The 144,179-nt window shown below is 39.1% G+C and overlaps 1 protein-coding gene across 2 annotated transcripts; it reads left to right on the top strand.

Annotated features, from left to right (window-relative positions):
• The first annotated feature begins 62,795 nt into the window (after positions 1 to 62,795).
• LOC143742494 (uncharacterized) lies at positions 62,796 to 141,869 on the top strand. 2 transcript variants are annotated; one of them, XM_077235375.1, is made up of 3 exons: positions 62,796 to 62,857; positions 63,449 to 63,596; positions 139,509 to 141,869. In XM_077235375.1, exons 2-3 carry the CDS (start codon positions 63,512 to 63,514, stop codon positions 140,423 to 140,425), a joined length of 1,002 nt encoding a protein of 333 aa, XP_077091490.1. In that variant the 5' UTR covers positions 62,796 to 62,857; positions 63,449 to 63,511; the 3' UTR covers positions 140,426 to 141,869. The 2 variants fall into 2 exon arrangements, with proteins under 2 accessions (XP_077091490.1, XP_077091491.1); XM_077235376.1 differs by lacking the exons at positions 62,796 to 62,857; positions 63,449 to 63,596 and adding an exon at positions 80,002 to 80,613 and having other exon boundaries at positions 139,509 to 140,596.
• The last annotated feature ends 2,310 nt before the right edge of the window (positions 141,870 to 144,179 follow it).

Raw genomic sequence — 144,179 nt, 5'->3', positions numbered from 1 at the left:
TGATGCTCAAGTGAATAAAAATGGGAGGCTTGTACTTCAGCTCTGTCGAAGCCTCGGCCTGTACCTCGTCAACGGCAGGGTGAGAGGGGATTCTCTGGGGAGATACACCTACAGCTCATCTCATGGCTGCTCAACTGTTGACTAAATGATCACAGATTTAGATATATTCTCTTTCAGAGCATTCAGGGTCAAACCACTAACACCCCTATCAGATCACAGCCAAATTACTGTGTATCTAAAAAGGAAAGAAAACACTAACATACACCCACAACCCAGTAAGCTGTACAACATCAAAAAGATCTACAGATGGGTTCAAAACAGCACTGAAAAATACCAGGCCTCATTTGACCACCCCCCAAGTGTGCTTACTAATGGATAACTTCATAGAATATGATTATCCTCATAACGAAGATGGCGTAAATCTGGCTGTAGAAAACATAAAGTACATATTTGATTATCTGGCAACAATATCTAATCTTAAAACCACTAAGAAAAACCATAAGCAAAAACAAAAGAATGAAAAATGGTTTGATTTGGATTGTAAAAGAATAAAGAAAAAATTAAGACAGCTTGCAAATCAAAAACACAGACGACCAGACGATTCAGATTTACGTCTTAATTATTGTGAGGAGCTTAAAAAATATAAAAATACACTCAGAAAGAAGAAAGAACAGTACATCCAAAATCACCTCAAAACTATTGAAGAATATGTCCATTCAAACAGTTTCTGGGACAACTGGAATCTCCTGAATACAAAGAAACATGAACAAATTACAATACAAGACGGAGACACCTGGAAAAATCACTTTGAACAACTTTATAGCAAATTAGACATGAATATAAAACAAACGCAAATATATGAAAAATTAAAGGGTTAGTTCACCCAAAAATGAAAATTAAGTCATTAATTACTCACCCCCATGCTGTACCAACCCCGTAAGACCTTCGTTCATCTTCGGAACACAAATGAAGATATTTTTGATTAAATCTGAGAGGTGGATCACTGCTACATAGGCTGCCTAAGGGAATGAAACTTGACGGCCCAGAAAGTCATTAAAGAACATGTTTAAATATTCCATGTGCCTACAGTGGCTCAACTATAAGTTTATCAAGCGACGAGACTACTTTTTTTCCGAAAAAAAAAACCATAAATAACGACTTTATTCGACTATTCCTTTTCTTCCTTGTGGGCCTGAGACGAAAGTTCAAGAGATTTCCACGACGCATGCGCGAGAACTGAGAAGAGGACGTTCTTCTTCTAATACTTCTTGTTCAGTTCTCGCGCATGCGTCGTGGAAATCTTTAAGGTTAAGGTTAAAGAAGAAAAGGTTAAGGTTTAGGAAAGAGATTTAAATATAAGGTTGTCTTGTTTGTTATTTTGGCTTTGTCAGCTCCTGAATTTATATGTCCAAAATTAAGAAAATAAATAACTTTTTGTTCTAATTCCTCGCACATCTTCGACTCTTTCCTGTTGCCCTTTTCCCCCTAGATGGGGTGTAACATGAAATTGGGTGGTCATCCGCTCAGCCAATCTCATCACATGAAATTGAGGACTCATCCGTTGGGAAAATGTAACATGAAATTAGCTCATTCTCTGGCTAGATATGTTATATTAGCCGAATTTTTTTTGCTAGTGTTTGCCTGGGGATTTTATTTTTGTGTGGGAGGAAATATAGAGATTAGCATGGCATCAAAATTAGAACTCGATAAATTCACGATCACTCCTACAGAGGAGAAATTTGATAAATGTCATAAAGACGTTTTGTTGTTAATCGTGGATTTCTTTGATATAGTTGTGCCATGAAATGCGCTTAAGAGAGAGATTAATATGAAGGTAAATTAGTAGCAAAACTCAAGAAAACGTAGATGTGAATTTGAGAACTTGTACAATAAATAGAAATTTGTAAAATGCCATTCACATATATACAATGACAGACACTAACTTGTAACATATATTTGCACGTGTTCTTACATTCACACTCGCAGTACAACCTCAAGTAGGCACTTGCAACTTCTCATATCTGTCACTGCAATTTCAAATTTCGCGCCTTGACTTTTGCTACTCTTTTCGCGATTTATTAGATGCAAAACTAACTTGTGCACTTGCAACTCAGTGGCGGCGAGAGAGGAAGGGGGTGGGGGTGTTCAAAGGAGCCGTTTTATTGGTTGGCGCCTAGCCAATAAAATGGGACTTCTGTTATATGTGATGATGTCACGAAACCCGCTTCTCGGGGACGATCTGAATATGATCTGAAACACTAAAGGTGTTGTTGTGAGGTGTATAGGCTATGCATGTACAAATCTTTGTATATTTATTGTTGCATTAAAAAAATAAAGATCTGAAATGCTAACATGGCTTAATGCATTAGACTGATATTAAAAGAAATAAATGATATTATCAAACTCAGTAAAGTTTACTAATATTGCATAGGCTAACTACAGAAAAGCAGATCAACACAGAATATGAACACAATGCATTAAAGACAGTGGTTTGAAAAGGTCAAACTCAGGAAACACCATGCCTACTAATAAAGCTTAGAAAAGTAATATGCACATAATATGAACGCAACGCGTTTAATTGTACGTTAAGCATTTCCCTCCCATAGAAAACCAAGAAAACGCTTCATGAGGCTTAATGGACCAACAGTTATAAAAATTAAAAAAACACACAATTTGTTATTATTAATAAAACTGCAGGCAGCAGGTTTATTTGCACTAAACACATAGTTGCTTTCTTTCGTCATATTCTGGGCTCATTGGCTTTTCTGTAGCCTACAAGGCTATGCTTAATTAGTATGGTGTTGTTAACTGAGTTTGATAATATCATTTCTTACTTTTAATAACAGTCCATCACAAACGGGTTTCGTGACATCACAAATAACAGAAGTCCTATTTCATTGGCTAGGCGCCAACCAATAAAACGGCTCCTTTGAACACCCCCACTCCCGCCCCCCTTCCTCTCTCGCCGCCACTGAGTTGCAAGTGCACAAGTCAGTTTTGCACCTAATATATTGCTAAAAGAGTAGCAAAAGTCAAGGCGCGAAATTTGAACTTGCAGTGACAGATTTGAGAAGTTGCAAGTGACAATTTGAGGCTGTATTGCGAATTTGAATTTTGGAAGAAGTGAAAATTTGTATTACAAGTTTGTGTCTGTCGTTGTATCTTTGTGAATGGCATTTTACACATTTGTGACTGCTTGCCTGCAGCTCCAAATTCAGAATACAGGTTTGTGACTATTGTCTGCAAGTGCAAATCTCAGCGTTCAAGTTCACATTTTTATTTTACAGGTTTTCACATCGGAGCTGTCAGTGTAAATTTGAGAACTTGTACAATAAATATTCGTACTTGTACGCGGAGTACAAGTACGAATATTTATTGTACAAGTTCTCAAATTCACATCTACGTGCTCTCGAGTTTTGCTACTAATTTACCTTCATAGATTAAGGAGGTACTGCACATGGTACTTTTGTAAAGCAAAAGTGTGGCATGAGGAAACCACACTTACTGGCACTAAGGCCTAACTACTTAGAATAGAATAAATGCAGCTTTAAGAAAACCGACTACGCCACTCTGACATCACAGAGAATGATTGATACACTAGTCACTATACGCAAGTTGGCTGCACTAGTAAGGAACAGAGACATGAAAATCATAGCAAAAGAGTTCTTAATTACTAAAATCACATTCAAATAAATTGAGTGTACCAAGCAAGACACGCCACAACATCTGACCCAAAAAAATTTTTATCATAGAAGAAATAGTCATTCAAGAGTCAGTCATTACAAAATTAACGTACAATAAAACATTACATTCAATAGCTTCTTGGCTGAGGGCTAAAGAACAAGGAATACAACCAAATACTTTAAAGTAAACTCTTATCACTCCCACACAAAATCCGTGCATCTCACTGCACACAGCACCCAGTGTTGAAACCATCACCAGCACACAGAGGAAACAAGGGAGGATTCCTGGCTGAAGCCCTCAGCATCTAGCAAAAAGAAATTTGCAACTACACACGCACCCACACACACACACACACACACACACACACACACACACACACACACACACACACACACACACACACACACACACACACACACACACACACACACACACACACACCAAATCAAAAATCACAATTAAAGAATAAATCAAAACTAAATCAGGTCAATATAAACAAAAACAAAAAAACAATAATAATAATAAACCAAAAAAACACTTGACTGAAACTATAAATCCCACTAACCAATAAATCTCAAAACAAAGAAAAACAAAACAAATTTATAACACCGTCATTCGACTCGCATATAACGGACCGTACTTACAAATTAGACTAAATAAAACTAGGTATGTTGACATAGCAACCGCGCGTGGCGAACATTCTGTCTCAATAATTTGTTCCAAACTGCGTGGTACTGTTAATATGTGTGCCATGCAATATCCAGTCCTCGCCGCCTGGTGGGGGTATGTTTTTCCTGAATACGACAGTAACTACGATGAGTACAACCCCCGGAAGCATTAGACATTTCGAGCTTTCAGCCCTGAGGTGTTTTCAGTTCACCGCAACTCCCGGAAAATTTGAGTGGCTTTCAACCGGTCGGTGGGATTCATCTAAGCTTTTGGACACTAATGAAAGGTAGGTGGACATGAATAAATTCCTTTTATCTTGGTACTGATGAAGTTAAATCGAAATCCATGGAGGAGAAGGTATTTAACTAAATTGCGGATATTTGTTAGTCACATTTGTGGTGGGTAGATTAGCGAACGTCCTGTCAGATGAACTGTAGGCGTCGTTCTAAAAATTCTAAAAAAAAAAACATTCTCTCGATTTTAACTCATTCTCACCGTGTTTTTCTTGACATTATTACTGATGCTATGTAGTTTAATATGCATCTCATGGTTTTCCTGACATAACAGTAACATTAGTTTAAATCACTTTGAATTACATTACTTACTGATGACTAGCCTGTAACTGTCTAAATTAATAGGTTAACAACCTTTGTCTTGTTGAAAATACTTTTTTCATTTTTTTTTCCTGAGCCTTTTTACCTACCTAGAGTTAGTACCCCCTCACTTATATGTGTTGATGATTCTTCAAAAGTAGAACGTAACTTATTATTAAATGAAAATCATTTTATTTAATCTCCTTAATTTGAACATTTAATTTAATTCTCAGCAATTTTCTTCTTGGATTTTCAAAGATGATAAGTAAATATTCTCAGTACTTCCAATAAATTATTAAATGTTTCCACGTAGCAATGTGCGTACCCCTGTGGTTGGGAATCACTTATCTAGCTGAATACAGCAAATCCTCATATATATATATAATTTAAAAGTGGCATTTCATTGGATATATGAATGTGATCAAAAAGTTATGCTTGTTTGTTGTCTGTATTAACTTCGTTTACTAGTTTATTCAAAGTATCCTGCAACACAAGCCATGTTGATTAGTCCATTTATGTCAAATTTCCCTGAATCTTGTAGATTATGTAGACTAATATTTGATGTTATGTCTTTACAGCTAATTATGAGAAGAAGAAAGGGGCCCAACACACAGCCAGGTCTAGCCAGACAGCACCTCCTGGACAAGTACAGTGATCTACCATCTCCTCATTTGATCCAAAATGGACATATTCTCTTTCTTTATGTCACAGCAGAATCCAGCAGAGCTGCAACTAGAAGAGAAATAATAAGATATATACCAGAAATTACTGAAGAGCAGGCAAAAAATAAAGTGAAGCTACTTGTTGAAAAAACTTTAACAAAATACAGAAAGCTAACTAATGAGCAAGAATTCAGTCAGTTTGAAGGGTTATGTAGCCGAAGATTTTGTGGAACCTCCACTTCCACCACAGTTCCCCACTTAAAGTCTCCTTCTGCTGAACAAGTTCCGAAACTTAGTCCTTTGAAGACAAGACAGGTTACTAGAGCCAATTGTCCTTCTTGTACCAGATATAAGGAGTCTCTGAAAAACATGAGGCAGAAACATCTGCAGATGCAGAGAAGCAAGTACCTGGCAATTAAGACACTCATAGCACAGCAGAAAAAGAAGGGAGCAATAAGGATACTTAATCAGAAACTGAAAAGGAAAGAAAAGCAAATATCCGACTTGAAAAATCTGTTGAAATCGCATGAGTCTGAAACCATCGCTAAATTAAAAAAACAATACAAAGTGAAAGCAAGAAGTAATATGCGCTTGAAGAAATCCATTACACACATGAGGCGAGAGGTCAAATCAAATTCTGTTGATGATATGGAACAAAGATGTTGCGAGTTCGAAGAAAGAATTAATTCAATGAACAGTGAGATTCATGATCTTCAGGTAGAAAACCTTCTTTTGGGAGAAAAAATCCAGGATTTGGAAAGTGAAAAAAAGCTTACAAAAACAGACGCAAAGTCATACTCAAGTGAAATGAGATTGATGGTGTTTGACGCGATATCTAATCATGTGCCCACTGCCAACATCCACAATTTGATTAAAAAGTTTGCGCTGCGCTTCACCATTAGTTTAATTTATATGCCAAAAAGGGCTACTGTGGAAGCCATGACCAGAGAATTGGGAGAAATAAGTGACCTCCAGACTGCTGAAGCACTTTTAGCGAACACACACTCTACCCTGGGTTTTGATGCAACCACACAGGAGGGAATCCACTTGAACAGCCTACACCACCAAAGAGAACTGTTATGTTGTTGCTGTAGATCAACTTCCAGGAGGCTCTGCTGAGGATTACCAGATCCATATTTGTGCCTCCATCAGTAACCTCGCAAATGTCTACTGTCATTTTTTTGAGGCAGACTACGAAAACATTCTTCAAAAAATGATAGGGAATATATCAAACACGCTCACTGACCGCTGTGCTGCCAATCATGCCGCCATTCGTTTAGTCTGTGCGTCTTGGAACAAGGCCCTAAATGAGTTGAATTGCAACCATCATCCTCTGGAAACAATTGCTTCAAAGACAAAGAGTGCTCTGAAGGAGATCGAGAAATCCATGGAGTTAACCGGGAAAATCAAAGGGAAAGACTGCATTGGGGCCAACATTGTGGTTCAGATGAATAAGATGAGGAACATGGATGGCAAAGGTGACCCTCGTGGCTTTAAAGATCTTTCTAAATCACAACAATCTCCCTCTCGGCCTCATACCACGCTACAGAGGTAATCGACTGCACATTCTTTTCCATATATGTGGTATATTCTCAAGTCATCATGCTGCACTAAAGGCATATCTCTGTGGAGGAACATCCTGTGGAGGCCTGCGTGCTAGCATTCTGGAAGACTTCAACTCTACAGCTGGACAGTGTAGGGTATGGACCAATCAGACACATACTAATTATTCATTATATACAAAGGTTTATGAAACTCCTCACACAGCCCAAATGAACAAACACAAGGGCAGAAACAGTGTCATGTTACAGGGCATGACAAGGAGATTTTACGACCTCCGAGGAATGTGGCCACATACTCAAGAGAGAGACTATGAAACAGAAACCCTCTTTAAAACAGACTTTGCTGCATTAATCATAGACTAACTGATCTATAAATGAACATGCATAAAACTGTGAAAGAAACAGTGTAAATGGTTTACTGTCTCGTGTACTATTAGGTATATATTATGGTATGTATCCTGGTATACAACAAACTAACGATCAATGTAACCTCACCTGTATAATGCCTCCTACCTAACTAATCCTCATTTAATGACTCACACTTTGATGTACATCACCTTCTTCTAGAATGCAGTGTGGATGTGTTATAGCTATTTTAGCATTAATGAAGGTATAATCTTCCTAGGGACAAAGATCCATAAATCAACTAAGAGCCACTTTCCCTCTCAGACATGTCCCCTTTCTGATTGGTCGAGTTCAACCCTTAGGGGAGGATCTTCTCCAGGCCTTATTAGAGACAGTCCACATGTGACCTCCCTCTCTTAGTTCTTTCATCCAGCCGCAACACTGTTCTGGTGATACTGGGGAGCCCCCCCTCCCCCTCCACGGGGGCCCCAAGGCCTAGCAGGCCTCGATTCCAACCAGATATGGGCTCAGGCAGGAGAGAGATGACTCTCTCACAAAGAACCAAGGACAATCTCAAGAGTTTTGGAACAAAGACTCCAACCAACAACGACTCCAATCACCCATCCTTCCGACTTCCTCACTTCTCCTGGGTGCTCGGCGTGGCCTCAACAGAGTCCCAGGCCTTGCCCAAACCAGCCATGCGGTCCTGGAGAAAGAGAACGCTCAACCAACTTCCACTTGACACTGCCGGAACCATCAACGACTTCAATTTTCAACAACTTCAAGAATTGTTCCCATTACAAATGCAAGTATTCAATTCAATGAAATGTGAAAATGAAATTCTGATGGTTCTTCTCATAGACCCTCTTCCGGTTTCCAATTTCATCCTATCACTAACCTATTTATGTATTCATGTGTGTATGTTGTTTAGTTTATTTATATTCATATAAATATCTATATTTAGTTAATAAAACTTGTACATAATATGTATTTGGTTCTGTTTTGCTTGCAATACAAGTCACTTTACGATCACGGTTTTTGCTACTGGCTCAAAGTACAAGTACAGGCGAAGAAATAATTATTCTTCGGTGGCCATGGAAGATACCCTTTTCTTAGAATAAATTAATCATCAAAAGAGTTCGTTGGAAGAACTGATTAATTGATTGTAATATTAATTCAGCCACATCAAGTTAATCCAATTAACTGACCCAAATATTTATAATTAATAATAACAAGATATTATTGATTATTAATATTTCCAAAAAGCTGAGTTCCTTACATATATGGTGGAGAATTTTAAGGCATCGTATTAAACATTGCATGCAAGCAGACAGTAGTCAATCATATGTTGTCCCATAAGTTTTATTAACATCTCATACATGCACGTACAAGTTTCTGGGTAAATCAGCAAAACTATAGCTTGAATATGCCTTCCGACGAATGGCAGAAAGTTCACAAATGCTATAATGCATATTTAAATCGTACGATAAGAAACTCCTGATATTAGCGAAGAAAGCCTAATTTCAGATATAAATCGAGCATAAGCCTTCTCTGACGAAGAAATCTCAGATTAGCCGCACGCATAAATGGTACCAGAACAAATTAACCTGATATGGACGAAGAAATCTCCATTTTCAGCATTTTTGAATGTGATCTGAGCGATGTTCCTCAATCACCGATTAAGGCCTTATTATGCGTTACGTCATTGTATTCATATTAAACCGCTGAAGCGCTCATATGAAACAATCGCGTCGAATTAGTGGTATAAATTCTAGCTTAGCTAACTAGTAATTTGCCATTGTCTGTGAAAGAATGGTGCTGTTTTGATTTGTTAAAAAGAGTCACTCACACGCAACGTCGTGTCTAAGCGAGAGACTCAGTGCAAACTGTCAGCACAGCTCGATCGCTGCTCCGAACGATCTGTGTTGTTGGTTTGCATTGCGTCCGGAACGCGAGCAGGCGTTCCTATCTAGTTTTTCTGACAACAGCACCAATCTCACAGACCCTCGTGTAAACAAGCGACGGTTGTAGCCAATAGCTCCCTCAATCCTAACTTACACGCATGACTTACAAGTAAAACCCTCTACCTCGAGTGATAGTTTTAGCACCGCCTAAAAACTTAGACACGTTAGAGCGTAAAGTGTAACCTTAAACCAAAGACTATAGATTTTGCGTGATTTGAACTGAGTGATTTGAACACGAGTAATGAGAGTCAAAGCTCTTTGAGGCTTTGAATCAAAGGAGTCAACTGAGTCACAAATGATTCTTTGTTTGAAGCGCCCTCGCTGGCGACCCCTGCTGGTCAAAACAGTGGAAGTGTAGCGGAAACTCAAATCAACGGAACACCTTTTACAAACCAATCGCAAAGGTTTTATCAAAAGGTGTAATCAGGTAATGGCAATCCGCGAGCTACCTAATATCGTTTAATATGAGGTGTCTTTCAAGGCATAATATCTTAGTAAACCGTAGGGCTCGTTTTATGAAAGCTTGACTTGAAAGTCAATCAGACCCTTTATCAAATGCGTCATTAAATGTGTACGAATCTATAAAGTGATACGAGATCACATAGAGACCAGATACACAATGGTTCACGAACCGTTGAAATTTAAAACAATTTCGAAACAGCTATGACGCGTAACGAAGCCCAGTTTAATAAAATCACGTGACCTTAGCAGTGATACACTCCGAATGATTTGAGACGAATGATTCACCCTGGTGTCAGAGCTTCACGAAGCACGTCTCATAAGAGGGTTAAACCACCCTCTTCTCTCTCTCTTTCTCTCTCTCGACCCCTTCCTCTTGGTTTCACTTTCAGATTGAAACCCAGATACTTTGGGTTTTTATTTGTGTTTCTTTTATTTTTACTTAAATCTACCCCTATTTTATTTTGTGTATTTACACCTGTTGAGCCTGAATAGTCCTATTCAGTTAAATTGAATTTAATTAAATTGGGAAATTAATTAAATCAATTTGCTTAGTCAAGTTCCCCTCTAGTTACCAGAGCTATGAGAACACACAATTTTACATACATTTTTTTTTTTAAATTATTTTATTTCAATTTAGTTATTTACGTTTGTTTCAGCCTGAATTCTTATATTCAGCTAAAGAAAAAAAAGAAGGGCTTAACTAAATTTGAAATTTAATTTAATTACTTGATACGCTTCCCTTTCCTTTTAGTTTTCTTAGAGCTATAAGGACGTTCTAACTTTACCTTTACCTTATTTTAGATCACTAGTCACTATCCTCATCTTCTCTCTCTCTATAGGATTACAATATCTAGCGACTGTTGTTTCCATAGCGAGTTACACAGGTCATTAATATCCTACTTCCTGTCTGTGTTTTACCCATCCTCACTCCTTAGCACCAAGCTAAGTACATGAAGTACGGCTAAACACAAACGCACAGTAGGCCCCAGACAGAACTGGAAACACTTCCCATTGTTTCTTCTTCTTCTTTTGGACCTTGAGATGTCTGATGTGTCCCTGGTAGCTTAGTCTAACAGCAGCATACCCCATAAGTGACTCCTGTTTACCTATGTCTCCTAGCTAAACCTAAATAGGTAAAACACTCCTTTCTTCCTCTTCTTTTCTGGTTTCATCCCATTGTTTTATTTTGGTTTTGCTCTATCTGTTACTCTCGTAGCACAACATGTGAGAAGAACCATCAGCATTTTTGAGTAATAGGTTATGACATGTAAGAGCCCAGTCATCAGTCGATGCTGCTTAAAGCACGTCAACTAAGATACTCAAAACTTTTTTTTTTTGTTGTGTGTGCTCACCAACACTAAATTTTAGCTGCTCCACATAGCCATTCTCCCACACAGATAGCTCACCACCTCTGTAGAAACTTGCATTTGCCTTTGCCATTTCTCTCTCGTGTTCCCACAAGTGTTCCAGTAGGCCTCAGACACCCGGCCCTGCCACCAGGACCACCTGAAGACCCGGCAGAGCAGTGTCATGGACATCCTTCAGCCTGAAGCAGGCAACGACCTGCCACGGCAGAGGAAGTAACAGTTAGGCAACAATGAAAGCAGACGTCTGACACCCAGCCTGAGCCACCAAGAGCTGACCAGCATTATCTTCTCCTTGGCCATGCTCCAGCAGGCCTCAAACAGGAGGTAAATGAACTAACGCTGCCAGCCACAGGACTCCACAGAGAACGAACCCTGCTCAACGGGAGAAGGCACAGGACAGATGCAAGGACCCTGACAGAGCAGAGCAACTGAAAGAGATCATCAGTTTTCAGGCGGACGACAGCTCTGAGCACCTGCAAACCGACGGGTAAAGAACTGTTTCACTCAAAGAACTTAAAGAAATGGTTGAACTCAAAGAGAGCTAAAGCCATCAATGTGCAGCGGAAGTCCGAACACTGACTTAGCGATGCTGTAACATTATTGACGCACTCCATGTGGTCCAAAGAGAGCTGCAACAGTCCAACCCACTGCAAATGGACTACACAAGAAAGATGGACCCTGCTGCCCTTCACATTAGCAGCGTAAGCTTCCCCAGCGCTGCACAAAGGGGGGGAGGAGCCAAAGCCCTCGGCTTAACACTTCACCAGACAGTGTCCTGAGAGCCCCTGCAGCTGCAGGAGGAAAAGGTAACTCAGACAATCCCCTAAATGGCACATGAAGTGACACTCAACAATCTCAAGTGAAAGGTCAGAGACATCCCTGCCAATCCACGAGACATTGATTTTCACCTGCAGTCTGCACCTGCAGCCGGTGTGGCACACCGAGACAGACTCCATCTGATCTAGACACATCCAGCCCAGCTGGGCCCTGCCCAAACACCAAGCAGGACAGACCTAGAAGGGCCTGTGCTACCACCACCGACTCCGAACGAGTTTTCTGTGGAACTTACAACGAACCTGTGACGGAGGAGGACACCAGCTTCAAGAAACTTTTCCTCCAAAACCAGTTAGTCACCATATTTTCACCTGCCCCCACGCAATGCCCACTCAACGATGTGTGACCTGATGCAGAAGGCCTCTAACACAGAAGGCCTCCCCAGAAAAGGTTCCTAAGACCCCATTGATTCTGAACTGCAAAGCCAGAAGGCACACAGCATGAAAACAATGCAAGACTCTGCTAAAAAGTCCCTGGTCAACATAGGACATAAAACTTTTAAAGTAGATGAAAATGTGTGCTCAAAGAGCAGCAAGACTCTGCATTAGTAAAAGTAGAATTTTACTGATATAAAGAAAATCTTGAATGGACGTGTAAGCCTCACCTGCCAACAGACTATGCACGACTCTTTTGAAACAAACATTTGCTACATGCTGGTTGAATTGGCACTGCTACACATTAGTTTCCATGACAATGAAGGGTTACAGGAAAACTAGCATGACCTAGAGCCCCTTCGTAACTACTGTTATCCTAAAAAAGTGCTTATTTGATCATTCCGATCCAAACGGGACATGATATGCGATACACATTTTGATCACTAGCTGCTGGCTTGTCTAAATGCAGATAAAACGATAGCTGGAATTGACATCTCTACTTAAAATAATAATAATAAAAAATAAAAAAAAGGGGTCTTAACTGGTATCGGTAATTTCAGCATTAAAGCGTAAGTCTGTTTGACAAAGGAATCTCATCTCAGCGGCATGCAAACTGTACCGGTATTTATTAGTCTGCTTTGGTTGAAGGAATCCAAATTGCAGTATTGCTTAATCTGTTTCTGACGAAGGAATCTCAGTACAGTGTTATATACACGTAGACTTGGGTGATGCTCCCCTTTCTACAAAGTAAAGACCTTACAAATTATTGTTAGGTTGATGTAAATTCACCTAAATTTTGGCTGCATCTACAAGCAGAGAGCTACCTAGCGATCAAAACTGTTTACTCGCTGAAAAGTCAGTATTTATGCACGAGATGGACGTAACTATATAGGCTTAGACAAGCTTTGACTTACAGCAAATCTATTTCCTTACTCTGTAAACAAATAGAATAAGTTGCGTACAGTAAAGAGAAGAGTTCCATGAGTAAAATTTGCAAATGCCAAACCACATTTGCATTTTACTGAATGTAACATCAAGTTCTTGAAAGATTTAAAGTATAGGCGCCCCCTTTTAACCCGTTTAAACATGCATAACTCATTTAAAATGTGCGGACATTCTTCATGGACTGTTGAATTGTTCTGACATGCACTGGTTCCCATGACAACGACTTGTCACAGGAAGTGCTAACTCGTGACGTCATCTTGTAAACAAACCAGCCTAGGTGGCTAAGCTAACTTAACCTAGCGTCCATCCAGCTTAGGCTAAGCTAAGCTAACCTAGTATCCATCCAGCTTAGGCTAAGCTACATAATAACTTCTACAGTTAGCGGTTAGCATCATTTACTTGAAGCCTTAATTACAGCTTTTATGTATACAGCGCAAAGTATTCTAAAATACTTTCTTTAACCCCATTTAGGGTTTCTAATTTTTCTCTTTCCTTACTTTCAATTCTTCTCAGCTGAATTTCACCTTCACTAGTTTAGGCATAGTCCTTGCTGAGCGCTGTAGGCTAAATTTGCAGATGCCCTGTCAATTAAACCCAAGTTTAATTACATGTAAGCTGTGCTAGCTAGAGAAGAATTCTTATAGTTATGAGAATTTTCATCAGCATGTTGACTAAACCTTTGGAGGGACACACACGGTGTGGTCTTAAACACGCAACAGCTGTGACCCACTATGGAGTGTTGGTCCAGGCAAATCTAAAGGTTAGTCACTAGTGCTATTGATTACTCTCAATTTCAGATCATTCCGGCTGTTTTGATCACTTACTTAAGTCCTTTTTATTTTTATTTTACTTCGATAATAATAGCAGTCAGCTATTCACTTGTCTATACTGTCATGTATATGATTTATTTCCATTTCTTCTCTTGTTCAAATGTGGTTCCATTTCCCATAGGGCCCAGAAAGGAACCAGAGACACCTCTATTTGTGATTTTGTTTATTTTCAACAAGTGCACTAATTTTTATGACCCTGCGACACAAGTAACTTCAACGATTACTAGGGCATAACTATAGTCCTGAGGATTGATAATAAGCATAATCTGAATAGGAAAGCTGTCCTTTTTCCTCCTATTCTTCACTTTTTCAAGCCGTAGTGAACCACCAGTTAAGTCCAGAGAAATATTTTAGTCATAAGAACCATCTTAAGTCATTTATTTCATCTCGGCTATGCCCTTTCCAGGAAATACTCTCGGAACCACACAAGTCTTAGCCTCCTAACATTCACAGCTAAGATGATAAGGATACAATACACACTTCACTAGCTAGCTACACATGAAATACCTAGCTTTATGCTACATATCCAGCGAACCCATTAAACCGTGGCTCTGAACTTTCTAGGGTCATGCATTAGTCTCTCACAACAGGTGTGCCAAAATGTTGCAGATCCTCTGCTTAACCTGACCTTAACCGGTTAGGAGAACTAAAAGACTGACAAGCCATCGCGAGGAACACTGTTCCACCCATGGCTGCTGACATCCGACGGCACCGGAGCCAACGGAACTGCACCATGAGAGAAGAGGACAAACGACCCATGACCCAAGCCAGAGTTACAGCCACACCGGGGTGATCAAGATTCTCATCTCCTTACCCCACCTTATGGGTATAAAACAGAAGGTAAACAACCTCACATAATAGATCACAGCGTCCCACAAGGAGCGGACCTGTGCCCAAAGCCTTACAGACCAGCTAGACACTGAGGTTCGATCCAGATTCAATGCAGCTGGACTGAGCATGCCCAGGACCAGCACAGAACTGTCACCATGGCAAAAACCCAGGTACCAGCCAAGCCCCTTGGAGAAGCCATGGAGGACAGCACCCTCAACCTGCAAACACCACAGGAAGACCACGGCTGTCAACGACAGCATCCTCTTCCATACCCTTCACACAGGTGTCAATCTGAGGCTCTGCAAGGACAGCTGGACGCACCTGTCTCAGAGTTACTGGAGCCGCTGACACACGCAAAATAGCTCCCTGCACAGGACTCACCCGAGGAGTCCTGTAAGGTACAAGCTTCCGACTCCTTGCCCACCCCAGCTTAGGCAAGCTTGCGTCGGCACCACCATAAGGACAGAACAACACTTCAATCCTTCAGACCTCTCGTGACTGAGAGGCTAACAACCACCTTCTGACCTCCGGCCACCAGCACCATGTCAGCTTGAAAACCTCTCTATGCTACATAGAGGCCTAACCACTTCCTGCAACCACAAGGAAACACCTGCCCCAAAACTAATGAACTTCAGAATGTCCCAACACCTGCTGCCTCAACACCTGCTGCAGAGACCTGGACTTGGCTACTGTCCACATCACCAGCCGTGGAACGACCACCGCTCCAGAAGACACGAGCAACCAGAGGCCACCATGGCCTTCCAGCCTTCTATGACAAGTGTGTGTCCGATCTCTCTGCACTTCCAACTTCGCTCGTGGTTGTCCTTGAGGGGGGACAACAACGATCGAGAGGAGGGATCTGTAGGGTATGGACCAATCAGACACATACTTATTATTCATTATATACAAAGGTTTATGAAACTCCTCACACAGCCCAAATGAACAAACACAAGGGCAGAAACAGTGTCATGTTACAGGGCATGACAAGGAGATTTTACGACCTCCGAGGAATGTGGCCACATACTCAAGAGAGAGACTATGAAACAGAAACCCTCTTTAAAACAGACTTTGCTGCATTAATCATAGACTAACTGATCTATAAATGAACATGCATAAAACTGTGAAAGAAACAGTGTAAATGGTTTACTGTCTCGTGTACTATTAGGTATATATTATGGTATGTATCCTGGTATACAACAAACTAACGATCAATGTAACCTCACCTGTATAATGCCTCCTACCTAACTAATCCTCATTTAATGACTCACACTTTGATGTACATCACCTTCTTCTAGAATGCAGTGTGGATGTGTTATAGCTATTTTAGCATTAATGAAGGTATAATCTTCCTAGGGACAAAGATCCATAAATCAACTAAGAGCCACTTTCCCTCTCAGACATGTCCCCTTTCTGATTGGTCGAGTTCAACCCTTAGGGGAGGATCTTCTCCAGGCCTTATTAGAGACAGTCCACATGTGACCTCCCTCTCTTAGTTCTTTCATCCAGCCGCAACACTGTTCTGGTGATACTGGGGAGCCCCCCCTCCCCCTCCACGGGGGCCCCAAGGCCTAGCAGGCCTCGATTCCAACCAGATATGGGCTCAGGCAGGAGAGAGATGACTCTCTCACAAAGAACCAAGGACAATCTCAAGAGTTTTGGAACAAAGACTCCAACCAACAACGACTCCAATCACCCATCCTTCCGACTTCCTCACTTCTCCTGGGTGCTCGGCGTGGCCTCAACAGAGTCCCAGGCCTTGCCCAAACCAGCCATGCGGTCCTGGAGAAAGAGAACGCTCAACCAACTTCCACTTGACACTGCCGGAACCATCAACGACTTCAATTTTCAACAACTTCAAGAATTGTTCCCATTACAAATGCAAGTATTCAATTCAATGAAATGTGAAAATGAAATTCTGATGGTTCTTCTCATAGACCCTCTTCCGGTTTCCAATTTCATCCTATCACTAACCTATTTATGTATTCATGTGTGTATGTTGTTTAGTTTATTTATATTCATATAAATATCTATATTTAGTTAATAAAACTTGTACATAATATGTATTTGGTTCTGTTTTGCTTGCAATACAAGTCACTTTACGATCACGGTTTTTGCTACTGGCTCAAAGTACAAGTACAGGCGAAGAAATAATTATTCTTCGGTGGCCATGGAAGATACCCTTTTCTTAGAATAAATTAATCATCAAAAGAGTTCGTTGGAAGAACTGATTAATTGATTGTAATATTAATTCAGCCACATCAAGTTAATCCAATTAACTGACCCAAATATTTATAATTAATAATAACAAGATATTATTGATTATTAATATTTCCAAAAAGCTGAGTTCCTTACAACAGGTTGAAATGCAAGTTCTGGGTTTGCTTGGGAAATTACTGACTGGACCCCGGATGACCAAATTCTACACTGGTGCAGATGACCAAACTGATTACATTAAATGTATTGAAATTATCAAAGAGACCGTGCAGAACCTTAAAGATCAACTACACTCACCTGTTGAATTCCTGACTCGCACAACAGACCTCTTTGGAAAACAGCAGAATGCTTCAGACAAAATCCTTGAGAAATTCCAACAACCTCCAAAAGACACAGTCATGTTCACTCAAATGATGGAAAGCTGTCTGAGAGCGGTCATTTCAGTACTTGAAAGGCAGTATCAACAATACTTTGTTGATACTTTGTTGGATGGACAGTGACAGAGAAATTAAAACAAGAGACAACCTCAGCAAGATCACATAACATGGATGCTGAAGAGCTGACGGGGATGTTTAGTGCGTTGAAGAAGAAAGCTCCAAATGCCACCATCTGCTACTTGTCCTGTAAAATGCGAGCACGGAAAAACAACACTGTGGACTATTTGGACAGTTTAGACAAGGAAAAACAAGAGCTGGTCATCAGGAAAGCAGTGAGGCTGGGAGTAATACAAAGAAGAAAGAGGAGGATGAAGCAAGGAGAGCTACAGGAGGAATTGCACAAACGTCAAGCCACAAAAGAAAGGAAGAGAAGTGCACAAGAACGGAGATTGTGAGAGAAAAAGATTGAAGAATTAGGTGCAGACAAAATCGAGGAAGCGTATCCAGAACTCCCAGAAGAAAAAATGAGCTTGCTCAGCCACCGCCCATCCCAGTCATGCAACCAACAACAGCCTTTGAAAAGAGTGCAGCCGGAGCATCATCAGCTGTAAGTGTGATTCACTACATACCGCCTCGACACCAGCCACAGTTGATAAGCCCTGTGGGTAGCGATGCATTGTGGATTGCGTTATGGACAATTGCCCAGTTAGAGCCCTGTGGGACACGGGAGCACAATCCAGCATTGTGAATCACCTCTGGCGACTGAACCACCTACCCCACACGGTTATCAAACCCATCTCAGAGTTATTGGGGGATGAGACACTGACAGTCTTTGCTGCTAATGACACACCCATTCCATATATCGGCTGGATTGAAGTCAGTTTCAGACTAGGCAGTGACCACACCAAGACAAATGATTTACAAGTGCCAGTACTGGTGTCAAGCAACCCAGTAGTTGCCAGTGACCCCATTATCGGTTACAATGTCATTGAGGCCATCCTCAACAGAAAAGAGGAAAACACTGAAGGTGAAAGGAAGCAGTTGGCACACAAAGTGAGTAAAGCTTTTGCGATAACAGTGAAAACTGCTCATCGTGTGGTGAAGTTGATGCAGAATGCTGATTCAGAGACTCAGACCCGTCGCTATGGGCGGGCCATAGGGGGCCAGGCCCGCCCCAAAAAATGCTAGTGCCCCCCCCCCACTTGAGGCACAGATCATTTAATTTTAATACTACCATAGTTGCTAATTTTGTGTTGCATTAATGTTGTATTCTTTATCATTAAAATATTAAAAATATAAAGAAACAATGGTGTGATTTAGTTTGATTGATGGGAATCTACCCTGCAACAGCCTATCACGGCCCTACAAAAGAACGTTATGCTACGTACGTGACGTACAACTAAGCCGCTCAAGAGCTACCGCGCATTTTTGAAAGCTGTTTCAAAACTAGTTTTCGCCGGCTTACTCGCTTCAGTTCCTTCCGAGTGGAATAATACTTTGATGAGGAGGTTCTGCTCGGAGAAACGCTTCCTCCCGCTGTACTGGGTCTGGAGAGAGGACAACGCTGCCTCCACTCAAAGAATCTGCGCGAGACGAGTGTATTTGCGTGCGTGTGTGTGTGTATGTGTGTGTCATGGCAATGCATATCCCTCTGTTGACTGCTTTAAAATGCAATGTTTGAGACATGTTTCTGGTGTTAAATCTAATAGGTTGTAGTCAAGTGTTTTATGGATATTCATAACATTGCTTCTGTGTAATGTGGTGTAGGCTATAGGCTACCTGGTCATATTGCTGTTGGTTATATGTTTAACGTGATGATTACGTGCTGTGCGACTAGAGTTGATTATTATAAATAAACATACTGTAGGCTAATAATAATTGTGCCCCCCCCATACATTTCATATGCCCCCCTTAAGACTGAGGTTTGGCGACGGGTCTGCAGAGACTGGAGTAGTTTGGACTGGCGGAAAAAGAGTACCCATACCAGCAAAACAAGTCACCACCGTCTATATAAGAGCGCATGTGAGTTCACGAGCTCAAGGCCAACAGATGTTCTTTTCACCTGACATGCTTAATCCTCCACCAGAAGGCGTGATATACAATGATGAACTGGTGCAGATCCCAGAAAAGAGAGTGCCATACATACCCATCTCCGTGACCAACACTACGGATTGCACCATCTATCTTGACCGTCACAGAGTGATTGGTTACCTGGAGCCCATCAAGACCGTATACACAGCAGCTGTGCAAACGAAAGAGAAGGAGACGATAGCCGTAATGGACAACAAAGAGACAAAGTCTCGCGAAGCGAGTAAAACACAGCCAGATAACAAGCAAGCAGGAAGACCAATGTCATGGGACCCCCCTGTACATCTGTCATCTCCCAGAAGGGCAGCAGGAGGCGGTAAGAAGGTGTTGAGGGAGGAATGTGAAGCCTTTTCCTTTGACAGTGATGATGTGGGTTGTATACCATCCCTCAAGATGCATATAACCCTCCAAGATACCAGCCCTGTCCAGAAGACCTACGTGTCCGTCCCAAAGCCTCTTCACAATGAAGTTAAGGAGTACTTGCAGGATCTATTGAGAAGAGGGTGGATCACACATTCTCGATCCCCTTATTCGTCGCCTGTGGTGTGTGTCCGCAAGAAGGACGGCAGTCTTCGTCTCTGTGTTGACTTCAGAGAACTCAACCATAAGTCAGTCCCCGACCGCCATCCGATACCGAGGATTCAGGATATGTTGGATGCTTTGGGTGGGAGCTCGTGGTTCTCGGTCTTAGACCAGGTTAAAGCGTACCACCAGGGCTATCTGGATGAGGAGAGCCGCCCTCTCACAGCTTTCATCACACCCTGGGGGCTGTATGAATGGGTGCGCATACCCTTTGGCCTGAGTTCGGCACCCGCAGAGTTTCAGAGGAGTATGGAGCACTGTTTGGCGGATCTGAGAGACACAATTTGCCTCCTCTACCTTGATGACAACCTGGTTCACAGAAGGAGCTTTAAGGAGCACTTGGAGCACATCCGTCTTGTTCTCCAGCATTACAAGGAACATGGTGTGAAGTTGACCCCAAAGAAATGTGAGCTGTTTAAATCAAGTGTGAGGTTTCTCGGCAAGTTGGTGACAGGAGAGGGATACACAATGGACCCTAAAGAGATGGCTCCAGTGCAGGCGCTAAAGGAGAAGACCCCTGCCACTGTGGGTGATGTGCGCCAGATTCTTGGGTTCCTCCCCTACTACCGACCCTTTATCCCCAATTTCTCCCGCGTGGCCCACCCACTTTATGACCTACTCACCATTCAAAACCACGAAAGTTGTACTCTAGAGCCGATCAGGAAGAAGTCCAACAAAACTGGAAAGAAAAAGCAGGGTCACTTACCATCACAGATGCCTATACAGTGGACCAGCTCCCATCAGGAAGTATTGACTCAGCTGGTAGACGCACTCACAAAGCCCCCTGTCCTCGGATATCCGGATTTCACCCAACAATTTGTATTGCATTGTGATGCATCCCAAGTTGGTCTGGGTGCGGTGTTATACCAGAGACAGCAGGGGAGGATGAGAGTGATTGCCTATGGCTCCCGCACCTTGAGTCCAGCAGAGAAGAGGTACCATCTGCACTCTGGAAAACTGGAGTTTTTAGCGTTGAAGTGGGCAATCTGCGAACGTTTTCGGGATTATCTGTATCACGCCCCATCGTTTGTGGTATATACAGATAATAACCCACTAACGTATGTACTCACAGTGGAAAAGACGAACCCTTTCCAGGGTGTCGGGTTGATCCAGGTCAGTGCTTTCAGCTTAGAGAAAGACCGTGAGACTAGCAAACCTCTTACCACAGATCAAACCAAAGCGCTGGAAGAGGATGAAATCCTGTCCAGAGTCCTCTGGTCAAGTTACAAAACAGGAGCCAAACCCAGGACATGGATCACTTGGGGGTCGAAAGGACACTCGACCTGATACGAGAACGATTTTACTGGCCACAGATGAGCAAGGATGTTAAACATTTTGTCAGTAATGTGTGCGAATGTCTCAAGAAGAAGAAGCCGAGTAAGTAGAGCCGTGCACCTCTGGTGCCCATCCAGACCACTTATCCCTTCCAGCTCGTCTCGATAGACTTCTTGCATTTGGAGAAATGCAAGCATGGCTATGAGTATATACTAGTGGTCATGGACCATTTTAAGAGGTTTGCGCAGGCCTACGCAACAAGGAATAAATCGTCCAAAACAGTAGCTGACAAGATTTTCAACGATTTTGCACTCATGTTCGGGTTCCCACGCAGACTACATCACGACATGGGCAAAGAGTTTGAGAACAGACTGATGGCTAGCTTGAAAAAACTCTCTGGCATCCATGGCTTACACACAACACCATATCACCCCCAGGGTAACAGGCAGGTGGAGAGGTTTAACCGCACCCTGTTGTCCATGCTGCGTACCTTGGAGGACGAGGAGAAGGAGGATTGGAAGGAGTCCCTCCTGACAGATATCAGTGCACCCCCCCCCCCCTTTAAATTTTGAACTGTTAATGTTATTGTTAGTTACTTGTATTACTTTATTGCATTGTGTTCCATTTGGTGAGACTCGGAGTCGTCAGCAGGGGGCACCCGGGAGTTGCACAGCGCATGGGTGGCTGACTAGCTAGCAGTGTAGAAGTAGTATCCAGCACGAGATGAAGCGCAAAAGTGCAGAGAAATGTGCAGAAAAGTGCAGTGAAATGTGCTCCTTGTTTGAACAATGCTTTTTCTTGTGTTTTATACAGGTAAGCTGACAATAACCCATATAGGCTACTTGTAAATGCATAACAGTATTGTATTCTTATAGAGCCGTAGTTCGTGCCGGAGACGTTAAGAAAAGTGAAGTTTCGACCGTGATTAAGAGTGTCATGCATGAAATGGCGGACGAGAGTGTTAACTACTCAACAGGAAAATTAGTAACTTTTAACGTGAGCAAAACGGAGAAATAAAGGCTTAAAAAGATATATACTCGATTTGTGAGTGCGGGACGAGAGATAATTAACTGAATAGATGTGTACGGACATTGATTAAGATGTGTGTAGTGACGAGTCCGGGCAGTTTGAGTTAACAAGGCACAAGTGACTGTTATTAGTCCTCGCATATATTTGTCAGCTATAAGTCAATACTGTTAAATAAGAACCCCAGTCAGATTTAGAGGTAAAATAGTTTATTAATCATTTTGTGAGTTTATAGTGATAACACGGTAACTGTTAAACGGTTGAAACCTAGTTCATAATGTAGTCAGTTCATTAGCATATTTCATGGAAGAGTAAAAACGGATTAAAGACAAGTGAAACAGTGATATGAAAGAGTATTAGAACTATATGTGCAGTTATCAATGCTAGAGTAATGTAAATATAGACTAAACTATTGCTGATATCTGAATATCTATTCTAATTCCAAATGCTATTTATATGTTTATTGAGTTTGAATGCATGACTCATAGAGTTTGTGGTACTTTAATGATGTTATTTGTCAGACCTTTCCTTTTATGTCGTTTGATAGCGGGCACAGCACATGTTTAGATCTATGTTAATGTGTTTGTGTATAGAACATGTATTTCTTGAGAACTGAGTATTGTATAAAGAGTAATGCGTCTAGTGTGACGTATCAGCTTAGACATCAGACATGTGATTGTTTAGGATAATTTGTGAAGGTGTCACAGGATAAGAGTGTAGAAGTAGTATCCAGCACGAGATGAAGGGCAAAAGTGCAGAGAAATGTGCTCCTTGTTTGAACAATGCTTTTTCTTGTGTTTTATACAGATAAATAAATGTGTTGCACCAGGAAGTGACATCGTCTCATTCCTAAAAGTGTAACATATGCGATGGCAGCAGATGTCATCTTGGATGACTTGGTTGAACAATAGCCTGTCAAAGTTATCAACTCAGTCAGCACAATCACACAGATAGCCTGTATATTTTTCGTACCGATCATTCATTGTAAAAAAAAAAAAAGCATTTTAAGCATGTATAAATATGAATTCACAATTAATAGTGGTGTATAAAGTTGTCTTCGCTTGTATTTTAAAAAATAAACGTGTATGAAAATGAATGAACGCTTATTAATTAAGTTGGCTTGTGAAAGCCAACTTACTGAAATCCTATTTAAACTTATTATTAAGTTGGCTTGTGAGAGCCAACTTACTGATATTGTACTTAAACTTATTATTATTAAGTTGGCTTGTGAGAGCCAACTTACTGATATTGTACTTAAACTTATTAAGTTGGCTTGTGAGAGCCAACTTACTGATATTGTACTTAAACTTATTATTATTATTATTAAGTTGGCTTGTGAGAGCCAACTTACTGATATTGTACTTAAACTTATTATTATTATTATTATTATTATTATTCTGTCAAAAATTTACAACTCTATCTCCTCCTAGAGCTTTAACTCCACATACTCCAAACTCGGCACAGACACTCAGACTGTTCTGACTCGGTATGCTATATCTTTTCTAACTGATCGGACTTACGGTTTTCCTAAAAATGACGATCAAAGTCGGAAAAAACTCCCATTGACTTAACATGGCGGAATGTTCAGATATTCAAACTCCCCAACTGTCAAAAATTCAAATCTAAATACCTTGAAGCCCTAGACTGAATCAAACTGCCATTCTATATACTATATGAGCCATTGAGACTCATTTAAACTAATAAACTCATATATCTATGACACTTATCTATCTACACTTAAACTCTTAAACTCATAATAAATTAATAAACTCTAAACTTGAACTCTTAGACTAATTTAAACTTATAAACTCTAAACTCATAAACTCATACACTTATAAACTCATACACTTATAAACTCATGAATTCAAACTCTTATGAACTCAAACTCATAAATTAATAAACTCTGAACTCTTCCTCATTTAAACTTATAAACTCTAAACTCATAAACTCGTACACTTATAAACTCATGAATTCATACACTTATGAACTCATGAATTCATACACTTATGAACACAATCTTTCTATCTCTCTTTCTTTCTTTCTCTCTTTCTTTCTAAATAATCTTTCTATATTTCTTTCTTTCTAACTAATCTTTCTATCTTTCTTTCTTTCTTTCTAACTAATTTTACTTTCTATCTTTCTTTCTTTCTAAGTAATCTTTCTTTCTTTCTAACTAATCTTTCTATCTTTCTTTCTTTCTTTCTAACTAATTTTACTTTCTATCTTTCTTTCTTTCTAAGTAATCTTTCTTTCTTTCTAACTAATCTTTCTATCTTTCTTTCTTTCTTTCTAACTAATTTTACTTTCTATCTTTCTTTCTTTCTAACTAATCTTTCTTTCTTTCTAACTAATCTTTCTATCTTTCTTTCTATCTCTCTTTCTAATCTTTCTTTCTAACTAATCTTTCTTTCTTTCTTTCTTTTCTAACTAATCTATTTCTTTCTAACTAATCTTTCTTTCTTTCTTTCTAACTAATCTTTCTATCTTTCTTTCTTTCTTTCTTTCTTTCTAATCTTTCTTTCAATCTTTCTTTTTTCTTTCTTTCTAACTAATCTTTCTTTCTTTCTTTCTAACTAATCTTTCTTTCTTTCTTTCTTTCTTTCTAATCTTTCTTTCAATCTTTCTTTTTTTCTTTCTTTCTAACTAATCTTACTTTCTAACTTTCTTTCATTCTAACTAATCTTTCTTTCTAACTAATCTTTCTTTCTTTCTAACTAATCTTTCTATCTCTCTTTCTTTCTTTCTCTCTTTCTTTCTAACTAATCTTTCTATCTATCTTTATTTCTTTCTAATCTTTCTTTCAATCTTTCTTTCTTTTTAGCAACCACCCAAAATACCTTAAAACACCCTAGCAACACCATAGCAACCACCCAAAATGCTCTAGAACACCCTAGCAACCACCCAGAACACCCTACCCAGACAGCAACATAGTGTTGGCCCGGATCCGGCCCACATCTGGTACACATGGAATCCACACGACCCAGATGTGGGCCGGATCTGGGCCGACACTATGTTGCTGTCTGGGTAGCAACCACCCAAAATACCTTAAATCACCCTAGCAACACCATAGCAACCACCCAAAATACCCTAGAACACCCTAGCAACACCTTAGCAACTGCCTAGCAACCACCCAGAACACCCTAGCAACCACCCAAAATACCTTAAATCACCCTAGCAACACCATAGCAACCACCCAAAATACCCTAGAACACCCTAGCAACCACCAGAACACCCTAGCAACTGCATAGCAACCACCCAGAACACCCTAGCAACCACCCAAAATACCTTAAATCACCCTAGCAACACCATAACAACCACCCAAAATACCCTAGAACACCCTAGCAACCACCAGAACACCCTAGCAACTGCCTAGCAACCACCCAGAACACCCTAGCAACCAACCAAAATACCTTAAATCACCCTAGCAACACCATAGCAACCACCCAAAATACCCTAGAACACCCTAGCAACACCCTAGCAACCACCAGAACACCCTAGCAACTGCCTAGCAACCCCAGTACACCCTAGCAACTGCCTAGCAACCACCCAGAACACCATAGCAACCACCCAAAATACCTTACAACACCTTAGCAACACCATAGCAACCACCCAGAACACCATGGCAACCATCCAAAATACCTTAAAACACCCTAGCAACACCATAGCAACCACCCAAAATACCGTAGAACACCCAAGCAACACCATAGCAACCATCCAAAACACCCTAGCAACCACCTAAAATACCTTAGCAACCGCCAGGCAACCACCCAGAACACCTTAGCAACCCACTAGAAACACCCTAGCAACTTTAAATTACTTCAAACTATACTTCAAACTTTAAACTACTTTAAACTTTAAACCATTAAAACTTTAAACTTTAAACTTTAAACTACTTTAAACTTTAAACTAATTTCAACTTCAAACTACTTTAAAATTTAAACTAATTTAAACTTTAAACTAATTTAAACTTCTTCAAACTTATTGGTCCAAACTTTCACAAGCCAACTTAAAGTTTGTCTCGACGAACTTTTTCTAGTTAAGTTGGCTTGTGAGAGCCAACTTACTGATATTGTACTTAAACTTATTATTATTATTATTATTCTGTCAAAAATTTACAACTCTATCTCCTCCTAGAGCTTTAACTCCACATACTCCAAACTCGGCACAGACACTCAGACTGTTCTGACTCGGTATGCTATATCTTTTCTAACTGATCGGACTTACGGTTTTCCTAAAAATGACGATCAAAGTCGGAAAAAACTCCCATTGACTTAACATGGCGGAATGTTCAGATATTCAAACTCCCCAACTGTCAAAAATTCAAATCTAAATACCTTGAAGCCCTAGACTGAATCAAACTGCCATTCTATATACTATATGAGCCATTGAGACTCATTTAAACTAATAAACTCATATATCTATGACACTTATCTATCTACACTTAAACTCTTAAACTCATAATAAATTAATAAACTCTAAACTTGAACTCTTAGACTAATTTAAACTTATAAACTCTAAACTCATAAACTCATACACTTATAAACTCATACACTTATAAACTCATGAATTCAAACTCTTATGAACTCAAACTCATAAATTAATAAACTCTGAACTCTTACTCATTTAAACTTATAAACTCTAAACTCATAAACTCGTACACTTATAAACTCATGAATTCATACACTTATGAACTCATGAATTCATAAACTTATAAACTCATACACTTATGAACTCATGAATTCATACACTTATGAACACAATCTTTCTATCTCTCTTTCTTTCTTTCTCTCTTTCTTTCTAAATAATCTTTCTATATTTCTTTCTTTCTAACTAATCTTTCTATCTTTCTTTCTTTCTTTCTTTCTAACTAATTTTACTTTCTATCTTTCTTTCTTTCTAACTAATCTGTCTTTCTTTCTAACTAATCTTTCTATCTTTCTTTCTATCTCTCTTTCTAATCTTTCTTTCTAACTAATCTTTCTTTCTTTCTTTCTTTCTTTTCTAACTAATCTATTTCTTTCTAACTAATCTTTCTTTCTTTCTTTCTAACTAATCTTTCTAGCTTTCTTTCTTTCTTTCTAATCTTTCTTTCAATCTTTCTTTTTTTCTTTCTTTCTAACTAATCTTACTTTCTAACTTTCTTTCATTCTAACTAATCTTTCTTTCTAACTAATCTTTCTTTCTTTCTAACTAATCTTTCTATCTCTCTTTCTTTCTTTCTCTCTTTCTTTCTAACTAATCTTTCTATCTATCTTTATTTCTTTCTAATCTTTCTTTCAATCTTTCTTTCTTTTTAGCAACCACCCAAAATACCTTAAAACACCCTAGCAACACCATAGCAACCACCCAAAATGCTCTAGAACACCCTAGCAACCACCCAGAACACCCTAGCAACCACCCAAAATACCTTAAATCACCCTAGCAACACCATAGCAACCACCCAAAATACCCTAGAACACCCTAGCAACACCCTAGCAACCACCAGAACACCCTAGCAACTGCCTAGCAACCACCCAGAACACCCTAGCAACCACCCAAAATACCTTAAATCACCCTAGCAACACCATAGCAACCACCCAAAATACCCTAGAACACCCTAGCAACACCCTAGCAACCACCAGAACACCCTAGCAACTGCCTAGCAACCACCCAGAACACCCTAGCAACCACCCAAAATACCTTAAATCACCCTAGCAACACCATAGTAACCACCCAAAATACCCTAGAACACCCTAGCAACACCCTAGCAACCACCAGAACACCCTAGCAACTGCCTAGCAACCCCAGAACACCCTAGCAACTGCCTAGCAACCACCCAGAACACCATAGCAACCACCCAAAATACCTTACAACACCTTAGCAACACCATAGCAACCACCCAGAACACCATGGCAACCATCCAAAATACCTTAAAACACCCTAGCAACACCATAGCAACCACCCAAAATACCGTAGAACACCCAAGCAACACCATAGCAACCATCCAAAACACCCTAGCAACCACCTAAAATACCTTAGCAACCGCCAGGCAACCACCCAGAACACCTTAGCAACCCACTAGAAACACCCTAGCAACTTTAAATTACTTCAAACTATACTTCAAACTTTAAACATCTTTAAACTTTAAACCATTAAAACTTTAAAATTTAAACTTTAAACTTTAAACTACTTTAAACTTTAAACTAATTTCAACTTCAAACTACTTTAAAATTTAAACTAATTTAAACTTTAAACTAATTTAAACTTCTTCAAACTTATTGGTCCAAACTTTCACAAGCCAACTTAAAGTTTGTCTCGACGAACTTTTTCTAGTTATTATTATTATTATTCTGTCAAAAATTTACAACTCTATCTCCTCCTAGAGCTTTAACTCCACATACTCCAAACTCGGCACAGACACTCAGACTGTTCTGACTCGGTATGCTATATCTTTTCTAACTGATCGGACTTACGGTTTTCCTAAAAATGACGATCAAAGTCGGAAAAAACTCCCATTGACTTAACATGGCGGAATGTTCAGATTTTCAAACTCCCCAACTGTCAAAAATTCAAATCTAAATACCTTGAAGCCCTAGACTGAATCAAACTGCCATTCTATATACTATATGAGCCATTGAGACTCATTTAAACTAATAAACTCATATATCTATGACACTTATCTATCTACACTTAAACTCTTAAACTCATAATAAATTAATAAACTCTAAACTTGAACTCTTAGACTAATTTAAACTTATAAACTCTAAACTCATAAACTCATACACTTATAAACTCATACACTTATAAACTCATACACTTATAAACTCTTATGAACTCAAACTCATAAATTAATAAACTCTGAACTCTTACTCATTTAAACTTATAAACTCTAAACTCATAAACTCGTACACTTATAAACTCATGAATTCATACACTTATGAACTCATGAATTCATAAACTTATAAACTCATACACTTATGAACTCATGAATTCATACACTTATGAACACAATCTTTCTATCTCTCTTTCTTTCTCTCTTTCTTTCTAAATAATCTTTCTATATTTCTTTCTTTCTAACTAATCTTTCTATCTTTCTTTCTTTCTTTCTAACTAATTTTACTTTCTATCTTTCTTTCTTTCTAACTAATCTTTCTTTCTTTCTAACTAATCTTTCTATCTTTCTTTCTATCTCTCTTTCTAACTAATCTTTCTTTCTAACTAATCTTTCTTTCTTTCTTTCTTTCTTTTCTAACTAATCTATTTCTTTCTAACTAATCTTTCTTTCTTTCTTTCTAACTAATCTTTCTATCTTTCTTTCTTTCTTTCTTTCTTTCTAATCTTTCTTTCAATCTTTCTTTTTTTCTTTCTTTCTAACTAATCTTACTTTCTAACTTTCTTTCATTCTAACTAATCTTTCTTTCTAACTAATCTTTCTTTCTTTCTAACTAATCTTTCTATCTCTCTTTCTTTCTTTCTCTCTTTCTTTCTAACTAATCTTTCTATCTATCTTTATTTCTTTCTAATCTTTCTTTCAATCTTTCTTTCTTTTTAGCAACCACCCAAAATACCTTAAAACACCCTAGCAACACCATAGCAACCACCCAAAATGCTCTAGAACACCCTAGCAACCACCCAGAACACCCTAGCAACCACCCAAAATACCTTAAATCACCCTAGCAACACCATAGCAACCACCCAAAATACCATAGAACACCCTAGCAACACCCTAGCAACCACCAGAACACCCTAGCAACTGCCTAGCAACCACCCAGAACACCCTAGCAACCACCCAAAATACCTTAAATCGCCCTAGCAACACCATAGCAACCACCCAAAATACCCTAGAACCCCCTAGCAACACCATAGCAACCAACCAGAACATCCTAGCAACCACCCAAAATACCTTACAACACCCTAGCAACACCATAGCAACCACCCAGAACACCCTAGCAACTGCCTAGCAACCACCCAGAACACCCTAGCAACCACCCAAAATACCTTAAATCGCCCTAGCAACACCATAGCAACCACCCAAAATACCCTAGAACCCCCTAGCAACACCATAGCAACCAACCAGAACATCCTAGCAACCACCCAAAATACCTTACAACACCCTAGCAACACCATAGCAACCACCCAGAACACCCTAGCAACTGCCTAGCAACCACCCAGAACACCCTAGCAACCACCCAGAACACCCTAGCAACTAATATAAACTTCAAACTACTTTAAAATTCAAACTACTTTAAACTTCTAACTACTTTAAACTATAAACTAATTTAAACTTCAAACTACTTCAAACTTCAAACTACTTTAAACTTTAAACTAATTTAACCTTCTAACTACTTTTAACTTTAAACTAATTTAAACTTATTTAAACTTTAAACTAATTTATACTTCAAACTGCTTTAAATTAAAACTACTTTAAACTTCAAACTAATTTACACTTTAAACTAATTTACATATTAAACTAATGTAAACTTCAAACTACTGGTCCAAACTTTCACAAGCCAACTTAAAGTTTGTCTCGACGAACTTTTTCTAGTTATTAAGTTGGCTTATGAAAGCCAACTTACTGAAATCCTATTTAAACTTATTATTATTCTTTTTCTTCTTCTTTTTCTTAACCAAAATTTTCTGACTGCTACTCCTCCTAGAGCTTTAACTCTACAAACTCCAAACTCGGGTCAGACCTTCAGACTGTTCTGACTTAGTGTGCTATATCTTTTCAGACTGATTTGACTTTCAGATTTCTTAAAAATTAATATTAAAAATCATAAAAATCCCATTGACTTTCATTGCAATAGTTCAAATTGAGCCAAGGCTACGGTGGCCCAGCAGTGTACAACACAAAAACTCAAATCTAAACTCCCTGAAGCCCAAGACTCAATTAAACTACCATTCTATATGTACTAATGAACTTATCTATCTATCTATCTATCTATCTATCTATCTATCTATCTATCTATCTATCTATCTATCTATCTATCTATCTATCCATCTATCCATCTATCTATCTCTTTCTATCTATCTATCTATCTATCTATCTATCTATCTATCTATCTCTTTCTATCTATCTATCTATCTATCTATCTATCTATCTATCTATCTATCTATCTATCTATCTATCTATCTATCTAATCTATCTTTCTTTCTTACTAACTAATCTATCTTTCTTTCTTTCTTTCTAACTAATCTTTCTTCTTTCTTTCTTTATTTCTTTCTTTCTTTCTTTCTAACTAATCTTTCTTCTTTCTTTCTTTCTTTCTAACTAATCTTTCTTCTTTCTTTCTAACTAATCTTTCTTCTTTCTTTCTGTCTTTCTTTCTTTCTAACTAATATTTCTTTTTTCTTTTTTTCTTACTAACTAATCTATCTTTCTTTCTTTCTAACTAATCTTTCTTCTTTCTTTCTTTCTTTCTAACTAATCTTTCTTCTTTCTTTCTTTCTTTCTTTCTTTCTTTCTTTCTTTCTAACTAATATTTCTTCTTTCTTTCTTTCTAACTAATATTTCTTCTTTCTAACTAATCTTTCTTCTTTCTTTCTAACTAATCTTTCTTTCTTTCTAACTAATCTTTCTTTCTTTCTAACTAATCTTTCTTCTTTCTTTCTTTCTTTCTTTCTTTCTAACTAATCTTTCTTCTTTCTTTCTTTCTTTCTTTCTAACTAATCTTTCTTCTTTCTTTCTTTCTTTTTCTTTCTTTCTTTCTAACTAATCTTTCTTCTTTCTTTCTTTCTTTCTTTCTAACTAATCTTTCTTTCTTTCTTTCTAACTAATCTTTCTTTCTTTCTTTCTAACTAATCTTTCTTCTTTCTTTCTAACTAATCTTTCTTATTTCTTTCTTTCTAACTAATCTTTCTTCTTTCTTTCTTTCTTTCTAACTAATCTTTCTTCTTTCTTTCTTTCTTTCTTTCTTTCTTTCTAACTAATCTTTCTTTCTTTCTTTCTTTCTTTCTAACTAATCTTTCTTTCTTTCTTTCTTTCTTTCTTTCTTTCTAACTAATCTTTCTTCTTTCTTTCTAACTAATCTTTCTTATTTCTTTCTAACTAATCTTTCTTCTTTCTTTCTTTCTTTCTTTCTTTCTTTCTTTCTTTCTTTCTAACTAATCTTTCTTCTTTCTTTCTTTCTTTCTTTCTTTCTTTCTTTCTTTCTTTCTTTCTTTCTAACTAATATTTCTTCTTTCTTTCTTTCTAACTAATATTTCTTCTTTCTAACTAATCTTTCTTCTTTCTTTCTAACTAATCTTTCTTTCTTTCTAACTAATCTTTCTTTCTTTCTTACTAATCTTTCTTCTTTCTTTCTTTCTTTCTTTCTTTCTAACTAATCTTTCTTCTTTCTTTCTTTCTTTCTAACTAATCTTTCTTCTTTCTTTCTTTATTTTTCTTTCTTTCTTTCTAACTAATCTTTCTTCTTTCTTTCTTTCTTTCTTTCTAACTAATCTTTCTTTCTTTCTTTCTAACTAATCTTTCTTTCTTTCTTTCTTTCTTTCTTTCTTTCTAACTAATCTTTCTTCTTTCTTTCTAACTAATCTTTCTTATTTCTTTCTTTCTAACTAATCTTTCTTCTTTCTTTCTAACTAATCTTTCTTCTTTCTTTCTTTCTTTCTTTCTTTCTAACTAATCTTTCTTTCTTTCTTTCTTTCTAACTAATCTTTCTTTCTTTCTTTCTTTCTTTCTTTCTAACTAATCTTTCTTCTCTCTTTCTAACTAATCTTTCTTATTTCTTTCTAACTAATCTTTCTTCTTTCTTTCTTTCTTTCTTTCTTTCTTTCTTTCTTTCTTTCTAACTAATCTTTCTTCTTTCTTTCTTTCTTTCTTTCTTTCTTACTAATCTTTCTTCTTTCTTTCTTTCTTTCTAACTAATCTTTCTTCTTTCTTTCTTTCTTTCTAACTAATCTTTCTTTTTTCTTTCTTTCTTTCTTTCTTTCTTTCTAACTAATATTTCTTCTTTCTTTCTTTCTAACTAATATTTCTTCTTTCTAACTAATCTTTCTTCTTTCTTTCTAACTAATCTTTCTTTCTTTCTAACTAATCTTTCTTTCTTTCTAACTAATCTTTCTTTCTTTCTAACTAATCTTTCTTCTTTCTTTCTTTCTTTCTTTCTTTCTTTCTAACTAATCTTTCTTCTTTCTTTCTTTCTTTCTAACTAATCTTTCTTCTTTCTTTCTTTCTTTTTCTTTCTTTCTTTCTAACTAATCTTTCTTCTTTCTTTCTTTCTTTCTTTCTTTCTAACTAATCTTTCTTTCTTTCTTTCTTTCTTTCTTTCTTTCTTTTTCTTTCTTTCTTTCTAACTAATCTTTCTTTCTTTCTTTCTTTCTTTCTTTCTTTTTCTTTCTTTCTTTCTAACTAATCTTTCTTTCTTCTTTCTTTCTTTCTATCTAACTAATCTTTCTTTCTTTCTAACTAATCTTTCTTTCTTTCTTTCTTTCTTTCTTTCTAACTAATCTTTCTTCTTTCTTTCTAACTAATCTTTCTTCTTTATTTCTAACTAATCTTTCTTCTTTCTTTCTTTCTTTCTTTCTTTCTTTCTTTCTTTCTTTCTTTCTAACTAATCTTTCTTCTTTCTTTCTTTCTTTCTTTCTTTCTTACTAATCTTTCTTCTTTCTTTCTTTCTTTCTTTCTTTCTAACTAATCTTTCTTCTTTCTTTCTTTCTAACTAATCTTTCTTTTTTCTTTCTTTCTTTCTTTCTTTCTTTCTTTCTTTCTTTCTTTCTTTCTTTCTTTCTTTCTTTCTTTCTAACTAATCTTTCTTCTTTCTTTCTTTCTTTCTTTCTTTCTTTCTTTCTTTTTCTTTCTTTCTTTCTAACTAATCTTTCTTCTTTCTTTCTTTCTTTCTTTCTAACTAATCTTTCTTCTTTCTTTCTTTCTTTCTTTCTTTCTAACTATTCTTTCTTCTTTCTTTCTTTCTTTCTAACTAATCTTTCTTCTTTCTTTCTAACTAATCTTTCTTTCTTTCTAACTAATCTTTCTTCTTTCTTTCTTTCTAACTAATCTTTCTTCTTTCTTTCTTTCTTTCTTTCTAACTAATCTTTCTTCTTTCTTTCTTTCTTTCTAACTAATCTTTCTTCTTTCTATCTTTCTTTCTAACTAATCTTTCTTCTTTCTTTCTTTCTTTCTTTCTTTCTTTCTTTCTTTTTCTTTCTTTCTTTTTCTTTCTTTCTAACTAATCTTTCTTCTTTCTTTCTTTCTTTCTTTCTTTCTAACTAATCTTTCTTCTTTCTTTCTTTCTTTCTTTCTAACTAATCTTTCTTCTTTCTTTCTTTCTTTCTTTCTAACTAATCTTTCTTTCTTTCTTTCTAACTAATCTTTCTTCTTTCTTTCTTTCTAACTAATCTTTCTTCTTTCTTTCTTTCTTTCTTTCTTTCTTTCTTTCTTTCTAACTAATCTTTCTTCTTTCTTTCTAACTAATCTTTCTTCTTTCTTTCTAACTAATCTTTCTTCTTTCTTTCTTTCTTTCTTTCTTTCTTTCTTTCTTTCTTTCTTTCTTTCTAACTAATCTTCTTTCTTTCTTTCTTTCTTTCTTTCTTTCTTTCTTTCTTTTTCTTTCTTTCTTTCTAACTAATCTTTCTTCTTTCTTTCTTTCTAACTAATCTTTCTTCTTTCTTTCTTTCTAACTATTCTTTCTTCTTTCTTTCTTTCTTTCTTTCTTTCTTTCTTTCTAACTAATCTTTCTTTCTAACTAATTCTTTCTTTCTTTCTTTCTAACTAATCTTTCTTCTTTCTTTCTTTCTTTCTTTCTAACTAATCTTTCTTCTTTCTTTCTTTCTTTCTTTCTTTCTTTCTTTATTTCTTTCTTTCTTTCTTTTTCTTTCTTTCTTTTTCTTTCTTTCTTTCTAACTAATCTTTCTTCTTTCTTTCTTTCTTTCTTTCTAACTAATCTTTCTTCTTTCTTTCTTTCTTTCTAACTAATCTTTCTTTCTTTCTTTCTAACTAATCTTTCTTCTTTCTTTCTTTCTAACTAATCTTTCTTCTTTCTTTCTTTCTTTCTTTCTTTCTAACTAATCTTTCTTCTTTCTTTCTAACTAATCTTTCTTCTTTCTTTCTAACTAATCTTTCTTCTTTCTTTCTTTCTTTCTTTCTTTCTTTCTTTCTTTCTAACTAATCTTTCTTCTTTCTTTCTTTCTTTCTTTCTTTTTCTTTCTTTCTTTCTAACTAATCTTTCTTCTTTCTTTCTTTCTTTCTAACTAATCTTTCTTCTTTCTTTCTTTCTAACTATTCTTTCTTCTTTCTTTCTTTCTTTCTTTCTTTCTTTCTTTCTTTCTAACTAATCTTTCTTTCTAACTAATTCTTTCTTTTTTTCTTTCTAACTAATCTTTCTTCTTTCTTTCTTTCTTTCTTTCTTTCTTTCTTTCTTTTTCTTTCTTTCTTTCTTTCTAACTAACATTTCTTCTTTCTTTCTTTCTTTCTTTCTTTCTTTCTTTCTTTCTTTCTAACTAATATTTCTTCTTTCTTTCTTTCTTTCTTTCTTTCTTTCTAACTAATATTTCTTCTTTCTTTCTAACTAATATTTCTTCTTTCTTTCTTTCTAACTAATCTTTCTTTCTTTCTTTCTAACTAATCTTTCTTTCTTTCTTTCTTTCTAACTAATCTTTCTTCTTTCTTTCTTTCTTTCTTTCTTTCTAACTAATCTTTCTTCTTTCTTTCTTTCTTTCTTTCTTTCTTTCTTTCTTTCTTTCTTTCTTTCTTTCTTTCTTTCTTTCTAACTAATCTTTCTTCTTTCTTTCTTTCTTTCTTTCTTTCTTTCTTTCTTTCTAACTAATCTTTCTAACTAATTATTTCTTTCTTTCTTTCTAACTAATCTTTCTTCTTTCTTTCTTTCTTTCTTTCTTTCTTTCTTTCTTTCTTTCTTTCTAACTAATCTTTCTTTCTAACTAATTCTTTCTTTCTTTCTTTCTAACTAATCTTTCTTCTTTCTTTCTTTCTTTCTTTCTAACTAATATTTCTTCTTTCTTTCTTTCTTTCTTTCTTTCTTTCTTTCTAACTAATATTTCTTTCTTTCTTTCTGTCTTTCTTTCTAACTGATATTTCTTCTTTCTTTCTTTCTAACTAATCTTTCTTTCTTTCTTTCTTTCTAACTAATCTTTCTTCTTTCTTTCTAACTAATCTTTCTTCTTTCTTTCTTTCTTTCTTTCTTTTTTACTTTTTCTTTCTTTCTTTCTAACTAATCTTTCTTCTTTCTTTCTTTCTTTCTTTCTTTCTTTCTTTCTTTCTAACTAATCTTTCTTCTTTCTTTCTTTCTAACTAATCTTTCTTCTTTCTTTCTTTCTTTCTTTCTTTCTTGAACACCCTAGCAACCACCCAAAATACCTTAAACACCCTAGCAACCATCCTAAATAGCGTAGAACACCCTAGCAACTGCCTAGCAACCACCCAGAACACCCTAGCAACCACCCAAAATACCTTAAATCACCCTAGCAACACCATAGCAACCACCCAAAATACCATAGAACACCCTAGCAACACCATAGCAACCACACAGCACACCCTAGCAACCACCCATAACACCCTAACAACCACCCAAAATACCTTAAAACACCCTAGCAACACCCTAGCAACCATCCTAAATAGCGTATAACACCCTAGCAACACCATAGAAACCACCCAGAACACCCTAGCAACAACCCCAAATACCTTAAAACACCCTAGCAACACCATAGCAACCACCCAAAATACCCTAGAACATCATAGCAACTGCCTAGCAACCACCCAGAACACCCTAGCAGCCACCCAAAATACCTTAAAACACCATAACAACACCATAGCAACCACCCAAAATACCTTACAACACCTTAGCAACACCATAGCAACCACCCAGAACACCCTAGCAACCACCCAGAACACCCTAGCAACTAATATAAACTTCAAACTACTTTGAAATTCAAACTAAATTTAAACTTCAAACTACTTTAAACTTTAAACTAATTTAAACTTCTAACTACTTTTAACTTTAAACTAATTTAAACTTATTTAAACTTTAAACTAATTAAAACTATAAACTAATTTAAACTTCAATTTACTTTAAACTTCAAACTAATTTACATTTTAAACTAATTTACATATTAAACTAATGTAAACTTCAAACTACTTTAAACTTCTTTAAACTTTCTGTTCCAAACTTTCACAAGCCAACTTAAAGTTTGTCTCGACGAACTTTTTCTAGTTCTTTTTCTTAACCAAAATTTTCTGACTGCTACTCCTCCTAGAGCTTTAACTCTACAAACTCCAAACTCGGGTCAGACCTTCAGACTGTTCTGACTTAGTGTGCTATATCTTTTCAGACTGATTTGACTTTCAGATTTCTTAAAAATTAATATTAAAAATCATAAAAATCCCATTGACTTTCATTGCAACAGTTCAAATTGAGCCAAGGCTACGGTGGCTCAGCAGTGTACAACACAAAAACTCAAATCTAAACTCCCTGAAGCCCAAGACTCAATTAAACTACCATTCTATATGTACTAATAAACTTATCTATCTATCTATCTATCTATCTATCTATCTATCTATCTATCTATCTATCTATCTATCTATCTATCTATCTATCTATCTATCTCTTTCTATCTATCTATCTATCTATCTATCTATCTATCTATCTATCTATCTATCTATCTATCTATCTATCTATCTATCTAATCTATCTTTCTTTCTTACTAACTAATCTATCTTTCTTTCTTTCTAACTAATCTTTCTTCTTTCTTTCTTTATTTCTTTCTTTCTTTCTAACTAATCTTTCTTCTTTCTTTCTTTCTTTCTAACTAATCTTTCTTCTTTCTTTCTAACTAATCTTTCTTCTTTCTTTCTGTCTTTCTTTCTTTCTAACTAATATTTCTTTTTTCTTTTTTTCTTACTAACTAATCTATCTTTCTTTCTTTCTAACTAATCTTTCTTCTTTCTTTCTTTCTTTCTTTCTAACTAATCTTTCTTTCTTTCTTTCTTTCTTTCTTTCTAACTAATATTTCTTCTTTCTTTCTTTCTAACTAATATTTCTTCTTTCTAACTAATCTTTCTTCTTTCTTTCTAACTAATCTTTCTTTCTTTCTAACTAATCTTTCTTTCTTTCTAACTAATCTTTCTTCTTTCTTTCTTTCTTTCTTTCTTTCTAACTAATCTTTCTTCTTTCTTTCTTTCTTTCTAACTAATCTTTCTTCTTTCTTTCTTTCTTTCTTTCTTTCTTTTTCTTTCTTTCTTTCTAACTAATCTTTCTTCTTTCTTTCTTTCTTTCTTTCTTTCTAACTAATCTTTCTTCTTTCTTTCTTTCTTTCTAACTAATCTTTCTTCTTTCTTTCTTTCTTTCTTTCTTTCTAACTAATCTTTCTTTCTTTCTTTCTTTCTAACTAATCTTTCTTTCTTTCTTTCTTTCTTTCTTTCTTTCTAACTAATCTTTCTTCTTTCTTTCTAACTAATCTTTCTTCTTTCTTTCTAACTAATCTTTCTTCTTTCTTTCTTTCTTTCTTTCTTTCTTTCTTTCTTTCTTTCTTTCTTTCTTTCTTTCTAACTAATCTTTCTTTCTTTCTTTCTTTCTTTCTTTCTTTCTTACTAATCTTTCTTCTTTCTTTCTTTCTTTCTAACTAATCTTTCTTCTTTCTTTCTTTCTTTCTTTCTAACTAATCTTTCTTTTTTCTTTCTTTCTTTCTTTTTCTTTCTTTCTTTCTTTCTTTCTTTCTTTCTTTCTTTCTAACTAATATTTCTTCTTTCTTTCTTTCTAACTAATATTTCTTCTTTCTAACTAATCTTTCTTCTTTCTTTCTAACTAATCTTTCTTTCTTTCTAACTAATCTTTCTTTCTTTCTAACTAATCTTTCTTCTTTCTTTCTTTCTTTCTTTCTAACTAATCTTTCTTCTTTCTTTCTTTCTTTCTAACTAATCTTTCTTCTTTCTTTCTTTCTTTCTTTCTTTCTTTCTTTTTCTTTCTTTCTTTCTAACTAATCTTTCTTCTTTCTTTCTTTCTTTCTAACTAATCTTTCTTCTTTCTTTCTTTCTTTCTAACTAATCTTTCTTTCTTTCTTTCTAACTAATCTTTCTTTCTTTCTTTCTTTCTTTCTTTCTAACTAATCTTTCTTCTTTCTTTCTAACTAATCTTTCTTCTTTCTTTCTAACTAATCTTTCTTCTTTATTTCTAACTAATCTTTCTTCTTTCTTTCTTTCTTTCTTTCTTTCTTTCTTTCTTTCTAACTAATCTTTCTTCTTTCTTTCTTTCTTTCTTTCTTTCTTTCTTTCTTACTAATCTTTCTTCTTTCTTTCTTTCTTTCTTTCTTACTAATCTTTCTTCTTTCTTTCTTTCTTTCTTTCTTTCTTTCTTTCTTTCTTTCTAACTAATCTTTCTTCTTTCTTTCTTTCTTTCTAACTAATCTTTCTATCTTTCTTTCTATCTCTCTTTCTAATCTTTCTTTCTAACTAATCTTTCTTTCTTTCTTTCTTTCTTTTCTAACTAATCTATTTCTTTCTAACTAATCTTTCTTTCTTTCTAACTAATCTTTCTATCTTTCTTTCTTTCTTTCTTTCTAATCTTTCTTTCAATCTTTCTTTTTTTCTTTCTTTCTAACTAATCTTACTTTCTAACTTTCTTTCATTCTAACTAATCTTTCTTTCTAACTAATCTTTCTTTCTTTCTAACTAATCTTTCTATCTCTTTCTTTCTTTCTCTCTTTCTTTCTAACTAATCTTTCTATCTATCTTTCTTTCTTTCTAATCTTTCTTTCAATCTTTCTTTCTTTTTAGCAACCACCCAAAATACCTTAAAACACCCTAGCAACACCATAGCAACCACCCAAAATGCTCTAGAACACCCTAGCAACCACCCAGAACACCCTAGCAACCACCCAAAATACCTTAAATCACCCTAGCAACACCATAGCAACCACCCAAAATACCCTAGAACACCCTAGCAACCACCAGAACACCCTAGCAACTGCCTATCAACCACCCAGAACACCCTAGCAACCACCCAAAATACCTTAAATCACCCTAGCAACACCATAGCAACCACCCAAAATACCATAGAACACCCTAGCAACGCCCTAGCAACCACCAGAACACCCTAGCAACCACCCAAAATACCTTAAATCACCCTAGCAACACCATAGCAACCACCCAAAATACCCTGGAACACCCTGGCAACGCCCTAGCAACCACCAGAACACCCTAGCAACCAACCAAAATACCTTAAATCACCCTAGCAACTGCCTAGCAACCACCCAGAACACCCTAGCAACCACCCAAAATACCTTAAATCACCCTAGCAATACCATAGCAACCACCCAAAATACCCTAGAACACCCTAGCAACACCCTAGCAACCACCAGAACACCCTAGCAACTGCCTAGCAACCACCCATAACACCCTAGCAACCACCCAAAATACCTTAAATCACCCTAGCAACACCATAGCAACCACCCAAAATACCCTAGAACACCCTAGCAACACCCTAGCAACCACCAGAACACCCTAGCAACTGCATAGCAACCACCCAGAACACCCTAGCAACCACCCAAAATACCTTAAATCACCCTAGCAACACCATAGCAACCACCCAAAATACCCTAGAACACCCTAGCAACCACCAGAACACCCTAGCAACTGCCTAGCAACCACCCAGAACACCCTAGCAACCACCCAAAATACCTTAAATCACCCTAGCAACACCATAGCAACCACCCAAAATACCCTAGAACACCCTAGCAACACCCTAGCAACCACCAGAACACCCTAGCAACTGCCTAGCAACCCCAGAACACCCTAGCAACTGCCTAGCAACCACCCAGAACACCATAGCAACCACCCAAAATACCTTACAACACCTTAGCAACACCATAGCAACCACCCAGAACACCATGGCAACCATCCAAAATACCTTAAAACACCCTAGCAACACCATAGCAACCACCCTAAATACCGTAGAACACCCAAGCAACACCATAGCAACCATCCAAAACACCCTAGCAACCACCTAAAATACCTTAGCAACCGCCAGGCAACCACCCAGAACACCTTTGCAACCCACTAGAAACACCCTAGCAACTTTAAATTACTTCAAACTATACTTCAAACTTTAAACTACTTTAAACTTTAAACCATTAAAACTTTAAACTTTAAACTTTAAACTACTTTAAACTTTAAACTAATTTCAACTTCAAACTACTTTAAAATTATCTTTTTGCGCATGCGCGTGCGATCTGTGTTTGTGTTTGGAGCTCCGTCGAATTGATTCATTAATCCCTGATTTTCTTCTTTACCACTCATTTATAAACAAGCACTTTCTATTTTTATATCATGTGAACTTATCCTCGACACTATTCCTTATAAAAAACAATCGGATTGCTTTGATATCGCTACTTAGATCCAACTTTCCGAATCTCGGCTACTAGCCTTTAGCCCGCTAGCATTTCACGCGTGGCCTCGCGCCTATCGACCCTCTCATTTTACACCCGTTTGACTGAAAGGATACGGGTTATATCCATCATTTCAGTCCTAAATTAGTAGTGATATTGGTAGTATCACTACTAATTTACTGTTCATCTGTTATAATGGCGAACATATCGGATGTGTGTCTAACGTTACCTCTGAGTGCAGGTGAGGACACATTCGAGCTGGTTTCGGTACGATTGGAGCTGGAGTCGGTGGAGAAACAGATCCGCGTTCTGCTGGTGAAGCAAGCCGAGCTGCGAGATCGGCGATCAACGCTTGAAACATCACGCGCCGATGCTCACAAGTCAGTGGTTAGTAACTTTTTGACTCCGACTTCGTCTACTCCGTGCGTTTCTCTGCCCAGGAGGACGCGATCATCTCTGCCTTCATTCACTCCGGCACCGAGGCAACACCACGGACCCTGGGTGATCCCACAGCGGAAGACACGAGCCAGGACCAGACCAAGGACTTCCCCCCCCCTCCCGGTCTTCGAGATCTCCACCCGGAACCGCTTCTACCCTCTTCGCGAGCCGGAACGTGACGCCGCCGTGATCATCGGCACTTCCATGGTCCGTCATGTCCGTGCTACCTCAGGTAAGCGTAAGGTGCGCACTCACTGCTTTCCTGGTGCTCGTGTTCTTGATGTCGCTGCACAGATTCCCGAGATCCTGAACGGTGACGAGCGCGTCGGAGCTGTGGTCCTACACGCAGGGACGAACGACATCAGGCTGCGGCAGACGGAGGTTCTGAAGAAGGACTACAGAAGCCTGATCGAGACGGTTCGCAGCACATCGCCTGAAGCAACGATCATCGTGTCTGGACCGCTTCCCACGTACCGACTAGGACAAGAAAGGTTCAGTAGATTATTTGCTCTAAATGAATGGTTAATGTCATGGTGTAATGAACAGAAACTGCTCTTTGTAAATAATTGGAATCTGTTCTGGGAGCGACCTAGGCTCTACCGTGCTGATGGCCTGCACCCCAGCAGAATCGGAGCGGCTGTTCTGTCGGACAACATCTCCAAGACGTTACACACCATATGACTAGTAAGTCAAAGTCCAAATCACAGTCTTTGCTGTCCCAACTTAATTGATATAAGTAGTGTAGAACATTATATAGAAACTGTGTCTATTCCTCGCTTAGTGAGGCCAAACAATAAATCTAGTGTAGGATCTAGCAAAAATCTTATTGTAATTAAACCAGAAAATCTAAATATCAGTGAACAAAAACAATTTCTAAAGCTAGGTCTTCTAAACATTAGATCGCTCACACCTAAGGCGGTTATTGTAAATGAAATGGTCACAGATAATAGTTTCGATGTACTTTGCCTTACTGAAACCTGGCTTAAACCAAATGATTATTTCGGTCTAAATGAGTCTACTCCACCAGGATACTGTTATAAGCATGAGCCCCGTCTGATCGGTCGTGGCGGCGGTGTTGCAACAATCTATAGAGATATTCTTAATGTTACTCAGAAAACAGGTCACAGGTTTAATTCGTTTGAAGTACTTGTGCTAAATGTTACGCTCTTAGATGCAAGAAACAAATCCATATTATCTCTAGCCTTGGCTACCCTATATAGACCTCCAGGGCCCTATGCTGATTTCCTAAAAGAGTTTGCATACTTTCTCTCAGATCTATTGGTCAATGTCGATAAAGCAATAATTGTTGGAGACTTTAACATACACGTAGATAATACAAATGATGCGTTAGGGACTGCGTTTACAGATTTATTAAACTCCCTTGGGGTCACGCAAAACGTCAGTGGTCCCACTCATCGTCTAAATCATACACTAGATTTAATTATATCATATGGAACCAATCCAACTGATATAAATATTATACCGCAAAGTGATGATCTCACTGATCATTACATGGTAACTTGTATAATACGTACTGCTGAAATTTGTCACGTTGCGCCACGTTATAGACCAGGCAGAACAATCCTTCCAACCACTATAGATAGATTCTCAAATAGCTTACCTGATCTATCTCAGCTGCGCAGTGCACCCAAACAAACAGATGAACTAGAGGAAATGACTAGCAGTTTGAGCACCATGTTCTCTAGTACACTAGATATTGTTGCACCAATTAGATTAAAAAAGGTTAGAGAGAAAACTAAAGCACCATGGTACAACAGTGCTACGCATGCAATCAAGAGAGAAACTCGTAACTTAGAGCGTAAATGGAAACAAACTAATTTAGAGGTCTTTAGAATCGCGTGGAAAGACAGTATGTCACGTTATAAAAAGGCTCTAAAAGCAGCAAGGGCTGAGCATCTCCGCAAACTAATAGAAAATAACCAAAATAATCCAAGGTTTTTATTCAACACAGTGGCTAGACTAACAAATAAACAAACATCACCAGAGCAAAATATTCCATTACAATATAGTAGTAATGATTTTATGAATTACTTCAATGAGAAAATAGAAAGCATCCGAAACACAATTGTAAATATACAATCCTCTATGATGTCTTATGATTCAGCCTCAATTATGGCCCCTCTAGAACAACTACACCGCTTTACAACTATAGGACAGGAAGAGCTAAATAAACGTATCATTGCATCTAAACCAACAACATGTTTATTAGATCCAATACCCACTAAACTACTGAAAGAAGTGTTACCTGTAGTCGAAGAGCCTCTTCTTAATATTATTAACTCGTCTTTATTTTTAGGTCATGTTCCAAAAATATTCAAGCTGGCAGTAATAAAACCTCTCATTAAGAAACCGCAATTAGATCCAAATAACTTAGCAAATTACAGACCCATCTCAAATCTTCCATTTATGTCTAAAATACTAGAAAAAATTGTGTCCGCTCAATTGTGCTCTTTCTTACAAGAAAATGATATCTATGAAAAATTCCAGTCGGGATTCAGACCGCATCATAGCACAGAAACTGCGCTAGTTAAAATTACAAATGATTTACTTTTAGCTTCTGACCAAGGCTGTATCTCAATACTAGTTCTACTCGATCTAAGCGCTGCGTTCGACACTATCGATCATAAAATACTCCTGGATCGACTACAAAACTACACTGGTGTTCAGGGACAGGCATTAAGCTGGTTTAGATCTTACTTATCAGACCGTTACCATTTTGTCTGTTTAAATGGGGAAAAATCAAAGATAACGTCAGTAGACTATGGAGTGCCGCAAGGATCGGTGTTAGGCCCTCTGCTATTCTCAATATATATGCTGCCACTTGGTAATATTATAAGAAAACATGGAATTAATTTCCACTGTTATGCTGATGACACTCAATTATATATCTCATCACGACCAGATGAAAACACTAACTTATCTAAATTGACAGAGTGTCTAAATGATATAAAATGCTGGATGACGTGTAATTTCCTGCTATTAAATTCAGATAAAACGGAGGTACTACTTATTGGTCCAAAAAACTACCCACAAAATCCCTTACAATACAACTTTAATTTAGAAGGATGTCCTGTTACTTTATCCACTACAGTAAAAGACCTGGGTGTTATACTAGACCGCAACTTGACTTTCGAAAATCATATTTCATATATTACAAGAACAGCCTTTTTCCACCTTAGAAACATTGCTAAGCTACGCAACATGCTATCTGTTTCTGATGCAGAAAAGTTAGTTCATGCATTCATGACCTCGAGACTAGATTACTGTAATGCTTTATTAGCTGGCTGTCCTGCATCCTCAATCAACAAGCTACAGTTAGTGCAAAATGCAGCTGCTAGAGTTCTTACTAGATCAAGAAAATATGATCATATAACACCTATTTTATCATCTCTACACTGGTTACCTATTAAGTTACGTATCAATTACAAAGTATTCCTACTGACCTATAAAGCCCTAAATGGTTTAGCTCCTGTGTATTTAACAGACCTTCTATCGCCATACAATCCATCGCGCTCTTTAAGATCACTAAATTCGAGGCTTCTGGTCATTCCTAGGATATCTAAGTCCACTAAAGGAGGGAGGGCGTTCTCGCATTTAGCTCCTAAACTCTGGAATAGCCTTCCTGATATTGTACGTGACTCAGACTCGCTGTCCCAGTTTAAAACTAGATTAAAGACGCATCTCTTTAACCAAGCATTCACTTAATGCTTAACCTTTGATACTGCTGAATCAGTTCGAATGCATTAACATTATGAACATCAGCTATGCTAATTATTTCCCATCTGCCTTTCTGCTGTTATCTCGGGACGCTAGTCCCGAGGTAAATAGCGTTCGTCAGCTCCAGTTTGTATCCAGCCTCTCACGGAGACTTCAGATGCCCCAACGCCTGTGAAGAGACGACTCGACGCCTGTGAAGAGACGACTCAAAGCCGGCGATATGTTATGCCATAAATTAATACTTGATTAACTAACTGTATTTTTCTATGTACATTTCCGAAATGCAATTTCTGTAAAGCTGCTTTGAGACAATGTGTATTGTGAAAAGCGCTATACAAATAAATTTGAATTGAATTGAATTGAATTGAAAATTTAAACTAATTTAAACTTTAAACTAATTTAAACTTCTTCAAACTTATTGGTCCAAACTTTCACAAGCCAACTTAAAGTTTGTCTCGACGAACTTTTTCTAGTTATAATTGTTTTCAGTGAAATACCATGGGTCTGATGCCCATTCCAAATAAAGTAAATGTTCATGATTTCATTTGAAAGAATTAAGTAAAATCTACCTTCTGTTCAAATTTCATGCAAATATCTGATAAAATGAGGAAGTTACAAGCAAAACCATGTGAATAATAGGAATTTTCGGTCACATGCCTTCTATTGTAACTAATGTATAATATTTTAATATAATCCCAGATGTTATAAATATCATAACTTTCTCAATCCTCAACTGATTTTCAAAATCCGGGTATCATTGTAACAGGAATGTCCAGCTCTGTCTAGTCATGTGATTCATTTTGAGCTTAACAAAAAAAAATTGTTATCATACCTAATAAAACAATCAAAAACAAAACAAAACTTGGTTTTAGGACAACGTCGATTCCTCGCATCTAATACTGACAAAAAGGCAGAGGGGGGAAAGATCTCGACACCCGACGGTAGAATCAAGTCAATCACTCGGAACAAACCACTTGAGATCGTTTGTTGATTCATTTTGATTCTGCCGCACCGCATTTACTGGTCTGCATATGCCTGAAACAAGCCGACAATAGAATCAGTCAAACACTCTGAACCGTAACTCTTTTAGACCGCTTGGTCTCGTTTTGATCCTGCCGCATCGGATAAGCTGATTTAATATTTATTCAACTTGCATTTATATTATAGTAAAAACCATGTTTTTTTGGGGTTTTTTTTGGCGTATTGATTCCTATTTGTATAACCACATTTTTAGCGCCAAAACCATGGTTAATCTGGTTTTTGTAGCAAAATCATTATTAATGTGGGGTTACCATGGTGTTACTACAAAAAAAAAAAAATTCAATAATACTATGGTTAATTTTCATAGCACTGCCAGTGACCCTCTTATTGAATTATATAGCGTTGACAACACTGACTTTGTTCAGTACCACCGGACCGGACAGTTCCAATAACGATGTGCATACTTCACTTATAGCGAAAAGAACAGAACGGATGCCAACATATTCTTTGCAATAAGGTAGTTATACAGTATATTGATATATTAATTAAAGCAAAGTGGTGAGGATCAGAATGACTACCTTCAGATGTCTTTCTTTGAGAACCTGATAGATGGCTCTACGCTTTCAGAATTGCAATGTTGAAAATTTAAACCTATATCTTATATAAACACCTATCAACACTGCTAATAACTTAAATTGATGGAAGATGAAACATAGGCTATTCAGTACCTGTTGCCAAGAACCGAAGACTTATCATTAGGCATTCACCGGGTGAAATGGCATCTTTGAAATTTGTATTTTGCCGTTGAATGATTGGTGTCACCATCTGAAGTAGATGCTGAAACTGATTAGGGATCACACAAGCACAATTCTGAAAGCTTAGTAAATCTTCTGACTTCAGTTCTCTGCATAAATTCTAGTAGGTGCCGCGTCTTCCCCGTCGCAGCAACCATGGCTTCATCCACAGCATCTTTCGGTTTGCTTGCGTGTTTTCAGGCGAAGAATGACACGCAAATACATTAGTAACAGTAAAATTTTGATTGTGGTGACAGGATCATCCATTTTTTACCCCAGTCAGACTTCATTCTCTCTTACTTTTAAGTTTGCTGGTGGTTGTCTGCGCAGTGTGAATTGGCCTTAGATGGCGCCATTGTACTATCTGTGCTTCCTGTGACAGCCACGGAGGCCATTTCTGAACTCTCTGAGCTCCATGTTTCAGTTCTGCCATGGTCTCCAACTCAGCATGCACCACCATAGTTCCATGCCCCGAGATGGTTTCCTGCTCCACCTTCGAGTTGTCCAGTTCAGCCTGCTTCACCTTGGTAGCCACCTGCTCTGCCCGCTTCGACATTGCATGAAATTTGTTAATATCATGTGATTTCCTGTTCCCCTCATGTGTTCTTGTCATTGTTCTTTAGTTCATGTGTCATGTTTTCATTGCTTTATTTTCCAATCCTGTTATCAGTTCTGTCATTTAATTGGTTCATGTTCATTAGTTCCAACCTGTTATAGAGTCGTGCAGGTATGACTTAAGAAACGGAACCGGAAATAAGAACCGGAAATTGGCTGTTGGTTCCTTCGAGATTTCCCTATGGGGTTTTACAATTTCTGAATAAAATAAAGCCTATGGTAAATATCCTGTAACTTGCACACACTCACACCCAAAGCTATCTTATGTAGTTACTTATATAAATTTTTTTTTTCAAAAATATTACAAATATTTTTTTTTCACTATGGGTGTGTTACGGAAGCCCTGAACCGCAACGTAAAAAAAAAAGTTTAAAGATTAAAGTCGAAATATTTTTAGATAAATATTTTGAGATTTGAGATTAAAGAGATATTATAAATATATTTCATAATATTATAATAAAAAAATATTATTTCGATAATAAAATAAAACAATGAAGGCGCGCTTTCATGGTCTCCGTGAACTGAAGCGCATCTCATAAATGAACTGATAAACAACGTATATGCATACAGTTTACCAAGGGAAAGAGAGCTGAAGAAGAATACAGGAAAGCAAGAAGTTATAGCATTGTTTGAAATTCAGCAGATCAACAGCCTTTAGCAAACCATCAGTTTAGTTCTAACACGCCCTTCTTTAAAAGGGGTAAGGATACTTAATGTATCGAATAATGAGACTAAGTTTGATACTTGCATGTCTCGCCCATTTGAATTAAACTGTCCGGATGCAGTTGAGGCTCCAGTTGATCTTTGCTGATGTTGTTTTAATGAGAGAGAACCAGTTGAAGTCAGAGGATCTTGGGGTCCCTAGAAAACTTCTAATTTAGCATCGTCTTCACCTCAGGATTTCTCAGGAAGGACCAAGAGGAAAAGAGAGCTAAGAGAATCTCAGAGGGTCGAGAGAGAGAGAGAGAGAGAGAGAGAGAGAGAGAGAGAGAGAGAGACAGAGAGAGAGAGGAAGAGAGAGCCAAGAGATGCAATATAAACCCTTAGAAAGGAAAGGTCCCACCTCTCAGGATTGGCTTAACCAATAAGAAAGGTGGAAGTTCCAGGCGGGAGAATTTGGTTAATGGCTCTTTGTTTCAAGGGTGCTAATTTGCATGTGCCCGCTGGAGGGGTGGTAGCCGATGAAGAAACTGAAAGATTCTTGTAATAATAATATGTTGTTGTTATCGACATATCATGTACACAGTCATTTCGATCTTCAAAGTACCAAGTTATAGAGACCAAATATGCCACACATATGACATTGGCTAACCATAGTATGCAAAGTCTGAAACATTAACCCATTAGAGTTTACAAGAAAACATAGGCCAAAACAACATCAGAAGGAAAATCATGAGATGTGAAAATTAGATACATGTTTATACATTTCTCAAGTGGTTATATATAGAATATATAGGATTAACAGGGTTTATTTCTCCTTCTCAGGAGAATTAAGTGAGTGTCACATCTCTCAGGAATTTCCTTTTCTATGTAACAGGACCCCAAGTTCTGCCAGTGGTGTTAGCTTTATTGGGATGTTAGTTTTGGGGGAAGTTACACTGATCTTTGTTGGGAGAGTGAGTTTGACGGACTATTCATTAGATAAAATGAATAATTTGTGTGTGTGTGATTGGTCCAGACGCTACATATACTAGCCTCACATACATGAGAAATATACCTATATAAAGCTTGAAATGTCCACTTTCGAATCGAAAGCAAATACCATCTGATATAATCCGTATGAAAGGTGCATTTCTCTCTAAAGGCGCATCCGCTTTACAGCGGAGATGAAGATATGTTTGCTGTCGACACTGATTTAGAAAACATTCGTTTATTAAGGCGAGACACGGCAGGCAAAAACATCGTTTTTTTTTTCACTGGTCGATTTTGAGATTTTGGGATATTTGTCTTCAATAATATGTCTTTCAGACTTGTGGTGAAAAAAAGTCCAAAATTCACATTTAGGTCTTTATTTTACTACACTTTGTCTGTTTGCGTCTGTAGATTTCTCATAAATTCATCAAAAGTTGTCGTTATAAATCATCCCTCTGCTCTGCGATCGCTCTGCGATCTGCACCCTGTAATCACACACACCGTTAAAGCTCTCTCTCTCTCCTGTACAATATTGTCGGATCCAAATATGGTCATTTCCTTTTTATCAGCATCCAATCGTGAAAGTAAAAGGGGGGATTTTACTCTAAATGCGCAATCTCATTGGCTGATGCTATATCTTTAAAGCCCGTTTTCTCTAAATGACTTTTCTCTCATACTCCAAGTCTGAAATCTCAAGTTCAGTAGCACCGATATACACAAAACTTTCCAGTCCTGTACCTAGTTATACTATGAAGACATTTACATAGGGATTTGTAAATATATTATTCCTAGCCTGATTTATATAACATTTTATTAAAAAACACATGGCGAAAATAATTTAAGGCTTTTGGCAGTATATTCTGATTTACAGGATAACAAAAGTAGATATCCATAAATCCCTCTGTAACTTTTTCCCCATCTAATATGTGAACACATGAAAAAATAATTTTGAACCTGGCTTTATCCAATACTCAAAATACATATTTAAAATATATGCAAATTAGTGCATATTTAATTAGATAATGCCTCATTTGCATATTTAAAAATTCAATTACAGAAAACTTGTAATACATTTTTTTCTCATCTTAATGTAGATAATCAACTGGCAAAGTTTCATGGTGATATCTGCTAGTTAAAAAAATCACCCTATTACCCTGTAGTGTCTCGCCTAAACAATTAAAATGCCTCGTTATTTTTTCAGACACATTTATTATCATTAGCCTGCTTTTGCGGCCAGATTTATGCAAGTGCTTGAGCGCGGGATTGACTATAATCCTCCATGCACCCAGTATTTAAGCAGAAATTAATATAAACGTGTGATTAGTCGACTAATTATTTAAAAATGAATGACTACTCGTCGACTAGAAAAATCCTTAGTCTATGGCAACTCTAATCAATACATTTAGCTTACATTATTTACTTAATAATTAGTATCCAGCTCTTTATATTAAATTAGTTGACATTTTTTAAGGTGACAATCCTTTATACGCGTGCAAATTGTACTATATCTTGAAGAATCTTGTATTCTATTGTACCTGGGTCATTCTAAGGAAATGTCAATTTTTCTGTCCCTAGCCTTTACAGAAATATTACACTTGAAAAACACTTTAGGGTAATAATTCCTTTACATTTTAAAATAAAACAATGTTATTTGAACAATTACACCTTCGTGAGCTATCAATGTGGCAACATTTAATTTTTAAATAGGCTAATTATATAGAATTCCAAGCACCACAGAAGAGCTCGTCCCCACAGTCTGTACAGAGAGAAAATGCTATTATGCTATTATTTTGAGGTCAATAACAGGTTTTTTCTACCATTTAAAATACAAATAATGTAAACATAACTGTTAAATATATTAATTAAATTACATAAAAAAATCAGAATAAATATTATAAAATTTATAATGAAAGTAGTGGTCCCCTGAAGTTGTGTCACTGGTGTAACAGTTAAACAAAAATCTCTTAAATAAAAATCACACTGATGACATCACTTGACTACCTCCTTCCAATTTCTAGAATACCTATTGAGAAAGACCCATAGTTAATCCACTGTATCTTTTCAGTTATCAGAAATTTATCTCATGATTTCACAAGAAGCTTTTAGTTGAGGTCACTGGTATGATCTACTTTATTGTAAGGGAATTGTAAAACAAAAAACAAAACAAAAACCTAGAATACAATTGGATTAAACTACTTAATTTAGTTAGTATACCATGATTGACAACATGTGCTTTGATACCTTGCAGCAGCCATTTGGTAAAATGATTTTTTCATGAAAATCATCACTTAGTCATGGAATGGCAGGACACAGACAGATTTTATAACACCAAGGTTTATTATGAGCACAGGATAGATAATAGCAGTTGATAGATGAACGTTGTTGACAGGATGAGAACTGATGAGAAAGGAAGTCTGAACGAGTCTATTATCTGAATGCAGGCATACGAGGAGAACCGAAGAGAGTAGGGGTGAAGACCAGACTGGAAGGAGGATCAGATGAGACGAGGACCCAAGGAGACTGGATGGAGACCGGATGATGGAGGTAAGTAGACTAGCTGGTTTGTAAACGATACAGGATTAGTGGTAGTGGGTCGGATAAGTCGGTGTAACAGCGACGAGACCGGACAGAGAACTGACGAAGCTGCTGTGCATAAATAGTGCTAGTGATAGGGATGCTGAGTGGCAACAGGTGGTGAAGGCAGGTGCAGATAATCAGTATTCAGGGGAAAGTGAACGAGTGGGTGGAGTGAGGATGTCTGGTGCTGATGATGGTGGATCCTTGACAGTACCCCCCCTCCACGGCCAGCTCCTGAGGGCGGAAATGTCTGACGGCGGGGACGTTCACGTCCTCTCGGTGCTGGACGATCAGGATAAGCCGTATGGAAGTCTTGCAGAAGAGCTGGGTCTAGAATGCCTTCTCTGTGAACCCAGCACCTTTCTTCTGGACCGAAGCCCTCCCAAGCGACCAGATATTCCAGGTGGCCGCCCCGTCGTCGAGAGTCAAGGATGTCTTGTACTTGATAGATGTTGTCTTCAGATGGGTCATTGGTAGGAGGAGGAGGTACTTCGTCAGCATCAGCTTCTGGAGAAGCGGGAACCAGAGGGTTAATGTACGGTTTAAGGAGTGATACATGAAAAAAGGGTGAAATACGGTAGTGTGCAGGGAGAGATAACCGGTAAGTAACTTTGTTGATCTGCCTCTCTATTGCGAACGGACCTATGTATCTGGGACTCAGCTTATGACAGGGCTGTCGGAGACGGATGTCCCTGGTAGAGAGCCAGACCTTTTGTCCAGGTTGATAGGTGGGATTCGCAGACCTCCGAGTGTCTGCCAGGCCCTTGTGTCTCCGAACAGCCCTCTGCAGATGAACGTGTGCTGAGTACCAGACCCTCTCGCTCTCTTGAAACCAGTGATGGACTGCTGGGACATCAGAAGGCTCACCTGACCAGGGAAACAGGGGTGGCTGATAACCGAGGATGCACTGAAATGGAGTTAGACCAGTAGTAGATTGACAGAGAGTTTTGAGTGTACTCGGCCCAGGGTAGATATCGACTCCAGCAGTCCTGTTGATTGTGGCAATATGACCGCAGGTACCTCCCGATTTCCTGAATCATCCTTTCCGTCAGGCCATTGGACTGAGGATGATATCCCGAGGTAAGACTCACAGTGACTCCAAGGAGCTGGAAGAAGGATTTCCAGATGCGAGAAATGAATTGAGGTCCCCGATCTGAAACGATGTCCCCGGGAATCCCGAAATGTCTGAAGACTTGATTGAAGAGTTTTCCGGCGGTCTCAAAAGCTGTGGGTAAGCCAGGTAGCGGAATCAATTTACAGGCTTTCGAAAAAAAGCGATCTACAACCACCAAAACACAGGTGTGAGAGTCAGAGGAAGGGAGGTCGGTAATGAAGTCCACCCCAAGGTGAGACCAGGGTCTTGTGGATATTGGAAGTGGAACCAGTTTGCCTTCAGGAAGACGACGAGGGACTTTGGCCATGGCACAGACTGGGCAGCTCCTCACATATCGGGAAGTATCTTGGGTCATATTGGGCCACCAGTAGCGTTGTTGTAAGAGCGAGAGGGTTTGTTGGCTGCCTGGGTGTCCAGAGCCCGGAGATGTGTGTACTGAGTCTATGAGGGACAGACGCAAACGTGATGGAACATAGGTCCGGACCTCCCGGCGGAGCAGGTTCGGTTAGAGTGGCTTCGGCGATTTGATCATCCATACTCCACTGAATGGGACTGACTATCATGGCTGGAGGGAGGATTGGTTCCAGATTCAAGGAGGTGGATTCTGGTTGATATAACCGGGAGAGTGAATCAGCCTTGATGTTCTTGGTGCCTGGACGGTAGGAAACAGTGAAATTGAATGGAGTGAAGAAAAGTGCCCAGCGGGCCTGACGGGTGTTGAGTCGTTTTGCTTCTCGAAGATACTCCAGGTTACGATGATCGGTAATGACTTTGAATGGGTACTTCGCTCCCTCCAGCCAGTGTCTCCACTCTTCCAGGGCTAGCTTGATGGCCAGCAGTTCCCGGTTGACGATATCATAATTCTGCTCCGCCGGGGACAGTTTTTTGGAGAAGGCGCATGGGTGGAGTTTGGGAGGTTTCCCCTGCCGCTGTGAAAAAACCGCTCCTTCCCCAGTGGTCGAAGCGTCCACCTCGACAAGGAATGGAAGATCTGGATCTGGATGACAGAGGGTAGGAGCGGAGCAGAAGGACTCTTTGAGTTTCTCAAAGGCATTGGTGGCTTCAGTGGTCCAGGACAGAGACTTGGCCCCTTTCTTTAACAGGGAGGTGATGGGTGGACTGATTTTGCTGAAACCTTGAATAAATGTTCTGTAGAAATTGGCGAACCCCAGGAAGCGTTGAATCTCCTTGATGTTGGTAGGTCGTGGCCAATTAGCAATGGCTTTCACCTTCCTCTGGTGCATGGAGATTCTGTGTGAATGTATCACATACCCCAGGAATTGGATGGATTCCTGATGAAATTCACATTTTTCTAATTTAAGGAAGAGCTGGTGATCGCGTAGTCGCTGAAGAACCATCTTCACATGGCGGACGTGTTCAGACAGATTGGATGAGTATGTCGTCTATATAAACGACAACAAACCGATGGAGGTAATCTCTGAAGATCTCATTCATAAAACCTTGGAATACAGCGGGAACGTTGGATAAACCGAAGGGCATGACCCTATACTCGTAATGCCCAGCAGAGGTGATGAACGCCGTCTTCCATTCATCCCCCTTTCGAATTTGTATCAAATTGTAAGCACTGCGAAGGTCTAGTTTTGAGAAGATCCGGGCATCAAGGAGTTGTTCCAATGCGGCTGGAACCAGAGGAAGGGGATAACAGAATTTGACAGTAGATGCGTTGAGGGTTTGATAATCAATGCAGGGGCGTAAGCCTCCGTCCTTTTTTTTCACAAAGAAAAAACTGGAAGCGGCAGGGGACGTAGAAGGTTGGATGTATTCCTGACGAAGAGCCTCCTCCATTTACTCCTCCATGGCCTTCTGTTCCGGGATGGACAGCGGGTAGATCTTTCCACGAGGCGGTGTCTCCCCAGGCAGCAGGTCGATCGCACAGTCCCATGGCCGATGAGGTGGAAGTTAGGTAGCCAGTTGCTTGCTGAACACATGCTGGAACGCCTGGTAGTAGATGGGGATCTCAGGTTCGAAGTCGGTGGCTGGACTTTCAATCGTGGTTGAACCGATGGATAACTTGGCCACTGAGGTGGATGAGGAAGAGGAAACCTTCTTGACAGGTGACAGACACTGAGAAAAACAGCTTTCTCCCCACTGACGGATTTCTCCTGTAGACCAGCAGATGTTTGGCGAATGGAGTTCCAGCCACGGGCGTCCCAGGATAATGTCAGCGGTGGAGCCCTGCAGAACCAGAAAGGATAATTTCTCTCCATGGAGGCAGCCAATTTGATGGAAAAGGATGGGACTGCAGTACTTGACATGACCACGACCAAGCGGTTTTCCCAGGATGGATTGTACATGCAGACGCTGATTCATGGATTTCCGGTGAGCTTGGAGTTTTTGAAGTGTAGAGAGTGAAATGAAATTGCCCGCAGAACCGGAGTCGATCAACGCTTTCGCTGGAAGAGATCGTGATAAATAGGTAAGTATGACTGGGGTATACTTTATGGTTGAGGTGGAGAAAGGAAGATCAACCGTACTCACCACTGGTCGTGGCGGACGAACTGGACATGTGATGAGGAGATGACCTGCGGTTCCACAGTAAAGACATAGATTATTGTTGATGCGTCGTTGATGTTCAGAGAAACTCAAATGGATCGAATCTACTTCCATGGCTTCTGGTACTGGAGGGATGACAGTCGGAACTGGGCGAGGAGGAGGCAGTGCAGGGTTATCAGACAGGCCGTGCGACGTTGAGCAATGCGGATGGAGCGCTGAATGAGACTCTCCACACCGATGTTATCATCATAAATCGCCAGTTGTAAGCAAATGTCTCGATTGAGACCCTGACGATAGTCGGTAATCAGGGCTGTCTCATTCCACCCGCTGTTAGCTGCCAGAGTGCGGAACTGTAATGCATATTCTGAAACAGATGAGTTTCCTTGTCGCAGACGGAATAATTGATCGTGAATAGACAGAGCTTCGGGAGCTTGAGGGAAAACTTCTCGAAAATGACCAATGAAACTTGACAGAGACTGAGTGACGGTACCGTTGGCATCCCATAGAGCCCTGGCCCAGAGAAGTGCACGTCCAGTGAGACGTGAAATGATGAAAGCGACCTTCGCTCTTTCCGTGGGGAACTGTGAGGCTTGCATTTCCAGATACAGTTCGCACTGAAGCAAGAAACCGCTGCACTGCCCCTCCTCACCTGAGTAGGTCGCTGGTCGGGCCATGGGTGAAGACTGGGTGACTAGTGCATGAAGAGCTTGAATAATCTCCTGCAAAGTGGTGTTTATAGGAATCGGAGGTGAAGCCTCTTCATCGACGTGATCCGTTGGGACTTGCATATTGGTCCGGTCTTCTGTCATGGAATGGCAGGACACAGACAGATTTTATAACACCAAGGTTTATTATGAGCACAGGATAGATAATAGCAGTTGATAGATGAACGTTGTTGACAGGATGAGAACTGATCAGAAAGGAAGTCTGAACGAGTCTCTTATCTGAATGCAGGCATACAAGGAGAACCGAAGAGAGTAGGGGTGAAGACTAGACTGGAAGGAGGATCAGATGAGACGAGGACCCAAGGAGACTGGATGGAGACCGGATGATGGAGGTAAGTAGACTAGCTGGTTTGTAAACGATACAGGATTAGCGGTAGAGAGTCGGGTAAGTCGGTGTAACAGCGACGAGACCGGAAAGAGAACTGACAAAGTTGCTGTGCATAAATAGTGCTATTGATAGGAATGCTGAGTGGCAACAGGTGGTGAAGGCAGGTGCAGATAATCAGTATTCAGGGGAAAGTGAACGAGTGGGTGGAGTGAGGATGTCTGGTGCTGATGATGGTGGATCCGTGACACACTGGTGTTATAAGAAAAGTGACTCCTATTTATAGATCAACTTTATTCAAAGCTATTCATTTAGAGTGTATGCCAAATGTAACAATTTAGTCTCATCTACTTAATTATAGTTGAAGAATAATGATCTTTGGTCTTATGTATGTCATTGGTGATTCATTGTGTCTTTTTTTCTGTCACATTAAATAAAATGTCACATGTGGCATTATAATCATTTTACATCCATTTAATTCTGCTACACTCAAAAGTTAAGATTTAAAGGATTGCATCATTACTTGATTTTAACTGTTTTTCAAATAGTTTCATTGTTATAGCAAATACATGCGCAAATGAACTAACATCATTCAACCACACTTATCAATCAATCAAACTTTATTTCTAAAGCACATTTTAAAACAACCAGGTTGACCAAAGTGCTGTACATTGACCTGAAACCAATAAATAGACAAAAATACAACACCAAACAGATACAACATACAGTTCTCATGCCGGATTAAAGGGATAGTTCACCCAAAAATGAAAATGTTGTCAGTATTTACTCACCCTCATGTTGTTCCAACCCTGTAAGACCTTTGTTCATCTTCGGAACACGAATTAAGATATTTTTGATGAAATCTGAGAGCTGGATCACTCCTCCATACTCCTCCATAGGCTTCAAAAGGATTGAAACTTGCCGGCCTCGAAAAGTTATTAAAGACATCGTTAAAATAGTCCAAGTGACTACAGTGGCTCAATCTTAAGTTTATCAAGCAACGAGAATACTTTTTGTACGCAAAAACAAACAAAAATAACGACTTTATTTAAACTATTCATTTCCTTCTCTGTTGGCCTCTAGTCAGTTAACTTAGTGTAATAGCGTAGAGCTACATCACACGTAGGCTCACTATTGGCCGACGCTGGTCATGTGTGTGATGCGTATGACGTACAACAACAGAAGCTCTACGCTTTTACACTAGTGAACTGACTCGAGGCCCACAAAGAAGGAAATGAATAGTTGAAATAAAGTCGTTATTTTAGTTTTTTTGCGCACAAAAAGTATTCTCGTCGTTTGATAAACTTAAGATTGAGCCACTGTAGTCACTTCGACTATTTTAACGATGTCTGTAATAACTTTTCGGGGCCTGCAAGTTCAATCTCTCAAGAAGCCTATGGAGGAGTATGGGGAAGTGATCCAGGTCTCAGATTTCATCAAAAATATCTTAATTCGTGTTTCGAAGATGAACGAAGGTCTTGCGGGGTTGGAACAACATGAGGGTGAGTAAATACTGACAGAATTTTCATTTTTGGGTGAACTAACCCTTTAAACGCCAAAGAATAAAAATTTGTTTTAAGTCGCGATTTAAAAACCGGAAGGCTGGGGGCAAGTCTGACATGAAGAGGCAATTAATTCCACAGTCTCGGGGCTGCGACTGAGAAAGCTCGATCCCCTCTGTTTTTGAGCCGTGTTTTTGGGATAACAAGAAGAGACTGGTTCGCGGACCTTAATGACCTTGAAGGAGCATGTGGCTTCAACAGATCAGTAATATAGAGTGGAGCTAGTCCATGAAGAGCTTTAAAAACAAACAATGGAATCTTAAAATCAATCCTAAAATTAACAGGGAGCCAGCGAAGAGAGGCAAGGACAGGAGTGATATGATCTCACTTACGAGTTCCAGTAAGGAGACGAGCGGCAGCATTTTGAACCAGTTGCAGACGAGAGAGGGAGGTCTGGCTAACACCTATATACAGAGCATTACAGTAATCAAGGCGTGTTGTGATAAATGCATGAATAACCCTCTCAAAGTCTGTGAAGGATACAAAGGGCTTAAGCTTAGTAAAAAGCCTAAGTTGAAAGAAACAGGTTTTCACAACAGAATTAATCTGCTTCTCCATTTTAAAATCACAATCCATTTTAACACCCAAGTTTGTTACAACAGATTTAACATAAGGTTGCAAAATGCCCAGGTCTAGTTGTGAGACATCAGAGGTGCCACTGGGTCTAAAAACCATGACCTCAGTTTTACTCTCGTTAAAGTTTAAAAAATTTAAGGCCATCCAGGCTTTAATATAATTAAAACAGTTACCCAATATTGTTAAAGAACTACCATCATTTCTTTTGATAGGCAGGTGGATTTGCGAATCATCTGCATAGAAATAGAAGCTGATGTTATCTCTTTTAAAGATTGTTCCAAGCGGGAGCAAATATAGTGACAAAAGGATTGCCTTGAGAATTGAACCCTGAGGAACTCCACATGTGAAGGATACAGAAGGTGAAATGGAGCCACCAAAACTGACTTTAAAAATCTCTGTCTGACAAGTATGACCTAAACCATCTTAAGGCAGTGCCCTTAATCCCCATGTCATGCTCGAGACGAGAAATATGGATGCTGTGGTCAACTGTGTCAAATGCTGCTGTAAGATCTAAAAGCATAAGAATTGCATAATCTCCAGAGTCCTTTGAGATTAAAAGATCATTAAAAACTCTTAAAAGTGCAGATTCAGTGCTATGAAATTCCATAAAACCAGATTGGAACACCTCAAGAACACCATGTGTATCTAAATAGGACTGCAGCTGTAAAATAACTGCCTTCTCTAAAATCTTTGAGACAAAAGGGAGTTTAGAGATAGTGCGATAGTTTGAAAGTACTGATGTGTCCAAATTAGTTTTTTTGATAAGTGGCTGCACCATTGTTTGTTTAAAATAGACTGGTACAAAACCTGAAGTAAGGCTGCTATTTATAATTTCTTGAACGTTAAGTCCAATAGTGTCCCACACCTCTTTAAAAAGGCGGGGTGAGACAATATCAATGGGACAAACTGAGGGTTTCAAATGTGTAACAATATTTGGGAGAGTAGCGATGGATACAGACTCAAATCGGGTGAAAACAGCTGCACACTTTATGGAAACGGAGGGGTCAAAAGCAGGAAGTGAGATGCTTGCTCTAATTGAGGCAATCTTATCCACAAAAAAATGGAGAAATTTTTCATAGGCCTCAGAGGATGCTACATGCTAGACGGATTGGGGAGTATTAAGAACAAAGTTAATTGTTTTAAAAAGAGCATGAGGTTTGTGGCAATTATTTAAAATAAAATCTGAGAGATACTTAGTCTTCTCAGCTTTTACGGTTCTCTGATAATTTTGCAAACTTTCTTTAAGAATCTCATAAGAAACCTGTAAATTATCTTTTTTCCATTTGTGCTCAGCTTTCCTACACTCTTGTCTAGCAGCCCGAGTAAAATCATTTATTCAAGGTTCAGACAAGCAGAGGATCCCATAGCCTCCCTAGCAATATTAAAGGCACCAGAGAATTGCGCAGCAGTGGTGGGTTTGATCATCCTGCAGATACGAGGTCTAGCGTATTGCTTAATGATTCGATAGGGAAGAGAAAAGTCCAATAAAACAGGCGCGTGATCAGAGAAGACAGCTTCATAAACGTCTACATTACAAATAGGTAAACCGCATGACAGAACAAGATCTAATGTGTGACCATGGACCTGTGTCGGACCAGAAACAAACTGTGTAAGATTAAAAGCATCGATAAGATTTAAAAAGTCTTTTGCCAGCGGTTTTGTAGAACAACATACATGAATATTCTTATCCCCTACAATTAAAATACAGTCATATTTCAGCATAATTTCAGACAGGAAATCAGAAAAGTCACTGATGAAGTCCTTATTATATTTAGGAGGACTTATAACAATCCTGATTAAATTAAATAAAACATAATCTCCTTATTTGTTGCATTATTATTATTTTTCTGTAACTCTGAATACATGTGCTGAAAATAAGAGAAATAATATTTCATAAAAACCTTTAATATTGCCAAAGAAGTAAGGTAACACCAGTGACAAAAAAATGGTACATGCAGTCTTTAAATAAATGCACAAAAAATATAAAAAATGAATTAATCTGTCATTTATATGTATTCATAAAGTCAAAGGGTAATCTAATGATGTGGTGTAAGTTTAAATGTTAGAAAAAGAAATAAATTTTAAGAAATCTTGCCAGACCAAAAGTGGACCCATCTTCTGTTATAAAGATGAAGATTGACATTGTTAATACAAAATTTTAAAAAGCACACAATGTTGTAAAAAATAAACAACTTCTGTTAGATGTGTTTTGACTACTTTTTGTATTTTGTATAATTATATTTCTATAGGTAAGGTATATTAACAAAAAAATATTATATATCATATATAAAACTTATATATCGGCTAACATAAATATATATATATATATATATATATATATATATATATAATTTTTTTTTTTTTTTTTTAAAGGGCCTCATTGATTAATTTTGCCTGGGGCCCCCACTCAGTGTTCACCTCACCCCATACCCGCAACAATTGAGAATCTCTTTAAGCAGTTAAGGCATTTTGATGTATTCCACTTAATAAACAATAAAACAATAAACAATATGATTCGTTAACAAGGTACCGCTTGGTGTTCTTCTAAAATGAGGGCGGGCCACAAATCCGTGAGTAAAACTGACGACTTTATTCTCGTAGTGTTTCGACTTTTATCTCGAAATATTTCTACTTTAATCTCAAAATATTTCGACTTTATTCTCAAAATGCTAGAATTTTCTTTTTTTTTACGTGTTTTTTTTTTACGTTGCACCACGCAGGTTATACATGGTCGCAGTTAGATTTGTGATTTTCTCTAGAAAGCAAAAATGTATGTATGTTTTTATTTATTTATGTTATTTTTTGCCATCCCAATGCAATCACTGGGTAAACATACATTACAAACATACATTTAAGATATAATGTCATGAAAAATAGAGCAGAGGATAAAAACACACACAAATAATAATTAACCTTGTTTATTGTATAGTAAAATATTTTTATACAATAAATGCATCAAACATTTTTTTAAAAGGTCTTTAAAAGTAAAACACTCCCGACCCATGGAATAAATGGTTTCTGCACCCAAATATGACATTTTATTATACAGAATCAACATAATTAGATGTGATAAACAGTGACATTCAGGATTTTATTAGACAACGGGTGATAGGAATTTAACTCCAATAACCTCTGACCATTTATATAAATTGTTTTCTGTTTAAACATCGATGCATTCTTTTGTGATTTAGGAACAGGACTTTTATTTTGGTCTGGAATAGTGACGTCAAGAGGCTGCGACCCGATCCTGCGTCTGTCATACGGCTAAAGAAAGGTTTGTGTTTCTAAGTCCTTAAATCATGCAATTTTACAGTTTTTTTATAAGCGATGTAAAATGAATAGTTTATTATTGAATGTAAGATTGCAATGATTATTCTACCATAGCGTTTAACGGGCATCCACCTGTGTAACAGAAAAGATGCGTCTCATTTCGCTCCTTAAATCGTGAACCAGTTTACAGTAACCATGAACTCGGTCCTTTTAGCAAGTAGTGTTGTGATAGAGTCGCCTAAATTAAAGCAATTGTTTCACATGATGATTCACTGTTTAGAAGCGCTCGAATCATCGCACGGTGACGACATCTGCTGGTCAAAACACTGTAAATGCAACGAGAACACAAACAATAACATCTGTAATGATAACTTTTACGAACCAGTAGGAATTTTTTTTATCAATTTAATGTATTAACTGTAAATCCAGATTATTAAATACCAAATGTAAATCATAAGTAAGTTTTGAGCTAATATGATCATTTAAGGGTGTCACTCCAGTGCGCTGACTATGAACGGAGTTGATTGAGACGCACACAGATTTAAGTTGGATTTATTTTTCTTTCTGTTATTTATTCTCATCTTAAATATGGCAGAGTATCCAAAAACACAGAAAAATTCCTGGTGATGCAACTGAGATCCACGTGACTATTATAAACATGGCGTTTATTAAAGAGGAGATTGAAGACATCAGGATTGATGAAGCATTCGGCGTTAAACATGAAGATACTGAGGAACAAACAGGTTGGTTTTCATTCTCAAAGCTGAACTCAGTCATTTGGTCCTTAATCTGTCAACCTCTACAGCATCAAGTCAAAATTATTTGTATAAGGTTAGCACTTCACATTACACAGTTTACAACATATTACACATCAAGGGCATAGCCATCACTTCAAAAGTGAAGGGGACAGAATGTCAAGTGTTATACAAGTTTTTTTTTCTGACCTTTTGTCTAATTGACAGGTTATATTTTTTATCTTATCCTCTTGCTTAAATGGCTTAATATGCTATTTATCTAAGCGGGGTATTTTTGACCCCAAATGACCTTTCCTGAAATATTTTTCTTTTCCCCCTTCATCTAAATGGCATGAGACTTGAAGTGGTGGTTGACATTTTGCTAGCTCTACAAACAAACAAATTAATTGGAATGATATCTAGTTGTATGTTAGCGTGAAACAATAGTCACACTTAGGATGTTCCTGGTCTCCAGAGACCCCAGACATAAAAATGTGAATGTATTATTTTTTTACTTCTAAAAACCTATTTTTATAAATATTTTTTAATTGTATTTATATACAGTATCTCACAAAAGTGAGTACACCCCTCACCTTTCAGCAAACATTTTAGTATATCTTCTAAAGGGACAATACTATAGAAATGAAACTTGGATATATTTTAGAGTAGCCAATGTGCTGCTTGTATAGCAGTATACTGTATATTTACTGTCCTCTGAAAATAACTCAACATAAAGCCATTATTGTCAAAATAGCTGGCAACAAAAGTGAGAGCTGCTGGATGTTAGACACATGGTGCTTTACCACCTTCCGCTTGAGGATGCCCCACAGGTGCTCAATAGGGTTCAGGTCTGGAGACATACTTCACCTTCACCTGCAGCTTCCTCAGCAAGGCAGTTGTCATCTTGGCGGTGTGTTTGGGGTCGTTATCATTCTGTTTGGCCCAGTTTCTGAAGGGAGGGCATCGTGTTCTGCTTCAGAATGTCACAGTACATGTTGGAATCCATATTTCCCTCAATGAAGTACAGCTCCCCAGTACCAGCAGCACTCATGCAGCCCCAGACCATGATGCTACCTCCATCATGCTTGACTATAGGCAAGACACAATTTTCTTGGTACTCCTTTCCAGGGCGTCGCCACACATGCTGGACACGATCTGAGCCAAACAAGTTTATTTTAGTCTCATCAGGCCACAGGAATTCATGTTCCAGTAATTCATGCTCTTGGAGAGGTTGCTTTCAGCAAACTGTTTGCAGGCTTTCTTGTGAGACAACTTCAGAAGAGGCTTCCTTCTGGGGCGACGGCCATGCAAACCGACATGTTTCAGTGTGTGGCGTATGGTCTGAGTACTGAACAAGCTGACCTTCCGCTTCTACAACCTCTAAAGCAATGCTAGCAGCACTCATGCGTCTGTTTTTTGAAGCCAGCTTCTGCACCTGACGCACCGCACGAGGACTCAACTTCTTTGACCCTTGTGAGGCCTGATCCGAGTGGAACCCGTCTTGGAAAACCTCTGTATGACCCTGGCCTGTACTGTAACTCAGTTTCAGGGTGTTACCAATCTTCTTATAGCCTAGGTCAGTGGTTCTCAAATTGTGAACAAGGTTACTGCCAGTGGTGGCAAGTAACAAAGTAAAAAATACTTTGTTACTTTACCTAAGTATTTTTTTCGGGGATCTGTACTTTACTTGAGTATGTTTTATTTGCATCTACTTTTACTCTTACTCCACTACAATATTAAAGACAAAGTTTACTTTTTACTCCGTTACATTTCCCCATGCCCGCTCCAAGTATTTATTACACTGGCTTTCCAAACCAATGAAAAACTTGGTTTTATTTTGAAAAAAAGAACACGCAAGCTCTTTGCCAGCATATGCTTACATAGCAGTCAGTTCGCCATTGTGGAAGATGACCGCAGAAACAGGTGAAGGTGCAGCTCTGCCCAGCAATGATCCCGAGATTCCCGCTTACACTGTATCTTGCACATCTTCTGTTTGATGCAGCTAATGTTATGGAACATGTCTATTGCAGAGCTGCCAACTCTCACTCATTCAGTGTGAGACTCACGCAATTGACACTTTCCACACGCTCTCACGACACACATCCATTTCCTCACGCAGAGAAAAATCGCGAAGCAAAGAGGACAGTGACAGACAAGACAGAGTAGGTTAGGCTACTTTTGATATGAAACAAATTCTCAGCTCTCAGATTCTGTCAATTTTATTACGAAATTCAAACAATAAATTCCGTTTTGGAGCTTTTAAATGTGATGTGACAGATAGCTAGCGCCTGCTATGGGGTGCCGTTAATCTCTTTACTACTAGTTAATTGTAAATAAACACAAATGAACAATAATAGGTAGCCTATGTTGAAAGATACAGTACAACTTACCGAAATGTATATACTTTATACATAATATCAATAAATCAGTGTTTTTCAACCGTGGAAAGAGGTCAATAAAACAGCTGGTGAACAATGTCACATAATGTTACATTTACCTCAGGTAAAAAAACAAAACATTTAATGACCATAGCACTTTAGTTGGCTAGAAAAATTAGTATTTTATAATATATTAAATATTAGTATAAATTAGTATTTTGCTAAATATGTGCACTATATTTTTATCATATTTTTACTTATATCATTAAAATATTATTAAGTTGTTGCTATAATAAAAATCACATGTGTCTACTGACAGGACTGTCTGTAGCCTATGTTTACAGAATTGGGTGAGATTTTCTTAATTTAAAAATGAACATGTATCTACCTGTACCAAATATTTATAAAAATGAATCTACAGTGATGTGAATAAGTTAGGACACCCATGCTAAAGTTGCCTAAAAAGAGGAATAAAAAATAATCTTTTGGAAATTGATCTTAATGCCTTAATTAGAAAAATGAGGAAAAATCCAATCTTTAAGGACACCAATTTTCTTTGTGTATGAATAATGTATCATAAATAAATAAATGTTCTTCCTTAAAATACAGGGTGCATAAGTCAGGACACCCCTATGTTAAATTCCCATAGAGCCAGGCAAATTTGTATTTTTAAAGGCCAGTTATTTCATGGATCCAGGATAATATGCATCCTGATAAAGTTCCCTTGGCCTTTGGAATTAAAATATCCCCACATCATCACATTCCCTTCACCATATCTAGAGATTGGCATGGGGTACTTTCCATAAGATCATCTTTCAATGCAAATCAAACCAGCTATTAGGCTAACTGAAATAAAACCATGCCAATCTCTAGGTATGATGAAGGGAATGTGATGATGTGGGGATATTTTAATTCCAAAGGCCAAGGGAACTTTATCAGACTGCATAGTATCCTGGATCCATGAAATAACTGGCCTTTAAAAATAAAAATCTGCCTGCCTCTATGGGAATTTAACATAGGGGTGTCCTGACTTATGCACCCTGTATTTTAAGGAATAACATTTATTTATTTATGATACATTATTCATTCACAAAGAAAATTGGTGTCTTTAAAGGTTGGATTTATCCTCATTTTTTTAATTAAAGCATTAAGATCAATTTCCAAAAGATGATTTTTTATTCCTCTTTTTAGGCAACTTTAGCATGGGTGTCCTAACTTATTCACATCACTGTATATTGAATCCAGATCGGAATCAAACCACAATAATTGAATTGAAATTGTAAAATTTGTATCAAAGAATGGCCTACCAGTAATTTCACCATAGTGTGCTGTCACTAAACTTAATGAAATTGTTTAGAATTGATGCAAGATGCTTCATTGTCTCTTATGATTGCAAATCTAACAAATTCTTAATTGCAGTATCTAATAATTTGTTCAATTAAAACATTGCATATCACTCCCAAAACAATTGATCTGTTTAATTATTGATATTTAGTTTGAATATTTACTATTTACTTTCGGTACTTAAGTACGTTTTAAATCGGATACTTTTGTACTTTTACTCAAGTGATGTTTGAATGGAGGACTTCCTACTTTTACTGGAGTCATTTTTTATTTAGGTATATATACTTTTACTCGATTATAATTTGAGTACTTTTACCACCCCTGGTTAATGCAAGGGGGACACGGCAGATCAGCAGAAAGAAAAAAAAACAGCCATTACGTTACTACGGCGTTCAAGTGCGTGAATAGCGGTTAGTGCTCTGCCTTTATAAAGCGGCACCGAACGGCAATTACACTGAATCGTTCTTCTTCAGACCGTTGGAACAAGCCCAATATAGAAGTTGCTCGCCATAGAAAAGCACCTCTTCAGCAAAACAATCTTCCGAAGAGGTGCTTTTCTATGTGCAATGGGCGAATCACAAGCTGCTATTGTGAAGATTCTTTTAAAGGTTTAAACGGGTGTGTCCCCCCCTTAAAAGGCTTAGGTCATCTTTGTGGAGAGCAAAAATTTAAATTCTCAAATCCTTAGAGAGTTCTTTGCCATGAGGTGCCATGTTGAACATACAGTGGTCAGTATGAGAGAATTGTTCTGAAAGCACAAATTTGAACTTATCTAATACAAGATTTTGACAATTTTGTATGGTCCTGTCAAGCTGACAAAAACATCAAAATGATTAATAGGACATGTGGCTTTGCATGGTTAAAGCTACAATATGTAATTTTGTAGGGGTCGCTAGGGGTCGCTAACCTCTTACAATAACAAAGGCATAGGTTGTTGACGCATAATGCCTGGCTCACACTACAGGAGATTTAGGCTGATTTATGCCCGATTTCCCCCTCCCGAGAATCAGAGAAAATATCTTGTCGAGGACCTCGATCGATTCCGATCTTCAGCACAGATTATCTGGTAATGTGAGCCGTTCACAGATCGAATCTTGCACCTTCCTATCTGCTCTCACCCAAATCGGGATTGCCCCGATCATATCAAACATGTTTGATATTTATCGGGATGAGCAAGATTGTGATTACGTCAGTACTGTCACAATAGCCAATAAAAAATAAGTAAGGCTGTCGTGATGAAGGAATTTCCATCGAGGTAATTTTGAGTGACTCAACAGCGTGATATGCGTAGGGCTGGGTATCGTAACAAAAATTTCGATACCCGATATCGATACCTTGACTTCGATACCGGTTCCTGAACGATACTTTTTTCAATACCAATTTTATGAAATCCGTTTTAACAATATTACATTACCTAAAAAAAAGCTAAAATATTTTCAGTTTGTTTAATTTTTTACACTCATATTTTGGGTCGGTATAATACCACCAATGCTGAAGTTTTCTGTTTCTTAATCATTTAACAACATTTATTCTTTACTTCAATTAGCTCATTGTTTCTGCCTTAACTTAATGCATTGTTTAAAAATGAAACTGAATGAAAATTAATTGAAATGCATTACACACAGTCACCTCTAATAACAAATCACTCTAAATTGTAATTTAGACATGCATTTTCTGTAAAGCTGCTTTGAAACAATATGTATTGTGAAAAATGCTATACAAATAGATGTGAATTGAATTAAATATAGGCTACTGGTGTGCAGGATATATGCCTCGCGCTCAGCACACATGAAGCTTGCCGCAAAGCACTGGCAAAAGTAGCCTAATGATTATGCTGCCCTACAAATGCGAAATACCTTAACTTGCTAGAGTGTGGAACTGAGAAAAATTACTTTAAAGATTTTTAGTTGTCCCGCCAAATTAATTAAAGGCAGGACACTGAAAATCGGGCAATTAGATGTTTAAGTAATGAAAATTATCTTCATAAAAAAATCTTGAGCTCAAACTTGACTTTTGACCTCTATTTTAAAGTTACTGTAAACTGCCTTTGTATTGTCAGCAAAAAGCGAGAAGTCATGCCAAGGCAAAAGGCAGTATGTACTCTTCTCTCTATATGTTTGCTTTTGAAACGTGAATATAGATATATAAGCCAAACAGCAAGCCAAACTCTGTTCAAGAGCCAGGATATGAGCGTCTTACTCCTTTAATGGTACAACATGTATTGCAGTTTACATGGGCAAAAACACCGGCCATTGAACCGAGTAAAACTGTAAATAAATGAAAGAAATATAGAAAACTAATTAGAAATCAAAATGACATACTTATTAACAGTGTAACAAGTAAAATGTATATAGATACATTAGGTTAGAAGCATTATCAATACAGCGCACTAGCGCCAATCTTCAATAACAAACATCTTTAATTATATCAAGTTTAAACTCCTGCAATATACACTAGACAGATAAATTATTCAAATTAACTTACAGCCAATGCTTACGACAGGGATTAGAAGAAAGAGTGACTCAGCTGCAACGCAAACATCTCTCAAGCGTTCACTACACCATGAGCTTGTTATTTCCTGTTACACGATGCACATTGCTTGTGGAAAACCGTCAAAATAAAAGTTCTCACATAGGAACTTGCATAATAGCGGGCGGGGAAAATTATCTTATACATAATATTTAACAATCACAAAATTATAGTTATTAATTATTAAATTATAGTCCTCTTTAGCTAGGAGTAAGATCACATCAGAAATAGGTCGTAAGAATGTTTTCACGTTTTGTGGTTGTTTTAACTTCTATATTGCGGACCTTTCCATCACTGCTCGGGAAGACGGATGTGATTAAGCCCAAAGGCCAGTCATTCCTTTTAGACTGAACTTGTTTCAACAACACAACATCTCCAATGTGCAACTTTCGGTGAGTTTCAAGCCACTTCCGTTGAGGTTGGAGTGTACTGATGTATTCTTTTCGCCATTGGCTCCTAAACTCGCTGGCCAATGCGTTTACTTGTCTCCACTGACATCTTAAGAGATCCTTGTCAGTGCAGTTCTCAATTGGGATGGGTACTCCTGGCTTTTTGGGTAAGGAGCATTGCTGTAGTGAGTACGCATGGAGAATAGGGATCTGAAGAGATGGGAATCTGAGGTCTATTGTTTATGATTGCGGATACCTCTGCCATCGGAGTGCAAAGTACCTCATTAGTCAAGTGAGCATGTTTCTTTTGCAACAGCATACCGTCTAGAATCCTGCGGCTCAGGGACATCAGGTGAGGAGAACACTAAGGGATGTAAACCCGAGGAAGGCGGCTGGACCCGACGGAGTACCAGGGAAGGTACTTAGGGCCTGCGCAGACCAACTAACGGGGATTTACACCAAGATCTTCAACATCTCTCTGACCCGAGCCATACTTCCATCTCGCTGGAAATACGCCATCATCATCCCAGTTCCAAAAACATCAGCTTGGAAAAGCCTGAACAATTTTAGGCCCATTGCACTAACATCACTTGTAATTAAGTGCCTGGAAAGGCTGGTTGCCAAGCACATCAAGGCCTGCCTCCCACCATCATTAGACCCTCACCAGTTTGCCTATAGGGTAAACCGCTCTACGGAGAATGCTATCGCCATCACCCTTCACTCAACGTTGAGTCACCTCGAACACCCAGGCAGCTATGTAAGACTACTTTTCATAGATTTCAGCTCAGCCTTTAATACAATAATCCCGGACATTCTGATTAATAAACTTTTGGGCTTACACCTCCCTCCCTCCACCTGCGCTTGGATAAAAGACTTCCTCTCAAACAGACCACAACAAGTGAGACTCGGTCATCATCTCTCCTTTCCCCTTACAATCAGCACTGGCTCCCCTCAAGGCTGTGGGTTGAGCCCACTCCTGTACACTCTTTATACATCTGACTGCTCCCCCTCTTATCCCTCCAACCTTATCATAAAATTTGCAGATGACACCACGGTGGTCGGTCTCATCTCAGGTGGAGTTGAGACAGAGTACAGAGACGAGGTCTAGCAACTGTCAACCTGGTGCTCATCAAACAATCTACTGTTGAACACAATAAAAACTAAAGAGATCATTATAGACTTTAGACGAAAACGCACAGCCCACGGCCCACTCCACCTGAATGGTGAATGCGTGGAAAGGGTCTCATCTATTAAATTTCTGGGAGTACACATTACCGAAGACCTCTCTTGTTCCATTAACACTAAAGCAATAACAAAAAAGGCCCAGTAACGACTACACTTCCTGAGAATTCTCAGGATTAACCATCTTGAACAGAAGTTGCTGGTGTCCTTTTACCGGGCAATCATTGAAAGTGTACTCACTTATTGCATCATAGCATGGTATGCGGGATGTTCGGTGGCAGATAGGAGGGCTTTGCAGAGGGTCATAGGTTCAGCCCAAAAGACCATAGGGTGCCCCCTTCCCTCCCTGGAAGGGCTTGCCAACTCCCGCTGCCTTAATCGGACTAGATCTATTCTCAAAGACACTGTCCACCCTGCACACCACCTTTTCAACCTGCTTCCATCTGGCAGGCGCTATAGGTCAATGAGAGTATGCACTGCCAGACTAACAAGGAGTTTTTTTGGGCCATACGTTCACTGAACAAACAATAACCCTGTGAAATAAAGGAAATTCCTCCTTTCACTATCCTCCTGTCATGTCCACCCACATTACCTCTAGACATGATCTCATCTTCGAACATTCTCTTTTTTTATGCTGAAACCTGCTGCTAAGTCGAAACCTGCTGCTATATTACACATGTGTGTGGGAGGGTGTTTGTTGTATGGGAGGGAGGGGAGTAAGGGATGGGGGTGTTTGTTGCTTGTTTTTTTGTGTGTGTTATATTTATCTATTTAAAGCACTGATCTGGAGTAGCTCTTGAAATTTCGTTGTGTTAATACCCTGTATTTATGCAATGACAAATAAAGCTTGAACTGAACTAAAGAGCTTCTCCATGAAGGCAGAAAACTGTTCCTTCATCTCAGGTTTTCTGCTCAGTGTGCGACGCAAAGAATTAAGTAGAGGCAAAGCTTGTTCCCGATTATTTGTGAGTAATGTTCTGGGTGACCGAAATGGCAAAGGAGCAACCCAGTTTTTCTGTTCATCTTGCTGGAACTCTGTTTGCATGATTTTCAAGAGCTCATCCTCAAAGGACATGGCAAGTTTGTTATCATTCTCAGTTCTCTCAAATACCTTGAGCCCAAGTTCATTTTTGTCTTGCATGCAATGAGTAGCATCATTGAACGAATGGGAAAAAACAACAGGTTTATGCTCCCCACCATGGCACAATTTTTCTTTCACTTTGAGGTGGCTCTGACATGGAGTGAGAAGAGATGGACGACCATAGGCCTGTCGCGATAATCAATAAATCAATTAATCGCACGATAAAAAAAATGAGCTCGATAATTTTTCCGGCCGCAATAATTTCCATTTGCATGCATGTTTTGTTTTCCTCGTCTCTCTCTCTCTCTCTCTCCCTCTCCCTCTCCCTCTCCCTCTCCCTCTCTCTCTCTCTCTCTCTCTCTCTCTCCCTCTCCCTCTCCCAAAGAGACTGGATGTCAATATCAACGCTGACTGCCACACATTGATTTTCGAATGTTTTTTAAATTATTATTGTTTTTTTTCCCACTGAGCCTATTTACAATCGTATTTGATTGCAGAGCGCCGTAGCGCGTCCCTCTCTCTCGCGCGCGCGCGCTCTTTCACCCTCATATGAGGCGCCGTCTAGGGCTTAAATCAAACTTCATTCACGCACACATATATGAAACACTTGCATACACATATATTAAGTAGTCAAACATACATGTATACTGCTGAATGCTCAAACAAGTACATATGAAATGCACAACGACACACCTAAAGTCGCTGACACACATACACGCAAACTCTACACACACGAGAACGATATGCGCGCACACACAAACTCTCCACGCACATATGAGACGCGCGCACACACACAAAATCGCGCACACTCATATGAGACGCGAGCGCACACGCACACACACACACACAAACTCAATGAGACGGAGCACACACGCACAAACTGTCCGCGCACATACTCATATGAGACGCGAGCACACACACACACAAACTAGTGCACATACTCATATGAGACGCATGCTCACACAGTACATGATGCATATGATTCTCGGTGTGAACGGAAGTCACACATTGGTAAGTGCATTTTTTGTTAACAGAGACAGAGTCCATTGCTTTTATTGTTTTTGGTTGTTTTGTTAATTTAAATAGTCTTTAGAAATAAAAGTTTATTGATCTTTGAAAAGGTGTACCTGCATTAGTATGCCATTATCATTATTTTAGATGAAAATGGTCTCAGAACGACAATATTATCGTTTATTATCAATATTATCGTTTATCGCAATAATTTCTTGGACAATTTATCGTTCAGAAAAATCTGCTATCGTGACAGGCCTAGACGACCATCCCCAAGATGTTAGTTTTAAAGACACTCACCATCGGCTTATGAGCTTTGTCAATGCAGACATCACCTACAATCACCCTGCCTAAATCCAACCGCTGTGCAAAGGGTGCTTTGTGAGGCCCATTAATTTGTTGTCTCACGTTGTGTACACGGATCATGTCTCTTCCCAGCAATATTAAGATCTGAGCATCAGGATCTAGCTTTGGGATGAACTGTGCCAAAGGTTTCAAGTGTGGATGAACAAGGGCGACCTCTTGAGTGGGAATTTCTGATCTGCTGCTCATTATCTCGTCACACTCTATTAGTGGAGGGAGATCAAGACACATCTTACCATCCAGCATCTCTATTTGGAAGCCTACTGCTTTCCTTCCAGACATTTCTATGGAACCAGCACATGTTCTCAACAAATAAGGAGAGGGGTTACTCTGGACTCCAAACAGACGAAAGAACTCTCCTTTGGCCAGTGAGCGGTTACTCTGGTCATCAATGATGACATGCATCTTGATGGCTCGTCCCTGCTGTCCTTGAGGAAATACACGCACCAAGCACATTTTTGCATAGGATCGCATTGGAGTACTTTCACCACAAATTTCTGTGCACCTTGAAGTTATCTCTGGGGTTGTGTTGACCTGTTGTTCTGTGTTTGGTTCTTGCATCGGAGGTGTAGAGAGTGGCGGGGATATGCCAGGATTGATAACTGTGCAATGTCTGTCAAAATCAAACTCTGAGCATTTGAGGATCATAAGACATTCTCTGGCTACACGACTCGGAGAGCAACACCTGAAACATCTTTTATGTTCTTTCAGCAGGTTCTTGCGTTCCATCAATGATCTTTTCCTGAAGGCTCTGCATTTTGACAGAGGATGCAATTTGTTATGAATAGGGCAGGACTTTGTCAAGTCTCTCTTGATAATGTCCTTCACAGCGGCAGCTTCCTTTACAACTTCCAGTGCTTCTAATCGCGCTTCCACCATTGCTCTCTCTTGATCCAGCTTGGCTTTCTCTTGCTTCATTTCAAGCTGTCATTTTTCAAATGCCATCTTGGCACGTGCAGCTTCTGCTGAGGCTCTAGCTTTAACGGCAGCACTGGCAACAGAACAACATCTGGCAACATTTCTCAGCAGAGAGAATCCTCGGCACCTCTCTTCCCTCATTTCAGGACATTGCAGAGAACCGCTGTGCCTCTCGGGCCAGGAAAATTTGTGGGGACCCCTCTCACCCCCCTTACGGCCTATTTAGTCTGCTGGCCTCCAGAAAGAGGTTCCGCAGCATGCGGTGTCGGACCTCCAGGTTTTATAACAGCTTTGTCCCCCAAGCCATCAGACTGTTGAACACTAATAAATAATACTTAGTACTGCTGGTCCTATATTTGACTGCTGTCAAATATTGAGATAGATATTTAGATAGCTAAATTATTTATTCCACTTTGCTATTTATATATTTATTATAATTTGTTTGTACAAATTTTTGGGATGAACATTTACACTGCATTGAAACTTTGGCCTATGCAAACGAAATTTCGTTCTGTATACACTTGTTGTATTCTGAATGACAATAAAGTCTGTCAAGTCAAGTCAAGAACACTTGGAGGAAGATGATGAGCGTGTAGAATCGACTTTTGAAGATGCCTTTTCTTTTCCTCCACTTTCCATGATTACATCTCTAACTTCTTCTTGCAACCGCTGATCCATGGCTTTTTACTGTACTGTTCTCTCTATATGTTTGCTTTCGAAATGTGAATATAGATAAACTGCAAGCTAAACTCTGTTCAAGAGCCAGGATATGAGCGTCTTGCTCCTTTAATGGTACAACCTGTATTAGAGTTTACATGGGCAAAAACACCAGCCATTGAACAGAGTAAAACTGTAAATAAATGAAAGAAATATAGAAAACTTATTAGATCAAAATGACATACTTATTAACAGTGTAACAAGTAAAATGTATATAGATACATTAGGTTAGAAGCATTATCAATACAGCGCACTAGCGCCAATCTTCAATAACAAACATCTTTAATTATGTCACGTTTAAACTCCTGCAATATACACTTGACAGATAAATTATTCAAATTAACTTACAGCCAATGCTTACGACAGGGATTAGAAGAAATATTGACTCAGCTGCAACACAAACATCTCTCAAGCGTTCACTACACCATGAGCTCGTTATTTCTTATGTTATTTCCTGTCAATATTTGGTTGCTGATCACCATTAACAAAATCATTATAGCAACACCTGTATAAAATCTAGTGATCATGGCATTTATTTTGTATGATTTACAATTACTTATAGCCATCTACTTATTGCTATCCTGTGCTTTGGTTGCATTCTGGTGGTCCTATTAATAGCCTACATTAGAAATGACAAAATGCCTCCATAGCGGTAAAGAGTATCTTCAAGTGGTACCGAGTGGCATAAGACCTGCTAAACATGCGTTCAAAATGATCACGATAAAACAGATCCTCGCGCACATTCGACCCGGAGACTGGTTTATAGCGGTGGATCTGAAAGACGCATACTTTGACAGGAGCTTACCGAGATTCGTGTTCAAAAGTGTCACGCTCCTCGTCCGTTCACGAAAAGTAGCCTACGCAGTGCTTTTCCCCTTGAGACTCAGTAGGGAGCGCAGCGCGTTCTGGACTACCTAGACGACTAATGCATTTAGCACAACCTTCTGTGTTCACAACCTTCCGTCTTTTCAGTGTGCGGTGGATTCAGCTGTCTGCCCTATTATTGTGCTTGTGCACTTTGCTCGTCCTGCGGATTTATTCTGGACGCTGTGATTGTATAACCTGCTTGTAACAGCTGGTCTGATGTTGTATGCACCAGCACTTCTTGCTTCCTTATGTTGTATGCACCAATATAGCCTTGTAGCTTCATTATCACTCCCTGTGATATACAGTATTAGTTCTAGGGCTGCGTATTGTTAGAAATTTCACAATTCGATTCGATTTCGATTCTTGAGGCTTCGATTCGATTTCGATTCGATATTGATTTATTAGCTTCGATATCGATTCAGTAATTATTATTACCAAGTATAATTTTAAATAATGTGTGCAGTATTACCAATATTTAAGAACAAATTGACCCCAGCATGTTTCCTGTCATGGTTTATTTAGCAGAACAAACTGTACAATATTGTACATGTGTTGAATACAAACCATAACTGTAACAAACAGGTGCTTTATTAACACACCTCTAAAGTGCATGTTACTGTTATAGAAAGTATATTTCTTTCTTCCTATGCATTCAAGTTATAAAAGAAATGTAAACAAACACAAAATGTGTATACTCAAAAAAAAAAAAGCGCTTCGTGAGGCACACGCGCCTACATTTGCACACACGCAAGGACTCTTCCTCTGTCATGGGCGCGCTACGCGGTTTGGAGCTCGCGAGCTCTAGATTTCGGGAGATTTGAACTAATTTGCGGACATCAGGGAGCCGCTATCAATATGCGGGAGTCTCCCGGAGACTTATTATTGTTCTTATTATCATTTAGGGGGACTTAGGAACATGTTGGGGTAGCTTCAGCGCCCCTAAAATAGGCCTAACGAAGTCCCTGGTTGGTGCTGCAGGCTTTAACGGAGTACAGCTGATGTCCGTCATCTTGCTGTTTTGGTAAAGCGCGTCTTGTACAACGCTGAATGCTCTCACTAGAGTGTTGCCCACAGCGCCACCACTGGCTGTTGGGCTGAATCGATTCATAGGATTTGATGAATCGATATTGAATTGAGAAACAAATAATTGCAATGCATTGATGAATCGATATTTTTACCCAGCCCTAATTAGTCCCGCGTCGGCTCGACCGTGTGGCGAAGTTTTGGCACTCTGCCAGCTAGATGCATGATTGTTTCAACCAGGTCCGGTATCCGAACTGGGTGAGGTGGGGCTTTAGTTCTTTGTTGTATTCAACTGCTACGGCATGTGTAAAATTTTTCTGTCATCTCTGCATATATCCTTCGCGATCGATAGCGCACGTTTGTCGATGGAGCAGGTTCAGAGCATAAATGTTCCGACCGCATTAGTGCAGGACAAAACTTTGAGGACATCAGAAGTTACAGGGACTGATGGGAGCTGTACAAAGTAGCTACACAGGCTACAGCGTAATTTAAATTTTAGTGGAGAGTAAAACAAAGGCAGAACACTGTATAATCTGATAGGTAGCATTATTTGATAGAACGCCGGCACAGTAACTTTATATTGACGCGGCTAAACAAAGGCAGAGTACCGTAACTCAAGCAGTAGCGTTCCAAAACAAAGCCAAAGAGCCGTAACTGGTGTTACGGTGTTCTGCCTGTGTTTCTCATGGGCTTTTGGAAGTTACGGGTAAGACAACCCATTATTTTCTCGAAAAAACAACGGATTTGACTCAAGATACTTATCCAAATGATAAAGGAGGTCTTGAATGTGCACAAAATATCAATAACTCATTTTCGACCAAAAACGAAGTTACGGTCTTTTGCCGTTGCACGGCAGTATGGATGTGTCGGGAAAAAAAATATCAAGGAGATATTTTAATTGTTTATTAATAAACAAGTGTTTTCTGAGTGTGTTGGCTGCAAAGATGTGGCTTCGGAAAGTGCCTTTCATTTGCTTGTGGATGTTTGCATCGCAAGTGATATTGCATTGTAGCCTACTTGCACTAGGCCTACTGCTTTATTTTAATACCGCGTAGCATATTTTCCAAGTATTCGTCGATCTTTCTGTCGAAATGGTGCCATAGTAGCTACTTCTTTTCGCTTGGTTCATTTTGCTTGCTTAGCTTGCTTGCGAAATATGTCTTAAGGCGCTTGTTGTGCGTGTGTCGACGGACGCGCCCCGTGATTTAACAAATATAGGCTACATACTGTTATTTTTAACCATGCAGCAAACAAACAAAAAAGCTATATATATATATATATATATATATATATATATATATATATATATATATATATATTTATAGTAATATTATTAATAATATATTATAATATTATATATATATATATACTTTTAAACCGTTTAACTGATGGTATTAATAATCTGTATTTTTTTTTACTTTCGGTAAAGTATCTGATAGTTTTACAAAACCTTCAAATGTTCTGTTATGAGCACTAGTTCGATGCTCACATCTTCCATGTCTATTTGTTGCTCTGTTTTGACTTCTACTCTAGTCATTCAACATAATACCTTATCTTAATTAAATGTAATGAAATGAATTTTGGCTTGTAAAAAATATGCTTGGCTGGTGGGTTTGGGTTAAGTTCGGAGAAAAAATCCTTTTGCTGTTTGGGTGGTCTATAAATTAGGATGATTGTTAGGGGGCTGTTCAAGGAAACTTTTAGAACCATATATTCAAAAGTCTTAATATTATGGAAGTCCCGTTGAGCAAGTGTTATGGAGTTGCGATAGATGACCGCAAGGCCACCCCCTTTTGCAGATAAACGCGGCTTAGACAGGTGCTGGTATCCGTATGGTGTTAGCAGATTGAGATGCAAGAAATCATTAGGTGTTTGCCAGGTCTCAGTAAAAAATATCATATCCAGGTTTGTGTCTGTAATAAGTTCATTTAGATAAAGGCCCTTGTGCGAGATAGAGCGACAGTTCAGCAGAGCAAAATGGTTTTGCAGCACATCTGTATTTTTAGTTCAATTTTCATTGAAGTCTGACTTTTTTACGCAGACAAGCGATCACGGTGAACGACAGTCTCTTAGTAGGCGTTTCGGTTTGACCAGAGCTCTGTTATTTGACGAGATGCACGGGATAACCTTTGGACTGAACGATGCACGTAGCGCGGGCGCCGGATAATCCCGAGCGAGCGGCAGTGCTCGTACTTTACAGAGTTGAGATATGGGTGCCGATTAAGTGCCCTGAGTTTGCATGACAGGTAGCCAATATCCATCTTGGAAGGTGTTAGATTTTGCTGTATTTGGCCGAGGAGTGGTTTGGGTGGCTCGCCAATGTATTTGATGTCTCCAATACATACAATAAGTAAACTTGACCAGAGTTCTTGTGGGGAGAAGAATTTATTGAAGGTAGTAGTGTAGCATAGTTCTTCAGCAGCGATGTCACCCTTCAACAATCTTAACCCAAAGTTCTGTCTGTGGGACAGAACTTTATACATGAAGACAAATGAGCTACAAACAATAGAAAACTGTTAGGGTCTCCCACAGGAGATTGACTGCAATCTCCTCTGAGCAATGCTGTTTCTTTGTCATTCAAACCAATCAGTTTCTGTGGGCCATTCACCTATGGGCCATTTGGTTCACACCTTTACAGACACAGATAGAGTTGATTACATCTGAGGCACAGTAACAATGTCAATGCATCTGACTAAAGTTAACTGAAAATACACATAATCTTACAAAGGTAACCCAGTAAAAATAAGGGAAACCAGAGACGGCACGAGTGCTAACGCCTTTGATATGTTGGCAATAGTCATGAGAAAGTCAGCTGTCAGCAAAGTCACGTTAGCCAGGACCACAACAATCGCAACATCTAAAGCAGCTTACGGAGAGGAAAGCTACCAAACCCGACAGTAAGCTAATCGAACTACTGGTAAGAAGAGTGTTAACTCACCTCACAGTCAGTCCAATAGATGGAGGAGAGAAGGGTGAGAGGGCTTGCAGCAGGCTGACAACAGTGAGTACCCAACGGCAACAAAAAATAAAAGTAAAAAAAAAAATACACCAAGCCAAGCAGAGAAGTTAGATCCAGTTTGTGGAGGGATGCAGAAAGAGCAGACCAAGTAACGAACACAACAAACGTAAACGACGAAGCGTGAAGCGGCAGCCAGATGCGCACAGCGTTCCCACACAGCGTTCAAACACCGGAAGTATCGGCAGACCACTGTAGATGTAATTTGGTTTGTATGTTGAGCTATATAACATTGATTAGTTTTAATGTGCATTTGTTCACCTGTCTAATAAAGTATCTTTGTCAAGTCGAAGTTTGTCACGGATGTGGAGCTCTCTCTCGAAAACGCCATGCTGATATTGATCCTTGTTTTTAGTTCTCCTTTTGTCCCAAAGTCTGCTTGCCATGGTCCATAATGTTTGAACGAAGCAACAAGAGCGTGACGTAACGCATTTGTCCACGTCTGTCGCCATGGTTACTATGGCAGTATGATCAGAAACCAGGGATAACACGGATATTACGTCATTGACAGGCGACAAGTGAACATGGATGAGACATTATTAGGTGTTCAAGCACAAAGTGCTGAAAACCTATTGTAATTGCTATTTGAAAAACAAATTCCCCTAAAACGCATCGTGCAGCCCAAACCCTAAGGCCTAGAGACTTGAAATTCGGCCAGATGGTAGGCCACACTTTTGGGGAGAACCTATCAGAGTATGACCCCGATTGGCCCATAGGTGGCGCTACAGCAAGCAAAAGTACTAGATTGCTCATAACTCATAGACCGTTGGTCCTAGCCTCAAGCTTTTTACACTGTGATCCTTTGCTCAAGACGGACAAGATGTATATCTCCAATTTCGATTTAAGCAAAAAAAAAAAAGTTAGGTTGAATTTTGTCCAAAACCTACTTTTGCGAACTAGTCCCTGGTTTTTCGCCCGATCGGAACCAAACTGGTGCAGAAATGTTCTCTGGAGTCTGAGAATCAATAATTATCGTGAAAAAGTTGAAATTTTGCATTTGGGTGGCTATAACAGGGTCATTTAGAAAAGGGGTGTGGCAAAATACAATCAAAAGCCTATAAATCCTAAAGGAAAATTCAGAACTTCACAAACATTGATGAGCATATGTGTCCTAACATGGTGAAGAAGCATGCAAAGTTTCATGGAGATCGGACCATAGTTGGTGCTATAACTGTCATAAAGGTCTCATTCTTATTAGGTGTTCAAGAACTTTAGTGCTGAAAACCTATTGTATTTGTACTGATTTTTAGGTGTTCAAGCACAAAGTGCTGAAAACCTATTGTAATTGTACTGATTTTTATTATTAGGTGTTCAAGCACGAAGTGCTGAAAACCTATTGTAATTGCTATTTGAAAAAACAATTCCCCTAAAACGCATCGTGCAGCCCAAACCCTAAGGCCTAGAGACTTGAAACTCGGCCAGATGGTAGGCCACACGTTTGGGGAGAAACTATCAGAGTATGACCCCGATTGGCCCATAGGTGGTGCTACAGCAACCAAAAGTACTAAATTAGGCAAGGCAAGGCAAGTTTATTTATATAGCACATTTCATACACAATGGTAATTCAAAGTGCTTTACATAGAAGAAATTAAAATATTCAAAAGAAATCAGAGTAATTAAAACAATTTAGAATAAAAGATAAAATACAGAAATAATCAAATGAAATCAGAGTAATTTAAAACAAAATAAAATACAGTGCAAACAGTCTGACGAACAGTGGCACAGTGCTCATTCAGTAAATGCACAGCTAAACAGATGTGTATTGATTCTGGAATTTGAATGTGACTACTGTAGGAGCACATCTGATCTCTTCTGGAAGCTGGTTCCAGCTGCGGCTGGCATAGTAGCTAAAAGCAGACTCGCCATGCTTAGAGTGAACCCTTGGTATTTCTAGCCGATGTGATCCTAATGATCTGAGTGATCTGTTGGGTTTATATTCAGTGAGCATATCTGCAATGTATTGAGGTCCTAGGCCATTGAATGATTTATATAAAGTGATAATACTTTAAAATCAATCCTAAATGTAACTGGCAGCCAGTGTAAAGACCTGAGGACTGGTGTGATGTGTTCATATTTTCTGGTTCTGCTCAGAATCCTAGCAGCAGCGTTCTGTATGAGCTGCAACTGTCTTATGGTCTTTTTGGGAAGGCCAGTGAGAAGTCCATTACAATAATCCACCCTAATGGTGATGAAAGCATGCACAAGTTTTTCTAAGTCTTGACTGGAAACAAAGCATCTAATTCTTGCAATATTTTTCAGGTGATAGTATACTGATTTAGTTATTGCTTTGACATGACTACTGAAACTAAGGTCTGACTCTAGAGACACCTGACTTGATTTTTAGTTGTTTGACCGCTAGACTGAAGGTAAAAAAAAAAAAGTAAAGTCGTCATACCATGGAAATGAAAAGTAAACTTTGATTACTTCTTGATTCCCTCAGTTTAAGAAGGCACTCTCAAGCTACAATTGGGACAACCAATGAACAGCCTCAAGAACGGTGGTCCCCAAAAACAATAAATAACATTAGAAGATTCAACAATACATTTTCCAACTGAAACAACTTTAAGAAACATTTTTGGGTAGAGGTCAACGGAAACGCTTAAGATCATGTCTTCTTTCGAATGGTGCACTGAAAACCATTATAATATTTTCAATTATTCAACAGGGCAACATTTTACTGCTCAGCAATAATTTGCAGACAATGTGCAATTCATTGAATAATAGGTCTAAAAGTCGTCTCCGTCCAGCTCCGTTCACCTTGAGAACTTCATCTTTGTTTCCAAACGCAATGACTTCAATTTTGTCTTTTTTTAACTGAAGAAAGTTTTGGCACATCCAATTGTTTACTTCATCAATGCATTGGCAAAGGGAGTCAATGGGGCTGTAATCGTTAGGCGATAGGGATAAGTAGAGCTGTGTGTCGTCTGCATAGCTATGGTAAGCGATTTGGTTTTTTCTCATTATTTGGCTCATTGGGAGCATGTACAGGTTGAATAGGAGTGGCGCAAGAATTGAGCCTTGAGGGACTCCGCATGTAATGGATGTATGGACAGACTTATGGTCTCCTATACTCACATAATAACCTCTGCCTCCTAAGTATGACCTGAACCAATTTAGGACTATCCCAGAAAGCCCGACCCAGTTTTCCAGCCTGTCAAGAAGTATGTTGTGATCGACAGTGTCAAATGCAGCACTGAGGTCGAGTAGTACCAGCACTGATAATTTGCCTGTATCAGTATTTAATATACGAATATCGTTTATTATCTTTATGAGCGCTGTCTCTGTGCTGTGGTGCGGTCGGAAACCAGATTGAAAATTGTTAAAGTATCCATTCGAGCTTAAGAATTTTTTCAGCTGATTGAAGACAACTTTTTCAATGATCTTGCCTATGAAAGGAAGATTTGAGATCGGTCTATAGTTGTTTAATATGGTCTTATCCAGATTGCTCTTTTTCAGGAGGGGCTCCCAGAGAGAAGTGAGGCATTTACCACTTCTAGGAGATCTGCTTCTAAGCTGTGTAACACATTTTTGAAAAAAGATGTGGGAAGTGCGTCAAGGCCGCAGGTTGATGTTTTTAGGTGCTGTACGGTTTCTTCCAAAATTTTGCCATCAATTTCTTCGAACTCAGACATAGTGACTACTTTCTCAGGCTGTGGTCTGATCTGCCTGACCCCAGCGCAACTCAAGGATGAGCTGATCACCTTTCTGATATTATTGATTTTCTCAGAGAAGAAAGAAGCAAACTCACTGCACTTTCTCACGGAGAGCATTTCACTGGGAATCTGGCTTGGGGGGTTTGTAAGTCTCTCTACAGTAGCAAAAAGAGTGCGCGTGTTGTTTATATTGCTGTTTATAATATTCGAGAAGAAAGTCTGTCTAGCTTTGCCTAATTCCTTATTGAAAGCATGGATGCTGTCTTTGTAGATGTTATAATGGACTACAAGTTTTGTCTTCCGCCACATGCGCTCTGCTTTTCTGCATTGTCTTTTCATATTTTGCACTGCTGTTGAGTTTCTCCAAGGTGCTTTTTGTCTGCCACTCTTCTTCCTGACTTTCATAGGAGCAATATCATCAATTACACTCTTAACTTTTGAGTTATAAGAATCAAGGAGAAAATAAACAAAGACAGCATATATGCTTGGTGTTAAAGATATAGCCTTCATAAATAGTACACTAGTGTTCTCATTTAAGCATCTCTTCTTGACAGACACAGATCTAGCTTCAATGGCAGGAGAGATCAATATATCAAAGAAAATACAAAAATGATCAGACAGTGCTACATCCTTAATAACAATTGATGAAATGTTTAGACCCTTACTGATAAGTAAATCTAGAGTGTGTCCACGATTATGTGTGGGTCCATGTACATGCTGAGTCAGATCAAAAGTTTTTAAAACAGTTTTGATTTCTTTTGCCATATTGGTTTCTGCATTATCTATGTGAATGTTAAAATCTCCAGCAATGGCAAAGCAGTCAAACTCTGAGGAAATTGTTGATAACAGTTCTGTTAAGTTCTCAGCAAAAGCTGGAGAGTATTTTGGAGGCCTGTAAACAATGATAAGTAAAATGCGTGGAGCACCTTTTAACACAATACCCAGATATTCGAAAGACTGGTAATTTCCAAATGATATTTGCTTACATTGATAGACATCTTTATAAAGAGCAGCTAAACCTCCGCCTCTTCTGACAGCTCTGCAGACACTCATAAAAGTAAAGTTAGGAGGGGCTGTTTCATTGAGGACTGTTGCACTGCAGCTGTCTTCTAGCCAAGTTTCATTTAGCAACATAAAATCCAGGTTGTATGTGGTTATTAAGTCATTGACTAAAAGTGATTTATTTTTAAGTGAGCGGATGTTTAAAAGTGCTAACTTAACAGTCTTACTTTTTGTCTCCACAGCAATCTTAGTATGTCGTGTAATAGGCACCAGATTAGATAGGTTTGCTGTACGGCTTTTGAAGGCCTTAGACTTTCTATCGAACAGCAATAGAAAAAGATACAGGCACACTGGGTTCCCGCTTGTTCTGTAAACATTTGAGAAAGTTATTGTTATCATAGCGGGGACCCGACACATATCACTGAGAGCTGGTATCAGTTGTTTTTGGTTCACCTCGAGCCGCCGGAGGAGGGTGTGGGCCCTGGCGCTGTGGCAGAGGCCGAAGAGCTCTCACAGGGGGAGGGAGAGGGCGAGCTGGGCCCGCAGGCTTTGGTGGTTGTGGGGCGTGGCGTTTTTTGGTTGGTATCTGGGGGCTCGCAGCAAAAGAGTGGGATAGTCTAGTTCCAGCATGCACCAGTTGTTCCATTTTCTCTGAGAAGCACAGAAGTGGAGATGCTGGAGAGAGGGATAACGTTTCCGGTGAGAGGGGTTGTTGCTCTGGTGTTATTGGAGGCTGTAATATGCTGTCCTGGTTTCCCTGGCTGTTTTCTAGAAAGTCCTCCTTGGGTGCTGTATCTTGGAGCAGTATTACTTTTACTTCAGTATTACTTTTACGGAGTTATGTACTTTTTTAGTACATAACACATAGACCGTTGGTCCTAGCCTCAAGCTTTTTACACCACTGTGATCCTTGGCTCAAGACGGACAATATGTATATCTCCTATTTCGATAAAAAAAAATTATGTTGGATTTTGTCCAAAACCTACTTTTGCGAACTAGTCCCTGGTTTTTCGCCCGATCGGAACCAAACCAGTCTAGGCCTATTCTCTGGACTCTCTAGATCAATAATTATTTCAAAAAAAGTTGAAATTTTGCAATTGGGTGGCTGTAACAGGGTCATTTAGAAAAGGGGTTTAAAGAGTATGACCCCGATTGGCCTATAGGTGCCGCTACAGGTGCCGCTACGTAGACTCAAGTGTCTTATATCACTGGAAAGCTGGAAACTTGAAGTAAAAAACTTATATCTCAGATTTCATTTCCGCCATATTGGATTTTCCGCCATTTTGAATTTTGTCGAAGAACTACTTTTGCGAACTAGTCCCTGGTTTTTCGCCCGATCGGAACCAAACCAGTGCAGAAATGTTCTCTGGCGTATGAATATCAATAATTATCTAAATATAGTTAAAATTTCGATTAACGGTCGCTAGGGGGCGCAAAATGAACGTAGTGGGCAGTGAACTTGGTCCAAGGCCCCATTTATGTATATAAGGACATTGTCGTATCTCAAAAAACATGGCTGCCATCGGCCAATGAAATTTGCGCACCTATGAGACGAGGTTAACGGAGGCCAATCGGAACGAAGCTCAATAGGCATGTTCAACTCATGGCCTAAGAGGTATGTAAGAGTTTTGAAAGAAATCGGCCACTATTTGGCGCTAACAAGTTTTACGGCTCTGTAATCACGTGGTTTTGCACACATCGTCACAAATTGCATATCATTTGATAGATTTCCTCATACTGAACAACTTTGCCTCTTGAACCATTGCTGTCAATCAAATTGTTCATTAAATATTCATAAATATGTTAAAAAACCTACTTTTGCGAACTTGTCCAAAGTGTTTTGCCCAATCGGAACCAGACCAGTCTAGGACAATTCTCTGGACTCTCTAGATCAATAATTATCGAAAAAAAGTCTAACTTTGCCCTTTGGTTCACTATAACAGGATCATTTAGAAAAGGGGCGTGTCAAAATACACTCAAAAGCCTATAAACCATAAACAATAAATCAGAACTTCACAAAAATTGATGAGCATATGTGTCATAACATGGCGAAGAAGCATGCAAAGTTTCATGGAGATCGGACCATAGGTGGCGCTATAACTGTTAAAAAGCTTTAAAACCATATATTTCCTATGGTAAAATGCCTGTTTAAAACCAGTGCAGTACAATTCTCTGGACTCTCTACAGTAGATCAGTAATTGTCAGAAAAGGTATAAATTCTTCATTTGGATGGCTATAATAGGGTGTAAGTTGGATGGTTATAACAGCGATAACAGCTTGGATGGCTATAACAGCCAATAAGTGGTATTTTACTGCCCCCTGCTGTCATTTCATCATACTACTCCTAATATTGTTATATATAATTCATATTTAGACTTTATAAAATCATTATTTTAACATTTACAGTCATATTTTGTTAAAATTCATATATTATTCACAATTGTGTCACAAGAAGGCTGAAAACGAAAGTATAACGTTAGGCCACGCCCTCCCAGTACTCACTCATAACTTCGAAAACGGAAACTCCCTGCGCGCTCAAATTTGGATGGTAAGGTCCTCTATTGGGCCTTGATCGAAATCTATCGTCGCGGGCCTCGGGAGCGCCCCCCGTTTAAAACGCAATTTTTAGTTTTCATTTTAAACATATAATTTTATTGAAAAAAATGAAATGTCTCATTTTCATGTTTACTCAATAATGCATGCTTAATGTTTAAGCATTTTTATTAGAGTTAATATGAAAAATATGCCATTAAAAAATACATGGAATCAAACCAAGTCATAGAAAACAAAACTGTATTTTAATGCCAGAATAAGACAATGTTTTTTTTTAAACAATGAATATTTAAATAAGTAACATTAACAATCAATTAATTTATTCAAGTTCAATTGTTTGCATATTGAAGAATGTCTCTGTGGTATCATTTCATTCATTAAAAATGTTTGCACATATGAAAGAAGAAAAGTATTTGCATTAATATATGTTCAAAACTATATTGCATATATATATATATATATATATATATATATATATATATATATATATACTAGTGCTGTGCGTTAAACGCGTTATTAACGGCGTTAACGCAAACACATTTTAACGGCGTCAATTTTTTTATCGCGAGATTAACGCTCTTTTTGGCCTAGCAAACAACACCACACCGGATAGCTAGACGGAAACAAAACAACAGGCACGCCGCACGTACTTGTTTGGGCTTGCGTGCCGGCCAAAGAGTAGTAGGCTAACGGTACGTTTTGAGTGGATGGCGCAAGCGCGAGACGCCGATCTAGAGACGTGCACTCTCAACGCAATAGAGTGCGGCGCGGGACTAGATTTGATGGCCGAGTGCGAGGGCGGGCTCGAGCGGTACTCACTCTGTGTGCGGATACGGGAGAATAAAACGATTCGCGGGACTCCCGCAAACTAGAAATATCTATGAATAAAACATAAAAACTAATACATTTTTATTCATATGTTGCAGAAAAGCAACAAGAACAACTAAAACAAAATAGAAACGATTTACAGGCCAGAGTTTCTTTTTATAACATGTTTGCAGCGTTGAGGGATGTAGCCAATCACAGACATATGAAGAAGCATCAGAAGCATTTAAAATAGACTCCCCTCACCGCTCAAAACAGACTTTTTGTTCAGTGCTGAATTCTGTAAGCTGGCAAATCCTCAAATTATAACAAACAAAGTGTATATATTATGAAAGATGCATTGTGCAGTCAGCTTCACTGATAATAACAGATGTGTGAGATTGCGATGAACTGATGTCAGCTTTTTAGGAATTATTAAGGGAGCGCACTTTGCGCGCATTCAGTCATGCCAAACCATGCACTCAGTAGCCTGCTTGCTTTTATGTTATAACAGTGGTTTGTGTGTTAATGCTTTAATAACAAATAATTTATCAGGAGCATTTATGCTGATGTGTATGGTGGCGACACGTAGGCGAAAGTATTTGGAGGTAGCCTACAAAAAAAAGAGTGTATTTGCGGGCGGGAGCGGGACAAAAATGTTGCGGGCGGGAGAAAGTAACATTGAAAATAGTTGAGAACGTCAGTTATAACGACCCACGTATGAAAAAAATTGACGGGTTTAAATCGGGCTTGGGCTCATAATTACAGTTTATGTGTCGGGCCGGGCTCGGACACAATGCGCACGGGCTCGGGTCGGGCTTGATTTTTTTGGGCCCGATCTAAGCTCTACAATGGATGACTTCAGACAGAAGCACATGGATACCACAGCTAAGAACAAACTTAATGCTGATCCACTTTTCCATGTTGATAAGAGCAATAAAATTAGAAAAAATAATGAGACAAATAGAAATCAAGGGCCATTTAGAATAGATAAAAATGTGCGATTAATCGCGAGTTAACTATGGCATTAATGCGATTAATCGCGATTAAATATTTTAATCGTTTGACAGCACTAATATATACATATATAATCCGTGAGACCTCCGGCTTGGAACGGCTGCAACTCCCTACCTAGACAACCCTAGATTATTGTGGGATAGCTTGTTTGAAAGGTCCCGTCCTCATCTAGCTTCACAAATAAATATGTGAAATACTTATAGACCATTAAAGTATATTTTCATAATGACACATCCCAATAGCATTGAAAAAAACAACAACAACAACAACAACATTTGTGTGTGTGTGTAAGCATATGTCTACATATGAGTGCAAAATCACCTGTGAAAACTTTTTATTAATAAGTATAATGGCCGGCAGAGGGCAGTAGAAGCCTACTTATTGGCTCACTTTCATTTTAACAGACCTGATTTTCACCAGTATTCTGCACTAAAGCAAACCTGTTTTTCCATGTTAACTATTATAAGACAATCATTTTTTTATCAAAGTGTATCACTTCATTGCTATTGACACTTCACATCAATGGTAGCAATGTGGTTAATCATGGTAAATCACGATAGAAACATGGTAAATCATAGTAAATAATACTATTACATGGTGTATCATGGCAAATAATGCTAGCAATATGATGAATCATGGTAAATCATTCTACAATCCTGGTAAATCATTCTAGAATGTGGTATATCATGATAAATCATCCTATAACATGGTAAATCATGGTAAACTGGTAAATCATGCTAGAATCATATTAAATCATACTGGAATGTGTTCAATTGTGGTAAACCATGCTAGAATAGGGTAAATCATGGTGAATCATACTGGAACTTGGAATATCATGGTAAACTATGGTAAATTATGCTAGATTCATAGTAAATCATACTGGAACATGGTAAATCATGCTAAAACATGGTCTATCCCATCTATGATGTCAGTGGTTAAATGCTTGCTACATAAAACTTAATGTCTTTTGATGCTTGTGTGGTTAAAAATCTTAAATGCCTTAACTGCTTGAACACCGCTAAATGCTGCTTGCAGCTTTAATTTAAAATTGAAATTTCTCTGAAATTAAAAATCTTTGGGAACTTTTGGGATATTGTAAGTACACAACTGCAGGAAATACATCACACTGTGCAAGTGATATTGTAGCTTTAAATGACGTACCGCTATTATCACTTAGGGCAGTGTTTCCCAACCCTGCTCCTGAAGGACCCCCAACACTGCACGTTTTCTTTGTCTCCCTAATCAAACACACCTGATTCAACTCATCAGCTCATAATCACATATATCCCAATGTGATAATGAGCTTTATCACCTTCATCTTATCCGAATTTCTGAGAACTGCTGTGCAAAATTCTTAACAGCATCGCTGAAGAGGCCAGTCCGGGAGATGAGGGAGTCAAGAAAGCAAACTTTGTCGGCTTTCCTCATCTCGGCCAGGTTTAGCCAGAGATGGGCCTGCTGGACCAATAGTGTGGACATCATCTGTCCAAGCGAGGTCAGTCACTGTATGCAGGTCCTGCATCAACCCTGGGTCAGAACTACCCTTGTGCAGCTCTTTGAGTGCCTTGGCCTGGTAGACTTGCTGGAGGGCCATAGTGTGCAGGGCGGAAGCAGGCTATACACCACTGCTCGTTACACCTGGGGGATCTCCACGTACCCTTTGGCTGCCCCACCATTGAGGGTAGTGAGAGCAAAGGAGGTGCTGGAGCGGCTACAGACACAAAAAGGTGCCTTCCACGACTTTGTAACCTCCTCATGCTCCTCCGATAAGATAGGGCACCGGAGTGAGGCGCTACTGTTCAGCAACACTCGCCCAGATAAACCAATCATCCATCCTCGAGCGTTCAGGACACGGTGGAGGATTTCACTCGAGCCAGACTCTCTCGGCGGCCCGGGAAAGCATGGCCGTCAGCTCTGGGTCAGATTTGAACAACATTACTCTTCCCAAAGGGGGTAACGCAGCCGAGTCTTCATCCCCGATGGAACCTCACCAGCCCTCCGATGCAGCAATCGACATCTGGTCCTCGGTGGAGCCGCGAATTAGATGCTGAGTTCCCCATGGGAAGGAACAGCGCCACGACCCGGAAGCTCCACAGCTTGTGATGTGATAGAGGAGTGGGGCGGGTGCGGGGATTGGCCCACCGGAAGAGCCCCCACTGTAACCCTCAGATCACCCTGTTTATCCACCAAAGTAGCCCTCTACTGGGCAGAGGAACTGGGATGGGGGATAGCAGAGGGGACTCCATCACAGCATCGCGATAGTCATCTTCGCACAGTGTGTACATGACTCATCCATGAATGCTGTCTCAGCATGCTTACGCCCCAGACACGTGAGACGCTGATCGTGACTGTCCGCCGGGGCGAGGAATAACCAGCTCCTGAAACGCATGGGGTGGAATGACTTATTTAAAAAGACACAACGTCACACCCGTGTTTACTCTTTTAGTTGGAAAAAGCTCTTTTGTGCTGTAGTGCACAGGGGAAAAGGTCTTCTGCACAGTGTGCAGAATATTCTTTCAGGGAATGTACAGCGTGCAGAGTCCTCGTCAGCACCTCTGATGCACCGTCACACCAACACACATGCTGAGGTTCTTCCTGTTTCTCTCTATTACGAAAGATGATTTGCAGAGCAGAATTTTCATCTGAAGCAAAAGCTTAACTAGTGAGCCCTACACGCTTCTTTATATACCTGCAGCACAGTGGTTTGCGGTTTCCATTGGCTTGTTCTGTTACTATTCAAAGGTGATTTAGCTCTCAGGCGAGATCCCAATTCTTCAGTTCTGACGTTACGTTGAACTAGGGATGGCTCGATACCACAATTTTGGCTATGGTACAGTAACACAATCTAATACCAAAATACCGATATTAAATCGATACCATACTGGGTCTGAATTTTAGAGCGGATATTGCAGATAATTTTTACTCATTCTTGCAGGTTTCACGTTTATAAAGCGGGAAATTACCGCAAATGTTTATCAACACAGATTATCACATCAAATCAATAACTTGAAAACTTTCTAGTGACAAGTTTCTCGCCTTTCTATGCAAATGACTTCTGGCTTCAAAAGACATCGCGTCCACACTATAAAAGCAAGCTGCACACAAAACTCTGACAAAAAATCCATCTTAGTGAGTATTCACATAAACACAGTAGGTTATGGCTTGCGGAATGTAAATAGTGTAATAGTATGCGTGATCGCATGTGTAATAGTATATCCGATCTGTGAAAGCAACCCCCTAATACATGCTGCTGTCTGTCACTAAATAACTTTTGTAACTTTAATTGGATGGATTTAGTGGTTTTTTAGGGGTTCTAGCACGAAGTGCTGAAACCCTATTGCTATTGTTAATTTTCCCATGATGCAACATCTTCACATAAAACTGATCGGGCAGAACAAGCCGTAAGTCGTAGAGACTTGAAACTTTGGGGGCTGGTAGTACTCACACCGCCTACAACGTCACCAAGGCCCGCCCCGATCGGCCCGACTGGGGCGCTACAGCGGCCAAAAGTACGAAATGGCTATTAACTCCTCAACCGTCAAGCGTAGGCTCAAGTGTCTTACATCGTTGGAATCCTTGGCTCAAGCTGCATTGGCTCAAGCTCTTGGACAAGATGCATGCATCGGATTGGCTCGTCACCCTGGGTACATTTTCGGGTATTTCGGGTTTTTCGTAAAACCTACTTTTGCGAACTAGTCCTAGGTGCACCAAACCAGTGCAGCAAGATTATGTGGAGTCTGAATGTCAATAATTATCAAAAAAAAGTGGAAATTTCAGTTCACTGTCCCTAAGGGCCGCCAAAACGTTCCAAGTGGGAGGAGCCCCTTTTACTTAATTGGCCATAACTTGTGAACTGAACTAAATATTTTCACCAAACTCAGCGCGCCTGTGTGAGAGCTTATTCTGTGGTCGCGTGAAAAAGAACGGGGCGACTGGCCACTTGGTGGCGCTATAACTGTTAAAAAGGTGTCAAAATGATCTATTTCAATGGCAAATCCCATGAAATGGCTGAAAGCGGCCCTTTTCCTGCCTGATTCACATACAACCTCACAAAACCGGGCGTGCGCATGCGTCACCTGATCCTAAAGAGGCTTTGAAGCTTTTATCTGCCCATCGGTGGAGGTGTTACAGTTTAAAAGGTAAATATAAAACACCACATTTCCATGAAAATGAGCTAAAAAGCCAATTTCTCCTCTCCGAGGCGCATGTTAAAAGGCTTGGTAACGTTTTTGGAAAGCAGCAGCGCAAGCGTCAAGTGCTGAGACCCTAAAGTTTTTTTTTGATAGGCCTTTTTAGTCCCTTTTTATTAGGGGTTCAAGCACGAAGTGATTTGGGCAGAACTGATCGGGCAGAACAAACCGTAAGTCGTAGAGACTTGAAACTTTGGGGGCTGGTAATACTCACACCGCCTACAACGTCACCAAGGCCCGCCCCGATCGCCCCGACGGGGGCGCTACAGCTGCCAAAAGTACAAAATGGCTCAGAACTCCTCAACCGTCAGGCGTAGGCTCAAGTGTCTTACATCGTTGGAATCCTTGGCTCAAGCCGGACAAGATGCATGCCTCCGATTGGTTCGCCCTTCAGGCTCCAATTTCGAGTAAATTGCATTTTTGTGTAAAACCTATTTTTGCGAACTACTCATAGGTTTTTGGCCCGATCGGAACCAAACCACTGCAGAAATATTCTCTGGAGTCTGACTGTCAATAATCATCAAAAAAATTCTAAATTTCAATTGTTGGTTGCTAAGGGGAACCAAAATGTTTGATGGCACCAGAGCCACTTTTACTAAAACGGTTATAACTTGTGAACGGAAAGATATGTTTTTGCTAATTTTGGGACACATGTTCATGAGCTCAATCTGAGGTCACATGAAAAAAATTACAATGATTGGCCACTTGGTGGCGCTATAACAGGGAACAAAATCATGAAAATGTTTATAACCGCATCCAAACGTTAGTCTAATGAAAGATGGCATGCAGTGTCTTTGTCCAGGGTACCTTAATAGTCTATGAGAACATTGGCATATTTCAAAAAACTCAGTATACGTCATCGGCACAATGCGCTGAAGGAGCCTGAGACTGAGATTTTTCACGCCAGCCTTTTTTTCACGGGAGTGACCTCCTTATACTCCTGAATCCTTGCCGAGTCCAATGATACCAAACATGCCAGGTTTTTCCTTTTGGTTTTTGTAACGGTGTCATTTAGAGCTTAAAAAATTGCTGTTATCTTCATAGACCATTAGTCTGATCGAGACAACAACAAAAAAACAGGCAATTTGAAAACATAGGTAAATAGCTAAACAATAATGCCCAAATGTCAAAATTATGGTAGGAACTGAGAAAAAAAATCCAATCAATGACACCCATGAATAATTTTTATGCTCTCATAAATATAATTGTCTCAACTTCAAAACGAAATGAGACATTTACAACAAATTTGACACATATATATGGGCACACTTTGAGGACTACTATTAAAAGTGGTGGAGATCAGGCAAGACAAGGTGCTATAACTGTACAAAAAAAAAACTTAAAATAAATTTGTTTCCTTAGTATATTGCTTGAATTAGCTTTTAAATGGTCTTTCCTAAGTATGATCTAAGATTATTAGTTTATTTTGATCCTCTTTAGCCACTGCATTGGCAGAGGCTTCTCTTCCTGGGGTCCCAACAATTAAATACAAATACTACATTTAATCAAAAACAATAAAAAGTTAAGTCAATGAACCTAGCATTCATTCCAAATATCAAAATCATCAATGTACTATATATAGTGCTATTAACTGTTCCTTAAAATATTTTTTTTAAACTCATTTTTCTTGTGTAGAGTGTTTCTTGTCAAAATGTGTAATATCAATGGTAAGTTCTTCCATAGTTTCATTCTTCTATGCGTTACAGTCCGATGTTTTGCAGTGGTTTTCTAAATAAAATAAAAACATCCCTTTTATGCATGCCTGGTTTTAAAATCATGACTAGCACTACTATACAAAAATTGAGAGTACAGGAAATTAGGAATTCTAGACACAGAAATATTTCTTATAAAAAAAGCAGAGACAATCTTTCACCAGCACATTCTTATTCTTAAATGTTTTGTCTTTATGCACTCGACCCAACAACTGGGCAATAATCTAAGCTAGAACCATTGTTTTAGAAATACAGTTGTAACCCGGGTAACCCAGGCCACCAGTAAATGACTTGCGAGTTGGAAAAAGTTAAGAAAAAAAAGAATTAAAGTGTTCTACAAAGAAACGCTATTCATCCAATCACTGATTGTACTGCAGTGACTGACAGCCCTGAGAGCCAACAGTAGCGGCCAATTCATTAGGCCCGCCCACAGTTCGCGCCGGCGACGCTGTCAGTCAAGCATGAACAGACGAGAGAATCAGATGAGAAGTTGAGAACAGACGACGCAGCACACGGATCATTTCTCCAGAAACTCCTTTCACTAAATCATAATCGAACGGGAACTGTGATTGACTGCACTTGGAAGCGTCAGGCTGGTGTGTTGTCAGAGACAGAGAAAAGTGGAGTGGAAATCGAAGGATCCCAGAGTGGAAATCTGCAGGGGCGTAGCACAAGATCCCGGGCCCTATGCATAGGTAGTACTTATGGGCCCTGCCTATCTATTCATACTAAAAGACAAACAAAACTTGTGTCACTAGTCATTTTTATCTGGAGAAAAAAGGCAAAATGAAACAAATGCTATTGCTTACATGCTAAAGCTTCCTCAAATGTATGACTTATACTGAAGTTTATTCCCCAGTAAATGCCCACTGGCATGTTTTTTTGCTGGCAAAGTCATTGATGAGGTCCTGAAAGTCCATTTTTTTTGCCAATTTGCTTTCAATGGAGAGAAGAGCAAGACTGTTGAGCCTATCCTGGCACATTGTTGACCTCAAGTAGTTTTTAACAAATTTCAATTTGCTGAAGGCTCGTTCACCACCAGCAACAGTGACAGGTAGGGTGCAGAAAATCCTCAGTGCAATACAGATTTGTCCAAAAATGCTCTGTAGCTGCAGCTTGTATATGTCATTAAGGAGCTGAAGAGGGGACTGATTATGAGGAAATGTGGCCTTATGTATTGCTTTCAGCTGCAGCATTTCATCCTCAAATTCAGCTGTGAGGTCTTTGTGGTATATTCTTGTCAGAGCCCGGCATGTTACTTTTATCTCTTCTTCTGACATATCTGCCAACTTCAGAATCGGTGCAAATGTTTCACATATTGTGGCTGTGGTCTGGAACCTTGCACTTAAATCACTGATTATGTTGTCCATTACAACAAAAAAAAAAAACCTGGTTTCTGAATAGAGTTGCAGCATTCTCTTCAGTTTCATCTTCTTGACTCTCATCTGGCATACATTTCCTTTTCCGTTTCCGCTTCTCTTCACCCTGAAATTGAGCAGGGATTTCCATGGCTTGGGCTACTAAGCAGGCCTCGGCAAGGAGGGAGTCCCATTCACAACGAAGATCCTTTATTTCCTCTTGCAGTGCCTTGATGTTTGCAGCCTCAATGTCCAAAGAAATATCCCCTGCCTGAAGAACCAGGTTACGATTTTCCATGCAATGTAGTACCTTTACCCACACAGTGAGTAGAACAACTGCATCAAATGTGTTGAAATATTTTTTTAGACCTTTTGCCTCAGACTTGGCATCATTTGTAAGGCTGCATGTGTCTAATACACATTGTAGTGCTACCAGAATAGAGGGGAGGTGACTTGTCATGACTTGTACCGCAGCAATCCGGGCACCCCATCGAGTGTCAGAGAGACGATGAAGAGAGCATGCAGTTTTTTCCTTCAAGATTGCCCATCGCTCTGGACTAGCGCTAAAGAAATTGTATAGGCGATTAACACTGCCAAACAATGTTGAGGCCTGAGGGCATGACTGAGCTGCGTGTACACCCACCAAATTGAGGGTATGGGAAGCACAGGGGGAGTACGTAGCAAGCGGGTTTTGTTTTAAAATCTGAGCTTGCACGCCTTTCACTTTCCCTGACATGTTAGCTCCATTGTCATAACCCTGTCCCCTAAGGTCCTCTAATGGTATGCCCCTGTCTTGCAATACTGCCTGAATCATTTCAGAGATTTCCCTCCCTGTCTTTTTATAAAAGTCTTCAAATAGACAGAATCTCTCGATTATCGTCCATACATCACTTTCTACATCTTGATGTACATATCTCAACAATAGCACATTTTGTTCAGTGTGAGAGATGTCTGGTGTTGAGTCACATATCACTGAGAAGTAAATTGCAGCTTCTCTTTCTGCCAGGATAGTGTTAAACACTCTTTTGCCACAGAGCTCAATGAATTCGTTCTGCGTCTCAGGACTCAGATAGTGTGTTAACCTTGACCCCTCTTTCTTCTTTTCCCTTACTTTTTCCAAGTGCTCATGTAAAATGGGATCATAATATGCCAACAACTCTAAAGTGCCAAGAAAATGTCCATTGTGGACATCATCTAAATTTGAATTTTTGCCTCTGAATGCAAGGTTTCGTGATGCCAAATGAAGGGTCACATGCAAAAGCCTCTGTAGAATCAGCCTATTCTTCTCTATTTCTGCCAGTAGATGTCTTTGAAGCTGATTATCAACTCCAGTTCCTGCTAGTAATGAGTGCTGAAGGCTTTTCCATTTAACATAGCACTGCTTATGAGACATGTTTGTCTCATGTTCTGGCAATTTGTTGTACATTCTTTGCCATTTAATGTGTGCTAATTTAACTCCATCCTTGCTGTTCAGGGCACTTCTTGACGGCTTTGTCAGCTCATGAGAGAACAGAAGGCATGGGATGCAATATAGAGCCTCTGCACTCTCACTATGAATAACCCAGTCTCTTCTGATTTTTTCACGCCCGTTTGCTGACTTTACAAATTCAAGATAAATGGGAAATGGTTTCCCTGCCATATCTTTAGGTGGCACTTTGTTTGTTTTCTCTGTACCTTTACTTGCCAGCCTGCGTACTATGGTGTCTCTCTGATCATTCGTCAATTTATCTGGCCATAATCCTGGATCCTCTGGCAAAAACTGGTCTGAATTGCTCTGCCTACTTTCCAGTTCCTCATCTCTCATTTCCACACTGTGCTCAGAGCAACACTCACGCTCCCTGCTCTCTTCACTTCCACCATCATCCTCAATCACATCTTCTCTATCATCTTTCTCTACATGAAGAATACATTTGAAATTAACCTCTTATCCTAATTATTACCTAATATAATAAAACACACTACAATGTTAGTGTCACTTGACTTAACAGCTTTCAGTCAAAATGGCTAAACAAAATGGTTTGCTTTAATTTTGAACTATAATAGCTCACCTGGTCTCAAATCCGAAGAGGAGGATGAAGGGTCTGTTGCTACTCCACTCTCTGATGTGACAGTTTCTGAAACTGAGGGCCATGTGTTTCACAGTGTTAAGATCTGCTTCTACTAAATCTGACATAAAAATAATGTTGACATTATATGTACAGGTGAAACTCAAAAAATTAGAATATCGTGCAAAAATTCATTTATTTCAGTAATTCAAAATTATCAAATAAAGGCTTGAAATATTTCACTTTGCATGTAATAAGTCTATATAATATACTAGTTTCACCTTTTAAGTTGAATTACTGAAATTATCTTTTGCATGGTATTCTAATTTTTCGAGTTTCACTGTAGCTACAGATGAGCTACCAAGCTACCTATGAGTGACACTGATTAGCCTAGGTTTTAGCCTAGGCTTTTAGCCTAGGTTTTAGATATTATAGCCTATTAATTTAAAATTAAACATGTTTCAAATTAGGCTATTATAATGAAGTTTTGTATGCAAACAGCATTATTAGTGTACAGTTTATTTATTTAGCCTTTACCTCAGATTACATGTATAACCAAATTATCATCTGAAAGTGTATGTTCTGCCAGAACTATACTATCTAAAATTAGCAATAATAGGCTAATCAGTGTCACTCATAGGTAGCTTGGTAGCTCTGTAGCTACAGTGAAACTTGAAAAATTAAAAAAATTCTGCTCTTTCATTGGATTGTCTCAGTTCATTTTTAGCACTAACGATTGCGGAGATATTCAAGCAGTTTAGCACTATACATTTCGTGTTCTGGTTTGTGCTCACCTTTCTTTGAAAAGAAGTCAGTAACCAATTGTTTCCCCTCATTTTGTTTTCTTTCCTTCTCCAGTCTTTCCTTTCTTTTTTGGTGGCCTGATTTAGCTTTCTTTGAGAAAGACATTTCTACAGCGCTCAACGAGATGCAGCTCAACTAACATTTACAAAATGCGTGCAGATGGACTAAACCATTTGGCGCATTAGCAAGGGGTGGGGACCATAAGACCGTCAATCAATCAACCAAGTTATTCAGTTAATACACTAACTTTACATTTCAGCTGACATTCATTAGGAAATTTAATTAGGAAATGAAAATATCAAGGTAAAATAAAATATATTACAGACTTTTCAAGGGCCCTCTCTCCCCTTGGGGCCCTGGTAATCAGTACTGGTTTTACCCCCAGTCCGACACCCCTGGAAATCTGTATTGAATAATCTTCTCTAAGTGAATGTGTGATGCAATCTCTTTGTGGTGAGTAATTTTTTTTTTATGGAAACTGAATATAAAAAGACATATGAAAGATATAGATGTCAATTTCAGAAATGATTTGATATGAGTTAAGTTGAGTAGGCCGCAATCACAGCGCGATGCTGAAATAGTTAGCCAAAGCTAAAGCTACCACGTGTAACGATGCTTATTGTATCATGAGTTGAGACAATGAGTGATTTATGAGTGTTGATGTGTTCTATAAATGTCCAAAAGTTAGATTAATGTGTAATTTGAGATGAGTATAATTATTGTACGTTTGTGTTTTGCAAATCGGGGTTTTCTTGTTCTCAGTTTTTTTTCCTATGTGAACGTGATCCGCAAGTATCCTGTTTTGTGCCATAAATAATCCATTGGAGATAGTTTGAAACTAGTAGGTTTCAACTGGTAGGATGTTTCCAATTTTCTTTTGTTTTTCAGACTCAGAGGATTCTTTTGACTTTGATTCATGGGATTTAGTGATTGATTGATTGATTTTGCTTCTGAAATGGACAGACTTTGTTTTTTGTACATGAACTGATCGAGAGAAGTTTGAACAACATTTTAAACTGAATCCTTTGATTCACGAACTTTGATCAACTGAGTCATTTTATTCATGAACTTTGTTCAACTGAATCTATTCATCTTTCCAGCATTTCCAATTCATATTGTAAAAATACTGGTTACTATTGACAGTAAAGGTGTTTATTGGAAGGAATTCTGAATCAATGTGTTTTGAGTCAATTCCATTATCGGATTACATTTATTTTTGTACATTTCATCATTCATTCATCCCAAAAGAAACGACTAGTCGGTGATGTCTGTTTTGATTTATTGACTGTTATCAATTGTTCATATTTTACACTCATCTTTCTGAAACAAACTACAAAAAGAACTATTTCATTTTTATAAATATAATTTTCTCTTTGATAGCAATACCGCGGTCACATGACGCTGTAGTGAACTTTTTCCTTGTAGAAAAGTTAGAAGCTCAGACCAGGAGACGGAGGAAGTTTTCCAAGCAGAAGTTCTTTTATTGCTTGTTGCTGCAGTCATACCAACATCGTCTGACTTCTTGAGTCAAACATTGTAATATATATACATTATAAGAGGAGGGATTACATTGTGATGGTGGAAACTCATATACAGGTTTAGGAACCTGTATTAAAAGAGAGAGGGAAAAAAACCTATTCAAACCCTGAGACTCCAGAACAGGAATGACAGGACTCTCTCTTGCTAAGACAAAAAGCTCGCGAGAGTCTCCAAGAGTTTCACTAACATGTTTCATTTAACTTACAATAGAAAGAAAACCCGTCTGACAGCTGTATATAGAGACCCAGAGTAAGACAGGACTTTCGTGCTCCACAGCTGAATGCTAAATTCAATTTACAGAACTTTCTCAGTTTATATATGATAGTATTAGAAGTTAAATTAAACATTTGACAAAGTTGTATTCCTTCAATTCCCCCTTTGGGAGTTCTAAATAACTCCCACACTATATACAAATTTAAACAATTAAAAATTCATTCTTGCAACTTGTGATAGTTACAGGCACATAATGCGCTCTGTGTTTGCTTTTCTGTAATTGCATGCTGACACAGAAAACAAACATGCAATCAGGGTTTGTTAAGTTCTTACGGATAATAGTCTTTTCTGGTTGGAACTGTGATTTTCTCGTGAGAGGCGTGATTAATTTGTTGAATGAAGCACTTGATACTGTGGACGCATAGATAGTACGCCAGTAGAACAAACAACAACATAATTGCTATTTCCTTTATCCACAAACAGGGTTTACCAATCAAGTTTCCGAACCATGAAGACTTATCTTCAGTCATCTGGTGTAATTTTGCTGAAAGATCAAGAATGTCTTGTTGGATTTTGTTCAAGTTCTCTGTTGGATCCATTAACCCGGTGCAGCACTCAGGTCCGATGATGGTGCAGGCTCCTCCTTGAGTTGCTGGAATGTAATCCAAGGCCACTCTGTTCTGTAAGATCATTATCTTGTGCGAAGCGAGAGTGTCCGTGATGTTACCAAGGGCCAAAGCCGTATCATTGGCCAATTTCTGTACAGAATTTGATAAGCTTCTGATTGATCAAGGGCTTGCATGACACCATAAGATGGTATTAATGCTCCAAGAGTTCTTGACCACCATGTTTGTGCACAAGTGAGTCCTGGAATGCAGCCATCTGCTTCGTTAGTGGTAGGAGCTGAATTTTGTAGCTGTGGGGAGCTTGGGGTAGAGTGTGTATTTTCTCTGATAGCTGGTAGAACATAAACCAGGGTGCACCTTCCGTTGAATTGGCTGGGGAGGATGCTGTAGACAGAAGTTCCACATAACCAAAAAGTGTCAGTTGGTGGAGAGATCATACACAACTGATTTATTGCAAAAAAATTGGGTAGGGATAGGTTTCTGGAGAAACACTCTGTTAAGTCATTTTCCTCTCTCTTATCTGTGGTACAAACGTACACATGGGATTCTGTTCCTCTTTCAATCAGAAAGCTGCAACGTTCACGAGGAATTTCACCCAGTGGAGTCGATGCTGGAGCATAATTTTCCACGCACCAATAGAACATCTTTGGCAGGAGTAGATCTGTCATGATGGGAGTAGCTGAAGTTAGGTTGCAGGATGGTAATCCTGGAATGCAACACGGAGAAGCGGGAGGAATTGTTATGTTGTGACATGTATCCTTGTTGTATAATCCACTGGTATGATGATTGAATAAGGTACACGTGTCACATTTGGAGATAGGGTGGGCCACCCATGGGATTCCTGCTCCTACTGAAGGTGCGTGTGGCATGCAAACGTTCTTCCCAGCAAACAAGGCATTTCTTGACATATTCATCAGCTCTAAGAATATGTTGTTTCTGGAGTCCACACTTTGTGCGATGTCTATGATGCTTAGTAGAACGACAATCTTAATCATGTTGATGGATGACTGAAGGTTTCGTATGTGAGTCTCTGCGTTGTGTATTTTTTTTTCTTTCGTGATAGTTGGTTCGGCAGTGAGTCTAGTTGTTTTCTGGAGGTTGTGGCTTCATACGCAGGTGAGGAGGTTGGTGCATATGGGTCCCAGACAGTCATCAATGGTATCTGCACAGAGCAAGAAAGAAAAACAAAAGAGCAGTATTTGTTCAAACACTAGGTTTGTCAACTTTTTCTGAGTCTGCTAGACAGTGGAGCAGTATTTGTTCAAACACTAAGGTTGTAAACTTTTCTGAGTCTGCTATTGTTGTTCCCTCTTTCCCTATTTCTTAAACCTTTGACACCTAAGGAACAGTGAGGTAAGGATGGACTACGATAGGGCCTATGAGGGAATCTTCACCGAAGGGTTGGCCCGACGCCTGTTGCAATCGGTTCTTCCCTCGGCTCCTCACTGGTTCGTGTCCTATCCTATCCCTGTTGGAGCAGGAACAACCTTACAGTGTGACACATGAGTCCAGGTTTTCCTTCCCTGACACAATACTGCAGCTGCTGTAATCAACATCAGTTGATGTGGCCCATGCCACTTAGGTTCTAACGGCTTGTTTCTGAATGACTTTATCATGACCCATTGACCTGGGATGATTGTGTGTCCACCTTCTTGTGGAGTCTGCCGACATGACTCAACTCTCCCTCTGGCACTCTGTACCGCCTTTGTTAGGTTTTCACAGTAAGCAATCAGGGCATCTGAGGCAATGTGTACATCAGCATTTCTAAGATCAATCACACCTGGCATCTGCATGGGGCGTCCAGTAATAATCTCATGAGGGCTCAGTCCTACTGTTCTGTAGGTGATGCTCTCATACTACACAGTACTGCTGGCAGTGCTTCGACCCATGGTACCCCTTCCTGATGCATTTTGCTTAGTCTGGTTTTGATTGTTCTGTTCGATCGTTCAACCTGTCCTGATGCTTGTGGCCTGTATGGGCAGTGAAGGTTCCACTTAATCTGCAACATTCTAGACACTTCCTTGACTATCTGTCATGCGAAGTGTGTACCTTGATCTGAGTCAATGCAATCTGGTAATCCCCATCTGGGAATGAAATCAGTGACAAGACATTTAGCAGTATGTGCAGCTGTAGCACACCCTGTTAGAAAAGCTTCTACCCATCTTGAGAACTTATCTATTACTACCAAAACATCAGTTTTTCCCTTACAACGAGGCAATGATATGTAATCAACTTGCAGGTGACGAAATGGTCCTGGTGGGGCTGGGGTATGTGCTGCTGGTGTAGTGGCTGCTGGTACATCATTATTCTTCTGACATGTAACACACCTCTTGGCTGTTTCTGTGGCTACATTTCTGAATTTTGGATTCCACCACTGATTTGAGAACCTGTGATTCATCGTTGCTGGACCACTGTGACCTAAACTGTGTATTTGTTGAGCCAAATATGGCAGCAGTGATTCGGGAGCGACATACTTTCCCCCTTTGGTCCAGCAACCAGATGAATCCACTGTGGCTCCTTTGTCTAACCATGTCCATGCTTCATACAGAGGAACGTCTTTGTACAGATCAATTATTGATTCAGGAGGCATAATTGTCTTCTGTGCTGCACTACCTGAACACACTTGTACAGTTGCATAGAAACAAGCCTGTTTAGCTGCCATATCAGCAAGAGCATTACCTTTAGCTTCCGTAGTACTAGTTGTGAGATGTGCTTTCACTTTGATCACTGCTAATTTCTTTGGAAGTTTCATGGAAAACATTAGATCTTTCACTAATTCAGCATGCTTAATGGGGGATCCAGCAGAAGTTAGAAACTGTCTGGTTTGCCAAATGACACCAAAATCATGAATTACCCCAAAAGCATATCTGGAATTTGTGTAGATATTAGCAACTGATCCTGAAGCTAGCGTGCATGCTCTTGTTAGGGCTACTAGTTCTGCAGCTTGAGCTGAAAAATGATCTGGAAGACGTCCTGAAGCTAACACTTCTGTAATGGACGTTACTGCATAACCTGCTCGTCTGTTACCTTCAATTACTTGAGCTGAACCGTCAACAAACAACTCAAATTCTGAATTCTCTATGGCAGTTTCTTTTACTACACTCGTAGGTGTATATGTAAGCGTAACACAATCGTGAGTCATTTCTCCTTCATCCTCTAACAAAACTTCAGTCATAGCAGACATCATACATGAGGACGGATTCGTGACAGGTGCACGCTGTAAGACAATATTTGGGGCTGTGAGAGTTGCTAACCAATTTCCCCAGCGAGAGGAAGTGACAGAAGTGACTTTTGCTTGATTCATTAATGCGGACACTGCGTGTGGACATCTTACGTTTACAGACTGTCCTAACACCATTCCTGATGAAGCCTGAAGCGCTAGATGCACTGCCTGTACTGCTCTGAGGCATGGGCCCATACCTTGAGCTACTATGTCAAGTTTACCAGAATAGTAATGAATTGGGCGTAAACTGCCCCCATGATCTTGCATTAGACATGCAGTCATGAAGCTTAAATGTTCATGGACATAAAGCACAAATGGTCTATCAGTTTGGGCAATTCCTAATGCTGGTGCTTGACATAGTGCTCTCTTCAAATCATTGAACGCTTTGAGGTGACATTCTTCCATACAAACAGTATCAGAATCTTTACCATGGCCTTTCAACAAGTCATAGAGCGGCTGTGCAATTGAGGCATAGTCTTCAATCCAAGGTCTACAGTAACCTGCTGTTCCTAAAAATGATCAGACTGTTTTAATGGTAGTAGGCGGGGGTATGGCTTTGACTGAAGCCGCTCGATCCTGTGTAATGGATCTATTTCCTGCACCAATTGTTTGACCCAGAAATGTGACTTGCTTTTTAGCCATTTGAGCTTTGTGAAAGCTGCATTTGTGTCCTTTCTTATGCAAATAGTCCAACAATGATGCCAATTCAGTTTGATGTACCTCGTGATCTGTTGAGGCAATCAAAATATCATCGACATATTGGATCATAGTGGACTGTTTTACCGGACATTCTGGGTCACACAAATCCCGTCTGACAGCCTGATGGTATATGGTTGGGGAGTTTTGAAATCCCTGTGGCAAACGTGTCCACTGGTATTGCTCATAGTCAACTGTGAAAGCTAAGCATTGCTGGCTGTCAGAGTGCAATGGTACAGAAAAGAATCCATTAGACATATCAATTACTGAAAAAATCTTACTCTCTAATGGTATGCCATTACAAATTGTGGAAGGATCTGCCACTAGAGGGGTGATTTTATCAATATTTTTATTGGCTACTCTGTAGTCTATTGTAAGTCTCCATGTCCCATTGGATTTCTTGATGGGCCATATGGGCGAGTTACAGGGACTATTGGTTTTAACTAGCACTCCCTGCATCAGCAACTTTTCTACAATAGGTTTGATCCCCTGTATAGCTTCCTTATTGATCGGATATTGTTTGGTGACCGGAGGTGGAGTCCCCGTCAATTTTATTGGTTCTACACCTGTCAACAAACCACAATCATTCTTGTCTTTAGCCCAAATTGGATGATTCTGTAAGAAAGCATACTCTGGAGGGATTACATTATTGGTAGAAACTTGTGCTGAGGAAATTTGAATGCTAGCAGATTCTGAGGACATGTCTAAAGTTAGATGTACCTGTCTCAGGAGATCCATGCCTAAAATTGCACCTGTGTTTAATGGAGCACATAGCAGTTTTGTAGTCAGAGTTTTAGGGCCAAATTGTACCTCTATGGGCGGGGTTTCATACAAATCAGAATCTTCACCTACTACGCCAGTTAAAGAAAGTTTGGTTTTCTTGTACGGTATGTCTAAACCTTTAGCCAATTTTGTAGGATTTATTGTAATCTCTGCACCTGTATCAAGCAAAAAATCTATTTCTTTCTCTTGTATGCTACCTTTCACAAAAACTATTTTGTCATTATGATGGATTACAGGTGAAAGGTAGCTACTCACAGCCCCAACAATTAGTTTTTTTCCTGGTCTTTTTGTGCTCTTAGAAGAGCCTGAACTAGCTGTCCTAAAGTTTCAGTGGACACTTGCGGAACTATTTCAGGGTTGTATGCAGGCTGAGAAGGAGCAGAATTATGCATAGCATTTCTTTTTGTATCTTGCAACTTCTTCCTACACTCTTTCTCCCAATGTCCTAATTTTCCACAGTAGTGGCATTTGCCTTCTTTTTTAGACCACCTGTTTACTTGTGGCGTTGTGCTAAATGTAGCTGCTGCTGCTACTCTCACTTTGGCTTTAACATCAGCATCTCTTTCCCATGCTGCCAAACTGTCTAAGTTACTTCTGAGAGTTCTGTTACACCAAGCTATATCTAGGAATGGCAAAGCTCTTCTGTATTCAGCAACAAGACCATCTGACCAGATACGAATCAGTGGTCCTTTGTCATCAAGCACACTTTTAGAGTCATCCACTATTCCACTGTACGTTACAGCTGACTGACAAAACCTCTCAGTATATTCGCACACATTTTCATCTTTCTTTTGTACACAGCTAGTAATTCTAGACCAATATATTTTGGGCCCTAAGATATTCTTTAGGATTTTCAAAACACCTTCTCTCATATCACTTCTACTGGCATGTTGTAGTTCAGAAGTCACGGCAGATTCAAAACTGTTGAATTCAGTTTCAGTTAAAATTTGTGACATTAACTGTGTGACCTCTGTTAACGACATGTCATATAGACGCATTTTGCTGATTTATGTTCTTCTAAATTCAGAAAACTGTGTACGTGCTGAAGGTAGGCTCTGGGACAGTCGCTCTATGTCTTTAGGTCCAAGTGCTTTTGCAACAGTTTGGATAAGTCAGGGTAAATGTTATCTGGCTGACTAACTTCTTCTACATCATTTTTTTCTATAGGTTTGTTGCGGTTCAATTTCTTAGTCAAAGAAGAAATTCTAGCACGTAGCTCTTTGTTCTCTTTTTCTAGTTCTGAGTTATGCTGAGACTGTTGTGTAGCTACTGCTAAACCAAATTCTCTGTGACAACAGATAATTGCTTCCACATTGTTCTTGCGAACACTTGCTCCTAGAACCTTTTTACACTCTTCTACAGACCAAATCTTATCTGGATGAATCTCATATTTCTGTGTTAGTTCTTGTCTAACTTTTTCAGTGACTATTAGATCCATCTGTTCTCCTAACAGTGTTTTAAATTCGCTATCTGACCACAAAGGAGTAGCAAGACCACCTTTTTTAGCTGTGGAGATTAGTCTAGCACTTTTCTTAATCATTTTGTGGATTTCTTTGTTACCACACAAACAAACACTAAACTTCTTTGATCACAGAGGGTACGCTTGTTAACACAAATCAACTATTTTTAAACTTCCTTGTTACCAACACATCACAAACTATTAGCATGTTACGCTAATCTTCCCTAAAAGAAAAATGCAAAGGATCTTTCACCTTCTTAACTTTTAGAGGATAAAACAAACAAAAACACTAAATCTTCTCTGATCAAAAGAGGCTACACTCGATAACACAGTTAACCTTCCTTGCCCAGAGCAAAGGGTAACACAGAAAATATCAGCACGTTACGCTAATCTTCTCTAAAAGGAAAATGCAAAGGATCTTTCGACTTCCTAACTTTTAGAGGATAAACACATCCCTGTTTGAACAGAGGTTCACCAATATTAACACGTAATGTTAACCTTCCCTAACTTTAGAGGATACCTTCTCTAGCAACGTAGAGACTATACTTTCATCTTTAAAATAAACTTTTAAAGGGTAACTTTGTTAGCCAAACACTGCAGCTGTCTGATAACTGTTCTCTGACGGCGCAGAGATTTGTACTGGTTTTCAGTGGTTCTTTGAATAGAGTGAAACTCACCAAATCGTTGTTTAGACGGAAAGGATTCCGTCTGGAACTCAGTCAAAAAAAGTTTGTTCTTTGTTGAGCTTTGAAGTTTCAGAATTCAGTTCTGGAACTCAGTCTTTGTTTAGTGGAGATTTCAGTTCTGGAACTCAGTCTTTGTTGAGTGGAGATTTTAGTTCTGGATTCAGGTAAGATTCTCTCTGGAATGCAGTCAGATCTTTGAGCTTGAATTCCAATCTGGATTCAGGTGAAGTTAATTCTATCCGGGTCACGGCACCATCTGTAGTGAACTTTTTCCTTGTAGAAAAGTTAGAAGCTCAGACCAGGAGACGGAGGAAGTTTTCCAAGCAGAAGTTCTTTTATTGCTTGTTGCTGCAGTCATACCAACATCGTCTGACTTCTTGAGTCAAACATTGATATATATATACATTATAAGAGGAGGGATTACATTGTGATGGTGGAAACTCATATACAGGTTTAGGAACCTGTATTAAAAGAGAGAGGGAAAAAAACCTATTCAAACCCTGAGACTTCAGAACAGGAATGACAGGAGTCTCTCTTGCTAAGACAATAGCTCGCGAGAGTCTCCAAGAGTTTCACTAACATGTTTCATTTAACTTACAATAGAAAGAAAACCCGTCTGACAGCTGTATATAGAGACCCAGAATAAGACAGGACTTTCGTGCTCCACAGCTGAATGCTAAATTCAATTTACAGAACTTTCTCAGTTTATATATGATAGTATTAGAAGTTAAATTAAACATTTGACAAAGTTGTATTCCTTCAACGCCTACCACTGGTCTGAGCTCGTCACCGTCATCGCTGCAAAAAATAAAATATAAAAATAATTGGCCTTTACATGTGTTAACGTTGTGTTGAATAACATGGATTCATTGACTCTAATGACATGGATTGTGTCTAATGACATTGTGTCTTACATGGATTCAAGGTTTTATCGGAAAAACTTATAAAAAGATGGAGCAAATCAAACCTTTAGCAAGTTGGGGAGTGCAATGTTCCATGACGCACAATGACATTCCATTCGTAGGCTATTGACTGTAACCCCTTATTTACACTCTGCGGTGCGTTACAGCTGTGACGCGGAGCTGATCGCGCCCAATCTAGTGAATGCTTGTGTTTACACCAGGCACTGACGCAGCGCGTTTCAGAAGCGTCTCTCCACACCGCTTCCCTAAAGATAGGCGCCTAGTCTACTTTCAACGGACACCACGTCCAAGCCACACCACACATGCATTTTGCGAACTAGTAACTCGTTTTCTGCCCAATCGGAACCAGACCAGTCTATGACAATTCTCTGGACTCTAGGTCAATAATTATTGAAAAAAAGTTGAACTTTTGCATTTTTCATATGGCTATAACTAGGGATGGGACGGTATAAAAATTTCATATCACGATTATTGTGAGCAAAATCACGGTTTTGTTAAAACGAGATGAAAGTCTTCAAAAAGAACTGATGCTCACACTGAAAACATTAAAAAATATATATTTGAAAATCAACAAACAACAAATAAAACAAGCAGCTCTATGCACTTTTTAAAGCAAGATTCTATTCTGTGGCATTTCCCTTCTTATAATGTCCGTTGTCAATAGCAACGCCTTATAACACAGCACATCCATGTGTAACGCGCTCTCTCATTTCATTCAAATACAACTTGCCATCTTGACTCTTGCGTGTCCGTTTTTGATTGTATTGAAAATTAAATCAGCTGTACAAAATGGATTTAGAAGTTAAGATTTAAAACATTAATCTAAATTCAATATGTCCCCGTAATTATGTGGCAAAGAAAAATCTGTATGATAAGTGCAAAATACATTATTATTTCTTAAATATCACCCCTAATAGTCTTGTTTGTACGTGTTCATTCGTCTTTGGCTAAAAGCCACTTGTTGGGAACTTTTTCTTAGCGGAAGCTTCACATTTATTTCAAGTGAGTGAGATATAATATTTCAATTCAAAATAAAATTTTGTTCCCAAATATTTCCCAGACGTAGTTTTGTTATTGAGGTCAAAGTTAACTTGCCTTGCATGTTTCGTGCTTAACAACAGTGGGTGATGTTCACATAAGACGATTGACAGATTTAATTGTTTCCCCCTACTGCAGCCAGTGGCGCCACCAGTGGGTGGCCAGGGGTGGCCGTGGCCACCCCTGGCCGACTCCTGGCCACCCCACTGGCCACCCCACTGGCCAGTATAAATTTTAGTAGCTTCAGTTATGCATTTCATCCCTAATGCACAGCCAGGCAGGCAAGCCGCTCTAGACCTTCGATCGCACACAGTAGCCAGTAGTACTCCCCCGAACTCCGCCCATGCCGCTGTTGCGCGCTCAGACAGCAACAGCTCAGGCGTGCCCGTCATCTCTGCTGTCGGTCAACAATTTCGAAAGAAGTTAAGAAAGAAGACGAAGAAGACTACCGGTAAGTAAATAAGTCAAAAATATTCTATTATGTGTCGTGACATGTGCTTTTTAAGTGCGAAATAGTTACAGTATACTGTTACAGCAGCTTTTTGATGTGTCTTTGACACGTTTTGACAAGAGTTACCTAGCTAACGTCGTTAGCTGGTGCATGTATATGTTATGTCAATTTTCAGACAATGAAGAGAAAGTCCACAGACATCTCTTCTTATTTTAAGAAGAAAAGTACAGAAGGAGGAGTGAAAGAGATAGCAGGGGAGCAACAGAGGCTTAGTAATAGTGAGGAGGAGGAGGATGGAGGAGAGGATGAGGAACAGACAGAGCAGCATGACAAGGATACACAGCCAGCATTAGTGACAGAACACAATGATGTGGAAAAACAGACAGCAGCAGCCCAGGGACAGTCAGCACCATTGGTCACAGAAGCGTGGCAGGACACGGCAAAAGCAGGTGTTAGACGTGTTCCTGGACCAACAGGTGAAGTTACGATCACGTGGCCCTAATAATGAAATTGATGGCTAGCCTAGATAGTAACATCATCTGGAGAAATTTATGTTTTGTTTAGTGTGTTTCCATTAAATTACAAATCATGACATAATCACTGAAAGCTTTTTGATTCATGTTTATTAGTAGTTGAGTTTTATTAGTCTGAATAGAAATGCCTATAGGCCATTATTACAGCTATGATTGATAATTAAGAGAGGGGCTTATTATTATTGTTATTATTATCATTATTATCATTATTATTTTAATATCAGAATAACTGATTTTGCCTCTTGTTTCATTTTAGATATCTCCCAGTCAAGAGCAGAGCAGCCCAAGCAGCCACATCTGAAAATCTTCCCTCGCACCTATCAAGGGGACAGAAGACGATGCTTCTCTAAAGACTGGTACAACACATAAATGGCTGGAATACTCTCAGAGTAAAGACTCTGCCTACTGCTATGCCTGCCGGCACTTCAGTCTCCCCTCCTCAGGTGATTCAGTATTTATATCTGAAGAGGGGTTCAAACATTGGAAAAAGGCAACCTTCAAAGATGGGGGACTTTTAGGTCATGCCAAATCTGAAGCACATACTAATGCAATGTTAGCATGGGCAGAGTATGAAAAATCCATTGGAAGCACATCCTCTCTCTCAGCCTCCTTAAATGCGGAATACAATAAATTAGTGAAGGAAAATAGAGATTACATTAAAGTTGTCGGAGAAACCCTGCTTCTCACAGCTACGCAGAACATGATTTCCATTACACGAGAGTAGATGTTAAAACTTCATGCTGATTTGCACTCGGCTTTCGACCAAGATAAGCACCAACTAAGACGTAGCTTTACAGTAACCTATGCTTCTCCGTCCATTTACGCTTCTTTCCATCTGGTGACGTGAATCTCCTTCTGTCTGGTGTTAATAGTGTATTTGCGCCTCAGCACACACAACGGCTGCAACCACAGTGCGGTCCCCCCATAACAACCCTCTGGATTGAGCGGAGTAGGGAACATCTCTAGGGTCTTCAAGTGGGCACCTTCCGTCCTCAGTGTTTCGTCGACTAGCCCACGACACCTCAAGAGGGCTCGACAGTGACTCTGGCGTCCCAGAGTCACCCCCCTCCGTCCCCCACTCAACTCAGCCCAGCTTACTGACCTCTACTTCCCTCTTGCTGCTGAGACCTAACCACAATCTCACAATCTCTCCGCAACCCAACCATACGCGCCAACCCGTTTGACTAAGGCTGTCGAGCCCCACTGGTGCGTTAATATGCAGTTTCAGTGGCAACGGTTCCGTATGGCATACCACCTACCGCAAATCACAATATCTGCCCAACCACCCGTCATTCACGCAATATACAGAGGAACGTAATGACTGTAAATACTATACAACCTCTACAAATAAACCAACAGTGCTGCTGAGACCTAACCACAATCTCACAATCTCTCCGCAACCTCAACCATACGCGCCAACCCGTTTGACTAAGGCTGTCGAGCCCCACTGGTGCGTTAATATGCAGTTTCAGTGGCAACGGTTCCGTATGGCATACCACCTACCGCAAAACACAATATCTGCCCAACATCCCGTCATTCACGCAATATACACAGGAACGTAATGACTGTAAATACTATACAACCTATACAAATAAACCAACACCCTTCAAGTTTTCAAGAATTCTACGAAACCGTAGCATGGCGGCCTGTACTCAGCCAGCTAGAATCTTTCCGTCTCAACCACAGCCAGTTGCTGCTCCTTTCTGCTGCTTCAGATAAGTTCTTTACTGTGCGACGCAACTCTTGACCACTGAATCCGACGTCTCTGAGGAACCGGGTTGTAGAGTGTGCCACATAACCTCGACAACCCACTTCCACTGGATAAACCTGGACTCTCCATCCTCGCTGTTCTGCTTCAGTGGCCAGATGAGCATACCGCAATTTCTTCCTCTCATATGCCTCATCTACCGCATCCTCCCATGGCACTGTTAACTCTATCAGTTGAACAATGCGTGCTGATCCAGACCAGAAAAACAATATCTGGTCGTAGTTTAGTGGTGGTAATCTCAGGTGGAAAAATAAGCCGTTGATCAAGATCAGCCAGCATCTTCCAGTCCCTAGCAGCTTCCAGTTGTCCTGGGCGAGAATTGGTGTTAGCACCTTTTCTTGGTGGTTGCTTGCCTGGGCGGAGGAATATTGTCTTCTGCGTGTAATGTTTTGCTAGAACAGGCGGCAACTTATTGGTCATACTACGCTTGCCTTCCAATGCTAAAGCCAAACATCGCAATACTTGGTCATGGCGCCAAGTAAACCGACCTTGGCTAAGAGCCACCTTACATCCTGTCAAAATGTGCCTTAATGTGGCAGGTGATGAACACAAAGGACAAGAGGGATCCTCTCCTACCCAGAGGTTTAGGTTCTGCGGTGATGGGAGAACATCATATGTTGACCTAATAAGGAAACTGATCCTACTCTCTTCCATTGACCAAAGGTCTTGCCAGCCCATTTTTCGTTGTTCCACACTCTCCCATCTCATCCACTCTCCCTGCTTGGCCTGGGAAATGGCCTTTATACATCTCATCCTCTTCTCCTGCTTTCGCACCTCGTTGACTACCAGCTTCCTCCTTTGAGCTGGGCCTGCCTTGTGCCATTTAGGAGGAGCTAAACTGAGCCCAAAACCCCCTCTTCCATGCTGTACCTGTCCCACGATATCCCCAATTTGAAGGTCAGCCTTTGCCTCTACTACAGATTTCTTTGCTGACCACTTTCTACCAGTTTTTACCACAGGGGCTGCCTCCCTTACACATTTGTCGCGTGACTGCTAAAGTCATTTCCAGTCTGACCTTGGCACACTTAAACTCCTCGGTTAAAGCAGAGACTGGCAGCTGCAATACTCCTTTACTATAAAGTCCCACTCTGCTGAGGCAGCGTGGAACTCCCAACCATTTCCTGATGTATGAACTTATTAACGCTTCCAGCTTATCCACTGTTGTCAAAGAAACCTCGTACACAGTCAGTGGCCACAGCAACCTTGGCAGTAGACCAAACTGAAAGCACCAGAGTTTTAGTTTGCCTGGTAGAGCACAGCTGTTTATGCTCTTCAACCCTTCCACTGCTTGTCGTCTAACTTCTCCCACTCAAACTGTGTCCTTTAGATCCCCATCGTACCATCTCCCTAGACTCTTCACTGGCTTCTGAGAAACTGTTGGTATTGCCTCACCATTAATGAAGAATATTTTATCTACTACCTTGCCTTTAACTATTGAGATGCTCCTTGATTTAGAGGGCTTAAATTGCATTCGTGCCCATTCAATATTATCTGTTAACTTCCCCAATAACCGATTAGTGCAGGCTACCGTTGTAGTCATGGTTGTCATGTCATCCATGTATGCTCTGATTGGTGGTAGTCGCATCCCAGAAGCCAAGCGCTCTCCTCCTACTACCCATTTTGATGCCCTAATGATTACTTCCATTGCCATGGTAAAAGCCAGTGGAGAAATGGTGCATCCTGCCATTATTCCAACCTCTAAGCATTGCCATGTAGTGCTGAATTCTGGAGTTGAGAAACTAAATTGCAAATCTCCAAAATAGGCTTTCACTAAATTTGTTATCGACATCGGTACCCTGAAAAAATCAAATGATGCCCAAAGAAGCTCATGTGGCACTGAACCATATGCATTAGCCAAATCCAGGAATGTCACGTGGAGCTCCTTCCTCTCCTTTTTAGCTGATTGTATTCGTTGCCAGATAACAGTGATATGTTCTAAGCATCCTGAGAATCCTGGAATGCCCGCTTTTTGAACTGAAGTGTCAATGAAGCCATTCTTTAATAGGTAGGTTGACAATCTCTGAGCAATAATGCTGAAGAAAATTTTGCCTTCGTTTAATAGTGAAATAGGGCGAAACTGACTGATGCTTGTAGCATCTTTTTCTTTGAGTATAAAGACTCCCCCTGCTCGGCGCCATGATCTAGGTACAACCTGCTTTTCCCAAGCCACTTTTATCAATTTCCACAGAATCCTTAGAACTCCTGAAGCACTCTTGTACACTCTGTACGGAACTCCATTAGGCCCTGGAGATGATGAAGCCCTTGCCTTTCTCACAACCTGCTCTATCTCTTTCCACTTAGGTGCACAGACCTCCATTTGGTATTCTGGTGGATTGACAGGTGGGATGTCTGACGGGATTGACATAGGCTCATGCCTTTTTGCATCTGTATGCGTTTCCTCCAAATATCTCTCTAGCTCAACCCTAGATGCTTTTAAAGTGCCATTCTTCTCACTGGTGAATAACTTCTTTATGAATTTGAATGGATCTTTATAGAAATTAGCCCTCGCACGTTCCTTCTTTTTGTAGCGTTTCCGTAGGCGCTCTGCTCTGCGTAATGTTGCAAGCTTATCTTTTATGGCCCTTTGTAAGAGATTGAGTCCCTCCTTCTGACTTTGTTCCGCTCTTTTCCATTGCTTCCTCAGCGGTCTCCTTTCTCTAACTAACCCTTCAATTTTCTGCTGCCGTCTAGACAATCCAGGAGTAGTTTGTACTTTTTCCTTCCTTTTTTCCACACCAAACCTCTCACTTCCATATGCGTAAATGATGTCCCCAAATTTATCCAGCTTCTTTTCAACTGTACCAGTTAATCTTTCCAATGCAAAGCATAGATCTGTGTTTACCGTGTCCCATGCAGTTTTCTCACTAGCTCTTGGCCATCTAACTCCAGGCCTATGCCCGTTGAGGTTCTTTTCTCTCTTATGCTGGTTAGTCTGACCGGGTTCACAAGAATCAATGTGTTCATCACTAACTGTGCAAACCCTCATCTCCTCTATGACAGGGGTGCTGATATCCTGCGAACTGTGGTTTGCTTCCTGTCGCTGGATTTCATTCGACTGACTTGACTGACTCCGTAAGAAGTACTGATCAATGCGAGGCCCTTGTCCCTTCTCCCTCAAGCATTTCATTTTCCCTTGATGAATCTTCAAACCCCTGACCGTTGTCACCTTGCTCCAGCCACAGACACAAGCTTGGAGTTCAATGGCTTTGCTAACTGCTGAACCTGAACGAGTCTTTTGTGAAGTACTCTCCATACTCATATCCGTTTCCATTCCAAAGTCGTTAACCATGTTGTCCACCATTGAGTCATCTTCCGCCCCTGCTCTCGCAGACTCTAGGGGTATTTTCCTCTTTAATTTTTCAGAAGCCTTGGGCGGGTGTCTCCAGCATCCTGTAAACACAGAGCTGGATACTGCCGACAAGGGTAGCTAACCCTTACCAGCCCCATTGGGGTCTCTTTCCTCCTGTCAGCTGTCTCTCCAGGCTGTCACAAGGTCTTTCTTTTGTTGCCAGCAGCACTATTCACCGCAGTCACTGGACGTATCCAGATCTTCATGATTTCCATTACACGAGAGTAGATGTTAAAACTTCATGCTGATTTGTACTCGGCTTTCGCCAAGATAAGCACCAACTAAGACGTAGCTTTACAGTAACCTATGCTTCTCCGTCCATTTACGCTTCTTTCCATCTGGTGACGTGAATCTCCTTCTGTCTGGTGTTAATAGTGTATTTGCGCCTCAGCACACACAACGGCTGCAACCACAGTGCGGTCCCCCCATAACAACCCTCTGGATTGAGCGGAGTAGGGAACATCTCTAGGGTCTTCAAGTGGGCACCTTCCGTCCTCAGTGTTTCGTCGACTAGCCCACGACACCTCAAGAGGGCTCGACAGTGACTCTGGCGTCCCAGAGTCACCCCCCTCCGTCCCCCACTCAACTCAGCCCAGCTTACTGACCTCTACTTCCCTCTTGCTGCTGAGACCTAACCACAATCTCACAATCTCTCCGCAACCCAACCATACGCGCCAACCCGTTTGACTAAGGCTGTCGAGCCCCACTGGTGCGTTAATATGCAGTTTCAGTGGCAACGGTTCCGTATGGCATACCACCTACCGCAAATCACAATATCTGCCCAACCACCCGTCATTCACGCAAAACATAGCACAGAGAGCACATAAAGAATCAGAAGGTGAGAATAAAGGAAACTTTCTCGCTATTATGGAACTGCTAGCCAAACACAATCCCACAGTCAAAAGAAAAATGACATGTCAAAAAAATGCAACATATCTTGGGCATGACACACAAAATGAAATAATTGATTGTCTAGCTGAAATGGTCCGCACTTCAGTAACTAGTGAAGTTTCCCAAAGTGAGGCTTTCAGCATTTTGGTTGATGAGACTAAAGACCTAAGCAAAAAAGAACAGATGTCCTTTGTAATAAGATACTATTACAATGGGTCAGTATGTGAGAGCTTCCTTGCCTTTGAGGCAGCACAGCGCCTTGATGCTGCAGCACTTTCACAAAAAATAATTCAAATTTTGCAGAAGCATGGTCTTGACTACAAAAACCACCTTGTAGGGCAAGCATATGACGGAGCCTCAGTCATGAGCGGAAAAAACACAGGTGTGCAAGCACGCATAAAATCAGAGGCCCCATTAGCTTTTTATGTGCACTGCAATGCGCATTGTTTAAATTTAGTATTAGTTGACAGTGTGAAATGCATCCCTGAAGCTAATCGCTTCTTTTCTCTTTTGCAGAAACTCTATGTTTTTGTGTCAGGGTCATATGTGCACCAAAGATGGCTTGAGGTACAGAGGGAGATGTTTCAGGGGGCCCCAAGAGAGTTACAAAGACTGATAGAGACACGGTGGGCATGTAGGTATAATGCTTGCAAGACAGTGAGAGACAGACTGTCAGCCATCATACGTCTACTAAAAGAAATATCAGAAGAGCAAAATGGTGACAGAGCTGAAGAGGCAAGATGTTTATTAGCCCAAATAGATTTCAAGTTTGTTAGCCTCCTTGTAACATTCACCAGTGTTCTTGGTGAGATAAAATATCTGTCAGATATTTTACAGTCCCCACAACTTGATTTGGGCACAGCTGTCACACTTGTTGACTCTCTTGTTGACACATTGGAGAGTTACAGAGAGGGCTCTCTCTTTAATGACATCTGGGACAATACTTTAACTCTTACTGAGCAATGCAACATCAGTGCCACACCTTCAGGCCGTCAGGTCAGACCAAGCTCTTTGCTTGAAGGGCATTACTTGTTCACTCCAATAGTTCAAAGACAAGAGAGCACAGAGAAAGAGTCCTTTCGGACAGGTTTATTCATTCCAGCTATTGATGTGCTTCTCTCTGAGGTGAAGAGAAGATTTTCTAAAGAAAATTGTGTCATCATGAAAGGGATACAGGCCTTGAATCCGTGCAGTGCCATATTTTGTGAGAAAGATGTAGTGTTTCCATTTGCCTCACAATACAACTGCAGTACTGATGATCTACAATATGAGATCCCCCAGCTTAAGCGCATTCTTGAAAGGAAGCAAAGTAGTGGTCAGGAAACACCAAAGGCATTAATAGAGCTCACTGTCTTTTTGGAGCCATTTAAGGAGGTCTTCCACCAAATGTTTAAACTGTGCAAAATTGCACTTGCACTACCCGTGAGCACTGCATCCTGTGAGCGCAGTTTTTCTAAGCTAAAGTTAATCAAAACTGCCTTGAGAAGTACCATGAATGGTGAGCGTTTAAGCAATTTGGGTGTGTTGATTGTAGAATCAAGAAGGGCTTGGGCTATAAATCTTGATGACTTTGTGGATGTGTTTGCCAAAAAACATAGCAACAGGCGAATTAAGCTATTCTGACGGCTGGTTATCATAATCAGAGACTATTGATTCCTGTTTGGAAGTTCTTTTTGTAACAGTAATAATTATTTTTGTTTTACATTAAGTAAAGATATAAAAGTTTCTTACACATACTGTATAGCCTGGTAATCAGAATCAGACTATTGATCCCTGTTGGGAAAGTCCTGTTACATAAAGCAAAGATGTGATTGTTTCTGTCCTTGCTTTAATTTGTATCTGCCAGCATCTGCTTTTTCCCAGTAACTGTTTTGTTTGCAGTAAATGTACACCTTATGCCAAATATAATTGCAAAATAAAACAGAATTGTTGTGCAACTCAAAATGTTAACTGTACTGTAATTCGTCCATGCACATTATATCATTAGTAACATTAAATATAACACAATAAACCAAAGTATATTAGTAGAACTTTCCTTAAGTCTTTCTGATAGTTTACTACAACAGTAGAATAAAATTCTGAAATTATGGTTTATAGTTTTGGTGTGCACCCCAAGATTTTAAGTGGCCCCATCTGGCCACCCCTATGAAAAATTTCTGGAGGCGCCACTGATTGCAGCGACTTTTTTTGTGCATGTTCTGCAGACATGGTGACCATCCTCAATTAAGTTTCCCTCAAGACTTTTGTAAATGCCAAAATATGACCATTTGGTCCTCTTAAAAGGCTGAAAAATCTTCCGAGTACACACACTGCCTTCCGCCATTCCTTCTCTAATAAAAAAAAACTTTGCATGCCTGTCCCAGACTGTGGACAGGATTTATAGTGAGTTATTCAAATCGCAATAATCAAACACGGTTTTAATAATTACCTTTTAAACGATAATACTAACCATCTGTGCATTTTATCGTGGTTTATAGTGAAACTGGTAATCGTCACATCCCTAGCTATAACAGGGGGATTTACAAAAGGGGCATGGCAAAATACACTCAAAAGCCTATAAATCGTAAATAAAAACTCAGAACTTCACAAAAATTGGTGAGCATTTGTGACCACATCAACAAACATGAAACATTTTATGGAGCAAAGGACCATAGGTGGCGCTATAACATTTTTATCGCGATTCAAGCTTAACCGATTCAAAATCGATTCATAGAATTTCAAAAATAATTTTTTACATTTATTTAATTATTTTAAAAAACGTGCAGGGGTGGAGTGGCATTCGAGAGAGTCAGGATTTTTCCCGGTGGTCCGATAGGGTTTGCAAGGGCCAGTCTGATAATAGTTATTGCAAGTTGTTAGCAACACCATCCGGCAGCATGGTGTGCGGCCGCTGGTCAAACTGTGCAGCCTCTCAACTCAACCCGTAAATAAATGCATCGATCCGCAAATTTCGTTTGAGTTCTTTAATGGTCTAGTGGTAGATCTTTTGCCAAGCATGTCATAAGTTACGGGTTCTAATTCGCATTCGTATAGTTTTTCTCTCTCTCATCAAAACCGAATATGTTCATCAGTGGTTAGTCTATATCAAGCAGGGACACGTTTGTGTGTTTTATTTTGATTTCACCGGAACGAATAGAGAGTCTCTGCAACGGCGATAGATTGAAGAGTGAAGAATGTGCGCGAGCCACAAGAGAACAACTGTATATCCATGCAACTGATAACAGCGGCAACGAGCGCTCAGCTGGATCTCAAAAACAACAGATTTAAGAGCTAGATATCTTAATTAATAGCGAACTAAATGATTGCTCTGCTAGGTAACTGTAGATGTTTTATTTGTATTAGGTACATCTGTGCCTCAATGTTTAAAAAAGTAGTGGGGGACAATATCGATCCTGAGAAAAAGGGGTGAGGGCATGTCCCATCCATCCCACCCGCAAATCACGCCTAAGATACGACTTCACTGGATCTAAACAAATCAATATAACGATAGATGTTACCAGTAGCGGTGGCTTTTTTAATCTATTTAAAATAAATTTGCAAGGGTTCTATGACATTAGTATATTTTTAGGAATTTTAGTAAGTTCAATGTGCCCAGTCGAGTTTACATTTCAACAAGTAAACCTGGTTGCTGAAGTACTCCTTAAACCACATTTAGCATGATTGTTTGTTTGATCTGACTGCAGCACTTTAAAGCTAAATGTAAAAGATTTTTATTTAAGTTTTATTTTAAACTTGAATTAAATGTATTTAAAAGCTGTCCAAAGCTTGGCACTTTTAGGGCCCTATGATTTCCGTGATGCGGAAAACGCGGACGGAATCACGGAATTTACACACGAAAACGGAATTCTCTTATTCACGCGGAATCGCACGGAATTTGCATATATTTTGTTGCCATATTAAATAAACATTTTTTTTGTACTTCCTTTTCGTTTTTCAGTTTAAAACAATAAACGTAGAAAGGTTTCTACATAAACCGTGGCCAAATGGAATTTTTTTAAACATGTTGCCTAGTAACCAGACGTCCTCAAGTTCCCGCGTAAGGGAAAAAATGTCGAAGCGAGTGGCTCCTGATAAGGTAACGGTGGCGAAAAAATTAAGAAACTCTCAACTGACTGCTAAATACCGGGCTGAACAATACCCCAACGACTACTATGAGTCTGGACAACTGTTTTGTAAGTTTTGTCAACATACTGTTGACTGGACCCGCAAAGACACATGTAACGACCATTTGATATCAAAAGTTCATCTCAAGAACAAAGCTAAATCCACAACGGACAAATCCCTCCAGGTTACCATTGATGCAACGACAAAAACAATAGAAGCAAGGCGTGAGTTTGTGGAAGATTTTGTTGCAATGTGTGCTGAAGCTGACATACCGCTTGAGAAAATGAAGAGGATACGTCCGTTTCTTGTTAAACATTGCAAGCAGGGAGGCGCACTCCCAGAAAACCCCAGCAGCCTCAGGCAGACCCATCTGCCGCGGGTCTTTGACCAGCACATGCAAAAAGTGCTGCAAGAGATCCGTGGAAAGAAATTCTTCGTTGTTGTCAACGAAACCTCTGACAACCGAGATCGAAGTGTCCTCAACATTGTTATAGGTGAGCATCCAATTAGCTTTTATTTAGATAGGTTAATACAGCATATAAGCCTATTTTAACTAGGGATTATAAACAAATTTTAATATACAGGGATGCAAACAGCGCACTTCTTCTTGCTGCATATCTTTTACTCTGATGGCTGGGGTCTCCAACACGTCGCTCGCGAGCTACCAGTAGCTCGTGGCCTGATTGGAGGTAACTAGCTCGTCAAGGGGCCCTTCACATGTCGTGTCTTTTGCGCGCTCAAGTTCGTTACTTCCAGAGGTGGAAAGAGTAATAAAATATTCTACTCAAGTAAAAGTACTACTACTTCAATGAAATTTTACTTAAGTACAAGTAAAAGTACCGGTCTAAAAATCTACTCAAGTAAAAGTAAAAAGTAGCTCATTTAAAATTGACTCAGAGTAAAAGTTACTGAGTTACTTTTTTAACAGCGGGGGTGGGGTGGGGGACCCTCCCGTGTAGGGTTGTAATGGTATAAGATTTTCACAGTATGGTAACGTCTCAGAAAATATCACGGTTTACAGTATTAATCAATTGTTAAATAAATAAACTGTATTATTAAATTATGAGTATTATTATTATTATCATCAGTTAAAATGACAGTTAAATTAATGAAAACAGGATTTTTTTTTGGTTGAACAAATGCTTTTATTATAACAAACTTGAAATAATTTGTTTGTTTATTAAAATTTCAATAAAACATGTCTAATCAATTAAATTTGATAATTAATAATGAATTAGATTAACAACTTATTTTTAACATTAATAATTTATTAAAATGTTTAAGAATAATATTGTCCTATGAAATGTATTTTATTCAGAAAATTAATGTTTCTTTTTATTAGGGGTGTAACGATATTCGAACCAAACCGAAGAACCGCGATACAGAACCCACGATTCGAATGGCGATACTCTCATGGCGTACCGAACACGCCCCGCCCTGCAAGCTACCCCGGCCCCGCCCAGCCCGGCTAATTGATTGGACCTGGAATCAGTGTTGCCAAGTCCGCTTATTATAAGCGACTTCGGGCTTGTTTTTCTGTAAAGTCGCTTACAAATATTGGTAGTCGCGGGTCGCGTTTTTTTTGGGCTTGTTTCTAAAGTGTAGTTGCTTATTTGGGCTTGTTCTCAGCTCGTTGTCAAGCAGATATTTTCTATATGTTATTTAAACGTAGGAGTTTGTCTTGCCTGTTCCCTCTGTCTCTCCCCTTTCCCTATACACAGAGTTTTTTCCCCACCCACATCCTGCTTCTAATTGGCTCTGACCCAGATGGCAATAAGTACTAGCCAATCAGAGGCAGAGCAGGGCAATCGGTTTTTTTTCTGGTTAGGAAAACGTCAGTGAGTGACGTTTAAATGAAAATACGTGCGAGTCGCGACTGTCGCGACTGATGGTGACTGGACTGTAGGAGAGTTTTTATATATAAATTATATTTTAGATATTATAGATATAGATATTATAGTTTAATATTGTTTAACCCTTTAACTGTCACTCCCCCTTTTATCGCATAGACATGAAAATCACTATTCAAACTTAAATGGTTGTAATTCAAGAATGCTTTCGAATATAGACCTATGGTTGGTCTTGTTTTAAAGAAGACATTTGCCAGATTAATGTTGAAATGAAGTATTATGAAGTTATGAAAGTGAAACAGAAAAAAAGTTATACAAGTTTGAGTTTATGAAAATGAACAATGTAAAAATATCATTATTTATATTTTATATAAAATATATATATTACAAAATATATTTTACTCTAAAACTGCCAGAAAATGTAAGCCAAAAATCTGAAGAAGTTGTGTTCCAAATTTTAGGTTGATATCTCAAAAAATGAGCTTTCAGTAAGATTTTATTTGGCCGCAGTACCAACATTTTTCACTAGATGGACAGCCAAGCTTCATTACAGAAGAAAAATAAACTACCGTGTGCACAGTTTTACAAAACTAGGCACAGTTTACCAATCTGTCCACATGGATGTAAATTGACAATCTGTACCCACAGTTTAAAACTATCTGTCACCACGGATTGTAACAGTAGCGGTAGCGCGGGTAAACGCGAGTAAACGCGAGTAAACGCGATCATCTCTTCCTCAGTTACAGAATAAACATGAATGGACACCTGAAGATATATTGAAAAATACAGTATACTTACTGAAAGGCATCATAACTCGTGTAATCGCTCAATCAGTGTTTCATCAGCGCAAAGACATCAATAAAACTGCATAGCTTGTCACTAGCATTATATTTACCTCAGCAGGCTAGTGATTAAGTGTCCACAACTTGTTGGTTCCTAGAGAAATGAACTCTTGCACTAAATAAATGCACAATATTATCCTATATATTATATTTTACTTAACCTGTTAATTATATCTTGATTATTTAAAGTACGTTTAAAATATCTTTAATGAAAATGACAGCCACTGTGTAAATTATTATATTTCAATAACAAATTAGAGTAAAGTTAATGCAAAAACTGACAAAGACACAATTTTCTCATTAAACCACTGTTTAATTTTTTTTTTTAGCTTTCTAAACCGAACCGAACCGAGACATCAAAACCGTGGGAAAACCGAACCGTCAGTTTTGTGTATCGTTACACCCCTACTTTTTATGATTTAATCCAAATATATTATCAAAAACGGTGGTAGGCTAATCAAATGTAAATTTAAACTTGTGTCCTTTTATTTTTTGGGGAAGCGCTGCAAAAAAAAGATTTACTAAATTAAACCATGGACAAAAAAAAATATTCCTATAAATAATGTTCAAATAAAATGTATTATTATTGTTATTATTATTATTATTTTGAGAAGTAGGCTACGTTCTACTGTATGCCTACAATAGTAATATATTTCTGTCATAATTTCTCCTAGTAAAACCGAACTTTTATTTTGACGGGTTGTGAAGACCTGTAATAGTGTATTTGACAATGGATTTTCTCAAATAAAATTATGAAAATGCTCATTAGGCGTTCTCTCAGAGCAGCTCTGGAAATGTTCATGTATTCATATCCTCAAATTGTTTGTGAGACGCTGAAAACACCATGAACGTCACGAGTACTTGAGTATGTAGTAGACAAACGCAGCTCAGCAGAACAAATAGGGTTAACTTATATATTTACTTGCAGTATTTTTGTGCTTCGCTTAATTATCCACAGACCAAGTCGCGATTGAGTTTATTGCACAGTTCTACTTTCCATGTATTCATCCATCCATTATTTTGTATGTTTTGCGTGACATCTGCATTAAGTGAATTCCATTTTCATGACTGGATTCCGGGATTCCCTTTGCATCACGTAAATCGGGACATACCTTTATCTGCAGGAGGGATGGTGTCCTATATCCTCTTTTTGCAGCCACTTTGCGTCCACATTTTTTGCAAATTGGATATCTATCCTCGAGGACAACCACGCTTTTTTTCTACTTTTCATACTGGCCATAATTCGCTTGGCGCTTAGCTTTCAGCTTCAGCTGGGCGTCACCTTTTTTGCGCGTTTGTTCGGGTTTGTTCTCCCGCCCTTCAATCAATTCAGTAGTTTCCGGAGTGTGTGATCCCCCCCCTTGTATTATTATTTTTTACTCAGTAACGGATATGATTTCAAATGTAGCGAAGTACAATACTTCAAAGAAAACGTACTTAAGTAAAAGTAAAAGTACAGATTTTAAAAACTACTTTAAAAAGTAGAAGTACACAAAAAAACTACTCAATTACGTAACGCGAGTAAATGTAATTCGTTACTTTCCACCTCTGGTTACTTCAAATGTAGGCGTGCGGCAAGCGCGCTCATAATCGCTCATTTCTTCCAGGCGCAGCAAGATGAAAACACCTCAACTCTTCAGAATGCCGCAAGCACACCGCAGTTCATGTGACAAGAACCAACAAATCAGCTTCTCCCTTTCCGTCACAACATTGAAAGCTCAGTCAACATAAAGCATAGGGGTGCACCCATCTCTTCTCCGTAAATAAATCTTGTAACAGAGCTACAGCAAGCATTTTTCGGTGGTGGAAATCTATTAGCTACTAAAACTTTTTTGTCGTTGTCGAGAGCACAGTGCCCGGTTGCATAGCAACGACAGACGCCACAGGAAAATCGGACCGAATTTTACTATTAATAATAAAAGATAAGCTAATGTGCATTGTAAATGTCAGTAATTTATCTTTTTTGACTCATTATTTTTATAAACATGATTTAAAGGCTTAAATATGTGAGGTTTATCTTTTCATAAAACCTTTTTTGTCAAAACTTTATTTGAATTTAATTTTACCATATGTGCCTGTGTAAGTATCTAGATATTTGCCACGGGGCGAGGGCTTCGATTACCTCTCTTTTTTGACCATACATGTGTTTGCATCACTAAATATAGTAATATAAGTTTTATATATAATATTCTACTAGCCTAACCTACTACATTCATAATGAGCAAAGATAGGCTAGAAAGATAGATGAGAGATATCTTTTTTCCCTTTTCAATTCAACAGGCACTGAGGGAAAATACTTTCTAACTGATGTCATCTTCATGGAAAGCTGCAATTTTTCGACATTTTCACAGGCAGTACTGCAGTCACTTCATACCAGTCAGTTGGACTTGAATTTCATTCTGGCAGTGGTGACCGATAATGCATCATACTGTCTGAAAGCCTACAGAGAAGTACTGAAGGGAGTCATGCCTCACAGTGTCCATACAACCTGCTTATGTCATGTCATCAATTTGGTGGGAGAGACCTGGCAACACTACAAATACTTGAGTGAGGTTACAGCTCTTGTGATGTGGGTTAGGTCTGCCTTCTTCAAAAAGCCTGCAAGGAAGAGAAGATGGTTGTACTTCTTGACCATGAAGGAGGCTGAGAAACCCAAGGTACCCCCTGAGCCTGTAGGCACAAGGTGGAATAGCTGGTTTGAAGCAGTTCAATACCATGCTGAACATGTCCACCTTTACAAGGAGTTCTTCTTAGCTGAGAAGTCTTCTGCTCAGGTAGTAAGAAACATAATTGAGCTGGTTGAAACGGATGAAAAACAAGAGGCCCTCCACTTCAAGCTGACCTTCATCTCTGAAGGGTGTGGGAAACTGGTTACAGCTCTGACAGTTCTGGAGGGCACCCATACTCCTGTAGCAGTCTCTGCATACAACATCATGGAAGATCTTGGTTCCTTTTTAGTCAATGGAACAGCCAAAACCCTTGGCTTTGGGGTCAAAACTGATGAGCTGATGAACCAAATGAGCATGCCAAAGAAAAGGGATATGTTGGATCACCTTCACGATGGATTTCACATTGCATTTGAAAAATTTTCAAAGCACTGGGATGTCCATCCTGCCAAAAAAATATACAAGATGATCAGAGTGTTTGATCCCAGACAGGCTCCTGCTATGGAAAGGCAGATTGAAGCCTATGGCACACTTTGGGAATTGAGGACCCCGGCATCTCCAGAACTCAGTGAGCAGTGGGCCGCATATCAACACTGTGTCAGAAATGAAGGCATCTCAGCTTCCTGGGACCTGGCTGACTACTGGAAAGGAAAAAGCCAAAGATTTCCAGGCATTGCAAACATTGCAATGTCCTACATATACTTCCCAGTCAGTTCTGTTGACTGTGAGAGGAGTTTCAGCAAGTACAAGACACTGCTCACTGACAAGAGAGAGTCTCTTACTGAGCTTAACACCAAGTGCCTTACCATCATGTACTTCAATGGAGATGTGTGCAAAAGATGGGAAATGCGTTAGAAAGCAACACATGCCTGCTTGTATCTACAAGTACTTTTACGTTATGAAAAATTCTATTTTGCCTGTGTTCTTTGGACATCGATCTGCACATACATGGAAAAAAAGTACTTTGCTAAATGTTAGTACACGTAAAATCAGTACTTATTCCGCTGTGTAATCCTACCTCTTTCCCCTGATGCCCAGTTACAGAGAGCCATGTTGGAGCACTAATGTAATGGAAAATACAGCTGATTCAAATATGATGTGATTTTTTTTTTGTAGATAAAAAATACATTGTTCCGCTTACATGCAGGATTAATATTCATCAATTTGTTTAGAATTAATATTCATCAATCCTACCTTGTAACTGTTCATGTTACTGTTATTTTTGGCCAGAGATTTGTTGAAGTTTCGGCTGAATTTTGGAGAATTTTGAATGTGCTTTAATGAATATATTAAGTTTAAATAAAAAAGCTGAATTGTGAGTTTATGTAACTTCACTTCTAAGCAGTATTGACCTTTAAAAATTCAAAGAAAACAAGCAAATCCGAAAAATCCGAAAGGGCTACAAATAAATCCAAAAAAACGGAATTTGAAAAAAAATAAAACGGAATTTGAGAAAAAATAAAATGGATTTCATAGGGCCCTACACTTTGCACTTTTTAGTTGCAAAAGTTTTTATTTTTGTATGAAGACAGTTTCTTTTCTTTTAAATTGTATGTCTACTACAATCAATCACATAGGAAAAAGTAAACTACATTTACATACTGTAAATCGTTTTTTGAATCAAGAATCGTTTTTCAATCGAAAATCGATTTTGAATCGAATCTTGAGAGTAAAAATCATTATTGAATTGTGACATTTTCTGAATCGTGCACCCCTAGTAAATTGCCTGTATTGGCTGTAAATGGTCTTTTCCATCTATTATGTCAGTAGTTACATGCTTGCTAAATAAAACTTAATGTCTTAAATGCTTTTGTGCTTAAAGGCCTTAAATGCTTGAACCCCGATAAATGCTGCTTGCAGCTTTAATTTTGTTTTGTTTTTTACATATTATTATTATTATTATTATTTTTTACAATTTATGTAGCAAATATTGTGAGATCTAAACATCATTGGTTCAAACGCACGCTGGAGCTTTTGTGTTATTTAAATGATACAATCTTCTGTATGTGCGTTGATCCAGTGAAAAATGTCTAAAGTAGACCGTTTGAATGATGCCCTCACTTGTCGATCTCTTAATGTATTTTACAAGTCAGCATGTGCTAGTGACAGATGCTTGGCAAGGTTTGATGGTTCTTAATCAGAGTCTTCGGGTTAGGGAAGGGTCCGAGTCTTTTTTTCTTCCTGTCAGTCCAATAGAGACTACGCTGTCAGTACCGGACAGAGAAATGATTAGTTCGTCTAGTTCGGGTTCGGCCGGGTCCGGGTCTTTCGTTCTTCCCGTCAGTCCCATAGAGACTATGCTGTCAGTACCGGAAAGAGAAATGATTAGTTCAATTCTTCGGTTTCGAGTCGTTCGTTTTTCAAGTCAGACTCACAAACCCATGGCACTATGCAGGCACAGAAATGATTAGTTCATATTTCGATTCTGAGTCCTTCGTTCTTTTGTCACGTGACAGCCCTATCAAATACTTAACTACCTTTGTGTTATTTCTGAATAAAAACTAAAAACACACCAAAGATGCACACAAAACATTTAACAAAAAAAGAAACGGACAGGGACAATAATAAGATGGAACTTTTTTATTTTTCAGATGATGTTTATTACACATATATTTTGATAATTTTATGTTAATTCCCAAAATATAAAACAATATACATTCAGACGCAGTCAATAATTCAAATGTTTTATTTGATGCGAGATACCAGCTGTCACGTAACAAAAGAACGAAGGACTCAAGATGAACTAATCATTTCTGTTTCTCCATAGTGCTATATTTGTGAGTCTGACTTGAAGAACGAACGACTCGAAACGAAGAGATGAACTAATCATTTCTCTTTCCGGTACTGACAGCATAGTCTCTATGGGACTGACAGGAAGAACGAAAGACTCTGACCCGGCCGAACCCGAACCAGACGAACTAATCATTTCTCTTTCCGGTACTGACAGCATTTTCTCTTCTTCTGCTGCAGTCAGTGCATTTGTGTGTGGCTGCTGTGTCACACCACATGGCCCACAGACACTGACGAGTCGACATCGACAACTAAGTAATGTTTTGAAGTTCGAACCCGAAGACACAAGAGGCGGAGAATCAGGTGAACTAACAGACTGCAATAGCTTGAACTTAAGACCCAACTAATCAATTAACATCTCGGTTTCTTATAATTTGGCTTTGGCTGCATTACCCTATAGTTTATTTTTATTTATTTATTTCAAATGGAATCAACATTTTCTAGGCTACTAGATGTTTTGGGCTATTTAACATGACATTTTAATTATATTCTGCTGAAATGAACGAAATGACTCGAAAAAAGATCATGTGCTGAACAAGACTCAAAGATCTGAGTCAGTAAAATGATCCGAACTTCCCACCACTACTCTCTTAGCAATGGCTTCATCGAGATTGTTCATTAAATAGTGAATAGACCTATTTTTATGAGCACCCATTGTTTATTTGCCATTTTGTGCAATTTGTGTATTAGACGGTGGGCCGAGGGGGGATTTCGTGTTTTCAGATGATCTCTGGGGATGGATAACCCAGTTTTTTATATATAACTACTACACTTTTCAACAAAGCAAATAAAATTTGTTGCCACTCACATACTTTGCACATTACTATAATATCGGTAACTTTCTCCAGGTTATTTTCCCGGCGAATAGTGCAGGCGGCTACGTGTGGGGTCCGACATGCGTGACGTATTTTTTGCCTTCATCCAATAGCGTGCGTGGGAAAGTGTCGGTGTTGGTGACGCGTTTGTCAACACACGGGCGCGCTGATATGAAGTTGCTGTCTGACTCTGTGCACATCTTTTCGAGAAGTGATTTTAGCCTAGGAAAGATTGAACTTGTTAACTCATTTTGCCCACTTATGCTACATATTCAGTTTGAGACAAAATGTGAATGTAGAGGTAACGTTATGCATTCTCACTGTTTTTATTTTATGTAACCATCTTTTGTCATACGATGTCCTGTCATTTCGTTGTAATCTTTAATAAATATACCGTTCTGATTTCACACATTTAGTCCATGGTATTGCTTGGAAACACAACATCATAAAAACCATAGACATCTACAACAGGATACAACGTTAAAATAGCCTAAATATAAAGTTATGAAACTTTACTTTGCCATCAGCCAAAACGATTTGCCAAGGAACAAATTATAGATTAATGAGACCAAAGATCACCTGTTAGATATACACAAGTCGAATTATATATCATGTTTAACCACTAGACATCAGAGCCAGCGGCAAACGTCAGAAGCACTAGCCGAGGTAAGGCTGTTCCAGGTGGGGTACATGAGCGCTGAGCGCCCGGATCTCTCACTCCGAAAACGTCAGATAAAAAATTTAAATAGGCTCTATCTTTACGAATAAACCATAGATTTGAGCTTTAGACAACTACATTGTCGACTGAAAAACTATTAAAACTACATTTCGTGACACAATAACAGTAGTATTTTGAAATTTCTAATTATATAATGGCCAAATACAACCAGAAACAAATTTTCAGTCTTGCTTGTGAAAAGTAATTGCTCGAGACCTGTTTTCAATTGTGTGGCGATTTGTACAGCCCCAAGCAGCACACGAAACACATTTTTCTCAATTCCCGGTATGAAATCTATGGGAAAGTTGCCCTCCGCAATATGGTTGCACCGTTGACGTACGCTCCAGCGTGTATATATATATATATATATATATATATATATATATATATATATATATATTAAATATAAATGTGCAATGTATTAGCAGTAGCCTTATAAGAGCGTAATAGATATGGATTTCCAGTATTATCAAACACATAAAGTTATGTGCAGTGTAGTAGCAGTAACAGTATAATAGTACAAATAATATAGATATATACAGTGTATTAACAGTAATATAATAAAAACATCCTGCAAAAATGTACCCTTCCAATTATGGCATTATTAACATCAACAAGGCCAGACACCTGAACGCTGTGAAACTGGTTTATTAACCATGTTAAGGGAACAGGTGAAACCAAAGGAGGATGAGTTTTCCCCTGCTTAAAGTTTCAAACCATTTCTTTAATCAGTGATGTGGGGATCAATCTATTGTTTTGCACTTTTTTTAGTGGTAGAGGCAGAGGATGGTGAGGCAACTCCAGTAAAAACACGGGCTCTGAGGTCTAATGCCCGTGATCTCTACACGTCCAAGCAGGCCCCACACCTGCTTCCAGTACAATGCATTATTTGCAAACATGAAAAGTACAAGGTTCAGAAACACACCAGGAAAAGGGTAAAAGAAAAACTAACACAGTGTGAAACACTCCATGCCGGGAAATTGCTTCTCGCCGCTGAAGGGAGAAGGGATGAGTCTCTCCTTCTCCATATCCAAGGCAGGGACTTGGTGGCTAGTGAATCACGGTATCACTTCACCTGCTATCGAGATTATACCCGGTACCTGACCACACAAAAAAATGAGAGAACAGAAACAAACATCTATGAAAATGGATACAAGCACTTCTGCAAAACAGTCATTGAGGAGAGGCTTTTAAAACACCGCGAAGTGCTTCAACTGTCAAAGCTGAATTTGCTGTTAAAAAAAACTGTGGAAGAAACAGAGGGAGTGAACATTGCAGCTTTTAAGGCACATTCACTTAAGGCAACACTTCAAAAGTCTCATCCCTTCTTGAAATTCCTGCAGGCATCCACAACCTATCTTGTATTTGTGGACAATCTGTCAGCTGACGAGATTGTGCATGAAGTGGCTGTCTCCTCTGCTTCCTCCTCATCTGAAGAAAGTGAAGGAGAAATGATAAGTCAAGAAGCTATTGAAAATGCCATCATCAACACAAATGATTCTCGGGTGTTATATCATGCAGCAATGATACTCAAAGAAATCATTCAAAAGACATCAAAAAGATCACCAAAGCTTCCATGGCCTCCCATAGCAGGTGACCTCACACTGGAAAATGCCCGGAGTGTAGTGCCTCACCAGCTTTTTAACTTTATTGCATGGACATCAGGAATGTCATTACAACCATCAGATGAACGTGTTGATGTCACTTCAGAGGACAGCAGAAAGATAGTGTCCACTTGTCAGGAAATTATTACCTTGGCACCAGAGGACGGTGGCTCATGCCAAAACAGTGCTCACTTGCAAATGGCAGTTCGGCATATGACTGGCTCTGCACAGCTTATAGGGTTGTTAAATGGTCTGGGTCACTGCTCATCCAATTCCCAGGTCCTTGAGCATGATACTGCCCTTGCTCACCTACAAATGGAGATAAGAGAAATATACATCCCTGAAAACATCAGTGCTGAAGTGCCAGTGACTCTTGTCTGGGATAATAATGACTTTGGAGAGGAAACTCTTTCAGGTAAAGGGACAACACATAATACCAATGGTATAATAATTCAGAGGGCCATAAACAGTTATACAGCATCCTTACCAGACACATTACCCAGACAGAGAACACGAGAACGGTCTGTTCATCCTCCTCCACTGAATATTTCAACCTACACAAGAGGAAAGCGGTCTGGTCCACATAATTTTGCATTGAAGATAGATCTCCAGCAGGACCAATACAGATATGCCCAAACTACCGGCAGAAGAATTGATGCTGCATTCTTTTTACTGAAAGTACCTGAGGCCCAGGGCAAAGTCCTTCCTGGATGGACAGGGTTTAATATCATGTTAAAGGAAGACACAGTCCTGCCATCTACATATGTTGGCTACCTGCCAGTGATTGACGCCAGCCCGACTGATCTCAACACTGTCCACACCATCTTGAGCCGCTCCATTGCCATTGCTGACAGCTTGAAACAAAAAGAAGTTGTTTTAGTTATGGATCAAGCCATATATGCCAAGGCCCAAGAGATCCGTTGGCAAACAAATTCTTACTCTGAGAGAATTGTAGTGAGGATGGGAGAGTTCCACACAGCAATGGCATATCTTTCATGCATTGGAAAGTTGTATGGTGATGCTGGCTTTCAGGACATCTTGATCGAGTCTGACCTGGTGGCAGCAGGCTCAATCGATGGAGTGATCTCCGGCCATCACTACAACAGGAGCATACGGGCTCACAAACTCCTGATGGAAGCACTCCAGAAACTGCGCTGGTGGGCATACTTGGACACACTGACACAAGAACAAAACGCAGCTGCTTTAAAAGTAGCAACAGATATGCAGGATTGTTTTCCCTGTGAAGAGTTCAAGGTCATGCTAACATCACACACATTTCAGCAATTACTGCAAGGCTATGAAGAATTTGTGGTGAAAAACAACTGTAACCACACATTCGCATTTTGGAGCACATACCTTGACATGATGGAAGATTTGCTTCTTTTCATCAGGGCAACAAGAGAGGGGAACTGGGCTCTCCATTTGTCCACTGTGCAAATTATGCTGCCCTGGTTTTTTGCCTGTGATAAAGTAAATTATGCCAGGTATTTGACGGCATATTGGGCTGAAATGACCAACCTAGAAGACACACACCCTTCAGCACACCAGCAGCTTCTTTCAGGTGACTTTGTGGCACAAAGACATCAAAGTCATGGTTTCGCCGGCACTGCGTGTGATCAAGTCATTGAGCAAACAGCCAATCGTGACTCAAAGACAAAGGGAGGCATTAGTGGGTTCTCTCTGAACAAGGGTGCAGTTCACCGCTGGACCCTAACACAACATGAGCGGGCAGCAATCACTTTTGAATGCAAAACAATGGCAGGAAAGTGCCCGGTAGGACATCTTAACTCTGAGCTAGACAACACTCGAATGCAGAGAGATCAGGCTGATGTGATGAACATTGTGGTCACTATCCAAAATATGATTAATCCTTTTGACCCATTGCTGGACGGAGAGTCTCTTTGTCTCATCTCTTCTGGCCAACAGGCATCAGAAAATGTTGCCACAGATTTACTAGGGGCTAAACAAAGAGGTGTAATGGCACTCACTGAATTCTGTGAAAAAAGGATCGTCAATGGCGAAGAATCATTCCATGACCCTATAAAGAAAATGAAAATGAAAACATTCAAAGACACTGGCCAAAGTACAGTCACAAAACTTAGAGGAAAAGAAATCACCCTAACATCACATCGCAACTTGTTTGCAAGGCTAATTGTTGTGGGCAGTGTTAGGCAAATTAACATTGATGAAATGCTCACTTACAGTTTGAGTCCTTTTCCACAGTCAATTTCCAACTTTGATGGGTCTCTGGTCAAAACCAACAAAGCTAAGCTGATGCACATCTTGCTCGATGAGATCAGCCCGCCTGCAACAGTGAGTGACATTCCTGATGGCTCAGTTTGGATTTGGGATGCTATGGCTCTGGTGCAACAACTAAAGCCACAGCCAACATTTGGGTTGTATGCGGATCATGTACTAGGCACATTAGTTCACTCAGCTAAGGCAACCAAGTCAACAGAGCTTCATTTTGTATGCGACACATACAGCGACCTGAGCATCAAAAATGCTGAGCGTAGTCGGCGCACAGAACAGGACTACCAAAAAATCAAAATATATGGAGATGACCAAAAAACCCCAAAGCAGTGGAAAAAATTCCTGGCATGTGGCCAAAATAAAGAAAACTTACTGGAGTATTTCTTTCAACATTGGAGCTCATCTGCAAAGAACATAATTGACAATATAACCATCATTGTTGCACATGGAAGCAAGTGTCACGCAATTAAGATGAATGGGAGCTAAACTGACCTTGAGATACTGGAACTCAAAGACCTAGAGACAAGTCAAGAGGAGGCAGACACCAGAATGATACTGCACGCGGTCCATGCAGCCAAACACAGCCGTGACCTGGTAATCAAGAGCCCAGACACCGATGTCTTTGTGCTGGCTCTGGCTTTCTGTAGCCACATTGATGGCCACCTCCATTTCCATACTGCCAAGGGGAGAGACACACACATTACTGACATTACCAAGCTACATGCACATCTTGGCGAAGACAAATGTGATGCCCTTGTAGGTCTGCATGCCCTTTCTGGATGTAACACTGTGAGCTCTGCATAAGGTTGGGAAAGCAAAAGCATACAAAAAACTAAGCTCAAAAACGGAATACATCCCTATGTTTAGAGAACTAGGAACAAGTTTCACCCCATCACCAGAACTATGTGAGGCTCTGGAAGCTTACACGTGTGACCTATATGACCAAAAGGACTGCCAAGATGTCAATATTGCAAGGGCTAAACTGTTCAAATCAGGTAAATGTTCTGAGAGAGACTTGCCTCCAAACAAAGACTCCTTGCATAAACACATCCAGCGGGCAAGCTATCAGGCTGCAATACACAGAAGGAGTCTTGAGTGCATGCCAGACATTCCTCCTCCTGTAAATCATGGCTGGAAGATGGTAGGAGATTTCTACGGAGTGGACTGGATGACATACTGGAACTTGTGCACTGCTCATGTAAAAAAACAAATTGTGTTAAGGGTAGATGCACATGTAAACTGCATGAGCTGCCATGTACAAACCTCTGTCAGTGTGTAAACTGTGACAATAAGTCACTTGAAGATGACTAGGACACATGTGGTTATGTAAATACACATGTGGGGAGGGGTGTGTGTGTGTGTGTTGGCTACTCCAGCAGAAGTAAATCTGTACGATGTTTATGTACATTATAACTCTGCTCTGTTTGATAGCATATGTTCTTTGATAGTCTAATCTTATTTCTATTACATGCCGTTCTTCTTGAGCTCTTAGCTCTCCGGTTATAATATTGGCTGCTTGCTGACCCTTTAATGTTATGTCAGATATAACTGATAATTAAATATGTTTTATACATCAAGAGGTTCATGTTTACCTTGAGTTTTTGGCGAACGTTTGCAAAACAGTCTGAGGTAATTATCCGCGGATGTCGTAGTTTTGGTTCAGAGCTGTGACCTAACGTTAGACATGCTAGCTACTGCCAGTTAGCCAGCTGAAACTACCCTACTTAAAACGACACTAACGAGACGCTTACATACGTTTGAACAACACAGTGTACAAAACAAACAATTGTCATAGATATCATATTCTAATTAAATGAATACTTACAATCACAAAAACAATGTCCTTGGCGATTGTCACTATGCTGCCGCCGCAGATGCTGTTCGTGTCTGACAGCTGAATCATCCGTGTAACAACTGTTCTAAATAAACTACATCTGATTGGTTAATAATAATCCTATGTCAGTATCAGGCTTGGGAGGGTTACTTTAAAAATGTATTCCGTTACAGTTACAAATCACGTCATAAAGTATTCAGTAACGTAATCCAAGTACCACAATATGAAAGTAATGTAACTGATTACTTTTGGATTACTTCAAGGACAGATATTATTTTAAAAAACAGCAACTTTTATTTATTAAGAATTTAACAGCCCTGAATAAATCTTTATGCAAAGGACTATACAGACATCTAGTGGCTACAGTATGGTATTACAGATTATTTTGTTTTATTTTTAACTTGACATGTACAAGGAAAAAATAAAATGGAAATGTTTCTTCAACAGGAAAATAGAGAATACAAATTCATTTTTTTCAAGCAAATATATTAAGAAACAATTTTTAGACAATGGAAATGTTTCGTCAACAGGAAAATAGAGAATACAAATTCCTTTTTTTCAAGCAAATATAATAAAGAATTTTTAGACAATGGAAATGTTTCTTCAACAGGAAAATTCCCTGTGTACAACCATGTTGTTGGCATTTTCTTCTTTAAAAACAAAATAGCAGTGGATTTTTCAAGAAATGAAAGCATTTTTACCCGTGGGCAACATCGTTTCTAGCAGCAGTGATTCAATCTGTGTCTGAGGAGATTGTTGTAGAGAGCTGTTATTTTGCGCATGCACCAGCGGGTGGCACACGTGACTCGTGTCGTGAGTCATTAATCAAGCAACGCTTAATATAGTGTTATCATGCAAAAAAAAAAGATTTATTTTGTTTTAAATGAAACCATTGTAATCCTGAAAGTATCCCCCTTTTTTCAAAAAGTAACTATAATCTGATTACTACGTTTTTTGACATAACTGTAACGAATTACAGTTACTGGATTTTTGTATCCTGATTACATAACGCCGTTACATGTATTCCGTTACTCCCCAATCCTGGTCAGTATCTTGCCACGCTATTGGCTCGACTGATATAAAGTAGGTCAATAAAAGCCTGTTCTCGGAGATTCCTCCGACCTGAGAAAACAAAGTAGGTCAATAAAAGCCTGTTCCCAGAGATTCCTCAGACCTGCATTATCAAAGAGAAACAAAGCCCAGCTGTTCTTGAGTCATCATCTATACCACCAAATGGTAAAACATTTGTGTGAACTTTCTGTTGTACCTAAATTAGACATTTAATGCATTTGTAACACTACATTTCCCCCTTTGAGAGTTCTAATAACTCTCACATTATATACAAATTTAAACACTTAAAAGTTAATTCTTGTAATTTGTGATCGTTACAGGCACATGCTTCTGTGTTGGTGTTTCTGACACAGAAACAAACATGCAATTTTAGGGTCCGTGACGTTCTTACGGGTAGTAGTCTTTTCTGGTAGGAACTGTGATTTTCTCATTTGTTGAATGAAACACTTGATACTGTGGACGCATAGATAGTACGCCAGTAGAACAAATAACAACATAATTGCTATTTCCTTTATCCACAGCCAGGGTTTACCAATCAAGTTTCCGAACCATGAGAAATTATCTTCAGTCATCTGGTGTAATTTTGCTGAAAGATCAAGAATGTCTTGTTGGATTTGTGCAAGTTCTCTGTTGGATCCATTGACCCGGTGCAGCACTCAGGTCCAATGATGGTGCAGGCTCCTCCTTGCGTTGCTAGAATGTAATCCAAGGCCACTCTGTTCTGTAAGTTCATTATCTTGTGCGAAGCGAGAGTGTCTGTGATGTTACTGGTACGACAATCTTGATCATGTTGATGGATGACTGAAGGTTTCGTATGTGAGTCTCTGCGTTGTGTATTTTTTTTTTTTTATGATAGTAGATAAATGTCTTCATTTATGGAAAGATGTCATGTTTTCAAAAGATCATCAGTGAAATCTAATGATAATGTCCCTCAGTTGAAGTGTATACAAGCAGAAAACCAGAGGACCTAATACTGAGACCTGTGGCACCCCATACTTGTGTTGATGAAATGGTGAAATGTATTCATTTATCAAAAGATTTCATGTTGTCCAAAGATCTAATAGCACTAGAAGAGGCTATTAGTTGTAAGTTATAAGATGTTATAAGATATTAGTTATAAGATGATTTATGTTGGTTTTGATGCTTAATTGCTTTCAGGTTGGTTTGATGTACAGTATGTGTCTTTGTGCCTATAAAATTCTGGTTAATTTGTATTTGTCGTTGTTTTTTATGGTTTTAGGCCTAATGGCACTGAAAGCGGAGTGTCAAGAGCTGGATGAAATGGAAGAGACAAATCAGTATGAAAAACATAATGATTTCATGACTGGAGAAAAATCCACACAGACTGAAAAGGCTTCCCCACAAAAAGGATCTCAGAAGACCGGATCCAACAGTTATTTCACCTGCCGTCAGTGCGAAAAGAGTTTCAATCAAAAACAAAACCTTGAAGTCCACATGAGAATTCACACTGGAGAGAAGCCTTTCACCTGCCAGCAGTGTGGAAAAAGTTTCACTCAAAAACAAAACCTTAAAGTACACATGAGAGTTCACACTGGAGAGAAGCCTTATACCTGCCAAGAGTGTGGACAGAGTTTTACACATAAAGGAAACCTTAATACTCACATGAGAAGTCACACTGGAGAGAGCTCTTTCACCTGCCAGCTGTGTGGGAAGAGCTTCTCACGAAAAGAAAGTCTTCAGACTCACATGAGAATTCACACAGGAGAGAAGCCGTTCACATGTTTTCAGTGTGGAAAGAGTTTCCGATGTAAAGTAAACCTTAACTGCCACATGAGGATTCACTCAAGAGAGAAAAGTTTTATATGTCATCAGTGTGGGATGAGTTTCACAGAAAGCAATCACCTTAAGAATCATGTAGTAATTCACATCGGAGAGAAGCCTTTCATGTGCTATCACTGTGGAAAGACTTGCTCAAACAATGCAATTCTAGAGGTTCACATAAGAGTTCACACTGGAGAAAGACCTTACATCTGCCCTCAGTGTGGAAAGAGTTTCACACTTAAAGGAAACCTTAACATTCACATGAGGCTTCACACTGGAGAGAGGCCTTTCACTTGTCTTCAGTGTGAAAGGAGTTTCACATTTCACACAGACCTGAAACGTCATTTGCAAACTCATTCTGAAAAGAAATTGTAGTTTTCCTTAGTGTGGATTGCTCAGGTTTACGAAAAAGAGCATTCACTCTGGAAGAATACTATTTAATTTTGATCAGTGTAATAAAAAATGGTCATCAAAATTATAGATAGACCTGAAATGTCATGAACATGTGAGACCTTTGTGTGGAGTTTGAACTTTATTGGTAATTTAAAATGGCAAAATAAATTACGAATCGTTGTTAAAGTAATTTAGATTATATAAAGGTTTAACTCATATATTTGATTATTTAATACAACGAAAGCAACATTATTGAATAAATTACCTTCCCTATTGCCTTGAAATTCCACAACGTAAATTAATATATAAAAAATTAAGTATATAGATTGAACACGTTATATTGCAGACGTCTGCTAAAATGCTTTTAACTATTATAACTATTCACACATTCAGAACCTACACTTTCTCTACACCAGACACGAGCGGCAAGAGCAAAAGACAATAGAACCCATTATTATTAGTGATGCTGCGCTTGCACTGCATGAGGCATGATGCGACACAACAAATCCCAGACAGTAAACTGACGCTTTTTGAATGTTTCTGCATGTACTGATTGTTGAATCTGCATTTGAAAATCGTCACGTGTATGAATCACCTTGTATTTGTAAATTTTTGTACTTTCTTGACAGGACTCAATTTGTATGTGGGTCTGCCCAGGGCTGCGTTTCCCAAAAGCATCGTAAGTCTAAGTTGATCATAGAACAATTGCAATCAGTGGTCCCTACAACCAAATTAGGCTTACAATGCTTTTGGGAAACGCAGCCCAGAGCTGTTAAAAAATAGTTGCAACAACATTTGATCTCAACACCACATTGTTACCCAGTTTATGTGGCTCTCAATAGTTCCAAACAAAGCCATGCTGTCCTAACCTTAACTGTTTGAATGGATTTAAGCGGGACAGACCACAGCAGCGATTTTCAGTCAAAATTAAAGGGGTGGTAAAACACGATTTCACTTTTCTAACTTTAGCTAGTGTGTAATGTTGCTGTTCGAGCATAAACAACATCTGCAAAGTTACAGCGCTCAAAGTTCAAAGCAAAGGGAGATATTTGCTTTAAAAAAATTCAATTTCTAAGGACTACAGCAAACGACCGGTTTTGGACTACACGACATTCATCCGGGGTTGCTGACGTCAGTAAACCCCATTATTTACATGAACCCCTCCTCCGAGAATACTTAATAAGCGGGGCGAGGCCATTTCATATTGCTGTTTTGGAGATGAGTTTAAACAATTGTGGCGAGTTCAATGCAAGATTCGCACATCGGCTTGTTCTGAAAGATGGAGCAGTTCCAACTTTATAAACAGAAGCTGTTGTTTACGTGCCACAAACTGTAAGTATGATTTATTTTTTGTCGATGTGTTTTCCTGTAATAGTTTGTATTGTTAATTGTACGTTGTAGCAAGGAAATAAACAAATGACAACGCTGTTTGGCTCTGCTGGTTTGTTAAATGCTCATTCTTACTTAACATTATCCGACAAACAGCTAACGTTACAAACTTTTTTTTTAATCTCAACAGCGAACTTGGAATTAGTATAGATTATTCTTTGATTAAAGCTTTTATGTTTATCTACATGCTTGTTTATCTACAAGCATGATAAACATGGTTCTGTGTTTGATTGGCTACTGTAGTAAAGCCAATGTTTACTGTTCATTGGGGGTTAATAGTTCTTGCGACAGATATTTGGCTTCGTTCTAAAAATACAAAAGTAATAGTGCCATACAGTCAGTAACGATCACTATAGATCCACAGTCTTTACTCAAAAAAATCCCTTTGAGGACTGTAGTATAATTTGTTAGAACGATTAACGATTGTTAGACGAATAAGACATCAACAACAAAAAACAAACCTTTCTGAAACGTCGTTTAACAGCCGTTCTTGAACAGGTTCTGCTCGATCATCTTCACTTGCATTCTCTGGGTCCGATTCGGCTCAAATTGGTATGGTTTTATTGACGCCATTGTTTATAATACACCAAAGCACAAAATACCGGTAAAGGTAAGGGGCGTGACGTTTCCGACGTTTCCACACTAGACGGTTAGCGAATCATAACACACTGGGCCAGCTAACCAATCTGAGCCCATTGCGTATTTTTGAGGGACTGGCTTCATAGAACCCGGAAACCATCAGACCGTTTTTACAAAGAGGAATAGAGCAGTGTAGAATAAAGGCAAAATATATGAAAAATAATGCAATTTTTAAAAAACACAATCAAGCCTTCGAAAAAATGCGTTTTACCACCCCTTTAAAAGGATAATTCAACCGAAAATGTAATAAATGTCATCAATTACTCGCCCTCATGTCATTCTAAAACCGTAAAACTTTCGTTCATCTAAAAAAATGCAAATGAAGATATTTTAAATGAAATTTAGAGATTTCTGTCTCTCCATTGACACTGCACGCAACTACAACTTTGTTGCTTCAAAAAGTTACTAAAGAGATCGTAAAATTAATCTATATAAACTGAGTGGTTTAGTCCAAATTTTCTGAAGAGACTTTATATGATGACCAGATTTAATTTAGGATTGTATTCAAATATAAACATTGATCAGCGAACATAAGCTCAACCGTACTTGCTTGAAGCACGAGAACAAACCTAATTGGTTCTTGCGGAAGCTCAAACGGGCTGCGTAACACATGAGTATGAACCTTATTGGTTCTTGCAAGTCAAGCAAACATGCTTGAGGTTTTGTTTACCATATCTGATGTGAATGTTGAGGAATGTTTATATGTGAAAAAAAGCCTAAATTAAATGTGTTCAGTGTATAGAGTGATCATGTCTCTTCAGAAAACTAAACCGCTTGATTCTTATGGATTAGTTTTATCTGTTTCAAAGATGAACAGAAGTCTTACGGGTTTGGAACAACATGATGGTGCGTAAATGATATCATTTGTTTAGGGGGTGAACTAACTCTCATGCCTAATGTGAATTTATTTCATTTACTACATTTATAGTATAATTTTTTTCTGGGGATTGATGAAGAGAACGTTTATCAATTGTTCTGTTTAAGTTTGAAAATAATACTGTACAAACAAATGTTTCATCTCAAAACAAAAGCAACTGTTTGCATTAATCTTTTTGAGTTATGAAATTGTTCAATCAACAAATTACACAGTTTAAGAAACTTAATTAGTAGCAAAACACAAATTTGTAAATTGATTACTCCAAAAAAGTAATTGTTCCAGTTTAAATTACATATAATTTAGTAGTGGCCCTGGCCCTAGAGTTTAGCTCCAACCCAAATAAAACTTACCTGTCTATAGCTTTCTATTAATCCTGAAGATTAGCTTGTTCAAGTGTTTTTGTTTAGGTTTAGAGCTAAATTCTCAAGGAGAGTAGATCTCGGGGGCCAGAGTGGGCCACCCCTGGTGTAGTGAACCAGAGAAGTCATCTGCCTATGACCAGCTACAACTCCTTCCACCAAATGATGGTGTGAAATATTGAAATACTCTGAATGAAATATTCTGAATTATCAATCCACAATCTGACCTGTGATGCAGCCTGGAATCATAATCACATAATGAATATTACAGACTCTATATGAATTATGACATTATTGTCTTCTGTAGAGCTGCTTATAGCTGAATTGAATATTAATTTTACTGTCACTGAACTAAATAAACACTGAATTGACTGTCACTATTGTCTTTTTTAGAGCTGCTTTCACAGCAGAATTGAATTCTGTTAGCATCGTTGATCATTATTTTCCTGTTTATCACTGTAAAGTTGCTTTG

Source organism: Siphateles boraxobius, unplaced genomic scaffold, assembly GCF_051911475.1.
Source record: "Siphateles boraxobius isolate OS27281-9 unplaced genomic scaffold, OSU_SipBor_1 19, whole genome shotgun sequence".
NCBI lineage: Eukaryota > Metazoa > Chordata > Actinopteri > Cypriniformes > Leuciscidae > Siphateles > Siphateles boraxobius.
This window is presented reverse-complemented; position numbering and strand designations above follow the sequence as displayed.

Coding starts and splice junctions, on each gene's coding strand:
- LOC143742494 (XM_077235375.1), top strand. CDS start 63,512: ATGGCGTTTATTAAAGAGGAGATTGAAGACATCAGGATTGATGAAGCA. Junction 63,597..139,508: donor AGATACTGAGGAACAAACAG/GTTGGTTTTCAT, acceptor TTATGGTTTTAG/GCCTAATGGCACTGAAAGCG.